General features: G+C 49.7%; 1 protein-coding gene across 3 annotated transcripts; it reads left to right on the top strand.

Moving 5' to 3' along the window:
- The first annotated feature begins 64,201 nt into the window (after positions 1 to 64,201).
- LOC144170624 (uncharacterized) lies at positions 64,202 to 90,227 on the top strand. Of its 3 annotated transcripts, none has more exons than XM_077700531.1 (3): positions 64,202 to 64,546; positions 83,492 to 83,767; positions 85,581 to 90,227. In XM_077700531.1, exons 1-3 carry the CDS (start codon positions 64,441 to 64,443, stop codon positions 85,922 to 85,924), a joined length of 726 nt encoding a protein of 241 aa, XP_077556657.1. In that variant the 5' UTR covers positions 64,202 to 64,440; the 3' UTR covers positions 85,925 to 90,227. The 3 variants fall into 3 exon arrangements, with proteins under 3 accessions (XP_077556657.1, XP_077556660.1, XP_077556658.1); XM_077700534.1 differs by lacking the exon at positions 64,202 to 64,546 and adding an exon at positions 81,271 to 81,703; XM_077700532.1 differs by lacking the exon at positions 64,202 to 64,546 and adding an exon at positions 81,271 to 81,686.
- Positions 90,228 to 107,681: the final 17,454 nt, after the last annotated feature.

The following is a 107,681-nucleotide window of genomic DNA, read 5'->3' on the forward strand; positions in this document are numbered from 1 at the left end:
GCACGCGCTAGAACCCGCGGCAAACAGCTTCACGACCTGTGCGTCTGAAGCAGCGTCCGTGCTCCCACTTCCGGCGCGAACGCACGTGAACTGGCGAGTAGGACACGCAAGAGATCACGCCGAGAACGTTGGGCAGAGTTTTTTCGAAGGTCGAGCTAGCCGACACCATGCGCTTCTCACGAGGCGCACGCTGACGTGCGCTTGAGATTTTTTGCGACCACCTCACGCGGCACAAGCCGGGCGTTCGTCACTAAACGCACGCTCACGTGCGCTCGGTCTTTTTTCCTGAAATTTTTTTCTCGTAACGCTATACGGCGGAACTAAAAGCATAAACAACTCTGCTGTTAAAAGGATTTTTTTATTGCGTCAGTTTACCACGGGACATCAAAGTAATGGAAGGATTAAAAAAAGGTAAGTGACGGGGGAAAGTGGCTTCATGCACAATAACGCCTCGAGCTTCGCGATCGCTGCGCCGCCTGCCGCCGCTTCTCCGCGGCGTTGACGGGATTTGCGCTGCGTGACTGATAGGGGCTCGTGCAGTGTTTTGGTTCTATTTCGCTTCTTTTCGCCTTTCCGCGCCCTAAAAAAAACTTGTTATGGTGACGACTATTGGCAAAGAGTACGTTTAGGTCACTTAAAAAGCAGCTGCGTCTTCGTAGAGTACGCAATCGCCTGCAAGAGCTACCCGGGGACGCGGTTCTGCGCGCTTCGTCGACGCTCTTCCGGGCGTCGGCGACGGCAGCAACATATCACCCATGTCACCTCCAAAACATCAGGCACCAATGAATTCTACCGACGCCTCGTTTAAACCTGATACTTGCACAATGAGAGGTTGGCTTCATTTTGCAGCGTGGACAACGAAGGCGGCTTATTCGTTTCGCATATATACGCCGCAGAAAAATATGTTTCGGGGATGTAATTACCCAATCCCGGACACTAACTTATGCCTTTTATAAGAATATAAACCATGCGAAAATGTAAAGTATATTCCAAGCCTGTGCGTCGTTAAATATGTGCCCACACACGCCATATAGCAAGAACCAAGGAAATGTAACCACAGAAAAATAAATGCTGTGCCAATGCGGAATTTTGAAACATAGCTCTAACGGAAGTGAAAAAAAAAAAAAAAACAGTGCAGCTTCTGGCATGCTAAAGACGTTCGTCTAAACTTAAGCCAGGTAGGTTTCACTAGACCAACTATACGCGAAACGCACTGCTATTTCGCGAGAAATCGGTGGGGGGGTGGGGAGGGGGACGCCGTGTACAAATGCGGAGCGGAACCAAGCAATGAACGTTTTAGTAATCCCACACATAAATCTCGCGTTCACTTTCCTTTTGTTTTTCTACTTCAACGAAGAGCTGATCGTACGGCGGACGCATTTTTGGAAGTATACAGGGTAGGCTGTTCAACAAGGGATGAAATGTGTCGTTGGAAGAGTGTGGTATGTGATAAGGCCCTCTGATTTCAGTTTCTGGTTTATTCTGCAGGCTCCCTGTGGCATATTCAGATATTTCTAAGAAGCATTTCGTCCCGGACGCGGATTATATTGTAAGCCCGTCTCCGCGCTGCTCGCAGAGGATATATGTAGCAAATGAAGGTCTGCGGGCGGGCATGCCTCACGACAAGACGACTCTGTCGTGTGCTGATCCCCGAGTATAATTATGCATTGTCCATCGTACTTTTGTTGAATATTCCCGAAATTAACACACACTGGCTTGTAAATGGTGGTGATCAATATCTGAGGTATAATATTGGCAAACGTAACGGGTGTGCTGTCAGGTATGAGTGCTCCGCTGATCATGTAAGCGCACAAAACCGATTTAAATCGTAGTGTATAGCTGTAGCATGAACATCTGAGGAACCGGTGGTTACGGAGACACGGCTAGTAAATTCAGGTCAGTGTAATTACAATCGGCTCCATCATACGCCGGTTCCGCGACGCTGGCCTGTGACACACACCTGGCGCTTATACAGACCGAAAATACCACACTAAGATCGCGTCTGAAACATTTACACTCTCGTAAACACACCCCATTTGCGAACAGAGTGACTGCTCCACACAAACATGAATTTCAAACGCCCACAAACGGTAAATCTCAGTCGTGAACGTGCCGCAAAAGCAGCGGCGGCACTGGGGAGCGGGGCACGGACTCCCGCGCCTCATTTCGAAACGGGCCGCTAGGGGGATTTCAGTGGCGCCCCTACAGGCCGCGCTCGAGGCGTATAGGCCAGTCTCAGCAAGAAAGTCCGACAGCTGCTTGTGGGGAGGACCATGCGCCCACCGATGAATATCGGGCGGACGGACTGGGCGATGTCCTGTGGCTATGGTTTCAGGCTGGTTGGATTCTTGGACATGCCCCCAGGAGGTGGTCTAATGTCGCTACCGCAGCGGAAACAGGGCAGTAGGGGCAGGCAGCATAAGTCACCGCAAAGCTGAAGTACATGTTGCACAAACAGCCAGTCCAACGCCAAGGCGAATTCTCCGGAGCGTGACTTCCTCACGGCGGGTTAAGGGGCCAGGAAGGTAAGTCTCAGGCGGAGGAAGAAGCACACGCGTGGGGCGTCGAAGAGAGTCTTTTGTGATTGGAAGAGTGCCCTGCAGTGACAGCTGCAGAAGCGGGAGCGGGTACAATACTTGTGGATGACAAGCAGCCAAGACGGCCTCGACGTGGGTGGGCGTGCTACGGTGGGTCCAAAGGATGCGATTGGGGCACGGGAACGATTTCAGTATGCGGTGCAATTAGCATGTAATATGCCCAGTGTGCTGTCTACACGCCGTATCTCTCGAGTACCGTGTGGAATCTGTAGATGGCCAGGAAAAATGGTGGGGCAACACAAAGACGAGGGCCTAGGGCACAGAAGCATCACGGATGGCGACCAGCTCTGCCAAAGCCAACGGAAGTAGTGCCTCCGTAACGTAAGTGCGTCAGGTTTACAGATGGTATAGCAGGGCAAACTAGGCTCGTGTGGGTGATGCCACTGTCCCTGCGTCCACATGGGCCTGGTGGCCATCTGGTGTGTCGATAGGGAGGCTGGTACGCCCGAGTATGAAAGTGCGCGTCCGCCGCTCCTCCAGTCCGGCCGTGGCCCGAGCACAGCCGCATTCGACTCTCCTCCTCCCGCGCGAAAGGAGCGTCGAGTCCGGCCGTGGCCCGAGAGGCTGGTTGTCGTTGGCCTGTGGACGGTGCCATGGCGGTGGTTTAGCTGGACGTGGTATCAGAGGTGATGCGGGGTCATAGCAGTGCGGCAGCGGCAGGAATCGATTTAGTTTTTAGAAGGCAAGTCGTTGAATACAGGTCATGCCAGGAAGGCCGGTGATCACTCGCATTGCTTCCCTGTTTGCGGTTTCCAAAATATCCCAGTCGCGCCAAGTAGGATGCTGGAACTGGGCTTGACACACGATACGAGGCTGGAAGACTGCCCGCACTAGTGCACGCAGGACACGGGAGCACGCACCCCCTGACTTCTGGCTGATGCGGCGGAACAAATGTAGCATGATGGCAGCATTTTGTCTTTTGTCAAGTGAAACGGACCTATGCAGCTGCCGAACCATGCTGCGCTTATCTCCAACCCCAATGCGCGCATGTGAGTAGCGGTACCCACGGGTTCGCCATTCAAAGACAGGCGGTGTCTGCGACAGTCGACGTCGGCCCCTGCGATTGGTGACTGACATGTAGGTAGTCTTTTTAGGGGACACATTCAATCCAACAATTGCGCAACACCATGAAGTAATGTACAAGGCGGTCTGTAGACCCGCTTGTTGCCAACGCAGTTCATCGTGTATAGACCACACTGTCACATCGTCTGCGTAGACGAGGAAGAAAGTGTCCAGTATTTCAGCCAACTTCCATGTCAAAGGCATCACTGTCACGTTAAATAACACAGGAGACAGCACAGAGCCCCGAGGCACGCCTCGCTCCAAAACAAAGTGCCCCACACTTTCCTTTCCTATGCGGATGGAGAAACAGCGGCTCTGCATAAAAGACCCCACGAAACGGCATGCTGCTGACAGAAGAAAGAGCCGCTGTAGAATACCGATTATTGCAGAGTGGCTCATTGTCATAGGCCTTTTGGATGTCCATATCCAGGATCGTGCGGATTTTGTTGGATCTGCCACCTAAGAGCACCATAGATGAGAGGTCGTCTAGGCCGTCTTCTGTGTCCAAGTGCGTACGAAACCCAATCTGAGCCCGGTGGTACCTCCCGTATCGTTCCAGCCACCATGTAAGGCGTGTGGCTAGCATTAGCTCTAAGAGCTTCCAGAACGTCGATTTTAGTGCGATCGGGTGAAGATTGCCAGGGGGCTTTCCAGGTTTTGGTATCTATAGGCACAACTTCGACGTTCTTAAAGGTCACCGCAACGTCACCAGAGGCGCAGATAGCGTTCGGCCAGTCGAGTAGCCACTAGACTGGGACCGTCGATGCTCTTGAACACTTCGGAAGCCACACCGTCCGGGTCAGGTGCTGTGCGTGACTTCGCCTTTTCAATCGCCACCAGAAATTTAGCCATGGTGATTTGTGCCTGAATCCCGCCAAGGTCTTCCTGACTGGGAGGCAAACCAGCCTCTGGTGGTAGAGTAGGTGAGCAGGCAAATGGTGGTGGAGCTTGGTCATACTTTGGGAAGAACTCTTTAGCCACTTGTTGAGCAAACTGGCACGGGGTACGTCCAGACGCGAGGCACGCAGTAGCAGCCGGTTCTTGGGTGCGTCCACCGAGAGCGATACGTCGGAAAGTGCGCCAGAGGAGGAGGAGGAACAACTTTATTGAGCATGTAGCCAGACGCGGTGGTAGAGGGCGGCCCTAGTGAAGCACATTAATCCAGTCACCGTTGCCGAGATGGAGACTTCTCATGGCGGCGACCTGCAGCCGTAAGACGGTGCAACGAGTTGCGCAATTCCGGATTTGAGGGATCTCTATCGTCTGCCAGTTCCGCTCAGAGGCGAGCTGCCCGCAAATTTAAGAGATGTAGGTCTGGTACTGGCTTGTTTTCTTCTACCCAAGTCCGTGTGGCATCGCGAAGGGCGGCACGTAGCACATACAAAGGATCAAAGGTGTCTTCATGAACTGAAGTGTTTAGACCTCTTCGAAACAAGTCCCAGTCTGTGACACAGCACCGGCGTCGGTGCGGTATTTTTACAACGGGAGCCAATCCGATAAGGATGGGATAATATGGAGTTATAGCAGAGCGGAGAACCAGTTCCGGTACAGTACCCGGTACAGCTGCGCATGCGCACAACCAGTTTTTCCTCCTCTGCGCACGCGCAGTAGCGCCGGTCGCCCACCGGGTACCGTACTGGAACCGGTTCTCCGTTCTGCTATAACTCGCCCCAGCAGTCCGGCTCCCGGTCCCAAGACACAGGCTGCGCTCCAAGCCACCACGAAAGGTCAGGGGAGTATGACGGGTTGCGCGGGTGGTCTCGTCGACGAGTTGGAGTGTCGACCAGATTAAGGAGCGCAAAGTGGGTATCGGTGAACGCGTCCAACGCCAGACCTCCTCGTGCGCTTGAGTAGGAGTACCCCCAAGTTGGATGCGGCGCGTTGAAATCTCCGTTTATACCAGCACTACGCACCCCAAGTGCGCGCGAAGGAGATTTTCAATACAACCAAGATGCAAAACGGGAGAATTCCCGCTGTGCGGGCGCACATAACACGACACCAGTATGGCACCACTTTGAGTGAGACGCTCTAACACGGCTCCTGCCATTCATTACACCACGGTTATAATTTCACCTGAGTCTCGAGGTAACAGCTGGCGGCATAGACATCAGCCCTTGCCTGGAGGTTCCTTCACAGCGCTACACCAACGAGCCGGAATGGTGGGCGAAGTGTAGGCGTTGAACCATGGGAGACTCGGAAGGGGGTTGATCTATTCTGATGATGAATTCTCCGTAACGCGTAAGCATTCCTGCCGCATCTGCGCACTCGCGGAGATTCGTTTTCCACAGGCCGCGCACGTGCTGCTCGGTGAATGCTACAGAGCTCTACCGCCCCTCGAGCATGCATTGACCGTGACAACCTGCAGAGGCTGGCTGAAGAAACGTTACAATAGCCGCACTTAGGGCTTTCAAAGGACATCTCGATCCGCCCTTCCGCAAGGCAGGTGGAGCCGTCTCGGTAAGCCACGTAGTTTTGGTCTTGCTGCACGCTGCAAACGTAAAATAAAATGTGTGTGTCAGTTCATTGTGCTCGTTGGAGTTGTATTGCGAGACGACGAACTGCGCGTAGCGAACGGGTCTGTGAACGAAATTTGCCGTTTGAATAGTACGTCTTCCGCCTCCTGCTGGCCTACTTGGAGGCTACAGGACTTGCTCAGCGCCTATAGATAGTAGTCTGCTGGACGCGCCATTGCTGCTGCTTCACGGATATTCACGTCGAGGCTCCTCGCTCTTGTTGCTCGCCTACCTATCCTTTTATCTCTCCCTCTCTCCTACCTATCCTTTTATCACTCCCTTTCTCCTCTAATCTTTATATACCCCTCCTCTTCCCCCTCCCCCCCGCACTGGGTTGTATGCAGGTGAGCCCCCAGCTGGGCTCAATAATATCCCCAGTGCATCTCCTTTCCTTTTCACTCGAACCACTTAGTTAGTTAGTTAGTTTGAATAGTTAAACAAAGTTTTCCGAGCGGTAGCTCGATTTTCGCGCCGAGATAGCGCAGCGAACGTGCACCGTTGGCCAAAAGGCAGAAAGACACTGCTCGGCGCGACCGCTAGTATGCAGCCTGCGCACCCTTGTACGCACTTTCCGACGGCACGCGCCTTTTTTCCCCACACCAGCCTCCCCGCCTTGGAACGAACGAGCGATTAGACGATTTCGCTGCTCAACGGCACGAAGCGCTGGCTTGACCTTGACTGCAGCTTTGAGGTCATATTTATAAGCTGCTAGGAGGCCATTTTCTGAATTTGCATCCGGAGTTATTTACCACCCTGCCTCGAAAAGGCAGGCTTTCTTACGTGGCTCGGACTTCACTGCAATACAGGATATCAATGTTGGAAAGCCAATTTTTCAGAGACGGGCTACGTTTCAGGCTAGTGCCTAGTAATATAGGTTCATTTAGAGACTTTGTTTTAGGCCGGCCCCAGTGAACGCGTGAGCGTATACACATAACGCGTATTTAATGCATCGAAGAGCCGACACCCCCTCGAAACACGGTCAGAAGCAAACTGCCGCTGACCAAAACAAGCGCAAGTTAAAGGGAAGCACGACGACAGGTCAAGCGGCCAGTCATGGTGCAGCACGCACATACAGATTACACGGCCCCAGGTCCAAATCAATGTTACGACGACGTAATCTAGTGAACAGCCCGCTCTCGCTAGGAAAGGAATTTTTATTTTTCTCTTGTAACAAAAGGAAGTACAGAACACTCGTGGTTACGCTTTTCCACGTTCACATACTCGGTCCGTCCGTTACGTTGCAGGACGACATCTCTCCTTGCTATTAACAAAGCAGATACGAAATGATTGAAAAACTAACATTGCATGAACACGAATGCAAATGACGTACACTTCTTGGTACATAAATTGTGCACTGAGAGGACAGCCTGTGTCCTGGGAGGGGGGGGGGGGGGACTACTCCCCAACCCCAAGCACCAGCTCCCTTTACACAAGACATTTCATTTACTCGGGTCTTCCTTGCTACATACGCAACTACAAATCATTCAAATGCAAAAACAAATACAAAAGAAACCGACCATTGGTTTGTTGACTGTACCGCATTTGGCCCACCTTCCCATTTGGGGCCACAAAACGTATCGAATACTCAGAACATGACCTCTGTTTACATAATGCAATTGGAACTACCTTTGGCAGTAGCAACAAAAAATGTGAAACGCTTCACGATTTTGCGTGTCCTATTGGAAACATTAGCTTCAGGCAGAAAGCGTCGCGGTGCGAATACACATTTCTTTTGCAGTTCCAGTACTCGCACGTGCGCCGTACGCGTAACAATGTGATAACGCTGGCAATCGATTTCAATATGCCCGCCGGATTCTGTGTATCCAAACTTTTCTACTAGCTCTAGCCGCGTCGCGTTCACTGAACGGTACTGCGAGTGCTAAGCAGCTAAAAGTTCGAAAAATATGGCGTCGTTGAAACCGGCACAGCTAAGGTCGCAACGCCGCAATGGTCTACAATGGGTTGTTGAAATAACACTGCGCATCAAATGTTCTGATAATAAACACGCGCTTCGCAAGTAGCGCAGTGGCATTTCAATAGAAGATTCTATTTTCTGCAATCATTAAGATTGTATTTTGTTACAAACGTGGCAGCTCACTGGTATGTTGTGCATTCACAAATGAAGCCCTTCTCCGAAACTTCTACCACGTAAGTTATGAGCTCGCGGAGGACTCAGAGGAGGTCTTGGAGGAGCAGTCAGTCACAGACAGTCCCCTAATTTTTGGAAGGCCCCGCGGGGCCACATTGAACAACCAAAATCAGTGTATATGTTTGCATCCATAGCATAGAGAAAGAAGTATTTTTTTTTCTCTTTGCCCATAGCTCTGCGTTTGGTAGGTCTACGTGTGTTTGCCGATCACAGCTCGTAACCGCTATTCCCAGTCCAGCAATCTCACGGTTTTGTGTCGGAACATACACAAAAATCGAGGCAGCGTTGCACTAGTGGGGCGAGATGACAGGGCAAACAGCGAAGCCTGCGTGGTTATGCTTCGAGACTCGGTCAAGTTTTCTGCGTGGTGTCGTCGCTAGCCCCCCAAACAGTAATTAACACAGCGCTAAGGGCAGACTCGTCAACTACCACGAGATCACCAAAGCGTATCGAATGGCTCGCAGGACTCTCCCTCCACCCAGTGACAAGCTGGACAGAGCCCAGGCCGTCAGCTTCAGACAACTGCAGACCGGAACCCTCCTAACGCTGCTACTTCTGCACAGACAATACCCCGATGCCTACCCAGACAGCAATTGAGTGCAGGGTCTGCCGAAGGGAGACTGCTACTATAACGCACATGCTGTGGAATTGCAACGAACACCCCGAAGAAGCAAAGTCAGGAACCCTTCCGCCGCGAATAGCAGCGGCGCTGACATCCTACGACCAAGGAGAACAACTCTGGGCCGTCCAGCAAGCCCAAGCGGCGACAACAAGGCAGGCTTCCGACAGCCCGCATGTGGGGGAGAAGAAACCTGGCCAAGACGTCCCCCCGACGGTGACCTAGGCCCGGTCGACTAGCGTGCGTGCACGCGAGTTTTGCAGGCACATAATAAAGTTTATTCCACTCCACTCCACTACGATGTACGCGTGCCCTCCTGCTTTGCGGGGAAGCTCTAAGAGTAGCGGAGGGCACAGCGGGACGAGCGTTGCTCCATATTATTTAACACGTTCGGCTTTTGTGGTCTGACGTGTGGGACGATACCACTTCTCGGCCTCTTGGCTTCTTTTATTTTGGCCTTAATTCTCCTCTTCGCACTGTCAAAACTGCACCACTCATCGCAACAAGCATCCATACAGCGAGCGACACCGCGACGCGTTTCCAAAGCCAGGGCAGCTCGATTCTGCCGATTCACGCGCCGGCAATGCGCGGGTGCCTAACCATGGCCTCCGCGATTTGCTCGCCGCCGGTAGCCGGCCTAACAGCGGAGTTTCCAGTTGCGGCCGCTACTTTCGGTGGAGGCGCCACACATTGATGACGGCTAGAGTTCCTGTTTTGACTCTGCTCCCCTAGGGGAGCAGAGTTGCTCGTACATCCGCCACCTTCTTGAGATTCAGGTCGTGCGGGAAAGCCACCCGTCTCGCATGTAGGAGCTGCCGCCGGGCCGCCACGCCAGCGGCAGCGGCGAGGAGTGGCCAAAAGCGGCGCAGACAAAAACTGGCGCACAGTAGTCAGCTGCTTATCAGCTAAGCGGCCGTCGCTGCCGGCGCTTCGGCAACCACCGATGCTGACGACAGAACTGACTGACAGAACTGACTGAATACGGGGTCTTGTGCGCAGCACTAAAAGCGGGCTTTCCTGTCGAACTGGAACCCGCGGCATGTGGCAATCAGACGCTGCGCTACGCGATATGAACTCTAGTGACAGCTAAGGCCCCTAAAATGTGACGGCTAAGATGACACGTTATTACCCCGTTACAAAGAAGATACCATTAGTAATCAATCAATCAGGTTAAGGCCCCTGTAACGGTTCCCCCTTAGGAGCGCCTTCGAAGTAGCCGCGATCATCGTCCATGAAAGCGGCTTTAACTAGCGTCCTATGTCACTTATATCGAAGCTAATACTACTACAAGTGACCGGAAAGGTGACTCCACAATCTCTAAAAAATTGGTCGCATGGAATGCAGTCAGGAATTAGTAATTGTGGTTAAAGACGGGTGCGATGACGTCTCAGTTTCAGCAGCCGTCCAGCGGCCACATGGTGATTCGTAACACGGCTGTGTAGAGCCTGTTGTAACGCTAATTTGGTTTAAAATTTTAACTAGGTTTATTCTGTAAAATAGAACTGCATGACTGGTGGCATTTATACGCGAAATGAATGGAAGCTATCTTTGAGCGCTAATTAAAGACAGACGTGTTTTAATTTTGACCAACGTAAGTTGAGCTGCCCAGGGGCTCAAGCTGTCTCGCTGCCCAAGCTAATGTGGCTCACAGTCACAAATTCGAAAATTGTGGCTCAGTAATTGCATTTACAAAAAAAAAAGCTTTGACAGATGGTAAGACCTTCACGGCATAGCAGGGTGAAAAACCAGGCAATGTGTTTCATTTCAAGTTACGACGAGAGGCTTCGACGACGAGAGGCTTCAAGTGACGAAGAGTTGACTGCGCCCAAACTGAAGACATGAAACATGAAAATATGAAGACTAGGATTCACAAGAGGCGAACGAAGCAATCGGCTGTCGCCGTCGTATACATATATATCTTCTCCGTAAATTCGGGAAAATATAAAATTTTCAAGTACTCTATTTGCCCAGGCACACGGTTACGCACCTCCACAATAAAACATCCGGTGACGTGCACTAAATGCAGGGTGCGGGGGAAGGCTAACATCCACTGGCGGGTTGTGTGAGTTTCTGTATCCTTCACAAAGGCAGGCTTATCTAGCCACGTGCACTGACTATATGCGCAAACAATATGCACATTTGTTGAGAAAGCTCTGGAATCCTCGCATATCCAACATTGAGGGCGAATTTGCAGGGATTGGGGGTGCGAACGTGAAGCCGTGTTTCCACGCTTCGCAGACTGCCAGCTGATGTGGTATACCAACACCAGGAACATAGACCCCACACATGAAAAATGTAAGGTATTCCTAAGAAAGCCACAGAGTCACTGCTTGTAAACTGGGCTAGTGACGTCAACAGCTCTCTGGTAAGCATACTGAAGGCGTCACAAAAGCCTTTTTCCGACCCCGCCAACCTGCCAGACCTTCTGTTGTTGTTGTTGTTGTTGTTGTTGTTGTTCCTTCTAATTATTGGCGCATACCCAATCAGGGGATCGGCCAAACATCAGTCGTTAAACCGAAAGAGATTACTGCCTAGGTACATTACTCGAGGACAGACAGACAATGAACTTTATTGAAGTTCATTAAAAAAATTTGGAAGCTTTTTTCTTCTTGTGTTTGAGGAATCGAGTTTGAAAATTATTCAATATTAAAATAAAACAAAAAGGAAATAAATAAATAAATAAAGAAGCAGAAGAAGAAGGAGGAGGAGGAGGAGGAGGAGGAGAAGGAGGAGGAGAAATAAGAAAATATTCCGAAATGAAGACTTTTGGAGGGCTTCGGTGAGGTGCGAGAATAAGAATCGAATTACGTTGTGAATATTTTGGAATTTTCTATGAAGCGCAGAAGAGCAGAACAAACATCCCGGCGGCAATATCCCGTTTCTGAAGCCCCAAATGATAATAGAGCCGGCACTGATAATGCAATCCCAGGCTATGAAGCGGCACCTCAAGGATCTGACGTCTGAGGCTTGAAAATCGTCGACATGACAAAAGGAAATGGTCGACAGACTCTTCTTCATTACAGTAACTGCACATAGCAGACTGCGCCAGACGAGACCTGTGGAGGTATTTATTCAACTGGGGCACACGACATCGAAGGCTCGTTACAATCCCCTCCAGGTCGCGTGAAGGGCACCAATTCGGTTTCCAGGAGAATTTTAGTTGAAAAAAATCTCTCAACGACAATAAGACTGATTCGTGCTGCCCTTGCAGCTTCAACAATCTACGGAACCTTGCGGCGGTTAATAAAGGCGTTGTCTCAATGACATCGACTACAGGCCCGGAGAGTGCTACCCTTGCCAGTGAATCTGCGGTTTCATTAAAGGTGATTCCCGCATGCCCAGGGACCCAAAGAAGGTAAACTTCAGTAATGAGAGGTGGCAGAAGCGATCGAAACGTCCTTAGAAGAGGTGAGTCTTTAGGAGAAGAAAGGGCTAAGCCTACGGATAGAAAATCTGTAATTATGACTGGAGACGATATCGATATGTCAAGATTTCGTAGTGCCAAGACAATTGCCAAGAATTCCGCATAGAATATAGGGATAAAATCCACCAGACGAACCGAGAAGGACCAATTTGGGGAAGGGAAAACTATACCTATTCCGGATTTTTCATCTCGTTGAGAAGCATCTTTATATATGATATATGTACCTTGCTGAACTGAGGCCAAATGATCTTGTAAGATACCATTGAGCAGTCGGGCAGGTAGCATTTCAGCATTTTGGGGAAAGATGTTCCGGAAGTTGTCCATTAACGTATTACCCCTATCGAGAGATGGAAGTACGTTATTGAGCGCAACCCCCAATGGAGACAGCAAACTTTGTGCTAGAGTAACTTGCGGCCGATAGGACTGCATGGGCCACTGGACCGCCAGAAACACAGCTGGCTCAGCCACAAAGATAAATTGTGCCGTGTTAACCCCGCGCCATAGGCCCATAGGCTCTCAGAAAAGTATCCACAGTGAGTATTCTAAATCGGTGTAACAAAGGGGGAACTCGGGCTTTCAAATAAAGTGACGCATTACCTGAATATTAGGGTAGCCCTAAACAGCAGCGAAGAGCCTGGCGTTCCAGAAGAACTTGTAGGCGGCTGATGAGGCGGTGCGGCCGAGCCCACATTTATTGCGCTTGTGTTGGCTGTGCCATGGACAGGACGCGTAGAACGAGGGTGCCGTTCCCGAGGTGTGCCGGGTGCCCAGTGTTGCGTGTCCTCCTGCCAGCTGGCTAATCTACTGATGATGATGGTGGTGCTAAGAAGATGATGATGGTGACGCTACAGGGCTCCCCCCCTAGCGTGAAGCGCGATAAAGTGCCAAATTTAAATGACAATGTACGGAAATGCGCTATACACTATGTACCATCACCACCATCACCATCACCAGCCTATCTACGCCCACTGCAGGGCAAAGGCCTCTCCCATTATTTTCCAATTACCTCGGTCCAATTACCTGCACTATGTACAGGTATGTACAATTTGTCCGTTGTCAGGAAGAGTCCGTGGGCAGTCAGTGGTTAAGTGGCAGGGGTTGACTAACGGCACGGTCCTGGTCGTCGGCGAGCTAGGTAGCGTCCGGGATGTGGGGAAATCTCTGGTGATCTTCTAAAAAATTCGCACTATAACGCAGGACTGCCCGGCCATAGATGCCCATCTTATGCACCTTTGGGGAGCCCGGCGGGCTCAGTAAACGGTGTAAGAAGCGCAGAACAAATCGGAAGCTCCGTATCCGTATCGCTCACCTGACCCAGGAAGTCATCGATTATGCAAGACAGCTCAGTCAACAAAATTGGTCTCAATTCTGTACGACTCTCCAGGGCACCCTTGAAACTCGTCGCACGAGGCATCTCCTTCGCTCCCTAATGAATAGCAAGGAAACTAAATCAGCCGCGTCGCATCAACTTGAACGCCTATTTCACAATTATCAAGGCACAGGAGAAGATCTCCTGGAAGAATTAAAGAAACCGTGGGAAGACACAAGTGACAAGGCCCCACTACCCCATGAACCGTACATGGGTGGCTCCAATGAAGGAATGGATGCTCCATTCACTATAGCTGAAATTGAAGCAGTGGTCCAAAACTTAACCCGGAATACTATACACCAGGAAAGGACAATATTCTAAACATTAATCTGCTAGGAAATTTGGACATCAAGGCGTTAGAAGCTCTATTAGAATACATTAACGAACAGTGGAATGCCGGAAAACTCCCATCCCAGTCGAAACACGCCGACATTACACTGATACCAAAACCCGGAAAGCCACTAGCCTCAGCAAATCTGCGACCCATTGTCCTCACACGTTGTGTTGGGAAGTTATTGGAACACATGGTACAAAATCGCCTTTCCCCGTATATCGAAGATAATGGGCATTTCCCACCAAATATGTGTGCATTCCGCCCTCATCTATCCACACAAGATATCCTGCTGCAACTTAAAAAAGGAATAATAGACAGGCTTTCCAATCCGCCTCTTTCATTGCGGTGTGCTGCCACCTAGCGTGCCTAGCGGAAGTTGAAGCCGTAGGGTTTGCCGGCGTTTCCTCCGGCTGCGTTCTCGTTGTATGCACGGCAATCCCACATTACGGCGAGGAGCAGCCGAAGTTTTTCTTCTGTGTTGGTGTTTTAACGCCTTAAGACGACAGCCCCTGGTCATCACATAATACCAGGCGGCTTCTTATCACTGAATGAGGGCTGGCAGAGAAATCTCGGACAGATCCGTGTGCCGTCCGAGTGGCAGCTCGAGCAGTACTTGGAGTCGTCTGGCATGAAGTGCGATCGCCAATTCAACAAAGGCCGGCAGTTCGCAAAATGCCTTTAAGCGCTGGACACATGTACGATTGGTACACGCGATTCGCATGCGACTGATCGTTACGACTGTCGCCATTAGTCGTACGCGTGAATTTGAGACGGCCCGATGCGCGCATGAGATGCGTCGTCGGCGTCGCTCCGCCCACAGTTTTTGCACCATGGTCAACTACGACGATCGCTGAGCTGAATTTGTAGATTCTGCGCGTTTGTTCGCAAGAAATGGATAAAGCAAGCAATCGTGAAGCGTTTTCTGCCTTAGGAAACAGTCCGCGCACACGCCGGCCGCGCCTGCCAGCTCGGCACACTCAGCGGCTCGAACCGGCGCAGACCACGGTAGCAACCGCGCTTGTCGCTGCTCTTCTGAATCAATCTGATCGCTAAAAAGTTCCACATGCGAGAAAGTAGGTGTTAGTGTGGTGAAAAATTGTGCTAGGGATTGTTGTCAGGGCTTATTTTAAAAGCGGCGATCAGATATATCTGCCGCGATGCAAGCCTACGCTGACCGCTCGCCGCGGCGCGCGGTGCGCCGAGCAGCCGAGAGATGGCGATACCTGCGCGGAAGCATCGAAACAGGCTACGCAGATGTCTTGGTCACCGATCGCTCAAACGGCAGTTGTAACTTAAATAGAGTTCCACATGCGAGAAAGGGTATGATAGTGTAGTGAAAAGTTGTGTTGCGGATTGTCATTCGCAGTTGCACAGATAGCAGCGATCAAATATCCGCCAGGATGCTAAGCCTACAGTTCCCATCACCCGAGCCGACGCGAGCGACGCAAGCCGCCGTAGCCGATCGCGCGCGGCCGACGGGAAGCGATAGAAGCCGGCACCGTTCCCTTTTCGGCACTCCGAGTTACAGCGGAACGCAGCACAAGTTGTGGGCGTTGTTCCGCGCACAACGAGCGCACACAAAAAATCAAACGATGTAAATACAACCACGACCCCTTCCCCCTTGTGCGGGAGCTGTGGGGAATGTCGTCTGCTGCCCCTACTGGACTGCTTAGGGACTTGGCCGCTAGGGGATTGCGCATGCGCAGTGGGGTTGTGAAAGAGGCGGATTCGCACAAAAGATGCATACGAGCTTTGGATATCAAAGGAGCTTTTGATAATGTTAACCACCAAGCCATTCTTCGAAAACTAGCATCAACTGACTGTGGACAGAGGCTATATAACTATGTTGCGGCCTTCAAGACAGGACGCACAACAACCATCAGAATAGGTCACCTCCGTCCAAGAACATTTAAAACAATACCAAAGGGCACTCCACAACGTTCGGTGATATCACCGCTCCTGTTCAATATAGTAATGAAAGATCTTTCTCGGATACTCAGTGACATCCCGCATCTACGGCATGCGCTTTACGTGGACGACTTGACCCTTTGGACCCCCACGGGACCAATGGGGGACCAACAAGACGCCCTACAATTCGCCATCGACAAGGAACACGAATACCTTCGAGCCCGATGCCTACAAAGCGCCCCAGAGAAGTCAGCTCTGCGTACTCTAGTATTTGGGAAAGCTACGCAGAGGAAGAAAAGCATCCTTGAGCCCGAACTCACAATACAGGGCAAGCGAATTCCCAGTGTGCAGATGCGTATTTTACGGCTTGTGATTACAAAAAATGGCTCAGAAATGCATACAATTGCCCCTCTCAGCCAGCTAATGCATCTCATACATCGAGAGTCGAATAGAAGGTTTGGCTTGCTGGAGTCGGATACCCTGCGCACCATACAATCACTGCTCATCAGCAGAGTCGCATATGGCATGCCCAATCTTGCCCTCAAAACAACGGAGAAGGCCAGATTGAATACTATAATTCGACAAGCTTACAAGATCGCCTTAGGGCTACTATCAAAGACATCAACGAAAAGGTTGCTCCAACTGGGAATACATAATAGTTGGGAGGAGATAGAGGAAACACACCGCACCTCTCAGCTTGAACGACTGAAGCTAACTCACACTGGAAGGACTACTTAAAGAGAGCCACGCCACCCATGCAAGACCACAAGACACGTGTTCCATTACAGATTCGACAGCCCATTCGAGTTCTACCGATACCAAGAAACATGCACCACGTTCATGCAGCAGTCCATGTTAATAATGTTCATAACAAGGCACGCGACATCGCTAGAGCTAAAGACGTGAATGCCAAGTATGGAAATAAACCCAACAACAAGATTCAGCGACGCAGCCATATATCCAAATCAGACAGCACACGTCGTCTGCGTTGTTAACGCGGCCGGTCAGGAAATGACGGCTATGACTGTACGTACAGCCTCAACAGAAGCTGCAGAGGAAGTTGCGATTGCCCTGGCTGCCACGACCAGCAAGGACTTCGTCACTTTACTAACCGACTCACAAACGGCATGTCGAAGTTATCAGCGGGGGCGCATCTCTACACCAGCACTGACCATTCTGAAAACCATTGCAGAGCTACCTGAGATGGAAGTCGTCTGGGTTCCTGGGCATAAATCCATCGACGGTAATGAGGCGGCTCACACCGCTGCCCGCGCGTACATACATCGGGCCGTTACCCGAGACGGAATGTTCTCCGCTGACACCAAAACGGACCCACTTCTCCGGTATTCAGACGTCCTGGAACATTATAGGTTTGGCAGGAGAAAATTCTCACCACCTCATCCTCGGTTAACCAGAGAAGAAGCCACCACTTTTCGGCGATTGCAGACAAATTCCTATCCCCACAGCACCCTCCTCCATTCCATCTACCCAAACTCAATATCCCTCCCTTTGCAATTTCGTCCAACGCCCGACACCCTGTATCACTAGGTATGGGATTGCAAACAAACTCCAAACCTACCCCCAATCCCCTTCCCATCTTTTGAGCAGTCCATGGATGGCTCGTCTAGTCGATCCGGACCTTGGACACCAGCAAGAACTGGTCAAGATGGCCTGTACGGCAAGTCGCAGCCTGGGTATCCCGGAATAAGGATGCCCTCCACCGGGTGAGTGCCCTGCCATCAGCACTTACGGTCAATAAATGTTTATTCTCCTCATCATGTAGGATGCGACTTGTGATTCTTTGGGAATATGTTGTCGACATGAACCGGCACTAGCTTATCCCCCGCAGATAATGGTTCAATAGAAAAGAAGTCAATGCTAATACAGGAAAGAATTAAATTGACAAACAGTATAGCTGAGGGCGTCTAAACCTGGGCTATGACGTAGTCAAGAATGTAAAGGCCTGCTCTGTACCCATTTGGGAGCTTATCATCCTCAGGTATGTTTTTACTGACAACAGTTGGAATCGCGTCTCTAGTGGTGGAAGTTGCGCCTCTAGGTATAGCACGGTGTCAGCAACAAATCTAGGCAACCCAAGAAGTAAGCGCAGGGCACGTTTTTCAAGCAACAAAAGGGGCCGTAATTTATATGCAGCAGTACCGGAGTAAAGTGCACAGCAAAATTCCAGGATTGGAAGAACCCACAATTTGTACAAAATTGGCAAAGTTTCTCGGCGCATTCCTGATTTGTTGTGAGTAAGCTTTTGAGTCTGCCGAAAGCCCGCTCTCCTTTTAAAAGTACAGATTCGATGTGGGAGCACCAACTCAAAGAGGGATCATACATAACGCCAAGGTATTTCAGCGTATTCACTTGTTTAATGATCCCATTTTAGTGTCTAAAAGAAACCGACACGTTGTATTGTAAAGGAAAAATTAACAAGCAACATTTTTTTTTTTTTCGTTCAAGGATAAGTGAGGCGTTTAGAGCCATCTAGTCAAAGTATCGGGAGAGTTTTGGAGCCGTTGGTAAAATGACTGAAGGTCGTCATCACATGCATAGGACGCAATGTCATCTGCATAAACATAGACAGTTACGTCCGGGTTACGCGGGATCGAACTAAAATGTTGAAGAGAACTGGGGAGAGAACGGATCCTTGAGGGACACCTCTGGTCTGGGGAAAATAGTCGGACTTGATTCTGCCATTTCTACGAAAAAATTCGCGCCCCCTCAAGAACTCCTGTACCCATACTACAATGTATGGTGGTACATTACAGTCCATCAAACGCTCAAGCAAGATTTAATATTCAACGCTGTCATAGGCCCTTGCCCATCCTATAGATATATATGTGACTAAGGCCAAAAGCTTTCCCATTTTCCTTGTGAGCCGAATTCTAATTTTTAAATCAACATTGGCGAACCAAATAGAGCATTCAGGACGAAAACCAATTTGGGAAGGGCTTAAAGCCATCAAACGGGCATATAACCTTCTCCACCAATTTTAGAAGATTCGAAGTAAGAGCAATAGGCCGAATGCTGTCAATTTTATACCCTAACCTTGGGTTTTTGAGCACCAAAATAATTTTTGCAAGCTTCCACAGTTGTGGGATCCGTGCACTTTTGATGGACGTATTTAAAACCGAAAGCAAGTGATCAGTGAGATCAAATCCCATGAATTTCAGCATGCTTACTGTGACCCCATCAGGCCAGGAGCAGAAGACTGACAAAATGACAGCGCAGCTTCTAGTTCTGTGCCCGACAAGGGAAAGAAAACCAGAGTTAGAATATGAGTGGTCTAATGGTCGACTCTCCGACGACGAAAGCCTGCAGGAAAGGCCGCGTGCGAGTACATCAAGGCTGTCCTGCACTTCACGGGGAAGCAGTACGACTGAAGCGACTGACATAAGATTTTCTGGGGTGTGTTACTTGCCATGAAACAAACATCTATTTGCAATGTTTTGGGTTTGAAAGGGCCCTGTTCAGTTCTGAATAATATTTTAATTTATACTCTGCCGCCACTCTCTTGAAATCAGCAGAGTAAAATTTATAACTAGACCAGGTCGCCGGCCATTGGTTACAAAGCAGGGACTTCCACGCTGCCTTACGGCGGCGGTACGCTTTGTCACCCTCCTTATTCCACCAGTGATTATATTGTCACGATGCCAAAGACGACGCAGTTGTCTTCAATGAAAGCAAGTTTATTGGAGCGAACTTGTGCTCTCCTAGCAACTCAAAGATTACACAGGCGGCGAAGCAGCAGTCAGCAGAGTGATGTACTCAAGCGAGCGTCGGCGATCGGAATCCCGCGGCGTCTGCTCTGCAGGCTTTTATCTTTCGGCGCGAGTGTTTCTCGAACCGTCGATTTCCATATAGAACGTTGTATCAAAGAAGATTATTCAAGGCTAGTGAAGTTAGAGCGAAACGCTCTCCGTATCAGAATGAGATAATCCGTGCGGCATAAAAATAAAGAATGGAACACGCGCTTCGCTTGGGACACAGATAACATAGCCGGGCGCGCGCCCGGGCAGTAAAAACAAAACATAAACAAACAAACCCAATGCCTAGTTCGCGGCAATATTTAGTTTCATTGGATGATTTAACAGTGAATTCATAGCTGTGGATTGCATCGTACAATATAGAATTATCCCGAACAGCCTCTTCGTCGGCGTCAACCTATATGGAATGACTCGAGACGGACTTTTTTAAACTTAACGGGGCTGGAAAATTTGCGTTCTAAAGGAGGAACCAATCGGGGGGAAGCGATGATAGAGTAGGCCACAGGCAAATGATTCATGTTTGTCCCGCAGTCCACCGCAGCCCAGTCAGACAGAGAAATACCATTCGAAGCAAATGTTAGATCAGGGGCCGTTCGGACACCCCCACGCAAAAACGTACATGATCGAGATTTGACGCCGGAAATCATTGTCTGATGGCCGGGACCACAGGCGCCTGCCGCAGCTATTCATGCAGAAGCCCTAACAGGCGTCATGCAAATTAAAATCTCCAGCCAGGATTAGATGTCTTTGGCTGTTTGACACAACGTCATCTAAGCAAGCAGGGGAGGTGACCCCCACTGAGAAATAAACGTTTGCTATCGAGAACGGTCTGATACCATCAATGTGCACATCTAATACTAATGCTTTACTTGTTGGGGACATCAACTGAAACGACATAGAAATTTTGTGGCAAAATGTGAAAGAGAACAAGGTCAGATGCCGCCGCCTCGACCATATAGGCCCTATCCAACCGAAATGAGCGAAAGTTATGAAGCCTAAACCTTTTTGAGGGGTTAACCGAGTTTCTTGAAATAGTATGTGGGGACGTAAGGCAAAGTAGGTAATTGAGAACAGCAAGCGCCCAGAAAGCGGCAGTTCCATTGAAGCACTTTTAGGACGGTCATGGTAAATTTAGCTCAGCCTCAAATACTGCTTCCGCAAGGAGATCCTTAGGAAGACCCTTATTTTGTTTACTTCTTGGCCACTGCAACACTTTTTGCAAAGACATGCCTTTTTTTGTTAGGGCCACCTACACCTTCCATTGCCCAGTTGTCTGCCTCGCCAGTTGGGGAACCTCGGGGACGTTGTGAGAACGCACTGCCTTGGTCGTATTTTTAGGTACCTTGTTTGAGGGTAGCGGAACAGCAGGTTTCGCAACAAGTACTAGTGGAGGATTAACGAGACCGGTAGTCATGGGAGGGATAGGGGGACTCGCGCTCCAAACTGGATGAATTTGCGCTGAAGAACATGCCGAGCATCTGTTCGACGATAGGAATTGGGTTCGTCATAAATGATGTGAGCACTCGTCCGACCACTTAGTATAGCTTCTTTTAATAGGCGCAGCAACAGACTGTGCAAACGTAGCATCCGCAAAATGCAGAGCTCGGCCTACCGCCCCTGCATACCCAGTAGGACGGTCATTCAGTTCAGCAATTGCCTCAGCACAAGAGGATCGTCGCCTTTCTGTCAGCTCTATGATAGCTTGTTCTTTTGCTCGAGCGGAACAGTTCGAGTAGTCTGCTGGGTGTGGTACGCCACAGAGACAGCAATGCTCTTCTTCCAAAGAGCAGAAAGCAGTTGGGTGCGTATCGCCACACATACGGCATCTCGACAATGACTTGCATACCTTTGTGCTGTGACCATATCGCCAGCAGCATCGGCACTGGAGTGGGCGAGGGGACATCTGTTGGGCCCTGTATACAGAGTATTGGCCAGACCTTCAGTTAAGACGGGCATCGAGTTCCCGGAACGGTGATGATCACCGACTCAGTGGCGATCTGAGAGTCACCCTGGGGACGGTTGTAGCGGTACGCAGACACCACTTCAGCTGCGGGAAATTCCTCTAGGACCTCAGCTGCGGAAAGTGAGGCATCAACATCTCTTACTGGTCCTTTCACGCAGGCTATGTGAGCACGGATGAACGCCGTAACCTGTTCTGAACCGAGCAACGTACATTTGAGTAGGTCTTCAACGCAAAAAGGTCTGCCGAACGGCACGCGATCCCATTTTTTCCGTAAGGCCTCACATCTGTGATCTCCTGATACCTTTCAGAAGTTGCCCGCAAGTTTTCTTGCAATTTTTTTTTTACTTTGTTCATCCGGATCACACTGCCGTCTTTAGGCACAAGAGCTACCGGGATGGTATTCAGGTCATTTTTTCAGATACGCATCAAGGGGCAAGTCTGCGGACGAGAGGCTCGCCTCCCAGACGTGCACTCCCCGCCCCGGGGATGAGGTTGGCATTGCACTCCATCCGCGGGAGCACAGACAAAAACTCTCCAATCACTATAAAAATTTTGCAGCATCAAGAACAACGAGAATGAATTTCGACGTAAGGAAAGCTCAATCCGTGACCAAAACCCAACTCACGACCCTGAAGACGATGCAGAGGCTGGTTCCACGCTACGTGGCTGCTTGAATACTCAACTGGTGCACCGGCTGGGGAAGAGATTGATACCTGAAGTGCACGGAAACTTTCATTTTACAGTTGACTACTTACTCACAAGTGCGCCTGGTATAGAGAAAATGCACCATGTTGGGAGCCCACGAGAGACTACTGACTTGTTCAGCAGCAGGAATTGAACTCTTATTCCAGACAGCCCCTGTTGCACGCGCCCCACACCACGCGCTCTCACGCACCCATGCCAGAGTGGCCGGGCGGCCCCTACACACCACTCGATCAACAATCCGTTCGAAGGACTCCGGAAGGGCTTCGAATAGGTATTCATCATCATCACCAACAGCAGCGGCAGCAGCAGCAGACTGGTTGTGTCCACTGAAGGACGAAGACCTCTCCCAAAGATCTCCAGACGCGTCTATCCAGTGGTAGCTGAGTACACCCTTTCCCATTAAATTTTCGTACCTCATCCCTCTATCGAGTCTTTGGCCGAGCGTTTACAGTCCATTGACAGCCACTGAGTGAAATGGATGGTCCATGTGTTGTCCCTCGTGCGCATTACGTGGTCCGCCCACGTCCATTTTCTTCACTTTAGTTTGAACTAGAATGACTTCAACACCAGTTTGCTCTCTAATCCACGCAGCTGTTTCCTTATACAGCTAAGCGCAACCCCCAGCATTCTTTTTTTCCATAACTCATTGGGCCGATCTAAGTTTCCTTTCAAGTCCTTTAGTGAGACCAAAAGTTTCCGCCCCGTACGTCATTACTGGAAGAACGCACTGGTAATATTATGCCAGCTTTTTGAGTGACAGAGGAAGCTTACTATTCAGGATATCATAATTTCTACCAAAAGCAGCCCACTCAATGCTTATTCTGCGGGCAATTTCCCTTTTATGATTAGGATCAGCACTTATGACTTGCCCAAGATAGACATAATCGCTTACTGTTTCCAAGATTTCGTTACTTACTTTGAAGTCACGTTGCTTGGCATGCTTATTGAACACAACCTTTGATTTTTTTTGCGTTTATTTTCAATCCTGCAACCAAAATTTCCGAGCAGTAGTATCAAAACATCCTCTGCAATTCCCGACTGCTTTGACCGAACAAGACGATGTCGTCTGCAAACTTTGGCTCAGATATTCCCCCTTTATTGCAGCACAGTTTTCCCCCACGTTATAAGCTTTCTAAACACACCCTCCAGATAGGCTGTAAGTAATTGTGACAATATTGTGTCCTCCTGTCGGACCCCCTTTTTTTTAGGAAAGTTACAATACAAGTCCTTTGATGGAGCCGTATTGTTACCGTGCATCCGTCGTATATATCTTTGAAGAGCGCAATGTATGGCTTGTCCACTGCGTGGTCACCTAACGCCTTAATTACTGATGAATTGGGTACTGAGTCAAATGATTTTTCATAATCTATAAATGCCATGTACAACGGTGCATTATACTCTGAACATTTTTTGATTACCTGGTTGGTAGCGTGAATGTGAACTAATGGTGAAAGACCTGTCCCAAAACCGGACTGTTCTAGCGGCTGTTGAACTCTGCTGAATTGTTTACCTGTGTCTAAATGTTTTAGTAATCATAAGGGGCCTTGTTTTTAACCGTTAACATTTTGCAGCAATCTAACTGGAATAAAATCGTTTGCGCCGTAATTTTGGGTAGCGAACCCGAGATATTAGAAAGCACGAACCCTAGGGGCCATTAGCGGACCGGCCGCAGCCAAGCCCACTGACGCTTATACGCCAATCGCTCTGGCGTGTGCTACACCGATGCGGCGAGCTACGCTGACAACAAAACCATGGTCGCAGTGACAACATTTAGACACCATTTAACTGCATGGGCGTCCATCGGGTCGACCATCCCATAGCGCTCATCCAATGCCCCAGCAAAGTCATCATCACTGACTCTCAAGCAGCCTGCCGCAGCTTCCTTTCAATGAGGGTGGCACCGACGACACTACGGGTATACTTTAACAGTATACCGTCCACCTCACTGAGTGGTGATCGTGTGGCTACCGAGTGGCGGGCCCATGCCTCTGTAACGGGCAACCGCTTCGTCCACCAACAGGCTCGCGAACTCGCCCACCGAGCCTCCGAGATCACCGCAGCTCCGGCGCCACTTCTCGTCTATCAAGATATTACTCAATTTTACCGGACCACCAGACAAAACTCAGGAAATAAAACTCCGACAATTACAAGCAGGGACCCGCACAGTACACCGCTTTGCGCTTTGCGCAAATTTTTGTACCAACCCAGCCCTATACCACCCCTTGCCCCCCCCCCCCCTCTCCTCCCGTTCCTTTCCTGAGCTGTAGGAGACACCGTTGACCAGCTGTCAACTGGAGGACCAGACTCCCCTGGTGACACGGGCCAAGGCGGCTAGGACAACGCATGGATTCCCGTGCATAAGCAGCACTCAGCCCTGATTTAGAGTCGGGGTCTTTATCAGCTGCTCCTGATTTCCCCTTCAAACTCCCAGTATGGGTGCCTCGAAGCGTTACACAGGAACGGGCTGAACCACTGTCTCGCCAGAAGCAACAATTCTTTAGGAAGCACAGGGAATTCGAATTTATTTTACATATACACACAATTCGTCATAAAATGCAGTGACGGTTGCTTTGTTTCGCGGTTGAAGCCGTTTCAGGGAAGAGCATTAAAGCCGCTTGGTATTAAAAGCTGCTTATCACAACCCAACCAACCGAAACAACTTCCGAAACGGGAGGCAGAGGAGGTGCGAGGCTATTGGGAAGTGGGGGCGTGGACGGGAACAAAAGTTTCCGCGAAAGCTCGAGCGTTCGTGCGGTTGCGTGCGCTTGCTCCTGCTTCGCAAGCACTTTTTTTAGCACATTTGATTTCCTTGTCATGGTGACAGCCGTAAATATACGAGGGGTGTTTGTTTGCACCGGACGGTTGGGCCCGCTTGCCAGAGGAGATTGAAGTGGTCATGTGGGTTTAGCAACGGGCCACATATGCTCGAATTAGCTCGCGACTGTAGGGCAGCGTAAGGGTGTCGAAAAGCATTCTCACGGGAGACGCACGGACTCCATGGGTCAGCGGAACCGGGTATGGCACTGACAACCTTCGAATAGGTTGCCAAGAGCTGGCGCGACAGGTTGAATTACCACAACGAGCTGCTGAACAGCTGTGCAGGTACTTTTTTGCCATTTTATAGAACCCACTTGCTTAGTTAAATGTCGCCTCTGATCTGCTACTTACGAAGCAGAGTAGCAATATGCAACACTTCCAAGTTATGGTGCTTCTCAGGCTTCGCTGATGAGGTTCTCTAATTACCCGAAGCACACTTCGAGAACATTTCGAACTACCGCGGGAAAAAGAAGTTATTAAGTAGGCGAAAGACATAGGCGATCGGTTTAAGACCTCCGAAGCACGGTTAGGTTAGCAGGTTCTGCTCCTCCCTCTTCCGCCTCCCCTCCCCGCCTCTCCCCCCATGTATATTACACACACACGCACACACACTCATAAATATTAAGCTTCAGATCAGCCACAGAGGAAATGCGAAGCAATGTGAAAGAGAAATGAAAAGGAAGCCCGCCGGCTGTGGACGGTTGAGTGCATGGCAGCGACTCGGAGTGCAGAGAAAGCACGCACAGAACGCGCAACGACGTAGGCTCGCGTGCTCGCTTTCTGCCGTCGGCGAGGCGGGGGATAATCCGGTGAAGTATACAGCGCCGCTTCTTCTTCTTCGTACTCTTCTTACCGACCGCTTCCGTTTCTTGTTCTTCTTTCTTCAAGTTCACCGTCGCGCTCCTGTGCGGATTTCGCTGAAGATCCAGGAGGATATATCCTGTTTGCTCTATTCAGGCAGGTCAATAACACAGGGAGGCGTCTCTATGATCCGCGCGGCCGTATATTATTTCCAGCTATATAATTTTTCCATTATTTACGTCGACAGCGGTGGCGATTTCTGCAGCACGTCAAATTCGAAATCCGCGCTTCGTGACCGAGCTGGAAAGCCGAGCATTTGGAGAACCAGGCTGGGAAGGACGCAAGGGCGAATCAATGCGCATGCAGCGTCTACTTGCGCACCAAGCGCGCCAATGCTCCCCATTCAGCCGAGGCCCCGGGAGCGCATAAAGGATGCCTTCGATAAGCAGGTGACATAAATAATAATTACGGTGCCACATTCCCAGCCAGCTGCATGTATATACGAGGGACGCTGCGCCGGAAGGCAGCTGCGGATTACTCCAAGTGTACCGCCGGTTCTCATCGAGACCGGCACCGGGAAAAGAACGAAAACAAATTTCAAGCTCAGAACGCTGCGTTCACCCGCTGTAGCAAAGTCAGGCGAGGAAAGAAGGAATCAAGAGCTCTGCACCACGAGCAGCCTACGCGGCGACGACTGTAGGGAAATTTATCGCGCTTCGCGCGAGGTCAACCAGCACAGACCCTGAGAGCGACATCCATGGAGCGGGTTGGAGGCTATCGGTTAACGGACAAACGCTCACCCAGTTTAGACCGGACCATCAGCTCACTGCACGATTCTCTTCCATTCGTATCACGGTGGAAAACTGTCCACCCTGTGCACTTTCATTAAGTCCGGCCCGATTAACGACTTAGTTCCATAAAGCACTCATAGCAACGCTTGCAATCACGTGGCACGGATTCGCCAAAATGCGGTAGGTGCGTTAGAACTTCCTTTTGAACGCAGTGAAATAGGCGGAGGGCTTGACAGAATGCAATTACGAAGTACTTCGAATACGAAGTACTCCGCACATTTCTAGGATATATCACGGAGTTGGCTTTGTTGCAGGGAGTAAAAATTAGGTTAGAGATGATACGAACATCGAGCTTGAAACTATATGTACAGTCTACGCGCAGAAAAATTTCCAAGAAAACTAAACGGGATGGCAACGGGCACCCCCATACGCGGCTTATGTTTGCCGCGGTCCAGGCGGCTTCGAACGGCCACCATGCCGGCGACCAGCGAAAGAGGAAAAACCAACCATCCACTCCTTTTGCTCGAGGAACGAAGCATCTGTACAGGCAGCAAAAAACGAAATGAGTCAGCTCTTGCGTTATTGGTCTCAATTGACATCATCAGCGGATCCCGGACTGAGGATCCGTATACCGGGCAGGTGCCCTAACAGCAGCTCCTGTTGGTGAATAAAGACTTCATTCATTCATTCATTCATTCATTCATTCATTCATTCATTCAGCTTGGTCCCCGATTTGCCGACTAACTACTAGTATGTTAGGTAACTTATATAATCTCGTGTTCGCCCATCATCGTGCTCTTTCTTCACACAGGTAACTTCATTTCGGGCCGATTGGGTGAAGGCAGCAATGGCCGCGTGTGTCGCTGGTATCTTTGCTGAAATGAAATTTAATGAATGCAAAAAGTATAGGGGCCGCACTTTGCACAATCTTTCCGCGGAAGAGAAAATGTAAAGGAAGAACAAACAAACAAGTGAATAAATAAAAACTTACTGGGGTACCTAGTTTTCGCACCGCCCGCTTATGGCATGCATGAAGTATATCGGTAACCTCATATACAACTGTCGCTGTGATACTGTCGCCGTTTGCCCATGTCAGGGCTGTAAAAGAACGGATGGGCTTTTGTCCGGTTACATGGATTCGGCACAACCATGCTCCTGCGACGACGTTGTTGAAACCCGTTGCGTGAAAGTGCACGTACACAGAGAAAGGGCGCAATTCCGGACAAGGCGGTGACTCGTAACCAACCATTTTCACGTGAAATACCCGCCATTAAAGCAAATGCGTATGCGCAAGACACAACAATTAACAAGCCCCTTTACTCTGTGTGAAAATAGTTACTACCTATGCTCCATATCACGCAGTTCTTGCAGCGTTGGGAAAGCTACAGGGGAATCAACCAATAACGAGAGTGGGTGTGCACGTACTGGCGAACGGTGGAAGCAGATTGACCGGGGGTGGGACCATTGCGCATAGAACGCCAAACGTCAAAGGGACCCTGCAACACTTTCGACAAGCGCTTTCATTCTTTCCTTCGCGTCTGGAACCACTGCAAGAGCTATAGTTATCGCCAGCACGGAGCGGCACTGCGTGGTTTGCTCGTCGCACCAGATACGCCTTCAATCTCTGCTATTTTTGTGGATTTTTTTTTTCAAGTTGCTATCAAGAAGCATTCATTGCTGCAACTGAAGGAAAACCGGCCAAAAGCCGCTACATGGCCTTAGTGACGTAATTCGAGCGGTCGAAGAACGTCAAGACCGGGAAAGAGAGAAAAATCTTTTGAGTGATTTTACAAGTTATCTGATGGGCATAGAGGAGTAATTTTTGGCTGAAGTACTTTGCGACCCCCTAATCTAAGTACTGGGTGTGTTGGGTGACTACGTTCTGCAAGCATTTAAGATTTCAGAAAAAGTTGAAGAAAGTGTTGCAGGGTCCCTTCAAGATATATGTTGTAGATTGCGCGCACCCGTTGGTTGCCGTCTGGCCTGTGTACAGCTGTCATCAGCTGTCATCAGAGAGGGCCAGCAACAAGCAAGATGAAACGCGGAGTCTGCCTGCTCCCTCAAGTTTGCCGTTCAGAGAGAAGTGCGCATTCAAACCTTTATTAAAGCGAAGCTCTCTTTGGCTTACTGACGGCGACCGTCCACCCCAAATCGCACTGCAAGAAAGAAACTTTCTCTGGCGATGATGATAGTGGGTGAGGTGAAAGGTGGTTGAAACGCGAAGCTCTCTCAGGTCGAAATACAATGCCTTCAAAGTCCCAAGTCAAAGTCCAAAATCCAAATCGTTACGCACAAGACGCACTGCAGGAAAGCCAACTCACTGACCGGGTCTCCACAAAGGTACATCAAGCGCCTCGAGAAAGAAACGCTTCCCTTGGTCGGAATCGAACCTGGGTCTCTCGCGTTATGAAGACGATGTCTATTCGATTGCGCCATTACTTTTTAGATGCGACTGCATCTCATTCACTCGCCTTGTCCATGCAGCGTCGTCGGCGTTGTTATCGTCCGCCCCTCCCCCATTCTCCTCGCCGCGCGAGCTGCGCTCTCCGCCGCTCACCCCCTCTCCTCTCCGATAGCGAACACTCTCTCGCCAGGGGCATTGGATTGGATTCGATTGGATTGGGTTGGCTTGGCTTGGCTTGGCTTGGCTTGGCTTGGCTTGGTTTGGCTTGGATTGGATTGGATTAAAGTGGATTGTGTTGGATTGTGTTGCGTCATAGCCGCGCCACGTTGCGTCATAGCCGCGGCAGGGGGTTCACGGCACGTTTCACGCGATGGGAGAATCAACCTAACGGAAACAACAACGGAACCCCGTATGCGTCACATCTACACAGGGGTTCCCGCGAGGGGAGGTGGGAGAATTTTTTCTTCTTGATTGCCTAGTTTGACATTACAATTCAGCAGCGTAGACTTGCACACATACTAAAGGCAGGGCTACCAGCCAACAAAGGACTGACGTCGTTAATTAAAAAATGCCAGACTCAGTCGATGCAGTTTGGATTCTGGAATTTGACTTTGACTTTGACTTGCATGGGAGGAAAATTCGCGTTTTAACCATCTTTCTCTTAAGAAAAGGGCTTTGATTTTTTCCAGGCGGAGTTGCTTCGGCTTTTATCAGGAGAAAGCAGATAGGGTAAAGCAGATTACGCGCCTTGGAAATTCTTTCTACTGCCCGTTGTTTGCAGTGCCCCTACACGCATCGGATCTTCTATAAGCACTGCACGGGGTTATTGAAACATAATACAGAAAAGCAACCACATGGCATTCAACAAGTAGGAGCCTTATTTATCTGAAAGTGCCTCAGAAGCCAATGGACGCACCCCGTTTTTTCCGCGCTGTTATGTAAAAAGCTTGCGCTTGCGTACTTCCACTGTTGTGGACTTAGCAAAAAAAAAAAAGAAAGAAAGAAAGAAAGACCACTGACATTCCACTGCGCGGAGAGGATGACCAGCGGAGCTGTTTGGGGATTATTGGTTGGCCATGAAATCCCGCTCGAACCGCGCCGTCACTCCGGGGAAGCGTTCAGCTGTGTTGAGAGCAGGCTTCATTGTGCAACACCTACTGTGGGAAAGCCAGCTTACAAATACCGATCTCTTCTAAAGTTGGCTTCACTTCTAAACACAGGTGCATTGCCATATTTTTCAATGGCAACATACAAGTGACTTTTAAGGGAAAGTGTGTGCCAAAGTGGGGTGTTGGGGAGCGGCTTTCTTGGTCTACGCATGCGAGAAAAGAAAAAAAAAAAAAACGGGGAGCTTGTCTGTCGCGAAGAAACTTCATTGAAACCATTTCAAGTGCAGCCACAATCCCGGCAACGCGCTGACAGATGCCGAATCACGTGACTCCTTTTCGAATACAGCTAGCGTCCATCGCAGACGTCGTAGATCGCAGGCAGCCCGCATACCACTGGCGCATACGCTTGTACAGTCCCACGCCGTCAATGCCAGACCGGGAAGACGTCGGACGCATTGAGGGACATGCGATGCTGCCGCGCCACTGTGTTGCGCCGCTGCTGCCGATGACAGGTCGCGGCTGGGAGGCCCACCGCACGTGACGCATTAATTGCGCCTGAGCTGGGATCAGGCATGCGGCCGACGGGATCCGGTTTCTCTGCCGCCGCCGCGGTTGGCCGGACAGAGCTGACGCGGTTCGATTGAGCCGCCGGGCAGCGATCGGCCGGCCGCCGATGACCGGACGCCGCGTGCCAAGCGAAGCGTGAGCAGCGGCCGATGCACCTGGGCGACCGCAGCGTCGGCCGGCCTGCCAGGCAAGAGCATCGCCGCCGCCGCCGCCAATGGTCCGCGCACGAACGGACCGCCGCGCATTCATCGGCTGCGGCGATCAGTTCTGCCTCTGGTAACGCTGCGAGAGAGAAAAGGGCCGCCAGGCTCGACCGCAGAAGCGAACGCCGCGTAATACAGTCGGGCTAACAGATCGCCCTGATGTTACAGCACCGGTGGGCAGCGACGCGGAATCGGGCTGGCGATGACGGCGATGTGAAAACGGCTCGCCGTCGTTCGAAGCTAGCGTTCGACGGGAAGTAAATGCGATGTTCTCGTTATCATAAATAGCCTGGAAGCTGTGCCGCTGTGCTGTGTATCGCTCTAGGGGGATCGAAGCCTTTTCACCATCTAAAAACAGCAGGTGGTCATCCTTATAATTCAGTGCTAAGTGGAACCCGAGAAGCGATCCCCGAGAAACAACATTCCGGCGCTGCTTTTAGCCGGCAAGAAACGCGAACACACGGTTTGATGGAAATAGCTGATCAAGTCGCAATCATCTTTGGATGTTAACTCGTACTTCTGTAGAAGAAATAACCAATCAGTGGTTATTATTCGCACAAGTCCAAAACGCGACGTGAAAGTTACGCACTGAATTATGTTTAGTAAAGCTGGCCAATTTTTATGTATTTCTTTTTTTTTTTGGGGGGGGGGGGCAAATAATTTATTCCTATAAGCCTTTTTGAGCGCCAAAACGCGTAAGGTGGATCATATTTTAGGGTGATTGTACCAGGATGGCATGTAGCGAAGATGGGATGAGCTTACGTTGCTTACCACAGATGACCCGTTTGGGGTTTCTGGCACGAAATTGCCAAATTTGCAAAAGATAATACTTAATACCAGGGATCTCTACCCCAAGACAGAATTTATGACCTGCTTAGGAACAGGTATTGAAAGCGTAGCGGATTGAAACAATGAATTCCATAATGAATCAGGCATTGGTTGCAACGTCATTTGTAATAAAACAAAATGAACTGCACCTTTAACGCGCTAAGTGGGACAATAAACTTGAAAAAGTGAGTAATTACTCAGGCAGAAAGTCTACCTGGTGTTTCTTACATTGTCACAACGAGAGACTGTAACCATTTTGTTGAGCGGTTCATGTTTTCGTTAGAATTCCTTCACCCTCTCGCCGCGCTCTTTCGGATAATTGCAGCTCCCGAGTGTTAGCTAATACGAAGCCCGTCTGAAACCAAAAGTTCTGCTAACTCTGAATAAGGCTGTGTGATTTCTTCCTGCAAGAGGGCGGTGGTAGGAAGGAATACACTCTGGCGTCAAGCATTCAATTTATGCGGATAACAACACACTTTGCGCGGATAGCCATGGCCAGTGGGCTCGCTACAACTGCGCCTATACTGCTACCCAATTCTCGTTCACGCATCCTCCCTTGAGCTGGACGGACTAATGCTTAAATGTGCCATTTTAATAGTAGCTTTCAGCTTCCGATTGAAGTGACTGTTCGGTGCACGGAGTTCGATCAACCGTTCGAGAACCGTGACGTTCTTCCATCGAGCGGCCCTGACATAGTACGGATGGATGGAAAACTTTTGTTCAGCATCAATCAATTGAGGGTTTTTTAAAAAACCCTTGCTACGAGTCTGCCTGCATTCCTTGGGACTTGCTGGCTGCCTGACCTTGATTGATGACCTTCCGTTGAACTTCTAGGTCTGAGCAGGACCGTAGCCAGAAGTATTGCTCGTAAGGGGGGGGGGGGGGGGGGGGGGGGGCTGTGATTGCACCTCAGCTCCTCCCTATGATTTTTCAAGGAATTAAAAATGTGTATAATAAATCTATTGCTATTAAATGATGATACACAGGACTATCACTGTCAAGAACAAGGAAAATAAAATATTTTATAAAAAATTATTCGCATGTTCCGAGCATTGTGCCAGAATTCTATCACTGCTTGCAATTTTCTGTTTTGTCTACACAAGAAGAAATAGCAGTTAAAGAACTATGGAAATGTAGAACAAATGTAAACATATTTGCTTAACGAACATGGAGGCAAAAAACATTGAAGTACTGAAGTACTAATTCATTTAAAACTAACAAAGCACGCAGCGGACATTATAAACGTGAAAAGTATGAAACAAAGTTTAACAAACAACTTCTGGGTATACGTTTTATTACTGTCGCTTTATCACCCAAGAATCTTTTTTTTTTTTTTCACACTCCGGGCCATTTCTCAAGAGGGCAATGCTCCAAGACCTGAGCCGCTGTTAAACTACACAGACATCTTGGGTCACTACCGCCACGAGCGCAGAAGATTCCCTGCACCTCATCCCGAACTGACCCGCACCGAAGCCACCACTCTGCGCCAATTACGAACAAACTCATACCCGCGTGGCACCATTCTACACGCAATCCACCCCACCCTCTATCCTGGAACCTACAAATTCTGCACCCAGCCCAGCACACTATACCATATGGTATGGGAGTGCTCACAAACTCCTAGCCTCTCCCCAAACCCCAACCCCACCTACGAGCAGTGGGCGGCCCGGCTGACCAGCTCAGACCTCTCCGACCAGCGAGACCTGGTACGAAGAGCAAGAGCAGCCAGCGAGGACCTGGGTTTTCCGGACTAAAGAAGACCCCCCACAGGGCAGGTGCCCCTAACATCAGCACCTAAAGCTCGTCTTAAATAAAGTTTATTCCATCCATCCATCCATTCCATTTTTGCACTCATGGAACGGTTAGGAACAAATATTAACGCCTCTGTATTTTATACCAATACATGCGTAGGAGCAGCCTGTCAACCATCGCGTACTGCGAATAATTGCACCAAAATTAGTCACACACAAAATACGTCAAAATGTCCAGTTGTGGTTAAAAAATCGAGAAAATTGTATTTTTATCAGTACAACAAAAGTGTCACTGGCAAAAACAGTGCACATTTAGACAAAAAGCCGTTCTACATGGTTCGAATTTACCCGCGAATTCGCTGCTGCGGCGCCGCTCGTGCGGCAAAACGACCAATTTTTGTAAGCTGTGGCAATCGATCGCTTTGTCGCACGAACGACGCTGCAGCAGCGAATTCGCGGGTAATTCGAATTATGTAGAGGGGGGTGCGGAGGCGAAGTCCTCAGTCGTTAGCGCACTGTTTTCCTTCGGCAGCCCTGGTTGCGTGGAGGTACTGAAGCAGCCAGGCCTGCGGTTACGGCCGCGAATCTCCGCTACGTCGCGTCGCGGAGCGTTCGCCTGCAGAACACCCCGTGGATGAAGGCATGGGGGTTAGGCATGCCAGGGGGGAAACGGGCCACCAAGCGATAGTAGGTGCGCTTTCCGGACAAGATTCCTGGGGTTTCCGTCGCATGCAGGTGACTTGATCACCACGCATGACAGCGCGACAAAATTTTGGGGAGGGGAGGGGAGGTGGGGGGGGGGGGGGGATCTGAAGCCCCGTAAGCCCCCCTTTCCCTGGGTCTGAGCTGAGCATCAAAGCCTCCCAAGCGTCTGTTGTATGTGCGCCGTCTGATTTCTGTGGACACGTTCACATCATGTGTACCATGCTTGCCAGGCTTTACCAATGTTTGCGTTTAGGGTCGAATTGACCTGGGTAGAGTTTATTAAGTAGCAGCGGATTTGGGTGGGTTCAAATATGTTATAATTTGCGCCAAGTTGCCTCTTCCTTTTTGCTGAGTTTGCGATCCGCGTCCAGGTATTCCTTCCGTGTTAATCTAAGCATTGTGTTATTTCTCGGTAAGTGAGCATCGTGTCTTTTTCAGACAATGTGTGTTCTCTGGAAGTCCGGGACTCGCTTTCCGGGCAGCCTCACGCTGCCCAGAAAGTGAATCCTCGAACGAACTCGTTCGCTTCTTCATTTCCCTTGAGGGAGCCTGATGGGCCGGGGTCCAGATTAGCAAAACCTGGTGGTCCATTGGGTTTCTTGCGAGGATTCTGACCGCCTCAGCTGGTATCCGTCCTCTGTTTTAATTGTTTATGGCGTTTCTGCAGTCGCAGATAATTACTGTGGTATTTGTGGACGTAGCTGCCAGCGCTATCGCCACTTTTTACGCTGTGGTTACAGATCTATACCTGCCCGTGCAGAATGCGTGTAAGGCCATGTTCTCATCAGACGCAACCACAATCTTGTCTCTTCTGCGGTAGTATTTCGCTGCATCAGTGTACCGTCCTCCGTACTTTCTCTGCAGTGCTCCGGCCCTGCGTGTCGGCTATCCTCATGCACGACTCTTTTTTCGCGCTGGCGAGGAGGAAAGTCGAGTTCGGCCGTGCCTCATGAAACGCTGGGTTCTTCGGAAGGGGAGGGATGGGGAATATCCTCTTGCGGGTCGGCTGTGCCTTCATGGGGGATACCGAGTTTGCTCACGATATGTCTCCCCGTGTTGGTTGACAACAGCCTCTGGTGCTGTCCAATGCTTACCGCCTTGAGACGCCTAGTTTCGTGAGCTTGTCCGTGGAAGCACATATGGCACGTCCTATGGCAGTTTCGGTGCTTCTCCTGATGAGCGCTTCTAGCTTGTCTTTCTAGTCATTGGTTAGTTCTAAATATGGTGCTGCGTACGTGGTTCTGCCGATCACAAACGCTCGAACAAGACGGAGGAGGTTGGCTTCTTTCATGCCTGCATTCTTGTTTGCCATTCTGCGAATTGTTTGTTGTGCACTGCAGCCAAGACGAGTTATTGTCTTATTATTTCCGCCCCTGGCTTGAAGCCGTAGGCCACTCTGTGTATGCACTCTGTGTATTTCCTTTCCGCCTATTTTAATTCGAATAGACTGGTTCTGGTTATTAATCCTTGACCTTGGCGTGGGAAGGACGAAAAGTTCGCACTTCCGCGGCCGATGCAAGAAAATGTCTCCGCTCGCTGAAAGGTACACCAAATTTCTTACAGGTGCTTTCTCAATTATTTCTGGCCGCTATAGAATTAAATGGGCTCAGCAAAAGAAAAGCCTAACTTTCTGTTTACGTAGACGTAATTCTTGATTAATGTAATAATATTTTCGTTGTAAGCCCATGAAAGGAAAGAGGAGCTGCTTTCAAATCAGTGAAATACATTTTTATCGATATATGACTGCATCATTCTATGTTATCCTCCCATATTAAATCTGCTCCTCGTCCCAGCTGGCAGTCTGTATGTGACTTCCTAGCTGACTTTCTGCTCATTATACTTGGGCGGACTTTTCCCTCGCGTTTGTTCGGGTGAGTGTCGTATATCCGTTGACGTAAAGTACCATAGGGTCGGATTGTAATAAAGCGACTCGTTTCTGATATCTTCCTTCGCAGCTCGACATATACGCTCGATTTCATTTTTCATCCACTTATCTGCCTGTTTGGTCTATTTTTGTCGCTGTGACTGCGAAATTCGGAAGTTCGCGTGCGTGATTGGTAAGTCGTTTAGTTCCAAATTCCTCATCACTGCGTGCCCACGCTTTTCCAGCGCGCAGTGCCGCACGATCGAAACACGTTTCTCACACGTGGTCTTCAAGGCGTTCTCAACCACGCATGCCAGAACACAGCCGCTCCAGCACCTCTCATCGGCGTATGCACGAGGTCACGCAGCTGACCTGCAATCGTACACCACGTTCTCTGTCTCAGCAAAAGCCTTGGCACCGGGCGCGTGAGAATACAAGAAGCGCTGCTTCGCCTCGGCGATCACACTCGCGCGCTTCATCTCGAAGGCGGCGCGTGTGGAGAGGTGTTCGCACGTGATGCCGCCGCCGCCGCCGCAGTGTCCGTCCGAGAATAGAAGACGAAGGAGAGAGGAGCTGATCACCATTGTAAACACAAGGAGCAGGCCTCTACCCGATCATCTCCCGGCGACCACGTTCGCCGCGTCGCCATCTGGCTTCCCTCTTGTGGCCGCTCGTTCGCCTCCTCGGCCGCCGGCGCCGCCGTAGTGAACTACGATCCCGCGTTGGCATGGCGGCTGCACGCCAGTTTCGTGGAAAGGTGGAATAAGCGGCGAACCCTTTCAATGAGTGACTCTAGATGGCATTGTAGGCGGCTGGCTGTCCAGCTGGCGGCAAAATTATGCAGGTCTCTGAACAGACGTGGCCCAGTTGTCTGCAGTGAGACAGTATGCAATGGCCGCTTAATTGAAAGCGATAGACGACAGCCGACTCACGAACGCACCGCCCAGTTCCAATCATGCCGAGGTACAAGCTCGAACGAGTTGTTACTGCATAACTTCACGAACATTATATCCGCGTGTGTGTCCTTGCGCCTTTTTTTATTCACATTTGTTATAGGAATGGCAGGTGGCCCTTCTCTGAGAAGGCCACCCTGGACATAAAACGCAAAAATGAAGCTCCGCATCGAGGAAACAAAAAGCGAATGGTTGTTTGATGGCGTGTCCACCATGGCGGGACGCGGAGGAAACGAGCAATAAAGCCGGCGTTTAGGCGACCATGTTTTCGAAGGCTTCTTCCCAGCAATGTTAAATTGAAGAGGCATATAAAAGCTGCAAGTTTGGAGCGCTCATGATTAGATAATTTGTAGCTAATCGTTACGGGTATATTATTAAAGCGAAGCTTTCTTGGTCTCACTGATGCTGGTGTCGTTACCAAAACGCACTGCAGGGAAGCCAACTTTACACAATGCAGGGCAAATGATGAAGATGATGATGGCAGAAGAAAGATGTCGACAACCATTACCCATACATAGTTGGACGTACGATGAGAATGGCGCTGCTCTGCATGCCGTAAGGCTGGTAGCCGCAGGGCGTTACATAGGCCTAACATCGCATTATGACGTTTACGACGGTAGGCCTAACGTGACATTTCGGTGTTTAACGCTTCGAACCGGCACCCATTCGAAAAATTACTCACTGTACGCCAAGATACCGTTCACGCCGTAGACCCCAAACCAAAGTTAGGCCGACGGAGGGCATCCGAGAGTGGCTGTGGTTCTTCTAGAAAAGTGGTGCACATTCTCGCAGCGTGGAATTGACGAGTCAAAACCGTCTGCGAGTCAAAGTCGAAACTCAGACGACAACCAGGGAATCCGTCACGAGAAAGCTTCGCGTTCAACCATCATCGTCGTTAGACGGAGCTATAGGGGTGCAAGATATTTTGTGCGGCTCTTATCCGATGCCTGCCAATTAAAGAGAGTGTGTGTGTGTTCGTGCGCGTGCGTGCGCGTGTGTAGGGTATTCCCGCGCACGGAAAGTTCTGTGCTCATGCTTTTCCGACGACGCTATTTGTACATTTTCGCAAACCGTAACGTGCCCATTTCGTTGTCTACACCTACATTTTCCAGCGCCTAAATATTTGCATACGTACCCTCATTGATGTGCGCATCGCAGTGCACTTACTGCCCTTATGTCATACATCCGGTCTAAATCACAGCGGGTGGCTCAGTGGCCAAGGCCTTCTGCGAGGATAGCGGGCTACATTCCAGGCCACGACGCCTGCTTTTCTGATGGAGCGGCGATAAAAGAAGAAAACGGCCGTGCGTGCGAGATTCGGGCGCGCGTTATAGGTATCTCCAGATCATCCATATTGAACTTTAGCTTTCAACTATGGCCTGCCTCGTAAGCTGCAGGCGCAGCCTCAGCGCAGAGAGGCCTTAAAGCGCATTTATTCAATGTATGTTGCCCGTGGCGACAGTGCGAGTTGCACAAGGTCTTATCAGCGAGCGCTTTTGTGCCGTGAAAGTTATAGTCGTCGGTGCTGCTCTTTTTTGCAGGGTGTCGGAGCGAAATGTTTTTCGTTCCGGTTTCTGCTTCGTTTCATAAATAAAATTTCCGTTCCAGTACAGCCCCAGAACCAAAAAATAATAATCGTTCGTAACAGTTTGTGTTTGCGCGCAATAAAAATTGAGAACGATGAACTTGTGTTCAAGACCATAAATTGATGTCTTTTTTTAACACGACAGTGTTTTATTCCCGGATACACGAAGATTTCGCTGACGTCATATCCGTCACGGAATTGACGCCAGTACAACGAAGCAAGCGGCGTGTAAAGGGTGCATCCCTGCACACAGGGTCTTCTTGCGGGAAAGCAACCTTTAGTACTAAAGAGTACCTTATTTACTAGTTGTTCGTTTTCGGGTTTTATATTTTAATACGAAAGTTTTTTGTGCCGCGATACCCCAAAATTGCACTGACGTCATATCCGTCACGAAAATGACGTCAGTAGACCTTTGCCGAAGGGACCCGCCGGAAGGGCGTCGCTCGCCAAGCACACCCGTAAGATAGCCGCCGACCAGCAGATCATGCTCAGCTGCAGATTTCGCCGCGCATTTCACTTTCGTGTTTTACTGATTCCTATGACAGAGGAATCAACCACATTTTTTTTAAATGTAGGCTGTTCAATGATCAACTGCACGCAAAGAATTCTGAGGACACCTAAGCATTTCTTGTAGTATATACATTTTGATGGCGCAGCTGGAAATGACGCTCGAAAGTTTTTTCCCTAGCCCCCAGAAACTACCAGCCGACAGTCCTCATCTGGCGCGTTGGTTTATATAGGACGCTATCGTAGATGGCAAATCTGTGGGAGCTTTTTGTTTTGGCGTACCCCGTTTGGATTAAGCATACTCTTGTAAGGTGCATTTCAAACGCTGTGTAGTTTGACTTGGGGTGGTTATTGTCATAGTTGCAACAATTTTCTGAAATCGTACTCCCCTGCAGTAACCCGTGTGTTGGCAGTGGCGGGAATTCGAGAACATTCACAACTGCACTGTGGTGAGAAGTACCTGAAACTCACCGTACTGATAGAGTCGTTTTCGCAGTGAATTGTACTGCGATTTTTTAATGCGTAGCATTCTTTCCCGATTACACCGACAGCCAAAACAGTGTAACGCCCTGCATTTCCACAAAAAATGCAGATTTCGCAGAAGTTCCATCTGTAATCGCTATAACGGCTCAATAGAGATAATTGTTCGAACGGAATTCTCAAAGACCAAAAAATAAGAAAAAGAAATCTGGAAAATGGCGAACCACGTAACGCCCCGCATTTCCACAAAAATGCAGACTTGGGGGAATTAACCCTGTAATCGTTATAATAACGTAAATTGAGACAATTGGTCGCACAGCATTTTGAAAAACCAAGAAAATACATTTCCACAAAAATGCACATGTGGCAGAAGTAACACTTTTAATCGTTTAATAGCTTAGAGATAATTGGTCGGACAGAATTTTGAAAAACTAAAAATAACAAAAATAGAAAACAAGCGAGAATGGCGAACCGTGTAACGCCCTTTATTTACACAAAAATGCAGATTCGGTGGAAGTAAGGCCTGTAATCATTATAATTCCGTAAATGGAGATAATGGGTCGGACAGAATTTAGACAACAAACAAAAATTTGGCTCTAAAGAACTAACCCTCTGGACAGGTGGCATAAGAATGCTACGCATTTGTAGACAATTCTCTGAATTTCTGGATTATTTTTTTCTTGTGACGTAAGTGCGTCACAATGAAAGTTGCAGAGCTTTTGATGTGAAGTTTGTTTTGCCGCATAGCGTGCTTGTTGTTAGCCAACAATGACGGCTGTCACGAAAGATTCAGGCGAAAGTGACACAAGCAGCTCCACTCTAATAGTGGCATATCAAACTTCGACAAATACAATCAATTATTTTAAAACAGCTACACGCCAGTGAAGCTATAATGGACCGTAACAGAACACACCCATATTGCACAGGGTGATTGAGTCGCTGGTATGCAATCACAACGCGAAGAACCGCGAATACAGTTTGCAGTGCTCGCTTGTGAAACCTGTTTTTCCAAGCGCATCTGGCGAGTTTTTTCATCCTTACAATTTCTTATCTACGACACTTTCAGAAAAGTTCATAAGAGATAGTCAGCACGGTATAATGTATTATGATGTGCGCAGCCAAATTCTGATGCAGGACCATACAGTAACATACGAAGTTTACTTCACCGTGACAAAACAAAAAAGTTATTATTGCCCAAAATATGGTGTTACTCTAAAAATACTCAAAAACAACGCAACCTTACAAAAATTACACATCGCGCTTTTGCCCTCAGATTTGAATTCGTTATGGGCAGTTTTCCAGAATTTGGCATCACTGGTTGCACCATCGGTACACTGTACTAGACACTCATTGTTGCTTCGTCAATTCATCTTGCCATAACGTTACGATGTTTTAATCACGCCTATCACTTTGTTTGCCTTATTTCTGAAATTTGAGACTCGCAAGGGCGTTGCTTCGGGTGACAACTAAGGCTGATAATTTTACATACATTTCCACTACTAGCTGAAACGTGGGGGTCTATTTAGCGTGGCTCAATTTTTTTGTCTTCCTGCTGCTAACTCCAAGTGACAAGTGCGTTATTCAACTTACGAGAGTAGCGTTATTACAGTAAGGCAGAGAGCCCATACTATGGAGGCTAGGGATACCGCTTTCGAAAAGTGTACGCACGCACGCACGCACGCACGAACACACACACCCCCACACAAACACAGACACGCACACACATACACACGCACGCACACACATACACGCATACACGCACACATATACATGCACACATACAAACAAACGCACACGCACATACACACGCATACACGCACACAAACACAAACACACACACATACAAGCACACACACGCATACATACACGCACACAAACAAACACACATACACCCACACACACATACACGCACACATACATGCACACATACAAACAAACCCACACTCACACACACATACACGCACACAAACACACACATACATACACACATACACGCACATACAAAGAGTGACAAAGAAAGGTGGAAGGGACAACTTCAGCCGACAGCCCCGGTGACAGCTGGATTTACGGGTGCGTGAGGTGCTGCGCCGTTTGCTGACAGCTCAGCTTGACGTCAGCTCTGTTGAGGAGTTTATGCGGTGGGACCGAAGGTGGTCGAGAGCGCCGCAGTCGATCTCTCGAAGAAATGTGCGCTGGTGGCGTTCCTTGCGATTGAACGGGGAGTGAAGGCTACAAACCCTGCCATGGCGTATATTGGCCATGAAAGGTGCACTCGCACTTGGAGGAAGGATGCAGCTCGTTGCCAGGCGGAGTGCGGCGACCTTCTTGCATGCGGCTGCTGACGTTCAATGGAGGTGTCACAGTTCTTATCTTCTTAGCCCGATTGGGTCGGAGTGAAAAGCCCTGGAGGAGTGCGATGGCACAGGCGGAATTAACGCACCCTCGAGGACATACCGTGGCGCCACCTACGACTGACGGCACTTGTAGGACGCCGAATGGTGTTGTCGTCTGCTACAGCAGAGTTCCCGTGCGTATGCGGAAGCGTGTGTTTTTTTCTTCTTGTGGCCACCGTCTCGCCCGCTCCTTGTGGATTTGATGCAAATTACCAAAAACGTTGTCTGTAAACCAAATAATTCCGGTAAGAAATCAGCGACTCGCTTGTTCCCGGCGACACCGCCGCGTTTAGGTAGTTGCTACCACCGCGCCCCACAGCCCTTACATACGCAGCCAGCTAACGCCAAGGACGATGCAACTGATGCCGAGAAAAGTACGCTGTAAATTCATTATGAAATATTTGTGACGGGACATGTGTGTGCAAGCAAACACCTTGTAACAGCGACGGAAACGCGTCGCTCATTTATGATCTCACCGCGCGAACTGCTCGTATTGCCCGGTAAATGAATGACGCGAGAACGGTGATCAGATTGCTTCGCTGCACATGCTTAAAAGTATTGTTATGGTCTGCAGTTTGGCTTGATCAGTGCCTATTTCCCCTACGATGTTTTTATAGTCATGCCCGGATTTGATTAACGATCACTGCCGTAGCTGTACATTGCACGATATGTTTATTTTTCGCGACTTCTCCGCAATGTATGAACGGTATGAACGCGAGTTTTCAACGCCTTCGAGCGGGTTTGAACAAGCCATATATAGTTTTCATTAGGTGCTCGGCGGGGTAATTTATAATTGCAGCGTGTTTTGTATGTTTACAGTAAGCCGGCATTTCTCAAGCATCAATTTCGAAACTCACGACTGCTCACAGAAGGCCAGGCTGCGTACGAGGAGAAACACGTCGTTAATGGTTTCGGGTAATGGGGATATTTAGAATAGGAGAACCGAGCGTTGCGGGCCCCCAAGAAGTTAGAGGAACCCAAACGCAACACGCGCGTGCGCGACGGGAGGGCCTTCGCCAACAGCTCGAAGCCGGCTTCGCGTGCACGTAATCGGTTGTTGGGACCTTTAGGTTTGGCGTCGCAGCAGATATTTCACCGCCGTTAGAGTTGCGAGTGACAGTCCCTAACAGAACGTTTCACCGCGCTGGGAACTCTGTAAGCGCGGTGATTTCCGTTGAAGCGATCGACAATCAGGATACCTGCACGGCCTAGCTCGGCCGATTCTTGCGCGCAAGCATAGCCATCCTTCGGCCGCTCGCAGCACCGTGCGTGAACGGGCCGGCGCTGCCGGGACCGACCTCCGCGGCCGGTCGGCGTAAATCGCAGCATATATTTGAGCATCGCTTTGAAAACCACATCTGATGACACTACCTATCAGAATTTTTCATCACGCTAACATCCACTTTCACCAATCTGGAACTTCTTTTCAACGACTTGTGTGATTTTAAAAAGCGGCGACAAGTTGTTGCTGCCGCGACCTGCGTCGGTTCGAGCCGCACTGTCGGCTGTGCGGGCAGGCATGGCGGGTGCGTGTGCTTCTGCGAGCAGTTATCGCTTCACGATTTCCTGCTTTATACATTTCTTGCAAACAAGGGAAATCTAGAAACTTTACTCGGCGATCGTCGTAGTCCACATTGTTGATCGGGGAAACAAGCCGCTGCTTACGCTTCGGTCGCATGCGTAATACACCACCACGCTCATGGTGTTTGCGGATAATCTACCACAGTTGACACGGTTATACAGTCACCATTAGGTCGAACTGTGCTTGACGCACTGAGAATTAACTTCAAACGAAGGAAATTAACACGAAAATACTTGTAGAACGCGCTTCCTAAGCGAAGTGTCATGCGCTGCAAGCCAACTACGCAGCAAAATAGGAACGGTGATCCTACAAGTGACGTCAAAACGATCGCAGCGCCGGCCTCTCCAGTGGTGGGCCTCGCGGCCAATATACATGCACCCCAGAAGAGACCATGAAGGGCGGTTTGATGTGGGCCCGATCTCGATGCGCAGAATCCGTGCGGGACATCCTGCTCACATGACCAAACATTCAGGCCGGGTTGCAACCTCAAAAATGTTGGCACCAGAAATGTGCCCGGACGTCCAGTCTTTGTGCGAGATGTACAGGGGTTTATGCAGAATTTCGATTTTGGGGAGGGGGGGGGGATGTTTGGGGGGGGGGGTGCATAAATCTCTAGGCAGGGTGCTTGTGGTTGTGGAATCTTTTTGGGGGGTGTCGAAGTCCTTCTGGGGGGGGGGGGGGGTTGTGGGGGTGTTAGGGGGGTGTATAAATCCCTGGAGATGTGTGGAAGACCGGTGCGCCGCCAAGAGTGAGGTTTGAGTGTACTGCAGTGACGTGTACTGAACAGGTGATATGTACTGCAGACCGCTTTGGAAGATTTGACGGAAGTTTCTTTTCCCCGGCGATTCCCCGTATGACGCCATAACTCTCGCTGAAAAATTTTCTCTTGCATCTGTTTCTGTTTGTGTCGTTCTCAAATTTTCAACTTTTTATTCTGTCGTTGTCTGGTAACCCTTGCCGCGCGCCACAGCACGGAGATGGGTGCAGAGCCCAAAGTGGGTCCGTGCAGCCACCCTTGTGCATATTTACTTCGGATGTCATTCTCCCGCTTAATGCTCATCTTAAAATCTACTGCGCTTTAGAATGCTTTCTGAGCCTGTTCGTAGGTTAGTGTACATTTATTTCATCTAGAATGCCATGCATGCACAGGGGCAGGAGTTCAGCTCCAAGCCTACTTCGCGTCCATGTCTGCATGCTCTTTTTTTTTTTTTTTTTCGTCGAGCCTGACTCCGGCCATTTTTCAGAGCGCTTAAGATAACGTCAAAGGCCACACAATCAGACATTCCTCCGTATCCGTGTATTTCACCGCCAGCAATCGCACAAGCTCTCACACATGTTGTATAATTATTATGGGCCGCTGAGGGCCGAGACGGTCACCTGCCCCCGCGAAGCCATTTAGCACGATCCCAGTTGTAATCTTTACAGCAGCGTGCGTCCTGGGTTTTTAAAATGCCCCTAAAAGGTTCGCCACCCATTTCTGGAAGGCACGTACGGGGGCCGCGGAAAAGGCCCCAGATAATACTCTCGGCGCTTCTGCGAGTTTCGTTGTCTTCGGCAGGGGACAATCAGACCCCAGGAGAGGGAGAGCAGCGCCAGTATCGCTGCTGGGAGTTGGGCTAAAAGCTTTCTTCGGGGCAGAGCCCGCCACCGCAGCGCCCAGCAAAGTACCACGGCGTCGGTGTGTCGCAGGATGCGGGGACTGCGCCCGATAAGCAACCCCGACAGCGGAGCTGCAGGCTCCTTCCTCCCTGCTGGCGACGGGTGAAAAAAAGAACGGAAGCAAAAGCGAAAAACCTTGAAAATATTTTGTTCTCCTCCTTTCCAGTTATGATCAACCATGGGCTTCACTTGCTTCCCGCCAGCGGCGATATTCCGGCACAGGCCGCAAAGCCTGGCGGTCGCCTGCCGTCGGGCGTCGTCTGGTACACGGGAGCAGACGACGCCAGCCCTTATCGGCCGACCCCGGCAACATATGGATCGGGGGGGGGGGGGGGGGGGGGGGTGCGCTGCGGACCAAGATGGCGGCGCAGACGGGCCTCCTGCGATGCAGAACGAGAGAAAGATTCTCCGCATGCGCTACCGTGTGCTTCCGTCGTATTGCGAAGACTCGCAGCAGATTAGAAAAAGAAATATATACACAATCGAAATACAATGAAACGAAACAGGTCTGAAAAATGGGCCTTTTATAGAAGGGCTCGTACGCTGCATAGAAAACGCGCAACTTCTGGCGGCTGATAGGGCGGCAATTTGTCGCACATGGGAAATGTAAGCAAACGTGAACTGAATTATGAGTTCTGTCGGCTCAGCGTACAATGGTTGGTACCAATGGTTGAAACTAATGGTTGTAACTAAGCTCTGCGCCATTTCGAAATTGATCCGCTTACCATGCACACCGGCGCTGCAAAACTGCGAAATGCAGTTTTCTAACTATCCGCAAATATTCCATAAGTATTTTCATGCGCTAAATGTTGCGGCGTTGTCAAGGTCCATCACCGACGGACCGAGAAAATTTCCGCTGATTTGAGCCCCCACCGCCGTTCTCAACTCAGCCGATGCGCCCTGTGCCCGAGTAACACATCTGAGGCTGCCTTTAGCTCTCTTATTATGATTGATTGATTGATTGTAGGGTTTAACGCGCTGACGCAACGCAGGCGATGCCGCGCGCCGTATACATGTAGAGGGCTCCGGACCAGAAAAGCAGCCGTCACGGCCGGGAATCGAACCCGCGTCCTAGCTCTCTTATTATGATAGTAATGACAAATACGGCAATGGCTTCAGGCGCACATATTTAAGCCACACAAATTGTCTGCATACCGTTAAAAAGCACGCGTGCAACAAATTACTTTACCTTGTTTTTAATATTGCGCGCGACTGTTATCTGGTGTCCACGATGATGCAATTTTAAAAAGCCCTTGCGCGTGCGTGCTAGTGTGTGTGTGTGTGTGTATGTGTGCGTGTGCGTGTGCGTGCGTGTGTGTGTGTGTGCGCGTGCGTGCGTGCGTGCGTGCGTGCGTGTGTGTGTGTGTGTGTGTGTGTGTGTGTGTGTGTGTGTGTGTGTGTGTGTGTGTGTGTGTGTGTGTGTTCTTGTTTTTAGCTCCGTGTGTGATTGGCAAAGACGTATAGGGCATTGTGAACCTGGGACGCGAAAGTAGCGAAATTACACAAAAAAAGAAAAAACAAACACTCAGGGGACACCTAAACCCATTTTATGTGTTGGGACTGCGGGAGCAGTAATGTCCAACTGAACGCCGCTGAGGGCTCCTTCGTGCTTTTGCGCCATGAGTAGGGGTGGGCAATCGATCGATTAACTTTCCTATTAATCGATTAGTCGCGATTAATATTTTTAATCAGTTAATCTGTTGAAGTCTAAGGAGCCACTCAAGCTAAGCGCCAACGACGATATGGATCCGCTGGACGGATCCACCCATATTAAAAATGCCGATGTGCGTCCCAGCGACCTCGCCGCCATGTGTGTGTGTGTGTTCAGCACAGCCGGGATGACTGTCAACAAGAAAAGAAACTCCCTGCGGCCGGAAGTTTTCAACTAGATTTGATTGTGTGGTTTAACGCGCCGACGCAGCGCAGGCGATGAGGCGCGCCGTAGTGGAGGGCTCCGGATTAATCTTGACAACCTGGGGATCTTTAACGTGCGCTGAAATCTCGTACACACGGGCGTTTTTGCTTTTCGCCTCCATCAGAAAAGCGGCCGCCGCGGCCGTGAATCGAACCCGCGACCTCGTGCTCAGCAGCACAACGCCTTCCACTGAGCCACCGCGGCGGGTAAGTTTTCAACTAACCGCTTGGCCTTTGCAACTGGACGAATTACCATTGATCGTGCAAAATAACCTGTAATTAATAGCGTCGACAATTTGACAATTAAAGCAACCATCAAGAGAAAAATGGGCCACATTTACACCTTACTCTCCCAAGTTAACACAACCGATTAATAGAACAATTAGGCGATAAAAGCATTCGCTTAACTGGATTAAATTTTTTAATCGACGCCCAGCCCTAGCCGTGAATAATATTTTCTTCGAATTTTGCTGCGGAGTGTCTGCGGTGTGCTGGCGAGGACGCGTCCGGCCTCCTTTCGCTGTTGCCGAAGTTGCGGCTTATACGTGCTGATGCGTGGAGCGGCCTGGCTTGCCGGTGATTGCAACGATGCTAGGGGAAGCAGGTCTGCGCGGCTCTGTGGTTAAATCACGCTGTGGTGGTCGTAGAAGCATTTGTTTAGCTTCTTGTAAGAAGCTAAGCATTGTAAGAAGCATTTGTTTAGCTGTTTTGTAAGAATGGTGTTTCAGTCCAGGGATCCATGGAACGATCGAGCGGTCTTCGCTCTGGACGCCAAAAGAAGCTGGACCTCCGGTTGACCGCTTGTCGTTAGGTTCTTGCACAGCTCAGAGGTTCTTGCACAGCTCTTGCACAGTTGGTACAGGGGAAGGTTTAGGTTTTGTACACACCCTAGTATGATGTGGGGTTGTTGGGGCTCGGACGAAACGGAAAATCTGGGGGGATGTGGAGCGTTGACCAATACACCGTAGTGGGTATGGGTTATCCCCTTGCTCGGCCTAACGTTACGTATAATCCTAACGTTGAGCCATTGTGAGTAAACGAACGCCCCAAGGCACGGCGTCGATATGGCTGAGTACTAAAGTTCAACGGTATACAAACGGTAATGAAGCAGCGGATATTAGTCGCTAGAAGTATAATTATATGCGCGCTTAGGTTTTGTAAATTATAGGTTCCTGAACGAATTGTTTTGCTGTTTCGCAGATTATTCCGAAAAGAAATCCCAGGAAATGGACCTAGCTAGGGCTTTTCGCGAAAAATCTAAACCCCGGCTGCATAGAAACATAAGAGCACCTCTGTCCCTGTCATTCTCCGTTTGCGGCCGCTTTCCACATCAAGGCCAGACAACCATCCCCTTTGACGAAGAGGTTTATTCGTTCAATCACCCTCGAGTAAATTAACTCGTTACCATAAGTAGCGTCTACATTTAAATATTAACAATTAAAAATGTTGCCCAAAAGATACAAATATAGCCAACAAAGTTTGTACTGAAGTATGTACAAAGTATGCATCGAAGTATGTGCCCAAGTATTCAACAAAGTATGCACCGAACATCGACAATGTCAGGAATGTAGCGGCGGTTACTGACGACATTGCACCTACCGAAGTACCCGAGCACAGTAACGTCTTACTGCGAAGCGCCTAACACCAAATAGTTCCGATCCCTCAAAGAATGAAGAACCCGACATACGTAAATCATCCTCCAGGTACGAAAATTGCCATCTTTTATCAGCTATAACCAGACCATGGTTACAATAGAATTTTTAAAAAGAACCTGTCGTACTTATGTCGTTTTGTTAGTTTAAACAAAAAGTCGCAAACGTAACCACTTTATGATAAGAGGAGCCCTATGCCGCTTTTTTCTACACCCGAGCATTTAAAGCCGTCGCGGGAGTGTTCCCGATTAGCGCCACAGCCCTGGCTAAGCACGATATGGTGGATGATGTTTCGCCCCATGGTAATTTCAACCTGATACGCTCCAAGGCGACCCGGTCATTAAGCTTTACCACAATGCACGCGAGTGACTAATTCATACCGCCAACAAAGCAGATGCGGCCCAAGTAGGTCTCAAATGGGGATGAAGTGCTCTCGTCATGGCGCACTGTGAAAAGAGAAGGGCTTTCTCCAGTCATGGTTCAGTCATTGTGCGAGGTCTTACCTAAGATATCTTATCTGCGTTGTGGCAGTACACAATGCAGGTGGGCATGCTTGCATTGCTTGATGCCTTAGCGAAGACCGAACATCTCAGTCAAATCGTATGCTCCACATCGTCATTCCTCTAAATTTAATTGTGGGTTGCCCACATTGGTCAATCGAGTGCATAGCGGTGAAGTTGAGCAACAAAATTTTTTAGAGTACAGTGTCATCTTTCCCTCTGCGAAAGTTAAACGGCTGAGTTGTTTTCACTCAATTGTGTATTACGGGCTACTACTGCTTAGTTTCTCTCTGCACGAGCCTGGGATGCATCTAAGCGAAGAACATCGATAGCATTTGTTTCGAGCCCCGATATTTAGAACACTAAAATTCTATGAAGGGAACCCTCTTCGGTGAGGTGCTTTGGGGGGGAGCGATTCGATAAGTTTTGGAACGATCTAGCTTATTGACGGCAAACATTTTGTCGTTCCGCCAAAAGGGTCATGATAGAGCGCCTCGTCACCAACCCGATCCACGTCGCAGCCAAGTGTCGGTAAGCGCAGGAAATTGGAAGGCGAACCAGAATACCGAGTACCGCGAAGTTCAAAAAATGAGGTGTGGCTGGAGGTTTCTCTGCGTACTTTATCAAACGTGAAAGCGCACTTAATCACCGTCCCGATAAGGTGCACCAACTTGGGACGTAGTAACAAGTAAAGACACAAATGCATGACGACTTCTTTGCTCATCTGGGTGGCGGCTAAGTGCCCAGCGTCCGGCGAGAGCGATGACCACAGCGAGCAGCTGCGACCGAACCAGGCGCGAGTCCGCAGCAGCTCGCTGTAGCGGCGTGATGTCAACACTCACCGCCAGCGCAGCCTCCGTGGTTCCCTGAGCCGGGCTTCGCCGCCACTGATGCTTATCGCGCGGGGGGCCACTAAGTGCTCTCCCGCCCTTATCTGTGGAGAGAAACAGTGAAAAAAACGGAGTCGTTTTCGTCCCTGACGCGACGTGATTCTCTGGAGAAAGTATGCACGGCCTCTCACCGAGTCCTCCTTTCCCGCAAGTTCCCCCTCCCTGCTGCGGGCCTGATCGGGCATTCCTAGAGAGATGGGCCCGCTGTTGGTTGGTGCTTCCCCGCGTCGTAGATGCATCGAAGCACCAAAAATATGGTTCTTTCCCTCTACGTGGGGCTTTTGAGTCGGGGTGTCCCGCTCTTGCACGCAAACCGGCCTCCGGCGCTACGATTTTTCGTTACTGAAGCGGTTGTCAGTTAAAGCATCCGGTCAACGCAGTTTTTTTTTTTTTTTCGTTACTGTCTGGTAAATGCAAGTTTGCACCCCCCGCGGTGACTCAGTGGCTAAGGCGTTGCGCTACCGAGCACGAGGTCGCGGGTTCGATTCCCGGCCGCGGCGGCCGCTTTTCTGATGGAGGCGAAAAGCAAAAACTCCCGTGTGTACGAGATTTCGGCACACGTTAAAGATCCCCAGGTGGTCAAAATTAATCCGGAGCCCTCCACTACGGCGCGCCTCATCGCCTGCGTTGCGTCGGCGCGTTGAACCCCGCAATCAATCGAATGCAAGTTTGCTCCGTTCGGTCATCTGATAGGGGTGAACGAAGCGCTGTCTTTCCACAGTCAGGCTCGTTGATTTCTGGGACACTACGCTCACTGAATTGATGGAAGTTCATTTTGTGTAGGCGCCAAGTGCGCTGAAGCTGCACGTGGACAAGACGGAAGCACGCAGAATTTCATTTCGTAAGGGCCGCCATCACAACATCATGGATGCTTCAAGCGCAACCTGGAGCAGACAAGCTTTTTTCGTGATCGGAAGGTAGCCACAAGCTACCCTCCGGAAGGTAGCCACAATACCCTCCGCTGTAGCCACAAGCTACAGCGGAGGGTATTGACTGGAGTATACGGCGAAGCACGCCTCGTCTGATGCTGCTGGAGTTTTTTCAGTCCATATATGACTAAGTGATGAGTGGTGACTCTCCGTGTCTTTGGTACGACATGGTGTTATTTAGGTGCACCAATTGCCGGCCTCATTATGCAAGGCCTAAGTCAGGCTCAGCAGACAACACTGATTACTAGAGGCCTTATTTTTAGGTTACAAAAACGAACGTTTTCAGCGCCAAAAAAAGGCATGCGAAACAACGTTTCAGACCTCCAAGGTCGTAAACATAGGCACCATATATATACATTTGTCACATAATTGCAAGAACCTTTCAACGAAGACGTTCGCGGCCTGCATAGGCGACAGGAAAACCAAAAATGCTATTGTTTATGATGGCACAAAGGCGTCAACAGTTGAACATAGCTGTTCCCGGCTATCTAAACTGCCAAATTTAAACGTCTAAGTCGGGTGTTAATGCTCATACTTGTCAACATTGTTGAACAACAACAAGACACGCAAATATAAGGCATAAAAACAATCCATAAGTGCTATTTGCAGTGTTCCTTTATTAAAAAGTTTACGGATTCCTGCTTTTTGCGATAGCAAATGAAATACTATATCAACTGCAAAAAAACGTCGCCTGCTCTTGTCCGCGCAACCTGACGGAATTTTAAAAAATCAAATGGCGACAGATACGAAAGGTTCCACTGGATAGGTATCGCGTTCCTCTTGGGACGTTCGTGGAGTAGGGCAACGTGCTTCTATGAACGTTGTAGTCGGGTGCCTCGATTCACGCGCGTCTCCGCCGTGCGGCAGCACTGGAATGGAGGCACCCGACTTGGAGCAGTGGAACGCGGTAAATTTAAATTGACTTGAGGAAACCTGTAGCGTGTGATCTTGGAAGGAATGGGACTGGAGAGAAACACCATGAGAGGTGAGCGCGAAAGAGTAGGGATGCATTTACTTGCCAGAGGCGCCAGTCGACTGTCGTCTTGCGTCGACATTTGCAACTAAAGGAGCAGATACGCGGCCAGTTCTTTTATTCGAATTTTCCCTCGTGTCATTGAGAATGAGCTTGCACTCTACTGGTGCTAGCGGTTGTTTTCCGGGAGTTGGGTGAACTAGTTACTAGAAGACTAGGTTGAACCCCATAGAGTTCCGAATAGTCAATGCTTCCCGGTAAGGTGAATAACGATCTCAAACTGCACCGTAAAGCGAAGCTTGAGGCTAAATAGTGTTCACATAGGCGACGATATTGAAAGTAGGCGTTTATAGGCTCATTCATGCTCATTAATCGGAATGGGGCGATAGGAGCACAAAGAAAAAAACAGGCATTCGCCTAAAATCCGGTCATTACTGATTACTACTACTACTGCCCCTGTTACACCCCAAGGGAAAGGGAGAACATGAAGGAAGAAAATAAAGTAATGAAGTAAAAGAAAAACAAAACCAGAACAACAAATTATAGTTGAGAGAGAGAGAAATAATGATTTATTGGAGAGTTTAGCTCCAACCCAAACAGGAGCTGGCTACTCCAGGCATTGGAGTATACAAAATGTACAATACTTGCCCTAAGGAACCACAAGGGGTTAGATTAAGTACATTGAGACAGCACCGGTCCTTACAGCAGTGGAATATAGTTAAAAAAAACCAAGAGAACTATACACATCTATATACAGACGACATCCACGACGCGACACAGATAGTTTCGCCAATATACATAATACCCTTGTGTGTCTCCACACCCATTTCAGAGCGTTTCAGAGGAAAGTGCACTCATTTAATAGTGTTCACACATCTTCGTCATTTGAAAAAATTCCCTTAAGGCAAGGAAGGCTTTCGTTTGGTTGCGTACATTGTCCCACGGACCCAACAGTTTCGGCAAGGATAGGGGTGTCCGAGATAGCAGGTTAAGCTTATCACTTAGTTTTTTCCGATCGGTCGCATATAGAGGGCACTCAAGCAGGACATGATGCACATCTTCAGTTTGGTGTCCACAAGCACAGCAGGTGTCATCAGCGAATCGAATACGGTAAAGAAATTTCTTGGTGTAGGCCACGTCAAGGCGAAGGCGATGTATTAACGTGTCGACCGAACGACCGAGATGAGACGCACACGGGTATGCAAGGAACGGGTCCACTTGGTATAACAGCGATGAGCGATATTAATCGGTCAACCTGGTTTCCAAAGTAATGTGTGTCCTTAGTTTTTTCGAATAATTTTTAACATCACCTCTGGTAAAAGGCACGGCGCTACACGTGGAATTTGAATGAGCGGTTGCTGCTAGTCGGTCAGCTCGTGAATTTCCTCTTATTCCAATGTGCCCGGGAATCCACTGAAATGTTATTTTCTGAGTTTTTCCTATTTCAGTTGCCATCACATCACAGATGTGTCTTGCCAAGATATTGTGATGACTGTAAGCCGCAATTGGATTTAGGGCTTGAAGCGCCGCTTTTGAATCTGTGAGAAGTGCTCATTTAGTCGGTGAAGTCATTGTAGCGATAAATTTGACTGCAAGATATATTGCGTAAAGCTCTGCAGCCGACGACGATGTAGGGTGCGAGAGCTTGACCCCTTGATCGATGTGAAGACTCGGTATTGTGAAAGCTGACGACGACGAGGTGGTTGTCGACGATCCGTCGGTATATATATGCACATAGTCAGCATAACGTTCATGCATGTAATTGAGCGTCATCTGCCGTGCTGCCACTGTAGATATAGATTGTTTTTTGGGCACCCCGGGGATATCAGCATTGGTGTCAATGCAGGGAACAGTCCATGGAGGCGACCCAGTGCTGTGTTGCCATTGAGATACAGCGGGCAGGGCCATGACATCACCAAAGATGGCCTGATGAACCTTTGACGCTGAACGCTGTTGGAGACGGGAAACCAAATGGTGCGAGTCATGCTGCGTAGTCAGGCGCAGGTAATGGCGGCGCACCTCCTGCACGCGCAAAGCATTTACGGGTGGCTCTCTTGCTTCCGCGAGAACCATGGTTCCCGACGTTGGCCTGGGCACTCCGAGGACGGAGGCCTCTGGTTACCAATGCTTGCAGTCGCTGCTCTTGACGATTTGACAGGTCATGCAGAACAGGTATAGAACAGGCAACGGCCTGACGGACAAGTGCAGCATGCAGTCGAAGGATAGCATCGGACGAACAACCCCATCGGGTGCCTGTGAATAACGCAAAACGTAGACTACACGTGATGCCCTTTCCTGCAGATAATCCATATGTCGGCACCATGTGAGCGATGTGTCAATGTATATCCCAAGAAACTTGTGACATTTTTCTCGAGGTATTTCCTGACCACGCATGGTGAGCCGTAATCCACGCAACTTCTTTCGCGTGAAAGCAAGCACGCCGGATTTCGCTGCAGAGACATCCATTCCTCGCGCACGTAGAAACTTCTCAATGCTGTCAATGCCAGCTTGGAGGTCAGCTTGAATCGACAAGTAACAAGCACCGCTGCACCAAATGCAAATGTCATCAGCGTAGATGCTTACGTGCAGCTGCGGGGAAAGCAACGCTGGCAACCTCGCCATTACAACATTAAACAACAGCGGACTTAGCACGCTTCCCTGAGGAACCCCTTGTTCCACTGCATGCTGTTGGCTGTCTCCTTGACTGGTGCACATGTACACTCTTCTGTTCTTCAAGAAGTTCTCAATCCAACGAAGTATTTCGCCACGAATTCCCATTTCGACAAGGCCTTCAAGAATGTGGTAATGACTTGCGGTGTCGAATGCTCGACTAATATCCAGAAAAGCAGCTATTGTCATGTTTCCTTGAGAGCGCTCTTGTTCAATGGACGTCACCAGGTCTAGGACACTGTCCATAGTGCACCGACGTGGCCGGAATCCTGACATACATGATGGAAAAGACCCAGATGTTTCTAAAAACCAATTTAATCTATAAAAGATTAGCCTCTCATATAGCTTGGCTACGCAACTGGCCAAGCTGACAGGCCGAAACGAGTCGATCGCTCGTGGTGATTTTCCTGGCTTAAGGAGAGGTACAATCTTCGATAACTTCCAAGACTCGGGGATCTCCTCAGAATTCCATAATTAATTGAATAAATGTAGCAGATGGATGGTCATGCGGGTACCAAGATTGCAAAGGAGAGCGTAGGTGACATTGTCTGGTCCAGCGGCGGCATTGCGGCGACTCCTTCGCAGTGCTTCTTCGAGCTCAGTCAGCGAGAACGCGACATCAAGCTCTGCGTGACATGATGTCCTGTACTTCTGGAATAATGACCTAGCGGCATTGCGAGATGTGATAAACTCATCACAGGCCATTGCCTCTGAAGGCCTCGTAATCCAGGCACAAAATTCATCTGCAACAGCTGTTTCGGACAATCCTCTGTATAGCGCTAATCCTTGAAAAGGCATTCTTGCAGAGGATCGAAGAGCGCGAATCGTATCCCACACTTTGCTTGTTGACGTCATCGGACATAAAGTGGCACAGAATGACCTCCATCTACGTTGGCCTAAAGACTGCAGTTCCTTACGCATTTTGATTAACGTTCTCTGTGCGGTGCGGTAATCTTCTAGCTTTCCTGAGCGGCGAAAACGCCGCTCAGCACAACGTCTAATTGCGCGCAGCCGTGCGTATTCTCCGTTTACACCAGCACTGGCGTTTGGAACAGGAATCCACTTGGTAACCTTTGCCATAGTGAATTTCACCACTTGTACGAAGGTGTCAATATTGCCCGCGGCATCTTCGGAACAATCGTTATGAAAGCGGAACTCCCCCCAGTTTGTAATGCATGCCATCCTTGGCTTCTGCGCCAGGCAAATTCGTTGGTGTTGAATTAAGACAGGAAGATGATCGCCATGGGCGTCCGAAAGGGGGGGCAAGGGGGGGCAACTGCCCCCCCTTGAAAATTCGGATATTTTTATGCACTACAAAAAAGCTGCACAGCTTGGTTGGCCCGTAATTAAAATCACTTTGCCCTGAAGGACGGAAGAGAGGAGACAACGACGCCGACGTTCTCTCTTTTGTCCCGTCCTTTAGCGCAAAGTTTTTTTAATTATGTACGTGAACCAACTAGCGCAACAATCCACGCTACTCAAATGATTAGCACACTCAGGTCCAGCGTATCCGTATGGAACGCCTTTCAGGACTGCGGTCAACATTGCACTTTAGACACTGACTAACATTGCCGATCATGTGACGGCAGTGAAACACAGACTGCCTGTGCTGGCTATTGAAGATAGCAAACAATTCTGAAAGGTTTGACGGTTTTTTTTTTTCTAAACGCTAGATTTATGCAGTCTTACCGCAAGAACTTCAGTTTTCGGACAAAGTTGCAGTTATATCTAGCAAAAAAATCTTCACCGCTACACCTAGTAGGGAGAGTGTAACATCCTCCCGTGCCGTCCCATCACCTTGTCCTTCCAAATTGCGAAATGTGGGCACCACCCAAGCCCCGAAACAAAACCTATAAATCAGCCCCTCAAAACGCTTGTACGCCTGTAGTGCCTTAAAAATTCAGGGAGGCTAGTATATCCTTATTGCGTGAGCCAGTTCAACAGACTTCATCAGACATGTCATCTCGCAATTTGCCCAGAAAAACCCGAGGCGTCTGCAGCTGCTATTCAAGGAAGATTGACGGAGTGCAGTTCTATGTATGTGAATGTATTGTGCTGGTGATCAGATGGCGTGAGTCGAGAACCCTCACGCAGCGAGACTGGCCCCTCTTTACAAAGTGACAGTAACTTTTCGCATTTTCTTTATTAACTTTATTTCTTTGTTCGGTAATAAAATCCAATGTATATCCTCCAAGTCTGGTTCTAATTTGCTGTTTGTAATTTTTATAACCACAAATAGCGCCTTTTTGGTGCTATCCAACCGTACACCCCCCCGCTATGGATGCCTCCCCTTGCAGAAAGTTCTGCGGACGCCCTTGATGATCGCTGCCGTGAGTGTCAGCATCGACACACCATGACGCCTCTGATGCAATGTCTGAAGAGCATAACGTCAAATCAAGCACACTACTGTAACCTACTCCTCTAAGGTACGTTGGTGCGCCGTCATTCAAAACACATAAGTTGTTACGCTCAATAATTTCCTCGAGTAATCGGCCCCGACTGCATATCCGCTGGGATCCCCATGATGGACTGTGGGCGTTGAAATCACCGCATACAACAAATGGAGCTGACAGGTTTCTAAATAAAGTATTAAGCACAGATAAACTCACAGTGGTTTGTGGCTCTAGGTATATATCAAAAGGGAAAAACTGCGGAATGCGGGGCGCACTGACGTAAACTCCTGGACGTTTTGTCCATTTTTGTTTAATGCAATACAATGTCTGACCGTTGCGATGAAAGCAGGTGCATCGAAATCGCGTAAACTTTGTGCACAACCGGTTGTTGTTATTTGATAGTAAGCAGGGCAATGCCTTGGTCCCCCTCTCATTCCAACCAAAACCTTTTGGGAATCCTTCAAACACCACCACTTACCCCTGCGTGTATCGCTTCCAACCGTGCATAAGCAGCACAAAACCAGCACGATGTAACTGCGGGGTTTCTTTGCTCCGTGATGCGCTCCCAGAACACGATGCCTCTGTCCCCGGCAGCGGAAACGGCAACAGCCGCGTCTCGTGTTGTGCGAACGAGCTGCCGGAACAATGAGCAACAGCTTGCAACTTCAAACGCGGCATTGCCGAACCTTTAGCCGTACCCCTTGTAGGCGTCAGAGAAGTTTCTCAAGAAAGTCGCGCTGCTTGGTGTAGCGCGCAGTGCAGCAGCCTATAGGCTGTGCGCCCTTTGGTTCACTGGGGAGGCCGATCAGGGGATGGACTGCTAGGGTAAGGGCCGAAGAAGCCTAATTTACAAGACTGACTGGGGTAGGCGCCTTGGGCCGCAGGAGGGAGTGAAGTGCGCGTGGTCTACCTAGCCGAGCAAGTCGCAAAGTAGGTAGGCCAAACCATAACACGATGATTTTTGACCGCGTAACATTTTGTTAACGAACCCAGCGATGTTTTCTGTCTGGGTAGTTTGTAGGTACACGGTAGTCTGTAACCTCAGACTTTGCCGAGCTCACTCATCTTCGTTCAACGCTGTTATACCGCAGTGAAAAGCGGGTGTCTATTTTCGTCAGACACCGTCAGCTGTTTCCTCACGCTGTCATTTTTAGCAACTGAGTCGGCAAGAATAAATAGGTAGAAATTAATTTCCTTATATGAACGTAAATGCATGCATACCGGGAGTAATTGCGTAAATTGACGACCAAAGAATGGAACCGCGAGAAAGATTCTTTGAAAACATAGATATCCTTTTGACTGGTTGATTATGTTGATGGTTGAAATGGCGCCAAGAAAGTTTTATCCGAAGGAGCCCATCGATCTGGATACGCATATCACGTAAGTTTCAAGAAGAGACATCTACGTGTCGCTGTCACTGGGTAGGCGTAATTTGTACTCAACTACAAAGCGAAACGAAACAATCGACCGCGGCACAAATTCTGTAAACAGTGCTTGGATGTTTTGCCGCACTGTGGCTTAACTATACGTCGGAACGAGGTTAGCGAATGAATTAGTAACTCAGGTTCTCAATCATGTGTTGACCGACGTTGTTTCGGAAATGCTGTCTTCGTGTCCTGGTTTTGCCTTCACCATTGAACCACAGGAGAAATTAATTTTCGACCCGTCGCGGTGGCTCAGTGTCTAAGGCGTCGTGCTGCTGAGCACAAGGACGTGGGTTCGATTCCCGGCCGTGGCGGCCGCTTTTCTGATGGAGGCGAAAAGCAAAAACTACCGTGTGTACAAGATTTCGGCGTACGTTAAAGATCCTCAGGTGGTCGAAATTAATCCGGAGCCCTCCACTACGGCGCGCTTCATCGCCTGCGTTGCGTCGGCGCGTTAAACCCTACAATCAATCAATCAATCACAAATGAATTGTGTTCTTTTGTTGTTGTACTTGCTCCATTTGGAGTAATTCCGTGATGTATGTACGTGCGAACGGATAGATTTCACAGCGTACTGAGTGCCGGGATTTCAGCATCTGTGAAGTATGTCGGTGTTGATGTCTGACTTCGCCTTTGGCGAATTTAATGTAGCGGTGAAAAAAAACAAATCACCCACAGACCACGTACCCCAACAGGGGGGGCGGTATGGCTTACTAAGGCGGCTCATGAAACTAATAATTTCGATCAGTCAGTAACTTAGATCGATCGATAGCTTCAGCTGGCGTTGACATTCGCAGCAGTCCTCGCGTGATGTCCTTTTGATTTATTTTTTTTATTTATATGTCCCGTTTACATTTATATACATATTTCGCAGTTTATATATCTCGTTCGGTGACGCAAGCTCTACAGAGCGTGTATCAAGTGCCGTCCTTCGTCGGTCGGATAACCGCTTCGGGCCGTCGGCGTTGGCGTGTCTCGGTTCAACTCGGTTTCCAACTTCGTGCATGCACTGCGGCGCCCGCGGTGAAAGGGCGTCGCCTTAAAATGTGCCTCCGCCTTCTCCCGGCGTGCGCTTTACCGCCAAGGTCGGCGCAGTGCACTCCAAAAGTTGGAACAATCGTGAGCAGAATGACCTGGCACGCGCGCAAGAGGGCGTTTTGCGCGGCGCGCGCCAGATCGGCGCGCGAGACAAGCGTCTGCAATGCGAGTACCGCTTACCCCCCCGATAAAAGCGCACGAGGCCGAGAGGCCCGCCATTCGGAACTGAGCAGCGGCCAAGGGTCTGGACCCGAGGTGCAACGCGCGAAATGCTGGCGCTGCGTCTTAAAGGAGCCATGAAGACAAAATACAAGTTGGGTTTATTAGAAAGATTGCTTAGTCCCGATAACAATGATACTAATAACATCGCAATCTTCGAACAAATAACGGAGATATTAAAGAAAACGTGTGAAGCAGTCGCGACCCCCTAGCCAATTTCCCGCAACTTTTCTATGACGTCACAGAACCTTGTTTGTGCGATTGGCGGCCGTCTAACTGACCTGTTGCGACGACACATGACTGGACGTCTGTAATGGGGCCTCTAGTTCCATTTAACTGCATCACTTGAATGCTAACAGGCAGTTAACGCACTGAAAATTATGTTTTATTGTTGGCCCGTATGACGTCATTCGTGCTCATAACACGTCACTGTGGCGCAAAATTTGAGTTTTTGAATACTTCTTGCTTTTTTTCGTTAAAAAAAGCATCTTTTGGGGCTGTAATGGAGCTGAGTGAGATACTCAATCCTAGTTCTTTCAAATTAAACCAAGTTGTATTTTCTCTTCATGGCTCCTTTAATTTGTAACACCGCTGGGACGCGTCTCCACAACGCGTCTCCACAACTTTCGATCATAAAAGCAGGCAAGGAGCTCCGATCACTCAAATCAATCAAATCAAATCAAAGTTTATTAATTTCATGATAGTGCACAAATACATTGGAGTAGTACAGAAAGAGGTCCCGAAGTGAAGCACTGCCGAGGGGACCTCTTTTTATTGAATGTATGACAAGTGATTAAAATTAGCAGTTTAGCCTTATTACAAGCGTACAATTTGCAAGCAAATGTACCAAACCGGCAGACATACATCCAAAGAATATTGGTTTATTCACTATTACAAACCAGTGTTTAATTCATTGTTCAGGTTATTAGCAGACTAAACAAAGGAAAAAGAAAGAAAATAAAGAAAGAAAGCGGAAAAAGAAAAGGAAGAAAAGAAAAGGAAAGGAAAAAGAAACGTTTGACGCAATAATGAATACTTTATAGCGCAGAAATACCAATGAGAAAAGCACATGACTATACAAATTACCAATACTCAATTACTTCATCAACAAACTGACCACAATAACAAAAACGAGCCCGAAAACAATTTAAGCAGAATAAATATAACAGCATTTACTGTTGGGAATTGTGCACCGTGCTAAGAACGAGAAATTTCAACGGCAACATAAGAAACGCAGCGATAGTTGCTGCCAGTCACCCTCGTTCGCACCCGAGAAAATCGCCCCTCGCGCAGATTGTCAACTTGGCAGCAAACAAGTGCATTGCACAAGCTTTGCCACACAGCTGCAGATCGGGGGGTGTGGATACAGCTTCCCGTCACTTCACAGGACACCAGAATCGAGAAATACGTGCACTTTCACGGCAATACCACGTCGTTTCAAAATGACGTCTGTTGTCGGATTCGGTTCCTGGTGTCTATACAAACCGAACCTTTGACCAGTACAGCCAGCGGTGTCGTTTTTTAAGTTTTTTTTAACCAAAGTTTTTAAGTTTTAAGTTTTTTTAACCAAACTGCTCTTCTGTAATACGCTCCAGATGCATGATACATTTCTTTGTATGGCAATTCCAAATAATGAAAGCATACTCAAACTTTGAACGAACACAGGTACTGTAGATTAAAGTGCTTTAAAGTGCTTCGCCCCTAAAACTGCAACTACCTCAGCCCGCGTAAAGCAGTGGGGGGCTCACGCTTGCTACAATCTTGATCAGTAAACTGCCGTTATATTGGTAATTTGCCTTCGAATAATTTGTCTGGAATGAAAATTTGGCTGGAATGGCAGAAAAAATTAAGATGTGTTTGGGATTCCCCTCTCAACAAGAGAAGTCCTGTTCACGCGTGCCCATCCCCCTGCGGTGCGGATGACGGCACGGACACACGGGTTTCATGCAGTCGCTCGTGTTTCCAAGAGGAGCAAGCTGCTTCCACAGTTCACGGGCGTCAGAATGGCACATTGCAGTTACGCTTTCTTTTTTTCTTTTTGTATACAACTCCTGGTTCAGAGAAAGGCAACACATCCGGTTTGTTTCGCGTTTGCGTAAAAGAACGACAAAAGAGAACATAGCAACAACGATCACCGCATTCCGCCGAAATCACGTATTCATTTGGCGACTGGCTTCAAACGAGACAACCGAATCGTGGACATTGTTCCCAGCCTGTCCTGTGTCCACATAAGGGGCGCGGCGAAAGTGATAACCACAGCTTCGGCAGAGCACGCATTCCGCTTCTGGGAAAGAAAGTCAGAGAGGAAGGAGCGCCATTATTCCGCCCACTGCGGTGTCGAGTGCAGGTGCATCATGTATCATTGGCCCACGCCGAAAATGACTTTCTGGAAAGGAGTCGTCATAACACCGGTCCTGCCATCTGCCCAGAACTCGTGAGTGTCCCTTCGCGAGCAAGAGGCCGTGCCTAATGCGACGCCGGCGCAAGTTCAAGGCTGCCGTTAACAGAATGCACTGCGTGAGGGTCCCTCCTAATGTCTCGCGGTAACACCCGCCTGGGACGCTTCTTACGCGGTGGAGCGTCGCGGGCACCTCCCCCAGTCGTGATTTTGGTCCTCCTCTAACCGAGACATGATGCTTCTCTGGGCAGAGGAGATAAGAGATGCCGGACGCCGCCGGCGAAGCGGTGATGCCCGCATTCCTCTTAGATGGGACTCGCGGAGAGAGCCCGGCGGAGGATGTGCTGCCTGCGCGAACAATGGTCCCTGCCATTTCCACCGCTCGCACGAGGAGGTGCAACGATCAGATGCGTCGGCATCCCTTCAAATGACATCCTGCGGAGGCCTGGCCGCGATGGGAAAACTGAAATTTCGCGGGGCGGGCCCGTAAGCAAATAGGCGAGTGCAACGCACGTCGGGCTTTGCGGTCATGATTGGGGGTTCTAAAACACAGCGACGACGACAAAAGGAAAGGGAATAGACGCCGCCTCCCTTTCGTCGCTCCGCCGACCGCAATCCGGATCCGAAACCGACGCGTCTGTTGCCGAAAAGTAAATAACACACGCGCACGCCGCCCTGGCTCATTGTTAGGGCCGACGAAATCACCTCTCTGCGCTGAAAAAGGAGGCAAGAGAAAAGTGCCCGCTGATAACTCTCATTATGCAGGGATACGTACGCACGCACGCGGTGGACGAAGAATTTTCGGAAGAGGTAGAGCAGACGGGAAGCGCACGCAACAACCGGCAGCGAAAGCCAGGCGAGGGGCAATTCGAAACCGCCGCGTCCAAGCAAAACAGAACGAATGCAACATAATACGTTGCTTTCTTTTTCTTTTGAGTCTGCTTGGTTTCGCCTTCGCTTCAAGAAGCCCGCGGCCGTAGAAGCGCTCAGCCGTCTGTAGCAGGCCCAGGCAGGCAGCAACCATTGATAAAGCGCCACCACTCGGGCCCGCACCGCAGCTGCTGGCGTTTTATACCCCTGTCACACGGGCACTTTCAATCGCGATTGAGTCGATCCGGATCGAGCTCAATCCGGATCGGGCACCTGCTACACGGCAGTTTCAATCGCGATCGAGCTCGATCCCGCTCGAACTCAATCCTGGTTTCTCAAGCGCGATCGAGGCTTCCAAGCGCGATCGAACGAAAGCGGCGATACTCTCGTCCCCGCTCAGTAATGGCACCGAATGTGACAACTTCAACTAACGCCACAAATTGTGTCAAATAACTTGACCCAAATGAGCGCGAGGTAATATTTACATAGTTACGTATACCTACGACCGCGCGAAGTTACCAGACGCCGGCCGCAAGTACATGGTTAGCGCCATCTGGCGAACACGAGCGCAACCCGTGCAACTTCTCAATCGCGATTGAAATGTGCCGTGTAGCAGCGGCAGTACGCCGAGCGCGCTCGAAAACTCGATCGCGATTCACTTCAATCGCGATTGAAAGTGCCCGTGTGACAGGGGTATTACTTCTCTCCAAGAAAAGAAAAAGAAACGTAGGGACAATTAGGGGGCCCTAATGACCCCCCGCGCGCAACTTGAACCAATCGGAGGCCACGTTTTGGCCAACGACAGCCAATCAGAAAGCGGGGAACTGCGAACCCCTGTGAGCCGGTCCCCGAAAGCGTCGGTGGCGCCACCGCGTCGTCTGCTAGCCCCCCACGACCTCGGAGCCGCGCTCGCTCATCAGACCGGTCGTAGTCGGAGACCGTCTTGTGTGCCGCGCACGCATCGTGGTGGCTCACATCGGCCGTGTCGCTCGTCCGAATCACATCGTCTCTGTTGTGGCTGTGCGTGCGCGTCCACTACGTACGCTATGTGCATTTGGGCTGCAAGCTAACGGCTCACCAACTGACAACGGTGTTCTGCATTGCGCGGCATCGAGTGTGTAGAAAGCGTCGTCTGCTTCCAACGGAGAATCCAAGATGGCAGCGCCCGGTCGTGCGGCGAGCGGAGCGACCAGTTTGTTTGCGAGGTCCCTGTGTGGCCTCTGGCTATGTGCCCTGCTGAAGTGCGCCGTCCTTACTTACGGTAAGCTTGCTGCGCCTTCATAGCGCAACGTCTACCACCACTTTTGCCTGTATCTTCCTTTAGGCGACGATCGCGCTCAGTGCGAGTCGAGGGCGAATCGAATTTGTATGTATCTGCCGTGCAAGTGTATCGCTGCCTGGTAGAAACCTGCGGAAACTAGCTGTAACTTGGCATTTCCGATGTTTCCGATGCTATTTTGCAAATGTTTTAGGCCAATTTTATAGTAAAAGACGTAGTTTCATGCTGGTGACCATGCGTTAAGCAGTGCGTGTTCGTGCGCGTCTGCGAAGTAACGTGTCAGAACGTGATCGGGAAGATAAACACGCAACCACGCTGCCGTGCCGGGGGCCGGCGTCAGCGGCGCGGCAGCGCTCAAGCGCGAACAGACGTCTGGCGTCGCGACGCCCGTGGCGCCGCGCTAGGTGAAACAGTTGGTGGCGACGCCGGGCACCTGCCTGTACTACGAGGCGGCGGCTTCACTGCGAACTGTCGCCTCGAGGAGCGTGACCGGGCGTCCTTGCTGTGCGAGACCCGGCTTCACGGCGGCTGGCCTTCTTTTCGCGCGCCTGCCTTAGCGAAGCGCCCGCTGAGACAGGCGTGAAATCGAGGTCGGCCCAGCCAGTTTTGCCGAAGGACCGAGGGACCGGCCGGCCGTGGCGCGGTCCTCTTTTCCTGGGTTGTCGTGGCAGCACGGCCATACATCAGCAACCCATTGCTTGTGCCTTTCGTGTGCCCGTGTTTGCGCACTTGCGATAAAGCTCAGGAAATGAAGTAACTGTGTCTTCAAACTACGGTAAATTAACATAACTACGGTAAATTAACATGACAAGTGCCGTTAGTTAGCTAGGAGAACAGCGCCTACCGCAGCGGAAGCCGACATCTTAGCTTTCGTTTCGTTTCGAAGAGCAATTCCTAGTTTCAATTACATGCACGTAAGGATTCGATAGGTGTCGCGAAAAACAACGGAGCCTATTCCTCGTCTTCGCTGCACCCCTAGTGAACATGCGTGGACAAAGCGGCGTGCTAGTGCACTCGTCGCTGAGGCTCGTTCTTCTTAGCGGTGGAATGCTCCCTCCAGCGCTTCCGCGACCGGCGAGGGTGAGGAGGGGATGCAAGGCGCCCGGGGCTAGCGCGCGTCCTCGTTGACAGCGCGTGTCGACGAGGAGGGACCGCGGACGCTCCTGCTCGCGACGCTGAGCCCTCAGTCGTAACGGCCGTTTATTGCGTCAACGGTGAAGGAGGAGGAGGGGGAATAAACGTTTATTAGACGTACAAAAAGTATTTTGTGCCTGCCCTAAGCAGCGCTGGTATTGAACCAACAGTATAAAACAGATTCATTAGTCCTTTTTGGTAAGATGACACGTCATCACCCCGGTACAAAGGGGAAACCAAAAGCAGTCATCATCATAGCAGTCAAAATGAGCTGTAAGCGTAGTCTTAAAAAGCTGTGAATGCGTGAAAGCTGTAAGCTGTAAAAAATAGCTCAACGAGGTTACCACTGCTCTTCCAAACCGGCCGCTTATGGCTGCGCTTAAGTAGCTAATTGGTTGAAGTAACCCTCGAAGATAACTGAAGCAGTGCTAGGTGAAAATGAGGATCGCTGGCGGGTGTAGCTACGCATCTCGTCGGCATGATGATTTTGTTGAGCGGCGAAGAACCTACTCCCTGTGCTGTCGAGTACTTATTTGCTGCTAATCTAAACTGCTGTGACGAGCGGGCAGTGAAGAAATGTCCAGTGGCCACCTACACACTTTCGTTTGATCAAAAGCCGGAATACTGCGCTCGCCTTGTTTCCTAGTTGATGAAAGGCACGTGGGGTTTTCAACTTGCTACACCCGTTACACATCTAATGATTGTACTGAGGGTGGGTTCCAAGATGCCGTAATCTTCAGTGTCAGGATTGATCAAAGTTGCGTGGTGCCGTAGGTGGAGGCGGTTGCTTCGACCTACTACGTTTCTTACGTCCTACATTCTTAGCTGTTCAACGCGCATTCAGGTTGTTTTATAATGGCAATTTCCATGTGTCCGACGGGGGTTGTCAAAAACTGTTTTCCGTACACTTTTGGTGTGCGGAACATCGGTCTTGTGCAATTGCTCAGTGGAAACCCATACCACCAAAAATAATTGACAAATGGCAGAAGTGCATTCGGCGAGTATACTGCCAAGTGATTCTAAACTATGGCACTGGGATGCGTACACGCTCAGTGCTTCAGCTATGGAGCGGGAACTCCGCTTGTTCATGTCAAGAAAGAACTCAGACCGGCGCGTAAGGCCACTCAGCGAGTGATCGAATAGCGAGAAAATTGTAGGGCAAACGTTCAAGGACGCATTAGCGTGAGAGAGAAAATACGCGGAGGGCACAACCAACATGTGGCTGCCAAGAGTGCCGAGCGAGAAAGAAGTTAGGTGAAGGTATGAGCGAAGAAAATTCCGAGGTCAAAGGTGGACTCAACTAACACCGGCGTGCAGGAGGGGATGGAAGCTGTTTGGAGATGTCTTCAACGGCGCGTAATGGTAGTCGGGGCTCGTCAATGCCGCGAGTAAGGGACGATATCTACGGCACTGCATAAGTTACGTCAGCCGAAGCCAGAACCTCCCCAAGCTACGTGCTTTTTGCAGCGAAGCTGTTAGCCTCTAGTTGGCCGGAAAATTTCGTGTCGTAAACAAAAAAACCCAGGCAGGACCCAGCAGTTCTTGCCTGAGACGCCGACCGCAGGCATCATCAGGCTTACCAGGAATAAAGCACAGAGCTCAAACTTCGCTAAGGAAACCACATTTATACCCCCCCATGTGTTCCTGGTAAAGATTATGTTTTCAAGTTATGTTTGAAGGCTGGGCAGGACTAGTGTCACTAAATAGAGCAGTTATTGCCCAAGACTCCGAGTGCATGCGCCAGGCTAGGCAGGACCGAGCATTTGCCTCCAGAGAAGTCGAGAGCAAGCGACAAGCCCGCTGAGGCGACAAGAAACATTTCATATCCTCCCCCATCAGCGTGCATAGGTTTACAACAAACAGCTTCGCTGGACATCCACTTTCGCAGGGCGGGATGGCGACCTTTTTTTTTTTTTTTTTTTTTTTTCATTATTCACTGGATGCAATGCGCCGTCGTGTGCGCTCTACGACCACGTGACGCTGTTCGGTCTGGGAGCATGTTGTCGTCCTCAGAGCTCGAATGCGAGCGCGACTACCGTAGCCGGCGCCTCTACGGCTGCATAATTGACGGAAGAAAAGGAAAACGGCACCCTTGGCGACGACGTCGCGCGCTCCAGGTGTCCGTGCGTCTGCGCTTGCTCCCAGGCCTGAGCACGTGCCGCGGCCGTGATACTGAAACAAAGCACGCCAGCTATTCGCCGCGCTCTTTCCTGACTACGCAAAGTCGACGAGGGAGCAGGGGGGAAAAACATGAAGAGTGCGAATGCGAAGAAGGAAGGAAAACGCACTGCGATGAAAGTCTAAATCAGCTGCGAGTGCTAGCTTTCGATGAGTCATCAGTAGGTCAGCACTTTAACCGGTTGTCGGGCAATCAAATAGGGGCCCTCTAGAAGGTCGCCTATACATCTGCTGTGACAGCCTGTTGAGTTTAAATTGGACGTTCAACGGGCCGAAGCTACTACGCCTGGACTACGAGGCGCGCCGCAGTGGTGGAGGCCTGCGGAATAATTTATTACAGCCTAGCAATCGTTAAAGTACGCCGAAGCGTGGGTCGTATTTGTGTTTCTCTTGCATCTGAAAAACGGCAGCCGCGGCCGGGATGGAACCTGCATCCTCGTGCCCAATGGCTTGGCCACACCAGGGCGATGATGACACTGATAAAGGCGGCGATAAATTTTCACCTCGTACGTACGCAAGGCCATTTTATTGGAGCCAGGCAAACACCGCACCGCGTTTAAATGTCAACATGTTCGCAGGCATGCGTGCACTAGCACAGAGCGATCGCACATTAAAATATACCGATGGAACTCTTAACGATATGATTATACCCTGACCTTTAGGGAAAAAAAGAACGACTATGTTTTGCACTTTTGACTGTGGAGCCGTGGCACGGTTACAGCCGGGCCCCAGCAGAAGGGGATCCGTTTTCCTCCAAACGGATCCGTTCGACTAGATTTTTTTTTTTTTTTCGGAACGCCTTCAGTTGGGCCGTTTTCGCAGCGCATAAAGCGGTATTCACACGAGGGAACATTTCAGCGGAGGCGGACTTCCGCTCGACTAGCTCCTCCGCGCACACGGAGGATGCGACTGTGGGACTGATATCACTGTTTGCAGTCGCCAATCTCTACCGTCGTAGAGCTGTCGATTCCGCCTGGGTGGCAGTTTCTGCTGCAGCCCCTACGTACTGATCTCGTCAGCCGTCCAAAAAGCGGCCGCGGACGGGATGCAGGCTCTGCGAGTGCTCATTGCTGCCGACGCAGGGGGAGGGTGACGTCCGCTGGGAGCTTGTTAGGCTTGACACTGCGGCGGGTATTCGATTGCCGCTCTCGTAAGCGGTGCAGATGACAATTTTTAACGCAATTTGCCGTCACATCATTGCCTCCTTTCTCGCATGTGCAGCTTTGTTTGAGTCTTGAGTCCCATTTAGGGCAGCAGTAACAAGCTATAGATCGAGCTACCTGCGTCTGCCTGCCCGGCTCTCTCAGTGCTCCTGCTGTGTGCGCGGCGCGTTCTCGAGTCCAGCGCAATAAAAAGCAAGAAAAATAGAGTGCCTGGAACCGCTCTAGAGCTTGAGTCGCGGATAACAGCCCGATGAGCCAACGAAATCCCGCCGCCTCCGCCGCCAAGGATCGGATCGTTGGTAGCTCGAGAGCAAAACTTCGACCTCCGATCGGAGCGGCGAGCCGGCGAGAAACCGTGACGTTGGCGTCACATGGGGCGCAGTCCTAGGAGCCGCACGGGGATTTATCCGTCGTACGAGACAACACGTTAGGCCTGCGACTCGCGTTACCGTCCTCGTATTAGTAGCAGCAAGCGTGCAGTAAGGAAAAGGGAAGAGGGTTGAAGCGTCCCTTGTTCAGGATTTCTGGGTAGTTCAGGTTAGTTCAGGTCCCAGAGTTCCTCTAGATGGCCCAGAAACCAAGGCCCTCCCTCTGGCGGGCCGGGTCCCGGCTGGTCAGCTCAGACTCCCATGGCTGCTCCAGGCTTCGCGGTATCTTCTTCTTTTTTTCGCTTGCCTCCATGGTCCCCGAATCGCGTCAGGAGCCATTGTGATGGAAGGTGCAATTCTTCGTAAAGAGTTACACAGTGAACTACTTGTATCGGTAACCTGTGCTGATTGGCACTTCGTGGGTAATCATGTGCCTTACGTGGACAACTACCCTACTATTATTTGTGTCTTCTTCCACCCCCCTCCCCTTTGTCATTGTAACGTGAGCGAGACAAAGCAGTAACTGCATGAAATGAAGTCATCAGAGGTAATGCTATGCTCGTCTCGCAAGACTCGCAGTTCCCGCATCGCCCGCGTCATTCGAGCTGCCGATAAGTGGCCATTAGTCTCACGAAATAACTGTCCGAACTGTTGGAAGCCCTTGTGCGATGTACTTTAATTATTGTAATGTAAGTATGCATTGTTTATTGAACGTTCATGGTTTAAGATTCTGCACCCCGTGGTCTGCTGTTCATGGGCGCCAAACACGCAGGTTTGGGCTATCTCTGCCGTGACTAGGCCAACGACACCGTGCTCCGAACTTTCGCCACATGGGACATTGCTTTTTATAGCTTAGAAGCGCCGTGATAGAGGCCAGAGAGGGTCCTTGCTAAGAACTTGGAAGCACCGTGATGGAAGGCAGAGACAGAGGTAGGGGTTTCACCCAAGAAACCTTTTCAGGTTGCGGAACAATCCGACCAGTTGTTCGCTGTCCCTAAAATTTGACATCACCAGTAAGGTTGTGGCGGTTGGAAGTTTGTTGTTGCGTCGACCACCGAAGACACCGGGCGTGCCGCAACCCTAGGCAAGCCTGGGGCCGGTGTTTGGGAGCGCGCTGCCCCGTGACGGCAGCTGCAGCTCCGTGGCTAACACCTGCGGCGTGGAACAGCTGAAAGCGGCATGGCCCGGCGCCGAAAGCCGTAGGCGTGCATGGCTGCGTACGGCTCCCACCCTTGGCCTTGGTTGGGTGCCCGCGGGGTTCGACTGAGAGAAGGAAACCGGGGGGGGACCCGGGTGGGAGAGAACAAAACCACCGAGCGCTGCAGCCTTCTTCCCCAAGAAAACCAAGGCTACAGGGGTGGAAGTTGATTGTTCATCTGCTCCTTGAGGCGTTCCTACTCAGTTTACGAAAAATCAACTGAAATTCACCGTTTTAAAGGGACCCTGCAACACGTTCGATAAGCGCTTTCACTCTTTCCTTCGCCTCTGGAACCACTGCGAAAGCTATAGTTGCCGCCAGCATGGAGCGGCACTGCGTGATTTACTCGTCGCACCAGATACGCCTTCCATTTCTGATTTGTTTTTGTGGCTTTTTTTAGGTTGCTATCGAAAAGCGTTCATTGCTGCAACTGAAGGAAAACCGGCCAACAGCCGCTCATGGCCTTAGTGACATAATTCGAGCCGTCGAAGAACGTCAAGACCGGAAAAGAGAAAAAGATCTTTTGAGCGAGTTTCTAAGTTATCTGATGGGCATAGAGGAGTAATTTTCGGCTGAGGTACTTTGCGACCCCCTATTCCAAGTACAGGGTGTGTTGGGTGACTACGTTCTGCAAGCATTTAAGATCTCAAAAAAAGGTTGAAAAAAGTGGGCGCCATGGGAGACAGAAATGGCCCGCGGTGGCAAGATTCATTCTTATCGAAAGCTAGGAACGGGTGACAGACGAGCTTATTACGTGAGATCAGACGGCACGTCGGTAGACGTGGTGGGAACATTCGGGGATTTGGAAAGAGTTGCGAACGATTCCAGCTATGAGCAACGCACAACGGGTCGTCGGCGCTCGAAGTTCAGCGTAAAGGTGTTGTTCTTGTTCTGTTGCGGCTGACCACTTCCTCCCGGCCGCTGCGTTCCTACGTGCTGAGCCCGAACCGTTATTGGGAAGCGCGGCGTCGTCGCGGCTTCGAGCGCGGGGAAAGCCGCCGGGGGCTTCCGTGAACAGCGGGAGGTGTGCGGGCGGACGCCGACGCGCCGACGCCGCCGCGGCCTGTGCCGCCGGCTCCCCCGTCACCGTGACGACGTTGCCGCTCCCGACTCTGTAAACATGCCGGGCGCGAAACTGAAGGGGCTGCCGCCGATCGCTCTCCCGTCTTTTGTCTCCCTTTCGACAAATTCTGCATCGGGCCGACGAAGGCGAACCTTGGCTGCGTACATATTTGTTGGAGACTTCGTAACGACATCGCGTGGTGCACGCAACATTTCACTTCGAAGGAGCGTAAAAGTAGATGACGAACATGAAACGAGAGAAAAAAAGCAAAGAACAAAAATGTGAAATCAGTTCAGAATGAAAAAATGGAAAACTTCGGTAAGACATCGGTTCAGAATTAAGAGAAAACTTCGGTGCGCAGTGGGCATACTTACATAAGCATCCGGTTGTTTTGTTGGTTTTGTTTGGTGCTATCATTTGGTGACAGGTGGAGTCAGTGGCCTCGATAACATCCCGCAGACTTTCCGAGTGTTGTAGGTTCGTATTCGTTTTGTTGTTGTTGTCTTATTCCTGCTATAACATTTCACAATTATTGTTTTCACAGGAAAGAGACCAGCTTCCTCCCCTATGCCTCCCTTGGCGGTCCTCGCAGGTGCGCGGCGTGTTCTTGCCTTTTTTGAAGGGGGCGGGGGGGGGGGGAGGAAACGAAACAATTTTTTTAGAGGTGGCTCTCAACAGCACATCTAATTTTGCCGTTAACTTACTTATTTATTTATTTACACAGTACCCACAGCGCCTGAGGCATTACAGTGGGGGGGGGGGGGGGGGGGTAGTACAACTTAGATCAGAAAAATATAGGTAAGGCAACATCAAAGTCAAGAAGAAGACCACGCAAATCGCGCTCACGTACATGCACATGTAATTGTACAACGACGTGACGGGTGCTAGGAGCGTGGGTACCCACCCAGTTAGAGTGATAATTAACGAAGACATATTAATTGGTTGTTAGAACGCCGGTGACATTGAATCACATGAGGTGTCGGACTGCGTCGAAATGTCTGGACGCGTTGCATCCTTTCAGCGCATCCTTAGTCACTAATAAACCAGCGGTCGCCCAAAGCGTAGCCCTGTTCTCGCTGCAGTGGGTGCCAACCCAGGTGTGGTATACAAAGTGGCGCCCACGGTACCGGGATTTATGGAGATGAACCCGCATCAGAATTGCTCCTCGATTATATGTAGCGTGCGCGCCAGTTATCTCCGAGCTGCCGTCGCCTTGTTCATGCGGTGGCGAAAGATAACGGACTGACTCAGTGTGGACCTCCAATTAACCGCGTCTGGGGAATAATTCGGCGGAAACCTCCCTTCTTTTCTGGGAGGTTGCTGCATCCGCCGACCGTCAGGCCGGACGAGGCGTGGCTCGAAGTGCCGCTAATATTCCTTAATGAGAGTCCTAATGCAGGCGTGTTTATGCGCTTTCTCGAAGAAAAGACTGGGGCAGCGGAGAAGCGCGCTTTTTTCCCCGCCACTGTGGAGCGTCCGTCCGTCCGTCCGCCCCGGCTACCCGCGAGCGGAGCACGCAAGGGAGGCGGCGGCCGAGGGGAATGACAACGAGGGGTCGAGAGTTCGAGTCCTCCGCCGCCGCCGCAAAAGTACGGCCGCACTTCGACGAAGCGATTACGCCTCGACCTGCGGCGGCAGTCGAAGAAACGCGAGCAGCAAAGACACACTGCTGGCAGTCGTCGAGGCGGGTGGAGTTCCGTCTCTGCTGCCCTCTCTTCCCCCCGCCCGGACTCTATCATTACATCTCGGCACCGGAGGCTTTTCCCCACTCCTCCCCGACGGGCCGCGCTCTGCCGTTTTGACTTGCTCGCGAAAAGCTTTCCTGCGCCCCACGTGGGCGCTGTTTGGCGGTTTTGTTTCCCTTCTCTTCTCGCTCGGGACGCCGCTGTGCTCTTTCAAGGCCGAGCAGCATTCGAAATCGACGAAGCTCGCTTTTTTTTTCTCGGCAGCCATTATGTGCTGGGGGCTGCGGGTCCTTTCCGATGCTGCTGCTGGCAATTGCGAGGGGCGCGCGTAATCGCCGCCTGTTGCATGACTCGGCCCGGGTGGGAGGCGAGAGCTGGGCCGCCTTTCTTTGTGCTAACGAGGCTCGCAGTGCGCGGGGACGAATGCTGTAAGACTGAGTCTGCCCCATTGTTCTGTGCACGGGCAGGTCCGCAAAGCTTTGACGTTCACCCACATGCCAGCGGGGAACGTTCTCCAACTGCTACAGTGTATTTCGCATGCCCACGGATCATTCCTAGCAGCAAGGCGCGTTAATGGTTTGGAGTAGGTGCACTAAAACCTTCGTTACGACTGTTTTCCCCAACACGTACGCAGCGCTTGCTAGTAAAGCCCTTCTGAATCACTCCCGCTGTCAAAAAGGCTCCAAACTACCAAGAAGCCCGAAAAACGACGCAGGAAAAAAAAATCTCCTGCGGGGCTAGGGTTTGAAAAGTTACGCTCGCGCGTGTAAACGAAAACCGCGAATACTGCATTAGCGCGCAAGAAAATGTTGGAAAATTTCTCTGTTCCTTCAGTTCTTTTATCTTTCGTTTCATTTGCGCATTGAATATTTCGCCCCATTGTCATTCAACCAGGTTTACATTGTAACTGTGCGATCGGTTTGCGTCGTCATTTTCACGCGCAGTTCGTTGCTCCGTCGCAATCTATCGAAGAATCACGTACTACAACTAGACATGAGCCACATCGTGGGAAAATAAAGGTGTGTTTTGGAAGTGACTCGTCACGTAGGTATCGCAAGTGACAGCCGAAATTATTTCCGAACAGTTTTCCCAGTTTTGCGAAATGTTTGTGTCTTCTCATCTCTCAGCAGTTACGGGAAACTGAATGCAATGTCTGGCTTCGGCATATCGCCCTAATACGTGCACGACTGCAACGCTGCAACCCTACGCCCAATATTCGTAGCTAGAAATTTGCGGGAAATGAGAAAACAATACACAACTGACTCCAGCGACGCGTATGCTTGGGCATCACTCAAAACGAGACTGTCCGAGACAGCCCACTTCTCGGTCGCAGGACCGCCGTCGCCATCATCATTACGAACCACAGGTAGCACGCACGACTCGCGGGCAAAGAAATGAAAATAAAGATCAGTCCCAGTTCTCCGGCGGATGTTGAGAAGTGGGGAACCTGCAATTTTTTCCGCTCTCCTCCTTTTCCTGCCGCTGCGTGCGCGCTGCACTTCTCCGGAAATGTGCGACCAATTACGCGCAGACGTCCCGGCCGGCCAGAGGACGAAAACAACAGCTCGTCTCGGGATCCGCCAAAAATTTGAATGTCTGCGTGAAGGCAGCCTCGGTTCGGCGTGTGACGGGCCGCCCTTTTTCGCGGGCCGTCAGCGTCTAATGACGGGGGGAAAGAGAAGTCTTCGGAAGACGTCGCCCGCGGCGGAGGGGGGCCCGCACGATGCTATCGTCGTCGTGAGCGCGGCGTCTTCCCTCCAAAAAAGCGCCCCCCGTGCGCTTGTGTTGTTGTTTCGCTTTCCTCCGGCCGTCTGTTTGCTCGACTGGCTTGGCCGCCGGCATTCTCGGGGCGGAGGGGTAGGAAGTGAAAGAAGAGAGGCTCTCCCCCCGCCGAGAGGAGTGTGTTTCTGTTTCCCAAACGCCGCTGGCCGGCCGTCGTCTTGCGAGGCCATTGGAGCGTGCGTGAGGATCCGCCGCCGGGACTCGTGCTGCATTCGGTCGGCCGCAGCGGCAGCAGCAGAGACTCCCCCCTCCCGGGTTATTAGGATAATAACGGAGACCGGTTCTGCTGCGGTGAAGCGAACGCAATCCCCCCGTCTTCCGCCCGCTCTTCCCTGGAGCACTGGGATTCTTTCTCGGGTGGAGTGGCCGCCGCTGCCGCTGCTGCTGCCTCCACGACGCAGATATGCATGCACGGCCGGAGGAGAGCGAGCTGTTGGCGAGCGCTTTGTGAGGAGCGAGTCCTGCCGTGAGTTGCGTCGATCGTGACGGGCCTCGCGGCGGACGCCAAGGCAAAGACAACCGCCGCCGCCCGTTTGATAGCCCCCCTCTCCCCCCCTTCCACGGTCGCCTGGGCCCCCGAGCGCCGAAGGGGCCGCGGTATTCGGACGGGGCCACTGAGGTGGCAGTAATGGCCGGCCCAAATGCACGCGAGGCACGCAGCCTGCAGTCGCTGCGGACAAGAGTGGCGCACTTACACTGCGTTGCTCCTCCGTCGGCGGTGGTCAAGTTGCTCTTGGGACGTTGGCCCATGAGAAAGCGCTTGCTCCTTTCCTGCCGCTAAAAGGCCCCCGAGAGGGCGTAAAATGGTCGCAGGGAACGCTGTTGCGGTGGACGCGGGTTCATTATCCTCGTGATTTGATTGCGGAGTAAAACTGAGCAGGCATGGGCCCTTTGCGGCGGGCAGCATTTTGCGCACCGCGGAATAGTAAGCAGCGGTGCAGGTGAACATTCACACGTGCACATTCACACGTGCACGACACCTAGACAAGTCTCTCCCGCCCCTTCACCCATTCCGTGACCACAAAAGCAGCGACTGCGTGGTATTGTGGCATTGCGGTGGTTTGACGCTTATCCCGAGCTGCCTAGGAATGAAAACAAATTGGTTGTGCTTTTATTACATTCCCGACAGGCACCTCCTGGGCCGCAGTTCGTTGCCAGCAAAACGCACCCGTTGCGTCGCAAATGGTACATACATACCCGCCGCGGTGGCTCAGTGGGCGTTGCGCTGCTGAGCACGAAGTCGCGGGTTCGATTCCCGGCTGCGGTGGCCGCATTTCTGATGGAGGCGAAAAGCAAAAACGCCCGTGTGTACGAGATTTCGACGCACGTTAAAGATCCCCAGGTGGTAAAAATTAATCCGGAGCCCTCCACTACGGCGCGCCTCATCGCCTGCGTTGCGTCGGCGCGTTAAACCCTACAATCAATCAAGCAAGCAAATGGTACATAACGGCTCCCGTGGACGCATTCCTGGAGAAGGCGAAACGTGCGAAGCCACCCCCGTATCTTTGCACGAAGCTGGCGCTCGGGGCAGAATGGCTTATACGCAAAAAATAGAGAAAAGGAGGAGAAAGGGGAGCTTGACATCGGCTTTGACTACAATAGAAACTTCTTTCGGAAAATTCCAAATTTAAGCAAGAAATTCTGAGCCAAGATTAGCAAAGCCATTGCGTTCAATCTGTTCCGGGTATTGCGAACTTCTAGACATCGCGCAAATCTCGTCGCTGCCGTAGACTTCGTGAAACCGGGCTTTTGCTGCAAGATAGGAGCTGTTCCGGCCGATGACAACAGACCTGTCGAAACACTGCGCCTCTTTTGTGCGCGAAACGGGAGACGGTGAGTCTGTGGGCCCGGGCGACACCGTGCCCCGCGCCTTCGGGGGAAAAGAAAAAAGGGAAAGAAAAAGTCCGCCTGGAAGGGACGTCGGCGGCGAGGCCCCGAGAACCCTGCGGCGATGCCGGCGAGCGATAGGCGACCCTGGGGCTCCCACGAAGCCAGCGGTGAGAGGCTGCCGGTCTCCTCCGGCGTGGGAGATAACGTCCGCCGCTCTGCGCCCCTCGGACTCGCGGTTGGACCAGATGCGCGCACCCGGGGGCCACCCGCCAGAGAGAGGAGGGAAGGGGGAGAAGCGTCCTCCACGGTGGATGGGCTCCTCCAAGCAGTCACCGAAAAACATCTCTTCGCGGAGCACGGACGTAGGATTTTTGATGTAGATAAGTTGTATAGTGCTGTCTCCCGCTTACTTTTTCGGTATGCATATCCGAATGCTACGCAGAACTGTATTATTGCCCGGGCCGCTCGATGGAGAGCGGCCGTGAATGAATCAATTGAACGAAATTATGATATGCACTGCACTGCTACAGAATTCCAAAGGAAAACAGGGCGGTGAAGCACTCGAACAATTGTCTACTCGAGGTGCGAGAAATGAGGCTCCTCGGATTTCCGGGTCTTGTTTGCCTTGGACGCGTGTACACGTTTGCACTGGAATGAAAAAAAAAAGGATTTATTGTCATAAAAACGTCCAGAATGCTTGAGAACAGAGCATATCTGGGCAAGACCTTTGCAACTGCTAAAACTGCTGCTTACGCTCGTACTACATACCCGCATTGCTCGGCGCGAAGGGAACCTCGGGCATATTTGAGGCAAAATATAACCACGTAGCCGAAAGGACCAGACTTAAACTTTGTTCTGTTTGAAAGAATTGGACTTAGGTAGCCCACTCAACTCCTTTCTAGCAGCGAAAGACGTCTTTTTTAACCGAAAGAAAACGCGAGAAATATTGAACAAAATTCAAATTTAGCGCCGCAGTGAAGTAATACGCGCAAGAGTGAGGCACTAAAACATTTTAAAGACGATAGTCTTTCCTGGGCTACTTAAACGCATAAATTTTGGTCTTTCTGTATGTCTGTCTGTTTGTGACTCGATTCAGCCACCCGGCCAAAGTGGCACAGATATTGCGCAATAGTCTTATATACCCACAGCCAAGTCTAAGCGTCTAAGTCCGGTGTTAATGTTCATACTTTCCAACGTTGTTGATCAAGAACAAGACATTACGCAAACATAAGGCAGAAAATCTATACATGAGTGATGTTTGCAGTGTTCCTTTATTAAAAAAATCACAGATGCTTGGTTTTCGCGATAGCAAATAAGATACATCAGCTGCAGAAAACCGTCGCATGCTGTTGCCCGCGCTACCTGGCGGCATTTAAAAAAATCAAACGGCAACAACGAAAGGTTCCACTGGATAGGTTTCACGTTCCGCTTGGAACACTCGCGAAGTTGGACAGCGTGGTTAGGGTGCCTCAATTCACGCGCGTCTCTGCCGTACGGCAGTGCTGGCATGGAGACACCCGACTTGGAGCAGTACAACGCGGTAAATTTAAATTGACTTGAGCAAAGCGTGTTATCTTTGGAGGGACGAGACGGGAGATGAACAGCATGAGAGGTGAGCGGGAAAGAGAAGGGAGGAATTTACTATCGTCTTTCGTCGACACTTGCAACGAAAGGAGCAGATACGCGGCGAAATTTTATCAGTGTGTTAACTGAGGGTGGTCGGGTCAAACGAAGCTAGACAGCAGCCTCCAGTCGCACGAAGAGTATTCTGTGACGTCATAGAAAAATTTCCGGTAAGTGGCTAGGGAGTCACCGCTGTTGAATGTGTTTTCTTTTAATATCACCATTATTTGTTTGATGTTAGTGATAAAGTTAGTATTGTTATCGGGACAAAACAGCCTTTTTAACGAACCCAACTTGTATTTCGTCTTCGTGGCCCGTTTAACGATGTTTTTCAGATAGCAAGTGAAAATAAAAACGCATTGAAACAATGTCGGAGAGGCGAGATGAAACCAAACAGCAAAACAAAAGATGTCGGCCCGAGCTGTCGCAAGCACAGCAGAAACAAGGTCCCGACTGGCGGGGCGGGAGAATTGAATTGAATTAATTTAATTCGTCGTGGCTGCAGCTAGAAGAGAAAACTGGAGAAATGGGAGGGGGAGCGAGGAGAGGGTATTACGCGGCAGATGAGGCCACAGAACGGTGTTGTCTTGCGAAATTTGCGGTGAAGCAAACAGATACGAGGGTATTTTTGTTCCTTTCTCGTTTGATTTTTGGGTCGGTGGGAGTGTTTTGCCAGCGCCTGTTTTTACCTAAAACCGGCCAGACGGAGTAAGCTCAGTGCATCTCTGCGAGCTCCCAGCACTGGACTTGTACACTGCGTTCGCCCGTTTCTTATCGGCTGCGTTCGATATGCGCGTGTTGGTCGCTGCAGCTGCGATTGGCCATACCTGTGCAGCGAGGTGAATTTTATGGGGGAGGCAGAAAGCCTGACTGGTATGGGCAATTCTGCCTTTTGCGGCCCTGTACGCCTAGTTCCACCCACCATGAGTACAAATAAAGTATTATTAAAGATTACTTGGTATCCCGCTCGTCTTGACCGAGTGGCAGTAAACCCCGGATTGCGCGCGCTTTATTCTGTTTACTCGTATAGCGTTTTGGCGGCGGTAAACTTCCCTCGACCGCTTATTTTTCAACCCTCGGGCGAGTGATGGGCATCCACTGCTAAAAAGTAGCAATGTTCCAACTACCCCGGTGGAAAAGGAACTCTACTGAAAAGTAACTTGTTGCACTTACTGTAAATGCGGAACGCCGCTGCTTTTACGTTGCTGTATACAAAAAATCTGATTTAGTCAATCACATCTATGTATTTTGTTTGACGAAGAAGTGAGAAAAAAAATGTCACCTGAATATATTGCTGCTGCCTTTTGCGGGAAACTTCGTCTTATTCGTGGGGGACCTTTCGGGCTCGTGTCCGTTCTGGGCTTGCTCACCGACGGTTGCGTAACTGGTGACGGTTGAGTCAAGTGAAAAAAAAAAAAAGAAGTCTTCGTTGCCGTCGTCTTTGTTCGTCGTGCTCTCACGCAAAGTGCATCCAGCGCATGGCGCTCTCCCTGGAGCAGCCACAGTGTCGCAGACATGGCGTAGACTGGTTAAGAGGGTAGAGTTTTTTAACTGTTTAGAGCTTTTACTACACACTGTGAATGATGTAAAAGAGTGAGATTACTGAGAATGTTTGTAGATACTGCAAAGGTTTTCAAAAACGTTCGCTTAAACTCTCCTTCGCCGTCCTGGGCAAGGAATCCGCAACCATGTGCTTTTGAAGCGTCTCCCACACCTGGCGACGTCCCGAGTGAACTTAAACTGGAAGCACGCTTCACCGCATCACTCACCACCTTGCTTTGGTACCAAATATGGTGCGCGCTCATTTCATGCCTACCACCCTTTCTACTGTATACGTTCACCTTGCAATCGTGAGCGATTAGCGTTGTGCGTTAGCTGCCAGTGCCGCTCACTTCCGAAATGACGGCCGCCGTTTTACATAATTCGGCCCCCGGTAACAACGTTCTGCTGCACGGTTGCCCGTTAAGCTAGCGCTGGAAAGACGCTCCGGGTACCCGTGACATGTGCCCGGCTGTGGCTCGGCGTCCGATTATTTTCTAGTGTAACGCTTCTTCCGGTCACCATTTACTTGGCGTCCAATCAATCTTTCAGCTTGCCAATGCGTGGTGGTACTGAACAATTCGTCACCACGTTTTCAGCGAGCTTGAATTCAATTCCGCAAGCTTAGGCTGAACACACGAAAAAAAAAAAAAAAGCGCTCCGCTATTTATGTTGTCGTTGTGCTAAAAAAGCACGTCGCGGTTCAGCACGCCTACCACCGACGCGAAAATTCTGTCTTCGTTTATGCAAACACCAACCGGAACAATCCCTGCGGTCGACAGTAGTCCCCCGGAGGGGGCATTTTGTGTTGACATCCGCTGATCGACGTCGTGCTGTCAGGGTTATATCCCGTATGAATAGGTTGGAATGAGTGCCGCTTGTCGGCGGTAAGCTACGCCCCTCTTCGCCGCCGCCGTGCACCGATTGTCCCTCAGTCGGCACGCGCCGAAGGTCCCGTTGTGCCAACAAGGGACCCGGAAAAGGGCACGGCTGCTGCTGCTGCGAGGGTCCCATCGGGGCTGGCGGCGGCCGCGGGCCCCCGCGGGAGGCGCCGCTGCCTCCTCTCCTGTTCCTCCTCCTCTCTCAGCGGGTTGCGCCTATGCAACACCACCTAGTCTAGGTGGTGTTGGCCTATGTCGACGTCTCACCCGCCGCCCGTGGCGGCAGTGGCGCCCGATTTACGACCTGCATCGCCCGCCGTCGCCCGTGTATCTCGCCGACAGCGTGGTCGACGTGTCAGCCGCTGTCGACGACAGGCCCTGTCTTTCGCCCGTGAAAAGAGACGGCGTGCACTGTTGGGATTCTTTCTGGCCCGCTGCTTTGTCGAAGCTGTCTGCGAGTGCACGGGAAGGAGAGAAAGGGTGCGCCGGAAGTAGAAAGAATTCAGAGACAGAGACTCTATGTAAGAACGTCGACCGAGCTGCCCTGCTCTGGGAAGCAAGTTCAAGGATTAAAAGAAGCCCTGAAGAACGAAGAAAGAAAATACAAACTTTGGGGCACAGTCTGTCCGGGCCACCGCCGCATGTACAGACGACGGTCACTAGTGACGGCGATGACCGGTACAACATGGACCAGCGTCCGTTGATTTGCTTCTTGTTGAACAGGCGTTTGCCAAGCCTGCCCCCCATGATATAACTGATGCATCGGAGAGGGGTGGGGGGGGGGGGGGGGGGGGTGGGGGGGTGGACTTGGTATCTACACTCAGTGGTAGCGGGAGCGGTAGTCACATGTGCATCCTGCCATTCAAGTTTGAAGACAGTAAACGCAGTTTCCAACCAGAGGTGACACTGATCAAACAGCTAGCAGACGCAATATTGAGGGCGGGTGCATCCTCCGCAAACACTGAATGGTGAATAACTGTTTTAACTTAAAGATTGCACATTTTGTGGCCTTGCAAGATTTTGTTATCGGTTAATTTCAGCTGGTTTGGTAGCGTAGTCTAGGTGTTGCCCTAATAATCTCCTTGTAACTTTTGCCCCTGGTAGCCAGGGTTTCGCGTTATTTTAGGCATTGTGACTTTTAAAAAAATGAAAACTGGGTTGTTTTTTGCTAGTGATTTATAAAACCTAAATACAAGAAATTTGGTAACTTGTGGGTAACTAATTAGCAAAACTCTGTTAATTAACTTGTGACGGCATATGTCTATATTTGAGCTGGTAACAAATAACAATAGCCCACTTGATAATTCTTTGAAAATTCCAAAGAAGCTCAACTTTTATATGGAATTCTTGTAGGGTCTGCGGGGAAAATGTAGCACTAACTGCAAACGAAGCCCACAGAGTGTATGCTTGCTGTGACTGGTTGAGGTGTTTCTATGAAAGTCAACTGAACATACCAAACCCTCATACCTTTGCGTTTCAGGCCTACAGTACAATTATTGCTCACTTTTGTCTGGCTCTGGTTTCACTGAGAGGCACTTACTGGTATTCCTTGCCCAGCATGGCCAGCGCTTGGCCAGAATGAACAGACCCTTGGCCTGGTGCGAACACGCTTTTTACGGTACAGGCATGAGTGAGACAAGCTCCAAATATGGGGGAAAAGCGCATGACATTTGGGCGTCTGCGGGTACGCGGAGGGCGTCCATGCACTGCGTAGGCCTCGGCTAGTGAATTCTACGATTCCAAGCCGTCCTGGGAGGCTTATCTTTATGCATTTTTACAGCTGACAACATGGCAGAAGCGCCGTACGATGATTACTGAGTTATTGAGAATGCCCATCTAACAACGCCACCGGTTGTGTTTTACAGAACCGAAACCGAAACTGAAACTTGTTTGGTTGCTTACCTTGGGCATCGTCCAATCACGGTGTGGCTCCTCCTAACGTCACAGCTTTAGTTGGTGCGGCCGCCGCAAACCGCGCATGGTAGTTTTTCTTCTTTCGCGCTTTGTAAAATAATTACCGATTTGTCAACCGGATAAACGATGAAAAGTGTGCTAATTTGAGCCAGTCTACGCAGTGCAAGCAAAAACGGGAGCTTGACAAATTCACTGTTTGTTTGTTTGTCTTTATTCGCATCTTGCACAACGTACATGACGCTGGGAGCGAGCAGTAAAAGCTGTCAAAAATCGACAGCTTGACAGAGCTGCAAGCCAACAAATTCACTTCAGTGTCCCTTTAATATGAATGCAGCAATTTTTTTGTTAACCATGCAAGCATGCTTGATTGTCAATGCACTTTGCCTCTGTCGGCACAGGACACTTCGACTGTTAGTTAATGTCGCCACAAGCACGTGCTCCCCAGGCTGTGGCCAGCAGATGCGCAGAGATGTTGTGGCTTGAGTTGCTCAGTTTTTGGCCCTCATGTTTTGCCACTGTTCCTAATGCCTGCCTCCTCTTTCTTTTTCTTTTCCTCATGCCACGTGCAGGTCGGGAGATCACGTGTGCCTGCACGACGCAGCACTGCCGGGAGCAAGGCACAAGCCGGTGCAACACGACGTCCATGTGCTACACGCAGTACCTGCAGAGCCGTGATCCCAACACGGACCCCATCACACGCGGCTGCATCAACAGCCGGACGCCGCTGCTCTGCGAGAACCGGCGGCCGGCCGTCCACTCGGCCGCACGCTGGCCACAGCTCATCTGCTGTAGCACCAGCCTCTGCAACCAGGGGGTACTGCCACCACAGCCGCACGGCGCCTCTGGTGAGTTGGTGGCACTTTCTTCGAAACTGCCGAGGCGCACCCTCATGTGGCAACACACACACACCGTTTAAGTTTCGGAACTATATGTGAAATGACGGTTTTCGTTGCTGGAAGTCTTGATAGTTGGCTGCTAGCTGTAGTTTGTACATATGTTTCGATAATTGGGAGGTAACTCAATGGGAAACTAATTTAAATCACTTCGAACTGCCAACAGCTTTCCTGCTTACCTATGAGAACCTATGAGAAAACAGATCAAGCAAGTTATGGCAAGCGTCTATGCTAGTACGTGCATTTAGTTCTCCGTGGACGAACTGTAGGTGTGGCTTGCGGCCTGGTCACTTAGTTCAGTCTTCACAGGGTACAGTAAATATGATGGTGATGATGATGACAGCACCCTGTTTGTATTTTCAGTGTTCTTTAACTTCTTTCATCCTCCTCCTTGTCATCTTTTTTGCATTGTTTCCATCTTACACCTTAACTAAATTGCCAAGCTTGAGGCGACTTTGACTGCGAAGAAAAAAGCTTGTAGTTCTTAGACGAGATTATAGAACAATGCACATCACCTTCTGTCCATACCTAACAAGAGTCCTTTCGGAAAGGCACAGTTTCTGGTGCCGTTTAACGAAAGGACCATTAGTGGCAAGCAGTTAAATGGTGTCTGTTCCTTAGTGGGGTCATCGTGATCACCAGCCTGTCTACGGCCACTGCGGGGCAAAGGCCTCTCCCATTAATCTCCAATTACCCCGGTCCTGTGCTAGCTGCGACCAATTTATCCCCGCAAACTTCTTGATCTCATCTGCCCATCCAACTTTCTGCCGCCCCCTGCAACACTTGCCTTCTCTAGGGATCCACCCTGTTACCCTTAATGAACAACAGTTATCTCGCCTGCGCATTACATGCCCTGCCCACGTCCATTTCTTGTTCTTAATTTATACTAATATGTCCTTAACACGCGTTTGTTTCCTAACCCACTCCGCTCTCTTCTCCGTAGTAGGGTAAGTCGAGCATAGTGCTGGTGAAGACGATGGTTTTGCTGTGGCCTAGTTAAATAACATGTGTTCACTACTGTAGCTGTTTTCTCTTCATGATGAAGTAGGCCAAAATGTGGGAAATTGTGATTTTCAACTCTGCAACAGTAGCAAAGTGTAATGATAGCACAACAGGCCTTGCTTACAAATACACTGTATTCAACAACAACAAGGGGTATGAAGTAAAGAATGTCCAAACAAAGGTGGTCCCGCCACAACACATCTCCTGCTATACATTTGTAACAGGACAAATCTCGAAAAATATAATATGCGGAGATCACGTTAAAAAACTGCAATGAGAAAATGCAGTTGCATGCAGTCTTTAAAATGTGTGAAAAATGCACCTTACAACTTTTGGTAGGTCCCTTTTATAGTTGCAACTAGGAAGCATGGCTGCCCTACTCAGGATTTCTGATGTTGTACTTTGTGCATCGCTGGATTGTTCTGACTGAGTCATACCTGATGCATATGACCGACCGAGCTAACTTCACTAACTCTATTAATTTTACCAATCTTTAAAGGATGGAAAGGTCTATAAGTAGACAAGAGTAGACAAGAGTAGGCCCAATTTTAGCTGTCATTTGTCAAGAGATGCCACCTTTTATTCCTCAGTTTTGAACGTTGTTTGAGAAAGCACACATTTTTATGCTTACACGGTGCAAAGGCCATGTTGCATGTGCGGTTCGGTGGCTGTGTTTCCACTTGTGCCAAGCTTGCATGTGCTAGTGTCTACAGCGAATGTTGCCGAGGCTTTAAGTGCATTGCTGCGGTTCTTCTCTTTGCAGACGTTCCCTCTCCGTGGCCTGCCCTTCGGCACGAGGCCAACGGCCTCCCATCATCTTCGTCCAGTGCGGACCAGCCACTGCCTTCGGCGACACCGACCGAGGACCCGTCGTCGGCTGGCCGCAGCCTGAGTCCCGTGCACGTGGCCGTGCTGGCGGTTGGGGCCTGTGCGCTGTTTGTCCTCGCACTGCTGCTGGTGGTGGCACTGGTGCGACGCCACGCGGGACTGCTCGGGGCACGCTACATGCGGGGCAACTACATCAAGGGTCGTCGCCAGAGCACCTCCGAGGACGGCACACCCAACGGGGGCACCACTTACGACAACAAGATGGCCGTCGTCTCCTGATGGGCAGAACTGTTTCCACAAGGGTGTGTGCGTGTGTGTGTGTCGGATGGGCTGCGACCTGTGGGGCACTCAGTGGACGTTCTGATGGGTGCTCAGCGAACTGTGTGCAATGGTTGGCGCCCTCCGTAATATACTGACATGAAAGGTGAAGTGACGACATCGACACACAATGGAGCTCCACAGTGGAGAGTAGGGTGCGTGTTGGAGCTCTCCGCTGGCATGACATTGCCCAACAAAACCGCGCGACTGATGGGACTGCTACCGGAAAACATCAAGCAGGGTAGAGTCCTTGATAACTCTCCCCTGCCTTCCAGTGTCAGTAATCTCGTGCGCCCATCAGACCTGCAGGCGCTATCATGACTTTGTAACGTGGTGGTTTCAGTGGGTGCAACTTTCACTCTACCATCTGCCTCTTTTGCACTGTCGTTCTTCGTGCCTTGTTGTTAACCGGAAAGACCGGACAGCGATGAACAGCGTTCCAGCAAATTGGACTTTTGAAACACCTCTTCAGTGTGGAGCAACAATCTAGCGTGCGCAGATTGAGAGTGACAGCATTGTCATTACGCTAACAATATATATATATATATATATATATATATATATATATATATATATATATATTCTCGATTGGAAGAGCAACCTTTCGCCAGAAAGCCCTCAAACTGTGTAGTGGCTGTGGTCAACTAAGGGGAGAAAGAATTCACGCTAAATCCTGCCTTACACAAGCATATTTGGCAGGCCTCCACCCTTTGGCAGTGCAGACAGCGCAGGTTACCGTTCAGGCCCAGTTTGGACGAAGCCCACTGTTGTCTCTTGACACTGTTTCAACACTATTCAAGAATCCCCTGGCGAGAGGTGAAGGGAAGAGTTGGTTGATACAAAAGTCTAAAGCTCATGCCCAGAGTTTGGAGGGGATAAAATGAGTAGGAGTAAATAACGTGGGGTCGAAACGTCTGTTGCAATGTTGCAGGAAGCCCACTGTGTTAAGGCTGTGTACCCAATAACAACGAAAAGCCACCAGTAACGAACAACAGGAAAACTCAGCAACTTCGTTGGGCACAGCTATGTGTTTCCACAAGTGTGTTGTATTGACGTTTACAAGAGCCCTCAGCTTTTGCAGCCACGATCAGTGTAGCTGAGATAGCCATTTCAGGTGAAGTGTTTGCTGTACCTTCACTCGTGACCACTTGATTTGAGCTTGTTTGGACAAGTGTAAGGCTTCCCAAAAGCTGAAAGTGTGGCAAGATCGGATTGACATTCTGTGCTTGTAGAGTTGCAAATTCTGAGGAGCAAAAGTGGAGGTGTAATATAGGCTACATTTTAAGTTATGGCTTGCGTGTGATTGTAGCATGTGGAATGTTTTCCTATAAGCACTTTAATGCACCTGATGTTTGTCATGCTACTTACAAAAGTTATAAATCTCTTCAATAAACACTACGAACTATGTTACCAGAGTGTAAAAACACTTAAACAGAGGATGCTATACATCACTCTGCAGGGGCGAACGCTCTAGGATAAGAGGGCATAGTTTATCGACCTAATCTTATCACTGATAGTGCATTCAGCTCAGCCACAAAATCGGGATGTATTCAGGGATGAACACACTAATTGCATTTTTTTGTGCGATTGGGTACCTACGTGTTCTAGTTGTTGTATTCACCAATCATGTTGTTGACTCGTTGGCGTGCCTTAACTTGGGAAATGTTCCGACTCTTGGTTGTGTCCTGTTGTTGTTCTTCGTATTGTTGTCCGTGTTGCATGTATCCATGTACAGTCAACCGCGAACGGTTCCCAATACCGGCGCGCCTGCCGTCCTGCGCACAGTCTATGCCTATGCAAACATTACCAGCTTGCCCATCTGCATCATTGTGATAATTGACTGATGGGGGCAGCTTGTTCATGGCTGCCGGAAATAAGGGGCCTGGGTTCTGCCGCTGTTTGTTTTTCTGAAATGCCGGATGCAGGCTATCGAATCCTCCATGGTTTGTTGGCCAGTCACCGACTCCATGCACAACCCTGGTTTGCACAAAAATACTATTGTCTCAGATTCGATTTCCTCAAGTGTTTGTGCTCATTTTTTATTCTGATAATTGTTACTTGTGTTACGAAAATTAGGAGGCAAAGTATCTCTTAAAATCTCCTACGATTTGGCAGGCATGCTTTTTATACTGGCTTGGCAGATTTTTGCACTCTTTTCAAGACATTTCCCCCGGGTTCTTTCTAAATGTTGTTCACAGATAATACCTCTAAGCTTTGGGTGAGCTCAGGCTCACTCAAAAGAATGCCCCTATTTTTATTACTATTTTTGTTTGCAACACCAGTGCCTCTGCAGTAATTCGTCTCATCAATTGCATACACAGTTCCGCCAAAGCTACAGGCTTGGACAGCCAGCTTGTATAGTGTATTTGACCGATAACCAGAAGGGCTAGCACATAATGAACGCTTAATGGACATCTTCAAGATAAAGTGCCTTGAGCTTTTGCGCTCAACTGTATGCTGCATTGCTACACTGGGACACGAAACAATAGTTTTAGGGTCTGGCCTGTGTACTATGAACTCAATGCTACAACTTCGTATACCACGCATGTCAGACTCGCTTGTACAGTTTTGTTTGTGAGAGGCCCAAAAGCAAAGTGCTAGCTGTTGTGTTGGCTTAGCCAGACTAGGCAGGAACGCTGCCAGCTTTAGTTAGTAGTATTCTCACTCACTCCTTAAGTGGAGCAGGTGCTTGCGTAGCGGCACTATTGTTTCCTACCTAGCAAATGTTTGTGGGGATTCCAGAACTCCTTCCTAACTTGTTGGGTGTTCATTGTCTTATGCTGAGAGGTTCTTTTAGCAGCCTTCTGTGGACCAGCTGAAACTACACACATTTCTACTGATCGCTCACAGAAACTGGTGCCTTAGCTGCGCAAGTCGACTTCATTTGGCTGCGCTTACGTGTCAGCAGTGGGGCATAACACTTGCGGAGAACAATTGGTGCAGGTCCTTATTGGTCCAAGTCATCTCTTTTCATGAGGCTTGCTACCACAATATACATTCCCAGACTCCTTGCCATGCTTGTGCTTGGTGCCAATAAAATTTTCTCCCTGTGGGCCTCTCCATGGGGCTGTTTCTGCGGCTTGGCATGCCAAGCACTTCCATCAGTGATACTGGCCTGCACCTTGCCTACAAACTTTCAGCCTCACATTTACATTTTTTACTGCGGCTTGTACTTGACCATGTAATTAGTTTCTCTTGTAGTTATGTCATTTCGGAGTTATTCCGTGTCGTGAATATGTATGCACTCATTACTTTAAACGTGTTCATTCAGGGCTGTCTGTGTCGATCTGTCTGAATCTCGTCATTCGTGCCTTTGCCAAAACAGCACCTGCCGGTGGTGCCAGTACGGGACCACGTGCGCAGCACTGCCACTCAGAGAACAGGCATTTCCCCTTTCGCCAAATTACTGCGGGTTTACTGAGCTTGTGTGAACCTCTTGTTACCCTTTTTTGGGTGTATATGTTGCTAGAAGTCATTTTGAATTCAAGCATTTTTGTACCAATCCTTATCTAAAAAAGGTTCTCTACCACAAGCAGTACTTGCTATTTGCATTTTAACAAGTTTGTTCTGAAATTTTCAGAAAAAAATTAAAAAATACAGCACAGCCTAGAAGTTGGCGAGAGACCTGCTGTGCTGACAATGTGCCTTCAAAACCCTGCATGTCATGTATGATGGAGTACACTCCAAAAACTGGACAAGTGAAAAAAGTTGTTTGTGATTGTGAGAGTTGGTTATGCAATTATCTTGTGCTTGAATGACACCAGTGGATAGTTGTTGGCCTTTCTCTGTTACAAAAAAAAAATTTGAGGGTGAATTTAACTGGAAAGAGCCTCAGTTTGTCATCATGACATTTTAAAGGTTTGTGAAGTGCTGTGTGTGTGCTCTGCACGTAGCTTCGAGCATGTCGTGGCCATGACAAACAGCACTGGTCTCTAATTTCCCTCATGAGGGCTTGTTCGTTTGCACTCTCACTGTTTGCATCAAGTCATGGTATTTTGTTGTTCTTTGCACGGAAATGTTGTCCTAACTTATTTATTTATGCTCATATTATTGCATCATCACTGTTACCTTGTGGAGAGGAGAAGTGGTGCTATTCTGTTGAATGTCGTGTCTCAGTGAACACCATCCGCTCTCTTTGTTCATGGCGGTGGCTTCGGTTGTACATAAGAGTGATATATAAGAAATATATGTCCACGTACTTTTGTACAAATGTTTATATTTGTGCAGTTGCCAAGATTAATTAAAACGATTGTAAGAAATTGAACGGTGCTTGTTGTGTACTTTCTTGCCAGGGACCACCCATTGTAAGCCACTGGCCATTGTAAGCATCCCACATGTCACCATTTAAACACAAAATATGTATTTCTTTTGTTTCCATCTTGCATCGATATTTTTGTTACATTGGGGCAGCGTGGCCTGGAGTAAGTTTTTTTTTCTCTGCACCTCTCTACAATCAAAAAACAGTGCACGTAATAAAAAACATGAAGGAAGCTCAGGTAGTGAAGCTGTACTCAACCTTCACGACCATCGTGACAGTAAGTCCACGATTGCAGCTGATTTGCTTGTTCTTCACTGCCGCAACGACCTTTACTCCATCTTTGTTGCTATAACGGCAAAGAAGCAGAACAAACGAACAGATTGCGCACACTTAAACTAGGCTCCTGCAGGTGCAACGTGTACCTTATTATGTGTTCTGTGTCGAACAGGGGGCGTGTTTTCTCTCCCCACAGTTACAGCCAAGTCAGTTAGCCGTTTGACTCTCTGCTACTGACTCATGGTCGTAGCTGAGTGGGTAAGAAGACTGACTCTAACCCTGCTGATCTACCAGACACAGGTTCTTTACACTGCTTTACTGAGTTTTATGAAACACCGGAATCAACGAATAGTTAAACATCTTCGCTGTTAGTATAGGTGGTGTGCCTGCCACTTTTCGGTTGAAGCTGCTGGCCCATGTGCTTAACCTTGCTGCCAATACAAATTCTTAGCAACTTGACTACAATTACGTGCAAAAGGGAATTAAAATGCGTCAATGTTGTTGTTTTAAATTTAGAGTCGACGCACACACACAAGCACAATGGTACTTTGGAAGTAGGGTGGCCTTAGTAGGGGGTGGGGGGGTCTTGACCCTGAGCCCTAACCTTTTGTACAATAAACCGCCCTACTTGTATGTTGGCAATAAATTTGGGTTAAAATTACAAAGGTATTGCACTCCCAAAGAAATTAATAAACTGGCAATGATTTCTGGTTTATACAATGCATAAATATATATGCGCATGTAAGGGATGGCTTATTTTACCCAGACACGTAAGTTGTAAGGGAATTCAAAGCTTCAACAGTAATACAAATGTCGTTTTTATGCAAATGTTTAGGTGCTAACTACATGGAGCGATTTACAATGCAAAATGCGCAGCGCCTGCGATGACCATAGCCATGACCATAGCCATACCAACTGCCGCATAGAAAGTCACTTGCTGTCACTTTCCACTTCACTGAACATTCACCGACAAAATCACAAAGATCTATATAAGCTACCAACATCATGCAACAAAACTTTAAAACACGAACTGGTGAAATCACAAAGGTCTATTGAATTCAGCGCCCTCATCATCATCATCATATCTGCGCCCACTGCAGGGCAAATGCCTCTCCCATTAATCTCCGTCCTGAGCTAACTGCGACCAATTTATTCCCGCAAACTTCTTGATCTCATCTGCCCATCTAACTTTCTGCCACACCCTGCCACGCTACCAACAGTTATCTTGCCTTCGCATTACATGCACTGCCCACGTCCATTTCTTCTTAATTTCTAAGAATATGTCCTTAACACGCGTTTGTTCCCTGACCCACTCAATTCTCCTTTAATGTTACACCAATCATCTTGCGTTCCATTCCTCTCTGAGTCGTCCTCAATTTAAGTTGAACCCTTTTAGTGTGCCTCCAAGTTTCTGCCCCGTAAGTGAGTACCGGTAAGATGCAGCTGTCATACACTTTCTTCAGGGACAATTGTCAGAGTCAGCGCCCTCATGCACGATTAAAAAACAAACTGAAGTACGCTCAAACTTTGCCTTTAAAACGCGATAGCATCACTGCATCAGTGTGGCCCCTAGAAATCTTTTTAGGGACCATAGAATCAGGCCCCATTCGCATCTTTGCGCCTGCTCACACGCCAGCTGTTCGGGCAGCACCTTATTACCCAGGGCGCTTCAGTCGGCGCCGCAAGGTGGCGCCAACAGAATTTTTCGCAAGGTGGCGCTGGTGGCGCCAACAGGATGGGGACATGGAGGAATGGATGGGGACGCCGCTGCTTCTCTTTCACTACTTTCACTATAGTGCCCAGTATATTCTAGGCACTGTACTTTCACGGCGCCCTCCGGCGCCATTTCTTAGAACCCTCCCCCGGCGTTGCAGTTCCCTTTCCCGGCGCACGCTCCTATTTTCTGTACCTCACAACGCGTGCTATGGAACATTTTAAATTAAACATCTTAAACTTGGCGCACGTGTGTGATAATACGCGCTCGCGGTCGGCAACCTCGTGACTGCTCAACAGGCACGGCTTCATTTCTCCAACCACACACACTGCCTCGGTTTCTTTTCTTTCCCCACCTAATTCGACCTCCCTCGAAGAATACGCCATTAATTGCCCTTGCAATAGAACACGCTACTACCACGTGCTCCCGACTGCCAATCAGCCATTCATAATTTCGCTCACCATGAAACTGACTTCGTCACTTCGATACTTGCTTCGAATTCTCGGCGACGTTTCACGCTGGTTTGGGTTTCTGGCCACGCTAGCATGGACGGCAACGCCATTAATTGCAAACGCGCTAACCCTAGTAACCTTCCTGGGGTCGCGTACTCGGGTTTTCCCGTGTCGTGCCCAACCCTGTACCACCGGCCGACTGTTCGCATTCAGCACCGCGCTTCCCACTGTTATCACTTACACGCCCAGCGCTTATCATGAATCCTGTAAACCCTGTACACCCCCCCCCCCCCCCCACCCCGCTTCGAGTTTCCGTCTAACTGTGAAGCTGCGTGCCTCATTCGGCAGGAGGCTCAAACTTAATTCTTCACTTCCCTCCCATCACAATCTTCACCACGTCTATCGGCGTCCTGGCCGTCCTTCCTGTCCCATTCATCCCTCATGTGGTTATAACTTAATGCACCCCACCATCTCTTGCCCCATCCCCCGCCTCCATCACTTCCTGTGAGCTCTGCCTGACTCCACCGCGCCGACAGTGAACATACAGTACTACGTGGACCCGGTTTAAGACTGTAATCAGGGCCTGGACCTAGGTTCTGGCGGCAGTAAAGTTTGTTCTCTCTCTCTTTCTCTCTATCTCTCTCGCTAGTGCTGCAGTCTCGGCGTCGTCATGAATATGTACCTCGGTGTCTAGGAGCGCAACGCTAATCAAGTTCATCGTTTTTCACACGCACACAAAAAAGAGCATCACAGGCAAAAACAAATTCCATCGTCCGATCAGATAACCGGATACTTGGCGACTGTGCCACTACGTAGCTGGGCTTTCTTATGTAGAGATCGTTAAGTGGCCAGTATGGTGCGAAAAGAGAAGTACGAGGGTGGAATAGGCCCAATCCAAGGAGGTAAAAGGCGCTCCCCCAACAAGCGCTCCCCATCTTGCCGTTTAGCCGCACGACACCGGTGCATTGCGGAGAAGTGTGTCGCCGCTAGCGGAGGTGCGAGACTGCGAGTTGTAGGTGTTCAATCGCAGGCTCTCAAGGTGCGATACATTCAGTGCACAGCTATTTCAACTGATTCTGAGAATATGTTTTCAGCTGTCTTTAGTGTGGCATTTCTTGTTGTCAGCAATGCACAATTTTATGCGTCCGAGCTGAGACAACTGTCGCTTGGCGTTTCCGATCGTACTTACAAATATCCACTGTTTGGGTAATGCTATCCTACGTCGAATCGAATATCGCGTTATCCGCGTCAGCATCTAATGTTTTGAATGATTTCGTTGTAAATTTACTTCAGGAGCAACATAGAATTGGAGGAAGTATATATCTACAACGATATGGTTGTACCGATGCGCATATAGCGCCACAGATGCCCGTGGAAAGATTTAAATTAAAGAAAGTTCGACTGAAAAAAGGCAGGGCAAAAGGCTTCCCCCCTAACACCAGTTGGTCCGAATAAAATACAAATTCATCTGAGAAGCCAAGCAAGGATAATTGATTAGGGCAGCTTGGGAAGATTGGTTTTAGAGCATGATGAATGTTTGTCTAAACGTAAAGGCAACGAAGCCAATCTTAATTCACGCAGGCCTATCATGATATATAGATTTGTAAAGCAGGCAATAAAATTAGAAATTCGAACATCGGGTGGGAGCAAATGAAATCATCGGGGTACGTACTTCAGACGGGATTCAGTCAAGGCAGCTCGCTTGTATAATTCTTCGTGCTAACACAGCTGCGTATTGAAATTTCAAGGATCGGCTGAAGATAGACCATCAATCGGAGAGCATTCTTGGATAATGTAAATAGAAAATCACTGTGTAGTATTCTGAAACTGGAGAGTTTACATGACGAGGTTATAGAGTTTTCTTTAGGGTCATTTATCAAGATTATTGGGTTCACTGGACATTCGAAGGGCAGAAGAGCATGCATACGTCTGGTCAACACCCATACAATATTGAAGCAATTGAGATTACGTTTGAGCCCAATGTTGCTCATTCTTTACATCGCAGTATTGAAAAAGAAGGTGAAAAAAAGTCAGTTATCGCACAGCCGAACATCGTATTCCGGGATTGCTATACGCTGACGACGTTGTTCTTCTGGGTGATAACTAGAGAGGTAACTGCTCTCATATATTTGTAACCGGGAAACCACCAACCTCGGGTTAAAATTTCCAAAGATATCTGAGCTCGTTTACGTAAAAAATATTGCTCATACTAGCGAGTGAGGCTGGCCATGGTACCACGGTGAAATGGACCCGATACAAGGGCAAAGACAATATACTTATTATACTATTCATCTTTACGTCAATACAGCCACCATGGATGCGCTACAAGGCCGCATATTGGCGACGGGAGGCTAGGGCTACGAAGGTCACTCTACAACATATCTGTCGAATACGGGAGACGTCAAAATCGCCAACTTTCCAGAACAGTGAGGTCATCCATAAAGGCGGCGAAGGTCGTTTAAATAGTAACCAGCGCCCCCGAGATTCGGAGCGAGTGTCATATAATTCTTCCGCTTTTTGCCTTTCGCAAGTAAATCGAACCTTTCTGGAGCCGTCTATGGTTCTGCAGAAGCCTACAGGTGTCGTTTGAATGGGGGAGCCGTGCTACCCCATCTGCAAATCAGGTGGAACAGACGCTCCCCCTGTTCTGGCGCCCCTGCTCTCCGGCACCCTTAAGCCCCCTCCGCCACGACCGCTCCATCCAGGGATTTGTACACCCTCCCCCCCCCCCCCCCTAACACCTCCCAACACCCCTCTCCAAGAGGACTCCGACCCCCCCCCCCCCCCCAAGAAAAAAAGAAAAAAAAAGGAATTCCACAACCACGAGCAGCGCACCCAAGAATTTATACATTATACACCCCCAACACCCCCCCCCCCCCCCCTTCAGGAGGATTTTGACGCCTCCCAAAAATCTAAATTCGGGATAAACCCCTGGCTCCATCGTAGCCACAGATGAGAGCAGTATGGAGGGGCTTTACGGCACCCCGCATTGCAGTGTGCTCCGGCGCCGCTAAAGCGTTCTTATTGGCCGGGTTGGCACGAACGCAGGTCCAATGACGTGCATGCGCACAAGGGGTGCCACGTACTCGCCCACCGTCATCGCCCCCTTTCTCCTCTCTAATCTTTATATTCCCCTCCTCCCCCTCCCCACCGCACTGGGTTGTATGCAGGTGAGCACCCATGTTGGGCTCAATAATATCCCCAGTGCACTTCCTTTCCCTTTTCACCCGAACCACCTAAGAAGAAGGGGTGCCACGGCGGTGAAACAGTGAGGCGGGGCGCACTCGTACCGCCCGCAATGCTCGCACTGCCGGATTTTTGTCGCGGCTTTTCTATTGGCATTTCGATTATTTTGGCTCAACCTTGATGAATGGTTATGTGGTTAAAAAAAATAGTGGGGTGAATGTGATACGATTAAAAGTAATTCTCGGGTGTATAGGACTCTAAAGTGAAGGCAGTGACGACGGGTTGTAATGACGTACTGCAGAACAATATTATTGGTGATATGAAACATGCTTCACAGCGCGAAGCATGTTGTCTCTAGTCTGTTTTCGCGCTATGAAGCTCATGGATTACCAACTATACTCGGTTACAACTCAAGAACGGCACCACCTCATGTAGTGTATCACTCCGCCAAAGCGCCGGACCCGTGACGTCAGTGCGCGCGTTTTGAAAGGGGTTTGCTATGAATGCGTGATATCGTCTGCCTTGTCTCACGCAGTTTGTTTGTCGTCACTGGAGTCGTTTATAAGCATATTAAGTCCAAAAAATCACGGGAACGGCTCACGCCATGTTCAAAATATTCCCAGTAACGCCCTACTTTCGCCGCGCGGAGAAGCATCCGGCTACGGTGATAAGGCACAGCAGCAACTTCCGGCGCCGTTCTTAAGTTGTCACCGAGCATGGAGGAAAGTCACCGAGTATAGCTAGCCGGTACTGTCACGCTTTTAGATATGAAATGGTGTAAAAATCTACTGTGCCGCCTTCCTCAAGAAAGTTGAGAGAAGCGTGAAAGCGACGATTTTTCGCGGGCTGAGTAAACGGATCTATGATGGACGATCTAAATGTACACCGATACGTGATTTATGTATGATACGTGGTATAAAGGTGGTATGTATTGCACTCCATCTTCATGATCGATGTATGCATTGTCTTATCCAAAACCGTTCCTTTTTCGCGATTTTCAACTGAACGTTTCAACACAATAAAAGCCCGGTTCCACGCACGTAGAGTCGTCTTAGCGGGTAATTGTCACGTGACTTCTTTCGCGATACTTTTGATAACACAAGTTAGCGCCGTTTTATGTGATCATACTCCATCTGTAGTTGGCCATGCTTCACTGCAGAACGTGCAATCTGGGGAAGCCAGCTTACAAAATCCAAGCTTACATCGATACCTTAAAAATCGGCTTCACCTCTGAACACACGCATTGATAGGAAGACAATATTCCAGTAGCAAATTAAGCCGTCATATCAAAATATGAAGGCCTTAGGATCTTTTTTTTTTTGTGAGAGCTTTTCGGTCGGCCAACGAATCAATGGGAAAATTCACTATTAGCTTTTTTTTTTACAGGACGCCATTGATCCCACTAAGAAAGCTTTCGATCGTATGAGATATGAGATCAAATCCCATATGAGATAAGTCAGAAACCATTTGTGAGACTCTGCGGTAATCATGGCTTTTATTTCCTCCATGACTGCAATAGAGCTAGTAATTTCATACAGCCAAATAATACTTTAAGGCACAGCGTGGTATATATGCAGCGCGCCGAGCGTCAAAGCTAGGCACGTGAGTTATGCTCCGTTGTTACCTGTGTGCAGTGAATCAGAGGTTTCATGGGGTATGCGTGGTCTGCGGAAAAGAAACAGAAACTATGCGGCACACACTGTTAGAATGTGAGGGTATCCATCCAAATCTACACGAAGGGAATATTGGGCTTCCAGAAGCCCTAGGATTTAAGGGTATCACAGAGGAAGTTAACTTCAAGGCTGTCGAGGGGACGAAAAGAAGATCAGAATGCCGGTGGACGAAAAGCAGAGAGGGGAATATTGCCTAGAACAGTTACCACCTGTAACAGGGAAAAGAAAGTATTTTGTGCCTAATAAGCCTTTTGTGCCTGCCCTAAGCAGCGCTAGTATTAAACCAAGAGTGTAAAACATGGGTATATTAGTCCTTTTTCGTAAGATGACATGTCATCACCCCGCTACAAAGGGGAAACCAATAGCAATCATCACCATCATCATCAGCTCACGGTCAATGCCTCCGAAGGCCTTTCTGCGACATGGGGCCCTAACGCCAGGCGCTAAAGAGCAAAAGAACACTGTGCGGGTGAAAACCGGTGCCGGAGGGTGGCGAGATTAAAGCAAAACAGACTCAAAAGATGGAGAAAAACCACGACTGCTACACACTATACGACAATTTCCCACTACGGGTTTATGACCCAACTTTTTGGCCAGTTCATTGCAAACCAATGCTAAATAAAGGCGAGGCAGTGTTTCGGCACAGCCCATAGCGAAACGCACAGTAAGCACACACTAGGCGAACGCCCTGAAGCGAGCGGCGCATCGTCCTAGAGATGGTGAGTAGACTCAAGGGGGGAGGAGGGGGCGGTGAAATTTCAGGAACTCGATTTCAGCAGTGCACCTTACCCACACCAACCACCATGGTGATGTTAGTACAGCATTCGAGGGACTCCTGTACAGTGCATATAGCTACATCGCTCCCCCTTTTCCCACCTTTTGCCATGCGACACGGTGAGCTGAACTCTAGACAATAAACAACGCCCATGTCTTCATCCCTTTACCTGCCGCCGCGCATGCGAGGGCAGGAAGCAGGCAAGATACGACTTACTCACAGGTTAAATTGCCTTGTCGCTTTTCCGACGTTCAGATGGCTAATTAACTATATAACTGAAATTACGATGTGATATTTCAATGCTACATTATTGATATTAATCATTGTTATATGCAAGTAGACGATCGAGTGTGACGTATCTGCGCGGTGAACTCTGAAATATAAGCCCGAGATATGTATGCCGACTTTTCAAAAAAAAAGGGTGAACAAGTGCCGTCGAAGAGGGATATGGCTGAACCCAAGTCCGTCGGCCGTCCAACGTACGTACATTCCGGCTCTAGCGGACGTCTGATGGACGCCCATTTTAGAGCCGATGAACATAATATGTACGTCCGTGGGACGTCCAGATTTAACACTTCCGTACGTTCATTCGGATGTCCGTAATTGGGTGTATTCTGTTAGAAGGTGTCAGCTAGAAGGTGTCAGCTTATTTAGTGGCTCTAGTGTCAGCCACGCCACATGGCTGTTATTTCAAGTCATTTTGCTGTTATGTGGTGCTGTTAGGTGGCTGTTTGGCTGTTAATCTGCAGTAGCAAGCATCCCGTGTGGCGTGTCGTGGTCATTGCGGCATCGCTGCAACACGCGCGTTGTGTAACTGCAGTGGAGGTATGCACGCAAAACTAAGCTTTCGCAAGTTGCTGGCTGCGTTTTGGGCATATTTGTATCTATAGATGGTATTCATTGAAAAGTTTAGCTGTTAATTTATTCGCTTCGCAACACTAGAAACTGCCACGGACATGGTGCGGCTTGTGCCACTGCGCCGCAGAAAAAAAAGACACCAACGTGCGTCGTCTGCTCCGTTTTAACGCGATTCTCTACAGTGGTGTCAACAGATATGTTACTAATCGCACTGGCATTGGAGTCGGGGCATTACTTTGCTTTCAGTGGTGTAGAGTTCGGAACGTCAACACACATCATGCGCTTAGCACGTACAAGTACCGCCATCCCGCGGAGCCCGACGTAACCAGTGACGGCGCACTCACATGGTTACCTGCATGCATGCCTCGCCAGTGAGTACAACCTATACTTTCACTGAAGCCCTGCGTAAGCGGACAGGCTGCGCTTCGAATTCCGGAGCGTTTTTTGGAGCGCCATTATTTTAGTTCACTTGGTCGTTGCTGTTAACACGCAAAGGGTGCCCACTTGTTGCGTGTGTGCCATTATCTGCACGAATCCTTGAACTGAATACGTTAGCTACTTGTTCTTTCAACACTTCGCCTATAACTTCGATTACTTCCGCGGATTGCTTAATTCCCGATCTGAGTTGTGCCAGAGTCCTTCAATGCTTTGAAGGACTCTGGTTGTGCGCAGGGTTGTTCATTTCCATGGAGCAATTGACGTGTTTTAGGTGCGGAGTACCTTAGGACCTCCCAATGTCCGTCCGTGTCCATCCGTGCGCACAGCGCCATCAGCGAAAATCAAGCGAAATTCGATTTGAGCCGTGAGTTGCAGTTTCATTTAGGGAATACTCGAGATGCAACTCACGGCTCAAATCGCATGACGGTCGGGGCGCAAATCGGATGTCACTCGGGGCGCAACTTGAATGTCATTTCGATTCCCCGTACTCCGCATCCTCGCTATCATCCACGGAGTGGAGATGCTGCCATTTTGCCCTCCTGTTTACGGCGCCTCTCATGCAAAGGCGCCGCACCCAAAAGCCTTTCGTGTTCTGCAGATTTGACGAACCTACCTCCTAAGCTCTTAAGTTCGGCTTGCATCTTATAACACTCGGGTTTATTACTATCGTCTTCCATTTCCACTTTGCGTGTACGTCGAGCAGCGGTGAGTCGACGGAAGTTCCGCCCCACACAGAGATTGAAACTCCCGCCTCCCAGCAAGTACTCCGCGTCGTGCGAGCTAGCGTCACCACGCGGGCTGTATCATAACGAAGAAAACAGGCGAGGTATTGGTAGCGCCATCTCTGCGCCTAAAGGAGAAAGCTTCTAGCGAAGGGCCGAAAGCGCGCATATTCGAGTGTTAAAGCATAGCGTACGCTACGCTTTCGCGGGAGTCGAGGTATCCTAGCAAAAAAAAAAAAAAAAAAACAATAAATATATGAAAGAAGTCTGAATGAAGCCAAAATACCTATGAAAATTCACCTCGGTCGCAACAGAGATGCCAACTAGCCTAGGGCTGTTCTGCCGACCCAGCCACATAACTCCTCCTCTCACTTCGTTCTACCCTTCATGTCCGTCCCCTCAACTATCGCTCCTTCCATCATGAATGCTAAAGACCCTCATTCGATTTACCCGCCTTCGCACTGCTCACGCGACGTCTGCTGGAACAGTTCGCTTTTGTCTAGCCTCACCAAATTCCCCGATAGAAAAGAAAGGATTGTGTGAATGCTTGTACATGCCTCCATGGAGGTAAACAAATTTTACCACCAAAAGGCTCGAGAATTTGCCTACCAGGCCTCGGAGGACGTGGAGAAGCCTGACTACTTGTAACGTGCCGAGAAATAGCACAACATTACAAGCTTAATCGACGAACTTTCCCGCTACTTCACCCAAACCTCACGAAGCTCCATGGAACAACACTCAGGCTGCTACAAACAAAATTTTTCCCGCATCTAGATAGGCTATACCAGATATCCCCAGCCCAATATACAGCAGAATGTAAATACTGCCAACAGCCAGGCACACTCAGAGATATTGTCATAGGGTGTAGGAAAAACAAGCACCTATCACCCCTTCGCCTTGCCCCCAACCACCAAGAGCAGTGGGAGTGTCATGAGCAACACCCCCTCCACCTCCCCCATCCCCCCACCCCCCAAGAAGCCTGTTCTAAACAAAAAAGTATGGAGTTTACATTTAGATGAAGAGGAGATGAGAGGAAGAGGAAGAGGAAAAGGGCACGCCTTTGGAAAAGGAGGGCGAGTGATGGAGACGCCTGCGAACGAGCTCAAGGACACGCCTCTGGAAAGGCGTCCAGATTCATCGGACCCTGGGCAGAGCGTGACGGCGCCTCCGGCCTCAAGACACGATGTTCCAGGCTGCGACCCTGGAGTGAGGCTACGATCCGCGGCAACACACTGGCGGCGGCGGCGGCTCCGGACCCGAGATCCAGCCCTGCAGTGGCGGATCCGGGGAGGGGGCAGTCGGGCGATCTATCCCTTTCCCAAAGCCACTAACTAATCCACCCCCCCCCCCCCCCCCCTCTCCTTGCACACCCCTCGACAATGATTTTTCGGCACGTGTAATTTTTTTAGATCAAGGCGGGGACCATCGCTGTCATCGACGAGCAAATTACCTCTCTCTTCTTTTTGTTAGGCGCGATATTGGATAACGCAACCGCCGCCTCAGTGAGAGCATGCCAATCGATTTCTCCACACAGCCAATTTTCCCCCACAGAGTATCAGCGGTATCAGCGCGGCAGCACGGAGGGAGCCCTTTTAAACTGGTCACATGGTTGACCGTGTTACGACTCAGCGCGCCGCTATTCTTTTCCCTCGTGCTGCAAGCTTCGTGCAGTGCTCTTGTGCTGTTTGGCAGAGCCTACCACTACGTGCGCCTTCCGCGTGGGCGCCTCGCTGTCGGCAGTCGGTGACTCAAACCGTTGCAGCGACAGCCAACGGATCTGAAAGTTGAGACCTGACCCGGCGAGGCAGACGCCGCAGTCGAGATTTCCTCTCCCCCTCTCTCAGGCTCAACGAGAGTCGCTGCTGCCGGCAGGGGCTTTAATGCCGGCCCCTCACGAACTCGAAAAGAGTGTTATGTGTGTCTCTACTATTTGCGGGTCGTGTGCACATTAGCACTGGGAAATGCGCGCAGCCGTTACGGCTATTGTGTATAAAACCGCTCTCTCGGTGAATAGTTCGCATTCGTTTTGGAGCAGCGAATCAATGCTGTCACTCTGTTCGAGTATGCTGTAATCTCGCCCGTAATGGTATTGTTCCTGTATTGCTTCGGCTCATCTCTCGCCATAGTGAAGCAGTTAAGTTTGCCTTCGGCTTCTTGTCGTCGTCACCAAGGCAGCAACCTTTGCTGGCCGCTCGCCACCACGCTACCACACGCTTGACGGAGGCGACGAAGCCCGGTTCGGGGACGCCTGCGCGAATGTAACAACCGCAACATGTGCGTGAAAAAATCACTTTGGTTTGCAACTGAAAACAGATGACATTTTGGTCGGTTGCGCCCTCCCTCCTTTACCATCAGCATTATGGAACCGAACCCCCAAAGTAGGCATCTGGATACGATTCTGACCCCACTGGGCAGCCCGGCTGGAACGCTTGGGTCGGGCACCCGCGGCGCTTCCCGACGACACCCGGGACTGCGCACCCCTGGATCTTGGCGGCTCCGGCTGGGCTCACTACAAGCAAGCCTCACAAGATGGGATTAACCACCGCACCCTCACGGTTACAACCGCGGACGGTGATGGCTTTGGACGTGAGCTAAAACTAAGAACTATATTTCGTGTACGCTGTAAGAACCTTCTAGCACGGTGAGGAGGCGTGTTGTGTCGCGTTGTGTACGCTATCGTCCCCGTACATTAAATCTCTTGTTTTTCTGTGTCCTATCTGTGCGGCTGATTGACGTGACAGGGAGACACTGCTGTCCAGCCCCTGCCGCTCGGAACAGCTCCTGCTCACCGGGAGAGCATGTAATTGACGCCAAGACGGCTCACGGACTCTTGTGAATACGGAACCACTCCCACAAGAACACCACAAATGCTCTCTCTCTCTCTCTCTCTCTCTCTCTCTCTCTCTCTCTCTCTCTCTCTCTCTAACGCATTATTTTTAAAATTTGCTATTGCAAAACAATCCAACGTGTATCCTTGATAAAAAACGAACAACGCTGGTGCCGTTTATTGTGTATCATATTTTGCCTCAAATATGCTTGAGGAAAAATTCATAGCGCATGCGGACTAGGACAAGATAAGAAAGCAGAGACACCACGGAGCGCTACTTTCAACTGGTTTTTATTGGAAAGACACATCAATATGAAATTCCGCTGTCGTGCGGAAAGCAACAATATCGGGCAGACCGGCCGATGTCTTAACGACCGCTTGAGAGAGCGCAGACGAAAAGTTAGCAACCACCAGGATGGCCATTTGTCTGTCCACTGCCAGGACTGCGGCTGCGTGCCACTGTTCGAGTCATGCGTTGTGGAGGCAGCGTTGATTGGAGGCAGATTATGGAGCTAGGCAGAACTGATTGTGTGAGCGGGGTCGACGTGTGTGAGCGTGCCGTCGGTAAGTTTAACAAATAAGGAGTCGGCATTTCTTCGCATGGCTGCAACGTGAACACTGGCGGTGAGGGGGCGAAAAGTGTAGATATATATTGATGTGTCTTTCCAATAAAAAATAGTTGAAAGTAGCGATCCGTGGTGTCTCCGCTTTATTTTCTTGTCCTCGTCCGCATGCGCTATCAATTTTAGGTGCGGAGTACCTTAGGACCGCACAATGCCCGTGCGCATAGCATTTACAATCGCAAAAAATCACACAGGCACCGGCAGGATTCGAGCCTGTGTGGCAGACCAGACAGAGTTAGTGTCAGTCGTCTTACCCATTGGGCTACGACCGTGAGTTAGTACCCGAGAGTCAAACGGCTTACTCCCTCGCCTGTAACGGTGCGGAGTACCTTAGGACCTCCCAATGTCCGTCCGCGTCCATCCGTGCGCACACCACCATCAAGCGAAAATCAAGCGAAATTCGATTTGACCCGTGAGTACCAGGTTCATTTAGAGAATAATCGAGGTGCAACTCACGGCTCAAATCGAATGACGGTCGGGGCGCAAATCGGATGTCACTCGGGGCGCAACTTGGATGTCATTTCGAGTCCCCGTACTCCGCACCCTCGCCATCATCCACGGAGTGGAGATGCTGCCATTTTTTTTCTGCAATGCAACACCAACTTGTCCAGGAATCCGTACTCGTATGCTTGAGGTTGCCTTTGTACGCAGTATAATGTGGACATGCATGAGTCATGGCCGCAATTCACTGGCAAATTTTCACAGCCATTTGTTTGTCGGTCGGCAAGTAGTTAAGCAGGAAGAGAGGCAGTCAGACATGCAGAGACCGACAATTTTATTTATTCACGGTCAATTCTTCAAAATACATAACACAAACTGTTTGACAATAGCTGAAGCTAGCTTAGGCCCATTGCATTATATAAAATACAGCCGCAAACATTGTACAGGCGAGTCGAAAGATAATTGCATACAATGCACTAAACCTTACGTATTACACAAAACTGAATAGAACAAAAAGAACGGGGGTTCATGCGATTTTGGATAAGTAGCCCCTTTTAAGCGTAAATACAACGTTATCAGCAATTTTTATTTCTATAGGTAAACTGTTCCAAACTTTTGCTCCGTAATATTGCAGTAGCCGATTACCATAGATATTTTGTGTTACAGGCATGCAAGTTAAAATGTACATTGCTAGCATTCCTAGTATTTCTGGTCAGTAACACTAACGAATTTATTGAAAAAGGATCACAATTGAGAATAATTTTGTTGACAACAGTGTGGAGACCTTCATTTCACGGTGTTGGGACTAGGCCATCCCACCACAGCCACCACTGTTGCGACTGGCCATCCGAGCGCAGGCACCTGTGCTGCGACGTTGCCTTGTTCCGTCCGCTATCGACGTGGCGCAGAGCAGAGCGATGAAGTTCTCGAGCCGCCGAAGAGTTGAAGCGACATTTATATACAGTATGTACAAGGGTAACAAAAGCGTTACATGGCTCGCACAAAGGCGACAGCACGTCTCAACTCGGTGCCTCCGAAAAGTGCCGCGCTCGCCGTGCTTCCGGGCGGGTTTTATACCCCCGGAAGTCCGTTGCAGCCACGAGCGGTTTGAATCGCTCCAGTCAGGACTCTCGCTGGCCGAAGTTTGAATCTGACGAATGGAGGCGAAGCAATTGCGTCAGCCAAAGCCGCTGCCTCCAGGCATGTGGGGGCGTGTCTGCCCAACACCACCGCGGGCCGTTCGTCCGACGCATATTGCTTCGGCCCAGCCGTTGAGAAGGGAAAAGGAGAGGCGACTCTGTGGCCACGGTGTAAGATATATATCTTACACCGTGTCTGTGGCGAATGCAAGTTCGGGCACGTCTGCCGCGGGCGGTTTGGCGGCGCGAATCGGCCCCGCTGTCGGCGCGTCGCCCGGTGCAGCGAATTTGGGCTGGGCGCTCTGGCACAACAACAGGAAAACAGGAAAGGGAGTATTTGAAGCTCAATGAATAATGAATGCGAACATAAGAGTTAGCAAATTGCATTATACGTAACGCTCGTTTTTAAAGACGAATGATAGGATCTGAATAAATTTCATGTGTAAATGCCCAAGATTCACAACAATATGTCAAGCGACAATGAAAGAGTGAGTAGTAAATAACCTTCAGAACTGGGATATTAAAGTACATTTTACTTTTTAAGAGGGCGAAACAGGACGATGCGAGTTTAGAGGAGGAGGAGGAGGAGGAAAAAACTTTATTCAAACGCAACATTAAGCGTCGAGAATGTCCCGGGCCAGGTTCACCAACGCCAACTGGTCCGAGAGCTGGTCCGAGGCTAGCCAAGTCCGCCACGTTGAAGGAGGTGGGTGGGGAAAATGTGGGGATTGAATTGCAATGGGGCAGGCGAAAATGCAGTGTTCTAAATTAGCGTATGGTTCGGGACAATTGGGACATGCTGGTGAGTGTCGGATACGATAGAGGAAGGAACGAGCAGGTGTAAGGATGGTATTTAACTGTACGCGTCGAAGAATGCGTAGTTGCGTGGTTGTTAGAGATTTGTCTGGAACAGGAAGTGTACGAAGAGTTTCTCTGATGTTCTTGTAGTGAAGCTTTATTTCTTGTTTGTAGTGGAGAGTAGTGTCCCACGTCGGTGGATAAGGCCAGGGAATCCCAGGCGCCCGGTGCAGAAGTTCGCGGGCGAGGTTATGCACAACCTCATTGCCTGGGATTCCAGCGTGACCAGGAATCCACCTCAGTGTGACAGTGTGGGGACGTAGCTTTGTTAAGGCTTTGCGTAGATCATACTGCAGTTCTTCAGGAATCCTACCCATGTGAATGGCGCGAATAGCTTGCATTGAATCAGTGTATATGGTATATCCTGAGGGGTTAGGGGGCCGTAATGCGAGGTCCTGGATACTGGTGATTATTGGGAGAGTCTCTAGAGTCGCTGTAGGTGGGGGATTAGTGAAAGGACCAAGGGTGTGTGTCACTACTTCATTGCCACTTGCGATGGAATATGCGGCTGCTCCGACGTGCGTCCGTGATGCATCCGTGTAGACTATCGTAGAATCAATTGGATGGACATGATTGACAACGCGAGCACATCGTCTCCCTGGATTGGTATCAGCTGCAACGTTTTTTGGGATGGGAGCTATCCTGAGGTTATCTGGGAGCGGCGCAGGAGGGGTGATGACAGGCAAGTCAATAGGCTTGAGAGCAACTTGGTGAAGGATCCAGTGTCCTTGTTTTGTGCTAGAAAGACGCGCCATTTGCCGGTCTTTATGTTGTTGTATAAGATCTCCCAGAGGCAAGAACAGCCCCGTAGAGTATAGGCGCTGAGTGGACGTATTAATTGGAACGTTGAGGGCGGTCTTATACAGTGTATGAAGTGCAACCTCAATCTGATGTCTTTGGTGACAAGTCAGAGAAAGATATGGAATTGTATAAAGAAGTTTACTTAAAGCTAAGGCATGTACTAGCTGCCTAACTTGACCCGGATATCGTTGCCACGTGCACTTTCCAGTTCATGTGGCTGTCCAGAGTCACCCCTAGATATTTGATTGAGTCAACTTGTTCAAGCAAACAATTATCAACGTATATTTTTATGAGGTCTGCATCAAAGCACTTATGTGAGGAACGGAAAAGAATGCACTTTGTTTTGGAACTGCTAAGAGTTAAATTATAAGCCAGTTTGATAAGCGCAAGAACTCATAATTTATCGCACTCACTCCATCTTGCGCTGACTTTCCACCGACAATAATTGCAGTATCGTCCGCATACATTATAACACTGGATGATGTTAAATATATAGGAAGTTTATTAACGTACAGAGAAAATAGCAGCGGACCAAGGACTGAACAGAAACATACTGTTTGTGACTGACCAAGTAACTGAAAAAAAAAAAAAATTCTAGGGTGCGTCCGTGAAACCCATAATGTTATAATTTTTTTCAAGAAGATCGAGTGCTTTACAGAGTCAAAGGCTTTCTGTAG

Source organism: Haemaphysalis longicornis, unplaced genomic scaffold, assembly GCF_048455015.1.
Source record: "Haemaphysalis longicornis isolate Haplotype H1 unplaced genomic scaffold, Haemaphysalis longicornis Haplotype H1 scaffold_2, whole genome shotgun sequence".
Taxonomy (NCBI): domain Eukaryota; kingdom Metazoa; phylum Arthropoda; class Arachnida; order Ixodida; family Ixodidae; genus Haemaphysalis; species Haemaphysalis longicornis.

What these genes read in the sequence shown, in the direction of transcription:
- LOC144170624 (XM_077700531.1), top strand. Translation starts at nt 64,441, where the DNA reads ATGGCAGCGCCCGGTCGTGCGGCGAGCGGAGCGACCAGTTTGTTTGCG. An exon ending in GTGCGCCGTCCTTACTTACG is followed by an intron (nt 64,547 to 83,491) that starts GTAAGCTTGCTG and finishes TGCCACGTGCAG; the next exon opens with GTCGGGAGATCACGTGTGCC. An exon ending in ACAGCCGCACGGCGCCTCTG is followed by an intron (nt 83,768 to 85,580) that starts GTGAGTTGGTGG and finishes TTCTCTTTGCAG; the next exon opens with ACGTTCCCTCTCCGTGGCCT.